This window comes from Lygodium microphyllum, chromosome 10 (genome assembly GCF_053477565.2).
Source record: "Lygodium microphyllum isolate KBCC chromosome 10, Lygodium_microphyllum_v1.1.10, whole genome shotgun sequence".
NCBI classification, from domain to species: Eukaryota; Viridiplantae; Streptophyta; class Polypodiopsida; order Schizaeales; family Lygodiaceae; genus Lygodium; species Lygodium microphyllum.
This window is the reverse complement of record NC_141144.1, coordinates 137,050,037-137,194,215: the sequence shown is the minus strand read 5'-3', so window position 1 is coordinate 137,194,215 and position 144,179 is coordinate 137,050,037. Positions and strand designations below refer to the sequence as shown.

The 144,179-nt window shown below is 39.2% G+C and overlaps 1 protein-coding gene across 3 annotated transcripts; it reads right to left on the bottom strand.

Annotated features, from left to right (window-relative positions):
- Nucleotides 1-44,789: 44,789 nt before the first annotated feature.
- On the bottom strand, nucleotides 44,790-112,817 carry LOC148030602 (agamous-like MADS-box protein AGL11). Of its 3 annotated transcripts, XM_087687287.1 has the most exons (7): nucleotides 111,986-112,815; nucleotides 74,885-74,960; nucleotides 45,907-45,968; nucleotides 45,646-45,745; nucleotides 45,511-45,552; nucleotides 45,290-45,331; nucleotides 44,790-45,203 (listed from the first exon to the last, which is right to left on the bottom strand). In XM_087687287.1, the coding sequence occupies exons 1-7, from the start codon at nucleotides 112,576-112,578 to the stop codon at nucleotides 45,162-45,164; spliced, it is 957 nt and encodes a 318-aa protein (XP_087543413.1). In that variant the 5' UTR covers nucleotides 112,579-112,815; the 3' UTR covers nucleotides 44,790-45,161. The 3 variants fall into 3 exon arrangements, with proteins under 3 accessions (XP_087543413.1, XP_087543411.1, XP_087543412.1); XM_087687285.1 differs by lacking the exon at nucleotides 45,511-45,552 and having other exon boundaries at nucleotides 111,986-112,816; XM_087687286.1 differs by lacking the exons at nucleotides 44,790-45,203; nucleotides 45,290-45,331; nucleotides 45,511-45,552; nucleotides 45,646-45,745; nucleotides 45,907-45,968 and adding an exon at nucleotides 47,815-48,131 and having other exon boundaries at nucleotides 111,986-112,817.
- Between the last annotated feature and the right edge of the window lie 31,362 nt (nucleotides 112,818-144,179).

The window sequence follows — 144,179 nt, the reverse complement described above, 5'->3', positions numbered from 1 at the left end:
CTCTGCACACAGGCATAGATGCAATTTCTACAATAACTTTTCACCGACCTGTAGAACAGTGGTCGCACAGCATAAAATAGGGCCTTTTCCTGAGTGCGTGCAGAAAACTTTCGCCTCCAAAATAGGCCCCGAAATGGCCCCAAATCAAAAAAACAGGGTCACCAAGGGCTAAAGCCCTTTCCCGCAGCATATACTATCCTCTTGCTTCACCGCGAAGGGCGTCTCAACCTGAGACAATGCACTCTTGCACTTTCCGGCTGTGCTACCTGCAGAGACTTGCTCCCAAAACAGAAAGATGAAAGCAACACTGGTCCTCTTACCAGAATACCGCGAACTTGGCTTGCTTTCTTGAGCTCCTTACCACGAACAAGGCTCTGATACCATGTCAAGATTGTGGGAGAGAAGGAAGGAGTCTCACTTGTAGCTTTCTTGCTTGCACAATGGGGGAATACACACACAGGTGGAGGCTGAAAATAGTTTTTCTCTTCTTAGTGTGTAAGCAAAAAGAACTCTAGTACAAAAGAAATAGAAGAACCCTATATATGGGTCTCAAACCAAACTCAACTAACTAAGGTGGCATACTAACTGAGCCACGAACTAGAGTAGATAAGGATAGCTGTCATCTAGCTATTATTCATGGGCGGCGTACCAACCGCATCTACAGCTAATAAGTCGGTGACATAAATGCACAATAGTCACCCTGGCATATCACGAGTGGAGCTCGATATCTCAACAAAGGAAACATAAGGAGACCCCGAGAGGCTACGAGAGAGAGGTAGAGAGAAGGATACCCCTCCAAGAGATTGAGAGAGAGAGAGAGAGAGAGAGAGAGAAGGAGATCCGAGAGGCTGCAAGGAAGAGAGTTAGCTCAATTCCCTTTATTTGGATCCTCGACTCACCCATGTTCTCTTACACTCTCCCATCTCGAATCTATTCTGCCTTCTTAATCTATTGAGTCTACTTGCGTACGATGGCCCCCAAGCAAAGAATGTCACGTACGGATGGCAATCCCATAACCAACAACAAAGCTTCTGATGAAGGCATCACCGTCAATCCAATTGCGGTACCAGTCATAAGTAATGTATTTCCAAATTGATAGATGCTTGTTTTGATTCTCGTATGAGATACATTAGGTCCCATACTATGATGCACGAGTATAGATAATTTCATCTCACATATTTGTAAGATGGAGCTTGCGAAGTGCATATATCAAGGAAAGTTAATTGCACCTAGTTGCATGTGGCTTATTCGTTGATAGAGCAATTACAAGGAAGAATTGGTCAAGGGTTATGAATGGCATAATCATGACATTAAAAATTGTGCATACAAGCATTAAGTAAATTTTATATAGAATCGCTCATTGATCCCAAGGGGGAGAGTAGATATGCGATGGAAATGTTATCGCGACTATTCTTGCATTGTTGTCAAGAATACAATTGGTCTTTTTTGTTGGTTGATCTAACAACATCCAAAATGCTTTTACATTCAGCTGGTTGTTTCTTTATTGTTTGGATGATTATTCCAAGTGCTTGTGATTTATGGTAATTGCATGGCAAGGGTCTGTGATGACAAGTTGCCATGGGAATAAAGGAATGTTTTCTTGGAAAATTATATTAGGGCTGAATGCCTTGTTTGTGCTTAATTCTTAAAGGATTTAATTAAAGAAGGATATTTCGCACGAGTGGATCACCTCCATGATTGCTCCATGGATTAACCCAAAGAGAGCATTGCTCGATTCATGGGCCGAAGGTCGAGTGGTGAAAAGGCCAACCACAAGAATGATGTTTCGCTCCTAGACAGCTTGCGGGTCAGTTGGAGCTTTGGACATCCCTTCCTAGGTCTAGAATGGAGTTGAAGACCTCCATGGCCCCCAATGTCTGGGCATGTTGGGAGATCCTATTCTAGATAAAGGATTGAGTTTGTGGTGCCATGTGATTTGGACCAGTTACTTCTGCAGGGCAAAAGGGATACTTCTGTTGGACAGAAGCGATACATAATTTCTCTTGTATGGGTGGGAGACAAAGATTAACTTGAAGATAAGTTAAGAAACTTGTTTGAACTTATTTGTCAATAGATTTTTTTGCTATGTTTTCGTGTTTGTGCTATAAGTTATGCGAATGAACCCTAAAAGACTTAATTAAAGAAGTTGACTTTAAGTGTCACACATAAATGTGGTAGGACCCAATTAGAAAACTAAAGCTATTAAGGGAAGCCGGTGGGCGGAACCCCCGATGGGTCCATCCTACGACAGGGTGGTCCCAAAGAACTGGGAGGCTTCTCACAAGGTTTACCATCTTCGACCTTAGAAATTGTTAGGATGGAACCTCGATTCATGCCGTTTTAGGGGATCTGCATGGGTCTATGCCCTACGGGCAGAGAGGTTGAGCAGTGCATCCCTTTCGTTTCCCATTCTCTTTGAACGAAGTGCGGCATGGGTCTGCTTTAGATTGGGTTTCTCTGCGTAAAGTAGGATTTCCAAAACCTGACCCTTGAATGCTATCAGGAGACCTTGACAACTAGGAACCCGAATTTCAAGTTGATCCTAGTGGATTCAATTGTGAACGTTCCGTTGCGAGGCGGATTCAAGAAACCCTAGGTGACAAAACTCGAAGCATTCCATGGGAGTGCCGAGCAGCGACACTTAGATTCATTTCTCGATAGACCGCTAAAAGCGTGCATGGACAGCTGATGGGCAGACACCTCACAACTTATTTTGAAATTTGAAGGAGAATCAAGTAACTGCACATGGTGAACTTGGAAATCCAAATGTTCAATTGGCTAAAGTCTTAAACATTGCTCAAGGCTTAAGGAAAGGATCACCCATCTACTTAATTAAACTCAAGGAATTAATCAAAATTACAAATTAGAAGAAGAAACTTCTTTTATGAATGAATATACACATGTATTCCCTACAAAGTTGACTAAAATTCCTCCAAAGAGGGAAATTGGCCATGAGATTGTCACGTGCCTACCTAACTATTCCCGGGCAGCATGTTTTAGTGGTCCATTTGGAAACTATCCTACACAGATTCACTCGACACTTGTGAGAATGCACGGGGTCTATCGTCTAGGTTTCCTAGAGTCCACCCCATAACAGAAGGAACCGACCATCCCCACGAGGATCGACTACAAGCTGAGGGTCCTAATTTGACAATTGAGATCTCGATGCATCAACTAGCTCCATCGAAGGTGTCCCACAAGGGCTTCTTGTCCAAGTGAAGCGATCATAGTTACCCTTGGTTCATGGAGTGCAACACTTTTTTCCAACAACTGGTTAGAATTCAGGGAACCTTAACGGAGTTCTGGCACAGCCGTTGCACCTTTCCCCTAAGATAATTATTGATCAAGGTATTTATGACTTGACCCTAGGTACTTCAACACTCGGCTCTACCTAATTTCTCCTAATTAACGTTTCGTTCAATCTCTTGAGAGAAGCTCCTAGCTTACCGGGACCATCAGGGATCTCACCCACCTATTGAGATATTTACAATCATACCCACTGTGGCCTCTTTGTTTGAGGTAGTTCTGGGCTTTGGACATGCAGGCAGACTGAATCCCATATGCACAGAGAGGGAAAACTGCTACCTATCCAGCAACTATAAAGCATTGTACTTGACTACCACTTTTTACATATATATGATGAATGCAATATCATGATGCTTTACCATTTCAATTAGTGTCTTGGTGTCATGGTCAGTCTTATACACAAGATTGTGTTTATGAGTCCAAGCTTGAATCTTGGAACCTAATTCACTTGTGTAATAGTTCAAGTCTTGTCTATGTCATCATGAGCTTAATCTTCATTTTCCATCCGCCATAGCCATGCTCTAGATCAGCATCTTTTAACATGGTATCAGAACGTAGTCGAGCATGACTCGGCTCCGGCTTAGCTCTTCTTTGCTCTCTCTCAGTCCCTTTTCAACTCTGGTCAGCTCAGTTCCAGCCCATGAGTTCATCTCTCAGCTCTACCTTCACTTAAGATTCCATGGCAGCCATAGCCAGCTGCACCCTATCAGCTTTAAACTCTTATATCTCACTCCACAAGTCCAATCTCTAGGAGCTTCCTTCTAGAAAAGGGTTCCCCTACTTCCATAGCTTCTTGATGTCACCTCAATCACTGATGTCAGATAACCATAGGCTCAGCATTGTCAAAATTCTCATTCACTGCCATAGCTTGCAATTGTGATATGTAGGACATACCCTGCTTGGAATCCATCGATCTATCAATGCAACGCATATCTCCTCTTGCTTTCTTCTAGAGGATCATTCCCCAGGTCAAGGCACTTGTCCTTGGCCCATCAAAGCTTGACATTGCTTGTCATAGAGCCTGGCATTGTGTCTGCAAACGATTCGCTGCCAAGAATGCACCCACTATCGTTTGTACTATTGACGTTGCGCCTACAGTCTAGATGTTGATGACCATCATAGGGCATTGATAGCCCATCAAGTCAGCTTCATTTTCATAAAAAAAGTTTCAAAAATCATCAAGTATAGCTCCTACAATGACAAAAAAACCAAGTCACTGTCAAAAACCCTAATTGTGACTCCATAGCCATTTTCACCTAAGAAATCTCATCATCTTCCCTCTCGTGCCACCTGGAGCAATCCATTGCCACTCCAATCTACTATCCAGCATCAAATCAAGGAGGGGAAGGACCTAGAAAGATCAAAGAAGGATCAACAACCCCAAACTAAGAAGATTCAAGTTTGGCATCAACTCAAATATAGTCTTTACATAGTGTGTTTTCACACTGTCATTGCTTGTGTCTCTTGACACATTGTAATCTACTCTTCCACTGATAAAATTTGAGAATTTTGGAGTTGATTTTCTACTGATCCTTGGTCATGACAATGATGAACAATAAGATCTTAATAGGGATGCAAAGCAATATTACTCTTGTTGCTCACTTGTAGTACATAGAAGTCTTGTTTGCATCACTTGCAGGTAATGTTGGAGTTGCCTACACCAAAGAGCAATCAATGATCTTATATGAAGACCTTGAAGATTCTCCAGACACTCTACTCAACATGCCAAAGAATGGAATGATACCTTTGCTTGAGGGGGATATGGACATGAAGACTAATGCAACTAATGCAAGCAAAGTCAATAAAGAAGAAAACCAAGAGAACCCTAGAAGAAGAGGACCAAAAGCGCAAAGTGAAAAACAAGTACAAGTAAAAGATAAAAAAGAGCAAGCTGGACTACACCGACAAGAAGACCTGTAATAAATTGAAGATCTATGTGAAAAGAAATATTGAAAACTACAAGGGCTTGCTGATCCTTGATCCAAATTTTTACTAGACTTTTTTAGCCTTGTAATGCCTAGCCCAAATGTTTTTATCATAAGCTTGTAAACTCCTCATGTAGCCTTGCACTACAGCCTCTGTACACTTTGTGAGGCCCCTGTTACAGCCTCTGGATGTCCATCATTTTTGTGGTATCCACACTTGCCTTTTGTGCGACAGCCTCTGGTGTTTTGCCATGCTTATGATGTGCCCACACTTTGCAGGTGTTGCTCTCACTAAAACCTCTACACACTTTGTACTTTGTGGTTTTGTTTAAGGAGGGGTGTTGAGATATTTACCATCACACCCACTGTGACCTCTTTGTATGAGGTAGTTATGGGCTTAGGACATGTAGGGAGATTGAATCCCATATGCACAGAGATGGAAAATTACTACCTATCCAACAACTATAAAGCATTATACTTGACTACCACTTTTTACATATATATGATGAATGCAATATCATGATGCTTTACCATTTCAGTTAGTGTCTTATACACAAGATTGTATTTATGAGTCCAAGCTTATCTATGTCATCATGAGCTTAATCTTCATCTTTCATCCGCTATAGCCATGCTCTAGATCCGTGTCTTTTAACACCACCAACTTTCCACAAATGGTTTTCTTTAGTTTTCTGATTACCTATCACATTAAGTTATGACATATGAAAGCAGCTTCGTCAATTAACCTGTTATCACAAGTTCCTTTGCATAGTTTTACATCACAACACAAAGACAAAGAAAACAGTCTTTTGGCAAAACATATTTATTTATTATTTTGCAAAGTTGTTTAGAATGATTTTTCCGTTTTGCTTACGTAGAAGATAAACCTCCGTTCACCGAAAAATCCATTTTGTCTGTGTAGAAGAAAAGAAACCCTCCAAGATTTATGTCCCTTTACTAGTACCGGGGACTCCAGGATTCCATCTTGATTTGTGCGAAGGTCAAGCAATTCTTAGGAGCGATAGAGAGATTTATAGCCAGAGTCCCCTTGGCACTCCCGCCTCCTCTTGCCTAATGGATTCCCCACCGAGCGATCTCTCGCCATCAGGGGCTACTCCAAAGCTCCTCACAGCAGTACAAAACAATCCCCCTTGGAGGAAGGTTCTGTGTCTAGTTGTGGGGGAGGCATAACACGATCTTTCTTCTTCTTATCTTGATTATATATTTACAATCAGATCTAACTACTGCAAGCACAATCAATATTTCCTATGCAACCATCAATGCATGCACAAATAAAAAAGAAACAGGAGTAAGTATTTTTAGCATAGGAAGCAGCCCCATCCAAATCTAGGGTTTTTCTTTTAAGGTCCCACCTTCTTTTTAGGGCTCTGCTTCTTCCTACTTGCAACTCTTTTTTGGGATCGGCAAGTTATTTCATGAATTTGAAGTCTACTTTATCCATATGAGAAAATTGTTATTTCTACCCTAAAAGATAATATGGGCATTTATACATATGACAAGCAATTCATGCATTATCCCACCCTAACCCGCGCATAGTAGGATTTCAAATGCTTTTCCAAGTTTGTTTAGACTTTAGAATTTGTATTGAAAAATTATTATCAATGTCCAATAAGTCCTACAAAAATCTAATATTTATTTAATTTCTTGATACTAGTAGCTTCAGGGTTGTCGAGTATTTCATAGTTGTTTTTACTTCAAAATTCTCGATATTTTAGGTTAGGTTTTCTCGTTGATTCATGCGTGGGTCAACTCATGATACTGACGCTCTTGCTAATATAATGATTAATATTAACATTGTGTGTATTTTCATCAAGAAAATATTTTTTATTTTATGCTACTCATATTCCATAGTTTAATCAATGGTGTCCGACAACTTTCAACATTATCTAGCAATATCAATTTTCATTCAGCTATGTCTTAAGTGCAATGCTGATTGTTTTTTTGAAAACTTTATTCTAAGCAATGAAAAAATCATAAGTGTAATTTTTCTTTCATCTTTCATACATTGAATTATGTTTCCACGCACCTAATTTATATGCATCTAGTATATATTTGCCTATGCAATTTTCTTTTGATTTAATGCATTGATTATTTCATGATATTACCTAAATTATTTTCTATAAATTATTATAAAACTCATATGTATTTTTTTATGATTAGAAAAATGAAATAGATATAGTTTCTTTCAAGGAAAATTTATAAGATATTTCCTTCCCTAACACCGTCTACCTTTTTTCTGATATTATGATCACATACGTCATTAATGAAATAACAATAAATATCACAAAATAAACTATAATTAAGATATTTTCTTAATGACAAGCATATAATCATTTTCCAAGTGAAAGATTTTTTTCACTAAATAGTTAATTATTATATTACTTAGGTTATTTTCCTAAGCGACAGTTCATATGCATTTTCCTTAAAATGTATTTATAGTCAAATATAGCGATAAGATTATAAAATGTTATTTTTTTTCCAAACCGATGAGATGTTACCTCTCTCAGGTTTGCTATAATGAGTGTTTCACCAATTCCTATCGCGTCATTTTCTCCATCGGTTGGGTTCATTGCTTCCCTTGCTTCAAATGGGCTTTTTGAATTTCTACGACCTCATGGAGCCATGGATGTCAGGTGAAATTGATGTGGTAGTTCAAGGAGAGTTGGTGTCATCTAGAAAAATTTCACCAATATTTTACTTAGGGAAATGACTGTATGGGAGAAAGGCGTAACAAGGGGTAGAGAAAATGGAAATGAGGTAGAATAGGGGTATTTTCCTCCTTCAAGGCTCAAGCTACAATGAAAAAGAGAAGTGGAGAAATTTTTCCATCATCAAGAGGTCTTTCTTCTTGCTTTAAAGGAAAGGGGGTGTATTCATAGCCATGAGAGGAAGCATGCAGTCGTCTCATTCTTTTGGCTACTTATCAAGATCTAAGTAAGCTTTATAAAAAACGCATTGTGATTGCCTACCTGTTGGATGGTGGCATAGGGATGATATTAAAATGCTTTCTCTCCCTCCAAGCATAAAAAACGTTATGATTTTTTGCCTATTTTTTCAAAAACGTATTTTTTTCTTCAAAACGACTTCATCTAGTGGTTTTTTGCCACGTTACCTCATGACTTATCTAGTTTATAAAGTCATGCCATACTCTTTGATACTTAACTTACTAAATATGATGCTCGTTCTTGTGTATTCTTTGTCTGCCAATTAAGAATTTTGTGATTTGTCTTGCGGTTACGAAATCGATACGATCTTTGATGCATTAAATAGAATCAAGAATGCTAAATCAAAATTTAATGTAGGAAAATTTATGATCAAGCCATCGTAATATTATTTACGAGGCATCTTTGCTTTTTATTGGCTGGGAACATTGAGGTATCTTCTCGTGTCGGATTGCAAAATTGATTTAATGCGAGACTCGATATCAAGAAAATTACATGCGGTCACTTATGTGATAACTCAACGAGTAATTTTTAAAACATTTTAAGCCTAAACTAGTTTCTTGATATGAAGTGTTATGGCGGGAATATTACAGACATCAAGATTATTCCAAGAGCCAAGGCAAATAGACCTTATCAAATGTCAATCCTGGTGGCCATTGAGTTGAAGAAGCAGCTCAAACAGTTGCTAGACCAATGTTACATTCAATTAAGTAACTCACTATGGGAAACTCCAATCTTGTTTCAAAGAAGAACAATACTCTCTATCTTTGCATTGATTACTATGGTTTAAACCAAGTGACAATCAAGAATAAGTACCTAATTCTCAGGATCAATGAGTTTCTTGTCAAGATTCAAGGGGCAAAAATCTTCTCAAAGTTTGATCTAAGAGCACGCTGTCATGATGCTATACGGACACAGTGTGAAAAAGCATGGAATGCATCATCATTCGACTTCTTATTGATCAAGAGAGTCAATGCGATCTGAGTCATTAGTATTAGTGTGACTTGCATGGATTATCCAAAAATACTAGATTTTTGGATAATTTTAGCCTATTTTTTATATTATTTATTATAAAAATTCAAAAAAGTTAGGAAAGCTTCTAGATCAGGATGGCATGCAAAAAGTAAGTTGCTTTTTCAGCCAGTTAGGGATTTTTCATAAAAAAGATAGATTGACAAAATCGCATGTGTCGCGATCGTTGTAAACAAGCTAAAAATTGCACTTTGAACTGAAAGAAGAAGAAGCACTGATGTGGGAGATCCGTGACCAGGTATCCGGCGGTTTTACCCCCCTTTCAAAGCCAACAGAGCCATCAAATGTGGGTTTCGAGCAGTAAAGAAGGAGGTGTAAATTTGATGCATGTTTTGTTCTACGAAGAGGATCCAGGAGATCTAATGCCTGGAGATTGCTTCTGAGTAGTGCAAGGATTCCAGGTTCTTTAAATACATATTGATTCAGTTCATTGTGCTTTGTCTTTGTCATGTTTACCTCTTGTCTATTCTCTTTCTTCTCTTCCATATCCTATCTCTACTTCCTTCTACCTCTGATCCCTGGTGGATTCGACCTTTTGACAAAAACCCCTCCGACATTGGTGAACCCGATGTGAAAGGTCGTCAAAATAAGGAAAGACAAGATGGGAGAATCTTGAAATACAATCTCCAATGATGTTTTGCAACAGTTGGTGTAAAATATGAATATGCTTATGTAGGTACAACAGCAACAACAACAGGTGATGCAAGCTTCTGCTCAAACAGAAAGTGTTGTGATGAATGCTTTGCAAGCAGTTGAGCGTGAGGTGAAGTTATTCAATGGCAGGAATGTATCTGCATATGTACATACCTATGCTCCGAAGATGTAATTCTTTGGGGTGTCTCAATCTGCATGGAGCCAGTCTTTTGTACGTGTTACTGTTCATGAACTAAAAGCACATATTACTTAATTATACTTGCAAGATGTTGACTGGGTAGCCTCTTCAAAAGAAGACACTTAGGGAAAAATTTTACATTGAGGACACCAGTTTGATTACGTGCAAGACATTTCAGGAGTGGGTTTTACAACCCAATAAGGGTCTTCTGGCTACAGAATTGTTAAGAGAATTTGAAAGTCAATTTGAGCAATTGGATCTTATAGAACAGCAAGCTCTTGCAAGCCCAAAAATTGAATTGTTTCTAAAGGCAGCTGATCCTGAATTTCAAGAGAAGCTTGATGATTTGCTCGAGGATTAGACTATAGAGACAGGTTTGAAAACAGAGTGGAGATATGTCAAGGAAGCTGTTACTGCACTTGTAAAGAAGCATAGAAGAAGAGAAAGATTGCATGTCTCTAGCTTGCCCACTGTTACAGGCAAGACAGTTGATATATCCAATAAGCCACCTACTTTTGTGGCTAACCCTATGGTTGTACTTTCTATTGTTTCCTCTATTAGGAAAGATGTCTTAGATGAATTGGTCAAAGGCATGCAGGATATTCAATTGAAGGTTGCAAAATTGGATAAAAAAGGACAAGAGAAAAGGGGTCATGCAGTAGTCCCTAAGCCAACAAAAAGATGTATGTTGAAGGATGGATTTTAGGCCCCGGAACGTGCCTAAAAATAGGAGAAAAATGTGGAAATGCGGGGGAAAATGCTCAACCACGAAGGCGGCAGCTCGACCTAGGACGATTTTAAGCGTCAAGTGCTTGACGGGCGCCCGTACGACACTCCGAGAATTTTCATAATTTTTCCATGCGCCTGTGCTAGTCAGTGGAGCTATCGGTCAGTGCGGGATGTTGAGACGAGTTCATAGAAATTTTCAGAGGGACGATCGGAGTCCGTACGCGCAAGATGGCCCGAAACCGGCCCGGGTGCCCAAAGGGGGGCCCAATTTGGGAAATCTCAAGAGGTGTAAGGGAGGGGGGGTGACCTTTGGCACCCCCCCCCCCCCCCCTCCAAAAAATCGTGATGTAGGAGGGGGGCGGCGGCTGTTTTTGCAACCGCTGAAAAAATCGCGCCCCCCCCCCCCCCAAATCATGAAGAGGCTTCAAGCATAAGCCATGAAGGAGATTATGCCAGGCTCCTACCTCCAGTCTACGCTCCGCATCGCCTCCTCTCGCGCGCAAGATGGTGGCCTGGTTGGAGAGAGAGAAAATCAGTCTTTCTCTCTCCTCCCTCTCTCTCCTCTTAACCCTCGTTCGTGCGTGGGAGAGTAGAATGGAAATGGATGGTCGGATGGATGCCGATTCTTGACGAGATTGAAGGGCAATGCCAAATCATTGTAGATTGCTGATTCCAAGCAGAATTCATGGCTGGAAATCAATCGTGGGATGTGCCAAATTTAATGGGAAAACCCGCAAGACACGGTAATAATCATTTTTACAAAAAAAATAGCCTTTTGATGCAAATTTGGTTGATAAAAATGTGTTCATATGGATTGAGTTTCGAGTATGTCGTGCTTTGAGTTGTTTTCTGGCTGTTCTTCATTTAAAAAAGCAAAAAAACATGTGCGGGATAGCAGAAAATAGAAAACCGAGACACGAAAAACCATAAAAATGAAGGAAAATAGGATTTTCTGGGCTAAAAATGATGCAATAAATTAATCCACACCTACTAAAATTCTTTTTCTGCTGAAATGAACTAAGGGCCACAGCCCATAATCTGAACTTTATTTTCCGCAATTAAAAAATGGGAGAAAATGGGAAAAATTGCAAGAAAATGGTGGAACAACCCTAAAAAATAGGGGAAAATTATATTTTGGGCTTCGGAAAATGGGAAAAATTATGAGTAATGTCTGTGAATATATAGTGAGGCTGAGGCATGAATATTTGCTTCAGATCAGCCTTGCTTCCGTGTTTTAGTTCAGTTTTGTCCGCTTTTGATATGAAAAATAAGGGAAAAAGCCGTAAAATGCCATGCAACGAAGCATACAATCGTTAGAAGGAAACCATTAAAAGGATGTTTTTGCACTTGTGCACGATACTGTTTTACTAAATGTTTGAGCGCTAGACATCCACGAAATGCATAGAGCATGAAAAGAATTTAAAAGCATCAGTGATCAGCTCCTGGACATGCATTGCAATTGGTTTATGAGGACATGACCTACGTTGAGAGGCAGTGAGATACCCATGCTGTAGGCTAGTCATGGGATCCTAAATGGGAAATCAAGTAAGGACAATGGTACATTCCTGGACACGCTTATTGGGTACCTTGAGCGACGTTTGTGCGAAATGTCTAAATGTTGAGCGACGCATCGAGGGGCCAATCCCCAAGGTGTAGGAGAGTCGCAGAGGGTTGACGGCATTCAGCCGTAGGAGGAACCCCATGTGTATGTGATTCGAGCCCTTTGGCTATGTGAAAGGGACTCCCTCTGAGGAGTAGTGGGCTAGGATCAGTTGGACTACAACGTATTACAAACGCAATGTTTAGGAAGGCAGAGATTTTGATAGACGCTCCTGGCCGCGAGGCCGAGGGGTTGTCTTGTGCGTAGTGACGAGGTCCGGCTAGTGCATGAGCCAGTGCCGGCCCGTTTTTTGGTCCATCAGTGGTGCGTCTGCCGGGAGCCGCTTAAAAGTGGCGGTTCTCGAATCCTGGTTGTTTAGGGACCAACTAGCAGTTTATGCCAAAGGATATTGAGATTGATCCGTTATTTATTGATAAGCATCGTCTAGCAGAGATCCAAAAGCAAGAAAGAGACGAAAGAGCTAGGCGACGTGCTGAAATTTTTAGGAGATATTCCCCTAAGCATAGCGGTGCTGAACCCTTACGAGGGAGTGGATCTAGTGGTCTTAGTACCACAAGCAGTAAGTTAGGAGAAGGTGGAAGCTCTGGTGCTCCCCTTCCTTCTATAAGCCAATCTACGTCAAGTACGGGAGGTGTAACCCCACTGTCCCCTATTCCTGGTGCAAATCCAATCCTCGTCATGGCGCAGCCTATTGCAATTCCAGCAGGAACGACGGATTTTCCGGCTCTAGGTTACCCGCTACCCATTTTTAATGGGCTAGTTAAGGAAGATGCGGAACTCCACATTAGGGAGTTTCAAAAGCTGATGTTTAATTGCCGCATCCAAGAAGAAGGACATTTAATGATGTTCTTCAACATGACTCTCAAAGGAAGAGCCGCTATATGGTATCATGGTTTAGAAGCCGGAACCATATTGAACATTGATGCATTTTATGGAGCTTTTCGAAGGGAGTTTGCCCCTGAAAGGGGTGGGCAGTATTGGTTGCATGTACTCAACGTGACCCGCTAAGATCCACACGAGGATATTCGTGCTTATGCGAAGAAGATAAAAGAGGTTTTCCGTAAGTTGGACACCTCTATTCCTATCCCCGCAACTGCCCAATTGCAATATTTCCTACATGGTTTGGACTTTAATATCCAATTGCAGTTGAGTAGTGTCCCCTTGGGGGATATAGATACTGCCATTACACGAGCACAAGAGGTGGAATCCCAACTACAAGCAGCCTATGCTTCTCGAGGCAATTCGAACATGGGTTTAGTATTGGGAAATAATGTGACAATGGCCAATGGCAGTAGTAGCCAAGGGATAGCGATGGCTAACCCTAATGGGAGAGGGAACATGATACAGAATGTCCCTTTATTACTAGCTCCCCCTAGCATGTCGATGCCTACGGGCAGTCAAATGGCTTCAAGTGGTGGAGGCCAGGCGGTTAATTCTAACATCATGCCTGTGGCTCAACAACCAGTGCCTAATCGAATTGTTAGGCCGATGGAACGACATGGTAATGACCAAGGCTATGAGTCGAGTTCTTCCAATGTTCTTAGCGAGGTTAAGGACATGATGAAGCATTATACCGACATGATTACAAAGCAGTATCGGCAAATAACCGTTGATGTCAACTTCCTTAAAAAACAATAAAATTTGATAGGAAGTAGATACCCAGAAGAGGGTGCACCGTCGAGGTTTAGTTGCAAATGGTGTGGTGGGCAGCACTATCCAAGAAATTGCCCAAATGTTAAGTGCGACATTTGTGGAAAATCTGGCCATTTAGCAGCTACTTGCTGGAGTAAGATCAGTTCCCTCCAGCGAGGAAGTCGGCAACCAGGGCCTGTTAATCATCATGCCCCAGGAAATGATTCCCAGCGAGAGGATGGGCCTAAACAAATACTTCAACGACCAAAGACTACAGTGGAGGAGATACCAAGTGGTAATGGGGTTAGTTTGATTGAGGCTGTACGTGTTAACGATGCTGAAACCTCTAATTTACGAGCTGTTCTTACAAGAGGTCAAAAGGGTAGAGAAGCCGACAAGGATAAGCCTGTCGACGGAAACCCTAAACAAGGCGACAAAGGAACGCAAGTTTTGGATCCTGCCATGGAAGGGGGACCTTTGAAGCCCGTAGAAAGTAAAGCCGATAAGGAACCACCAAAGAAGAAGGTGAATGTTAAGAAAGAGGCAAAAAAGCCAGTTCAGCGACCTAAAGAGCGGATGGTTTGGCGTGAAAAGCGAGCTCTATCAAACTATCATGAATTCGATTTGGCGAGCTCTCTTTGCGAAGTCAAGCCGGATGTGAACCTCTTACAGCTTATTAAGCTTTCCCCAGGAGTACGCAAGGAATTTAGAAAGATCCTACGTACCGGGTATATCGTAGAACCTTTGGGTATTGCGCGAGTTGGTGATGACTGGTTTGAGCATGCTGAGAAGCATTGCCCAAGGGTTGCAGCCTATGTCGATGGGATATTAGTAGATCATGCCATTGTCGACACGGGATCATCTGTTAACATTATGAGTTCTGAACTGATGGAAAGGTTGGGTCTTGCGATTCAGAAAGATACCTCCACAATTCTTAGAATGGCAGATGATAGTTTGAGACAGCCGGAAGGCTGCATTACTAAGGTCCATGTCACTATTGCAAATGTAGAATGCATGTTGGACTTTAGGGTGATTCGTTTTGCAGGCCGCCCAAGTTACCAAGTATTACTCAGACGACCTTGGATCTTGCAAGCAGACTGCCAAGTAGATATACCTGCCGGTCGACTGATATTCGGCAGAGGTGCCCAGCGTGTGGTAGTTGATGCTTATCCTGAGTCCCCGCAGAGTGAGAGAGCTCCTCTATCTTCTACAGAATTGGAGACATTAGAAGACTTATCTGCCAGTGAGACATCATCGAGTGATGAGTCTAAAGAGGGATCCACCACGGAAGACATCTATCAGATCACTTTGAACGAGCCGATAGAGGGCCAAGATCGTATAAGAGATGCAGATGTTATCGAGCTAGACCTTGGTACGCCTGATGATTCGCGGCCAATCAAATTAGGTTCTATGCTCAGCTCAGCAGAAAGGGAGGACTATGTGGCCTTGATCCAAGAATTCCGTGATATCTTTGCCTGGAGTTATGATGAGTTGAGAGGCATTCCTCCTAGTCTTGCTGTTCATACAATTCCGTTGAAAGAGGGCAGTCGTCCTGTACGGTAAAAAGTAAGGCGTATGCCTTTTGAACTGAGGGACGGCCTGTTTGAAGAGTTACAGAAGCTTCGAGAAGCGGGTTTGATTTTTCCTGTGCAACACAAGGAATGGTGTTCGCCAATTGTGATTAGAAAAAAGAAGAATAATCAAATCCGTTTATGTGTAGACTTTAGAGAGCTGAATAAGCAGACAGTTAAGGACTACTACCTGTTGCCATTTATTGACCAGATTTTGGATCAATTAGCGGGTAGGGAGATATATTCGTTTATGGACTGCTTTGCAGGATATAACCAAATGGCAATTGCAGAAGAGGACAAGTTGAAAACAACTTTCATTACTGTATTTGGTACTTTTGCGTACCATGTGATGGCCTTTGGTTTATGCAATGCGCCTGGTTTGTGGCAACGAACAGCAGATAAGACATTCGGTGACATATCCCCTGAAGAGTTGAAGGTGTTTATCGATGACTTAGGGGCTGCCACCATGAGAGAAAGGCAGTTGATCATTCTAAGAAAATGCTTTGAGCGCTGTAGACAATTTTGCATCGCCCTAAACCCACGGAAGTGTGTTTTTGGAGTGCCTTATGGGCTGTTGCTGGGTCATGTAGTCAATTCGGTGGGAATTGCGACAGACCCCGAGAAGGTCAAAGTTATAGTTGCCATGGGTCCACCACGCACTCCGAAGGAGGTGCATAGCTTTCTGTCTTCGGTTGGTTACTACTGTAGATTCATCAACGCCTTAGCAGAAAGAGCGTTGCCGCTTACAAATTTATTGTCCTTTAGCTGTTCGTTTGTATGGGGTGACCCTTGTAAGGTAGCATTCGAGGATGTGAAACAAGAGCTAGCAAGAGCGCCCGTCTTAAAAGCACCTAAAAGAGGTGAGGTGTTTTATATATTTTCAGTAGCCACGATGTATAGTATCAGCTGCTGTTTAGCCCAAATTTGGGAGGAGAAGTGGTACCACCCGATTGCTTTTGCTAGTCGGAAGCTGGGGGTATCCGAAATCAATTACACCTACATGGAGAAGCTGTGTCTAGTGATGGTCTTTGGGACCAAGAAGTTCAGGCATTACATTCTCCATGAGAAAGTCGTGCTTTATACGAAGGCGGAGGGACTTCGACTATTGATGAATAAGTTACAGCCGCCTGATCGTTTAGCGAAGTGGTTAATCACTTTGCAGGAATTTGATTATGAAATCAAGAGTAAGCCACCAAGGTTGCAAGGCATCGTGGAATGCCTTGTGGACTTTGGGGAGCCGAAAGAATCTGTGGCTGAAGGTAGTGACATGGAGTTGTTATTTAAAATAGATACGGCATCTATTCCCTCCTGGTATGCTGCAATAACGCATTATTTATCGACGGGAGAGGTGGGATCCGAATTATCTAAAGCTGAGAGAAGGAAAATTAAGCAGCAAGCGTTAAAGTTTGCTTTGATCACAGGTACATTATATCGGCAAGGGGTTGATGACATCTATCGCCGGTGTGTGATGCCTGACGAGGTGCCATTCATTTTGGAAGAGTGCCATGACTCTGCTTGCGGTGGCCATTTTGCTGGACAGCTTACAGCACAAAAGGCTTTAAGAGCAGGTTATTGGTGGCCTGCCATCTTCCAGGATGCGTTTGCGTATGTTAAGCGATGCGATATCTGCCAACGGCATGATAGTCGAGAGAATAGGAAACGACCACTCACCCCTATTATGGCGATACTTCAATTTGAGAAGTGGGGAATAGACTTTGTGGGTCCTATTACTCCGTCGTTGACTACGCAAAAGAGGTACATCATTGTCGCAACTGACTACTTCACAAAGTGGTCAGAAACACGTGCAACAAGGAAAGATGATGCTAAAGAAACTGCTAGTTTCCTTTTAGAGCAGATAATATGCCGGTTTGGTCTGCCGAAAGAATTAGTGTCGAACCGCGGAACCCATTTCCTGAATAAGGTGATTAAAGGTTTGACAGAGATGTGGCAAATTAAGCATAACAAGACAACCCCATATAATCCGCAAGCCAATGGTCAGGTTGAAAGCACCAACAAGCAGCTTGTGGGCATCCTGTCCAAAATCGTGTCGGAAAAGAAACGATATTGGGATAAAAAGTTATACGTGGCAGTGTGGGCCTATAATACGACCTTCAAACGAGCCACTGGCCATACCCCGTTCAAGTTAGGGGGAGGAGTGTGTCTTGCCTTTAGAAATTGAGCTGCCAACTATTCGGTTTGCCATCAATCATTCTCTAAGTGATGAAGACGCACTTTTTGAGCGCTTGACGACACTGGCACATTTAGATGAGCTTAAGTTGCAGAGCTTATTGCACCAAGAAGTGGCGAAGCACCGAATGAAGCAGCTACACGACCTCAAAGCCAAGAAATACACCTTCAAGAAAGGACAGCTTGTTTTGTGTTATGACGCACAACGTGAATTATTTCCAGGCAAGCTAGAGCCCAAATGGGATGGGCCCTATAGGATCGTTAGAATAGGAAAGAATAAATCTACAGTGTTGTTAGCTGACCTTGAGGGGATAGAATTTAAAAATAAGGTTAATCTTAATAAGATTAAACCTTATTATTTCTGACTGCACTAATGCTATGACTACCTTGCAGGTCTAGGCGAGATCGATCAAACATCTGCAAGGAAATCGTGATAGAGGTTGATGGGTCATCTGATCCCTTATTTAGAACACCCATATTTAGAACAGAGGTATCATCAGGGAAAGCTCATTTGGTAGAGCAAAGGATACAAGGTGATTGAGCAAGAAGGCGGGACATTTATTTGGGAGATCAAGGTCTTCTGCCATCACTGCCTACAAATTTTGACGAGTATCCCTGCTGAATTCAATGATGATGGAGGGATGGAGCCTACAGTCCACCCGTTAAATATGCTGAATTTCGATTACCATAATTACGAGTAGAGTTTTGGATGGCGGGATGTGTAAACCCTTTATGGACGTACACCTTGTACTTTGATGGGGCGTCCAGGGGTCCATGCAAAAAAGGAAGTGTAGGAGTTGTCATCCGAGACCCCCGACGACGCATTGTCATGAAGTTAGCTGTTTATCTCGGGGTGAATTTTACCAATAACATGGCAAAATACAAAGCCCTGATTATGGGTTTGAATAGTGTGAAGAAGGGTGGTATCCGCGAGTTGTTGGTGAAAGGGGACTCTCAGTTGGTTTTAAATCAACTCAATGGGACGTACATGGTACGAAACCCCATCCTTTGCATGTACCATCATACTGCCATGGCCCTGCTAGGCGAATTCGATAGAGTGTCTTTTCAGCTGATTCCATGGAATTGGAATCAGTTTGCCGATTCTTTGGCTAATCTTGCGTATGAAGAGGACCTCTTCTTTAATTGTGGCCCTTGTCCCGATCTATCTATTGATGGTGAGACAGGACCTGGTCGCTTGTGGGGTATGCTTTCGGAACATGCCCTCTTTGGCAGACGATGGTTGATTTGGGTGATGCAGAGGGTAAGCGAGACTCATCTGCCTTTATTATCTTGGACCCACAAACTGGTTAGACGACATGTGATGCGAACACCTCTTGCGATATACGCAGGAGGGATAGGTCATAATTTAATGCACCTAGTTTAGGGCTACGAGCCTCTGTTCCCCTGGGAATAGTATGCTTTGATGTCTATCATAGTTGTTTCCAGGAGGATGTTATGCATAGTATTGGTTTATTTCATTAGGCCAAGAGGGCCGATGCAGTTTTGTAGTGAAGTGTTTGATTTCATTAGGCCAAGAGGGCCATTTCCCTGTCTAGTGCGGGTGCGTTTAATCGGGTTTTTGTTTTTAGTGTTGTGCTGGACAGGTTTCGTGTTTCGTGGAATTTGGTGGAGCCTGGAGGATCCTTTTGCTGCAATGGAAGCTTCTTGTGGCCAATCCAAGTGATATTTCTCCTTTACGAGTACCTTTCTTTCCTGTTATATATGTATATGTACTTGTCGAGGGGATATATTTTTGTTGGGGACCGGCAACCAAGGCATGAAGTCCCAGGTTTAGGTTGCGTATCTTTGAGGGAGGTCAGAGTAGTCATTGCCTCCTGTAAAGACATTGTCAGGCATCGAACGACCTGTTTTAGAAGGAAGTCTTAGTGGCCCTGTTCTTGGTGCGCAGATCGGACGCAGGTAGCTCACGTAGTGAATTCCCAAAGGTCCCCAAGAACAAAGCACTCTACTTTTTAGCACAAAAACCAATGTAAAAACAAGCACGACATGAGACAAGAGACAAATTGGGTTGAATCTCCCCCATGCCTTGTGTGAGCGCTTCACAAAGCATGTATTTAATATATATTTCCAATCTTTTTGCTCAAAAATAGCCCAATTACAAAAATATAACAAGCTTTTAGCTTTTGAGTTTGCTTTCTACCAAAAATAGGAAAATAAAGCTAATGGACGGTGCCCAAAGAGTCTAGCACGCCCAATCTCAATGTCCAAATAAAAATAACATATCCAGGCGCATAAGCGCATACAAAATAATAATAAATAGTCGATGTCTCTATAGACATAATCAAAATATAGGCGTGGCGCCTATCAAAATATAGTCCAAAGGTCGAAAACCCGCTAGACTCCAATGCTTTCCTCCGCCAGTGCTGCTATCTCTACACATCAACTGAAGCATTCACAATCGTTAGTAAAATAACACAATTAAACCGACAAAAGTGAATACCTAGCAGTCTTCAGCTACATAAATAAATCAACTGGTTAGAAATAAATCCTAACCTTAATTTATTACGAGTGCGCACTCTAAACTCATAAACGTTTATTAATTTAATATGCATTTTGCGGAATCACCCGCTATGGAATCACCCATGTACACACTAAATTAATGAAATGCCCGAAAAGGACAGGCGTCCCCATCAACTTCTCGCACAAAGAATCCTCTTTGCGTATGAGCCCCGGTTATCTAAGTTTACGGAATCCACCGTAAAACCTCACGGAATCCACCGTGGAATATGCCTCCTGGCATCATACCCCCGGGGTGGGATAGCAATTGACCTCAATTGCTATTAGCTCAATGTGGAGCTAACAGAGTGGGGAAAGCATTTAGGTCTCTAGCGTGCATCCATTGTGCTTCTTCTACAGGATGGTTTTTAAATTTCACGAGATATCTAGAGTACCTTCGGCCAGTTCTAGTGGTCATGTAGTCAGTGTCTATAATGGCTTCTGGTTCAAGTATTTCAGTCTCTTCTTCTAGTAAAGGTGGGTTTTCATAGACAGGGTGGATAGGTAATTGTCCTCTAAATGGTCTCAATAAACTAATATGAAAGGTATTATGAATTTTCCAATGAGATGGCAGCTGTAACTTGAATGCATTGTCATTAATCTTATGAATGATTCTAAATGGTCCGTAGAATCTAGGGGCTAATTTGACAACTGGATATCTATCTACACTTTGCAGTCTACGCTTTTCTATTCTAAGCCAAACATAATCATCAACTTTGAAATTCATGGCTTGTCTTTTCTTGTTGGCTTGTTTGGTATATGATTGTTGGGCTTTAGCAATCATATCCTTTACTTCATCAAAAATAGTGTTATGCATAACAGCAATATCATCGGCACTTTGTATTCTATTAGACAAAGATGCAACAGGTGTAGATAATCTATGTCCATAAATAACTTCAAAAGGTGCTTTCTTTGTAGATGTGTGCGGTGTATTGTTGTAAGCAAACTGTAATAAATGTAAGTGAGTATCCCATGTCTGAGGTTTAGAGATAGTGTATGCACGTAAAAGATCTAAAATAGTGCTATTTGTGGCTTCTGTTTGTCCATTTGTTTCTGGATGAAATGCAGATGAGAAATCAATCTTTGTGCCTAGATTTGCAAACAGTGTAATCCAAAAATTATTACAAAATCTAGAATCTCTATCTGAAATAATCACTTTCGGCAATCCATGGTTAGTAAAAATAGTTTTCAAAAATAATTGTGCTGCTTGTGATGCTGTTAAAGTTTTCTTACATGCAATGAAATATGCTTGCTTACTAAATCTATCTACAATTGTCCAAATCATGTCATGGTTAGATTTAGTATTTGGTAAGCCAGTAATGAAATCCATAGATATATGTTCCCAAGGTTTAGATGGAATAGATAAAGGCATTAATAACCCATACTGTTTACCATGATGTCTCTTTATTCTTTGACAAATCAGACATTCAGAAACAAAATTAGACACATCTGCATCCATATGCGGCCAATAAAAATCTTCAGTTAACATGCGTAATGTAGAAATGATACCTCTATGACCTTGATATGGGAGACAATGAATTTCATTCAAAACAAAAGATCGGAATGGAATAGTAACACACAGTCTCTTTTCAAAGAACATGAATCCATCATTATATGACAATGAATCAACAGGAATGAAATTATTTTGAACTAATTTTTGCCAATCAGAATGAAAAGTAATATCCTGGTGATATGTGTCTTTCATAGCAATCAAAGAATCAAAAGATATGATAGAAATGTTATGAATTGCAGGTCTTCTACTCAATGCATCAGCAACTACATTTTCTTTTCCAGGTTGGTATTGAATGATAGGATGGAAACTTTGAATGAATGAAGCCCATTTGATATGACGGTCAGAAATTTGGGGTTGGCTAAGTAGATGTCTAATGCTTTGCTGGTCGGTCTTTATCATGAATTCTGAACCCATTAAATAATGCTTCCATTGTTTCAATGCTTAGACAACTGCTAAGAGTTCCTTGTCATAAGTGGAATATTTGAGCTCAGAGGGTTTCAGCTTAGAACTAGAATATGCTATTGGATGGTTGTCTTGCATTAGCACGGCTCCTATTCCTGATCCGCTAGCATCAGTCACAACTAAAAAGAATGGTCTATTAAAGTCAGGTAATTGTAGGACAGGGGCATTGGTCAATGCACGTTTAAGTAAATCAAAGGATTTCTGCTGGTTTTCAGTCCATTGATAAACAATGCCTTTCTTAAGAAGTTTGGTCAATGGTAAAGCAAGTAATGAGAAATTACGTACAAACTTCCTATAGAAACTAGCAAGACCAAGGAATGAACGTAATTCATGTACATTTTTAGGAATAGGCCAATGCAATATTGCGTCAATTTTCTTAGGATCAACTTTTATTCCTTCTTCTGATACAATATGACCTAGATATTCTATTTCTGTCTTAAAGAATTCACTCTTGTCAGGATTTGCAAACAATTGATTTTCTTTCAGTAATTGAAAAACTAATGATAAATGCTCATAATGCTCTTTTTCACTTTGACTGAATACTAAAATATCATCAAAGGAAACAATCACACAATATTGATATTTTAGAAAAATACGGTTCATCATTCTACTGAAAGTGGCAGGTGCATTAGTTAATCCGAATGGCATAACTAAGAATTCGTAATGGCCAAACTGTGTCCTGAATGCAGTCTTAAATATGTCGGATCTGTCTAGCCTCACCTGATGATATCCAGATTTAAGGTCAATTTTACTAAATATAGAAGATCCTTGCAGTTTGTCCATAAGGTCGTCAACTCTAGGTATAGGATACCTATTCTTTACAGTGATCTTGTTTAATGCTCGGTAGTCAATACACATCCGGTAAGTATTATTCTTTTTCTTGACTAAGAGCACAGGTGCACCGAATGGAGAACTGCTAGGTCGAATTAAACCTCTATTTAGTAATTCTTCTACTTGACTCTGGATTTCTTTTTGCTCTATTTGATTGTGCCTATATGGGGCTTTGCAAGGTGGTTGTGTGCCAGGTATTAGGTCAATCTTATGGTCTTCTAGACGTGATGGAGGTAAACCTGGTGGTAGGTCTTCTGCAAAACAATCCTTAAAATATGCAAGAAATTCCTTATGCCTAGGGTGCATATGAGTTTCTTTTGTGTGCAATTCATTCACCCAAATGAGATATGATTTAGTATTCTTGCGTAGTGCACGTTTTGCTTGAGTATGCGAAAGCAGTGGAAACATATGAGATGCATGCATACCAAATAATGTAATAGATTTTCCTTGAAAATTTATATTCATTGTGTGTGTGGAATAATCTATATTGGGATTATGTTGGTGTCTCCATGGCATTCCTAGAATAATGTCGCTAGACTGTAATGGGACAACTAAGAAATTTCTTCTTTCAATATATGGACCAATTTGAATTTCTAGATCTTGAACTTCTTGTGTGCCATTGTACCTAGTGCCTAAAAATGCAGCTTTTATGCGATAGTGCGTAGGTACTGTATGCAATTTCAATTCCTTTACCAATTTTGCTGAAATAAAATCATGCGTACTACCGTCATCATGTAATAAAGTTCTTTCTTTTCCATGCACCATACATTTCATAGTCAACAATGAATGTAAAGTAGGCATACCTGGTAAAGTGTCGGAAGTAGTAGTAGGATCATCTTCTTCTTCAGTGAAATCTGGCATATCCTCATGCTCGTCTTCGTCCATAGCTCCAAGGTAGTTGATATGTGCTGATGGCTTCTTTGAATGACAATTTGCTGCGAGATGGCCTGGCTGGTGACACTTGTAGCATACGATGGGCTTGGCTTTGGTCACATTATTTGCAATGGCTGGGAGTCTGGGTATATTTGGATTTGCTTGTTGGATAGGCTTAGGATTTGGATTGATAGTAGATGGTAATGCGGGTGGTTTAGGCCAATTCTTGCGGAAAGATGGTGATGAAAAACGACCTGGATTAAACCTTCTGAAATTTGAATTGAATTGTTTAGATCCATAATTACCGTTTGCTTGGAATGGCTGTGGTCGTCGATCTCTTCCACGTAACTTATCTTCAGTGTCGTGAGCTAAGGAGATAGCATCTTCAAGGGTAGCAGGCTTGAACATATTCACCTCAGCGTAGTAATGTCCAAGAAGTCCAGACATGTACTTCCGCTTATGGGTCGTCTCTGGTACGTCTTCAAGCATGCGTAGCTGTAAGAGTGCATTCCAAAAACGCTCTGTATACTGTGATATAGGCTCACGGTCGCGTTGTTGAAGTAAATCCCATTGCTTGATAGCCTTCTCATGAAATTGCGGTGGAAGAAAATTTTGCATGAACTTCTTCTTGAAATCTTCCCATGTAGCAGGACATTCTATGCTCTTGCGGACGACAGTCCACCAAAGTGATGCTCTATCTATCAGATGATTAGTAACACACTTGATTTTATCTTTCTCATGATAAGTTTCCTCATGGAAATAGTCATCAAATTGGCTAATGAATGATAAAACAGTCTTTCCTTCTCTTATGCCATTGAAAGTGCGAAACTTGAAACTTCGTTTACTTATCTTGGATTCCTTGCGAATGGTTTGTGCTTCAAGAGTGGCGTCGATGGTACGGCGAATCAGATCTTCAGCTTGAGGTTCTTCTTTGTCAGTGGACGCTCCTTGTAGCTTTGTCAATTGCGCTTGCAAGGCTTGCCTAGCTCTTCGCTCTTCGTCCAATTGTAACATGATAAGATCCAACTTTTGCTCCATGGTAGACTCGGGTAGGTCGTCTTCAGCCATAGGATCATCCATATGTGGGGTAGTCATCCTGTAAAACTCAACAAACCTTTCTCACTCAAAATCAGTTAGCGGGATGAGCGTAGCTCAAATTTGGGGTTACAAGGCTATGTATTTTTGGGTATTTTCTTCTTCAATTTTCAGAAATTCTGAAATATTTCTGTCTCCGTTTGCTGAAAGTACTTCAACGAACTTGCAGATAGGTAGAACAGCTTGCTGCGAACAACTTTCCAGTTCTGAGTTTTTGCAAACGAACAAGTCTTCTAGGAGTTTCGAGCGTTAGTCAGTTCTGATTTAGTCTGACTTGCAGAGTTGCAGACTTAACAGACTTGCAGGGTTGTTGACTTGCTGGACTTAGCTGATTTGCAGAACTTGCAGGACTTGATTAGTGTCGACTTGCGAAACTTGTCTTCTGGAGTGCGTGACCCGGAGTCTGCAGACTTGTCTGCCCAGTAGAACTTGCAGAGTATAGAAGGATTTAAGCTTAATTAGTTAAGCTTTAAGCTTAATAAGCTTAAGTAAGTGGACAGAGGCCGCCGTTTTTCAATCGTGGGGGGGGGGGGGGGGGGCGTTTTCACTCCGCGCGATTTTCGGGGGCTTCCTCCTCTTGCCACGATTTGCCACGATTTGTAGGTTATGAAGCTTTTAAGCTTCTTAAGCTTAAAACTAAGCTTTGTTAATGAAGAAGATAAGAAATTTCTCACTGTTCTATCACGACTTGTTCATGGAGTTGAGGTAGTGGTCCTCCGCCGACAGAGAGTGGTCCTTCGCGATCTGAGAGTGGAAACAGGGGTTCTTGATCGCCAGAAGTCTGCCTGTATCGACGGTTCGCGACGAGATTGACTGTAGAGGCCGTTTGTTCTTGGAGCTCCGCCTTCGCCCGAGATTGGTAGCGATTGGAAGCCCTTGATCTCTGCTCCGCTCTGATACCACTGGTGCGCAGATCGGACGCAGGTAGCTCACGTAGTGAATTCCCAAAGGTCCCCAAGAACAAAGCACTCTACTTTTTAGCACAAAAACCAATGTAAAAACAAGCACGACATGAGACAAGAGACAAATTGGGTTGAATCTCCCCCATGCCTTGTGTGAGCGCTTCACAAAGCATGTATTTAATATATATTTCCAATCTTTTTGCTCAAAAATAGCCCAATTACAAAAATATGACAAGCTTTTAGCTTTTGAGTTTGCTTTCTACCAAAAATAGGAAAATAAAGCTAATGGACGGTGCCCAAAGAGTCTGGCACGCCCAATCTCAATGTCCAAATAAAAATAACATATCCAGGCGCATAAGCGCATACAAAATAATAATAAATAGTCGATGTCTCTATAGACATAATCAAAATATAGGCGTGGCGCCTATCAAAATATAGTCCAAAGGTCAAAAACCCGCTAGACTCCAATGCTTTCCTCCGCCAGTGCTGCTATCTCTACACATCAACTGAAGCATTCACAATCGTTAGTAAAATAACACAATTAAACCGACAAAAGTGAATACCTAGCAGTCTTCAGCTACATAAATAAATCAACTGGTTAGAAATAAATCCTAACCTTAATTTATTACGAGTGCGCACTCTAAACTCATAAACGTTTATTAATTTAATATGCATTTTGCGGAATCACCCGCTATGGAATCACCCATGTACACACTAAATTAATGAAACGCCCGAAAAGGACAGGCGTCCCCATCAACTTCTCGCACAAAGAATCCTCTTTGCGTATGAGCCCCGGTTATCTAAGTTTACGGAATCCACCGTAAAACCTCACGGAATCCACCGTGGAATATGCCTCCTGGCATCAGTTCTGCTAGCCTGCTAGGCAGCCGTTCTAGGAGTTCTTGTTAGTAGTGAGGCAGTTAGAGAAGCCTGCTAGAAGCTAATAATGATGATGCCAAGAAACCCTGTACATCCGTTAAGATGAATATAAATACGAAGGTGTGTAAAAAGGGGTTCTAACCCCTATCAAAGAAAAGAAAAGGAATGAAAATATATAGGCAGTTGCTCATTGCCTTGCGAAGGCCTGGTAGGTTCCTGGGGACGAATCAGACCCGGGGCCGATACCTTGTCTTCCTAGGGGTGGCTTCTTGCTGAAGAAAAAAATGATGACAAAACAAGGAAGGTTGGAGCGAAAATAAAAGTGAGCGTTAGAAAAGGATTCAATGTCGCCTTGCGAGGGCTTGGTAGGTTCTTGGGTGCCGAGACAGGTCCTAAGGCCGATGCCCTGTTCTCCTTGGGTCACTATGCTCAGCTCCCTCCTTTTTACATGCCCAAATATGTCAATAAAATAAAAACCCTAACAGAAGAAATGTACTGAAAGAAAATACTCCTTGATCAGGCTATAGGAGTCCTCGCCTTGTAGGAGCTCCTAGTGTGTTGCCTTTAGTTGGTAAGTAGTTCGGACTACCATTTAGGGCAACCTCTTTGATAGGTTTTTTTTAGTTTGGCTGTGTTGAGCAGCTGGTTTGTGACTCACTTCGGATCTTCTATTAGATGATGCTAGGCCTACTCCTTGTGGATGTCATGCCTTGGTTCTGTCCAGGGGTAGGGGGAGCATTGTGCTGAGTTTTATTATATATTTGTTTTGTATCAGTTTGATGCTTCTTTGGTTGTTTATGTGCAGATATGTTCGTGAGTTTGACGGACTGAGTCGTCCTATCCCGTGGTCGCCAATGAAGGATGGATTTTAGGCCCCGGAATGTGCCTAAAAATAGGAGAAAAATGTGGAAATGCGGGGGAAAATGCTCAACCACGAAGGCGGCAGCTCGACCTAGGATGATTTTAAGCGTCAAGTACTTGACGGGCGCCCGTACGACACTCTGAGAATTTTCATAATTTTTCCGTGCACCTATGCTAGTCAGTGGAGCTTCCAGTCAGTGCGGGATGTCGAGACGAGTTCATAGAAATTTTCAGAGGGACGATCGGAGTCCGTACGCGCAAGATGGCCCGAAACCGGCCCGGGTGCCCAAAGGGGGGCCCAATTTGGGAAATCTCAAGAGGTGTAAGGGAGGGGGGTGACCTTTGGCACCCCCCCCCTCCAAAAAATCGTGATGTAGGAGGGGGGCGGCGGCTATTTTTGCAGCCGCCGAAAAAATCGCGCCTCCCCCCCCCCCCCAAATCATGAAGAGGCTTCAAGCATAAGCCATGAAGGAGATTATGCCAGGCTCCTGCCTCCAGTCTACGCTCCGCATCGCCTCCTCTCACGCGCAAGATGGTGGCCTAGTTGGAGAGAGAGAAAATCAGTCTTTCTCTCTCCTCCCTCTCTCTCCTCTTAACCCCCGTTCGTGCGTGGGAGAGTAGAATGGAAATGGATGGTCGGATGGATGCCGATTCTTGACGAGATTGAAGGGCAATGCCAAATCATTGTAGATTGCTGATTCCAAGCAGAATTCATGGCTGGAAATCAATTGTGGGACGTGCCAAATTTAATGGGAAAACCCGCAAGACACGGTAATAATTATTTTTACAAAGAAAATGGCCTTTTGATGCAAATTTGGTTGATAAAAATGTGTTCCTATGGATTGAGTTTTGAGTATGTCGTGCTTTGAGTTGTTTTCTGGCTGTTCTTCATTTAAAAAATCAGAAAAACATGTGCGGGATAGCAGAAAATAGAAAACCGAGACACGAAAAACCATAAAAATGAAGGAAAATAGGGTTTTTGGGGCTAAAAATGATGCAATAAATTAATCCACACCTACTAAAATTCTTTTTCTGCTGAAATGAACTAAGGGCCACATCCAATAAGCTGAACTTTATTTTCCGCAATTAAAAAATGGGAGAAATTGCAAGAAAATGGTGGAATAACCCTAAAAAATAGGGGAAAATTATATTTTGGGCTTCGGAAAATGGAGAAAATTATGAGTAATGTCCGTGAATGTATAGTAAGACTGAGGCATGAAGATTTGCTTTAGATCAGCCTTGCTTCCGTGTTTTAGTTCGGTTTTGTCCGCTTTTGATATGAAAAATAAGGGAAAAAGCCGTAAAATGCCATGCAACGAAGCATACAATCGTTAGAAGGAAACCATTAAAAGGATGTTTTTGCACTTGTGCACGGTACTGTTTTACTAAATGTTTGAGTGCTAGACATCCACGAAATGCATAGAGCATGAAAAGAATTTAAAAGTATCAGTGATCAGCTCCTGGACATGCATTGCAATTGGTTTATGAGGACATGACCTACGTTGAGAGGCAGTGAGATACCCATGCTGTAGGCTAGTCGTGGGATCCTAAAGGGGAAATCAAGTAAGGACAATGGTACATTACTGGACACGCTTATTGGGTACCTTGAGCGACGTTTGTGCGAAATGTCTAAATGTTGAGCGACGCATCGAGGGGCCAATCCCCAAGGTGTAGGAGAGTCGCAGAGGGTTGACGGCATTCAGCCGTAGGAGGAACCCCATGTGTATGTGATTCAAGCCCTTTGGCTATGTGAAAGGGACTCCCTCTGAGGAGTAGTGGGCTAGGATCAGTTGGACTACAACGTATTACAAACGCAATGTTTAGGAAGGTAGAGATTTTGATAGATGCTCCTGGCCGCGAGGCCGAGGGGTTGTCTTGTGCGTAGTGACGAGGTCCGGCTAGTGCATGAGCCAATGCCGGCCCGTTTTTTGGTCCATCATATGTGGTGTGATAGTTTGCAACATGAGAGAAAGGATTGTGCTGCCTATCAGGAGGCCTTGGCATGACAGCTCATTTTTTGGAAAGATGGCAAGATCCATGCACAAGAAACAGGATTGCCTCTTGCTTTGAATTTCAGAAAGGGAGGTATACAGAAGTTGTTGGAAAACTTGGCAGTTCAAAATGCTTATGCGACGGTAAATGCTTCTACTTTTGGTTTACAGTTGGATAGAATGCATGGCCAAGTGATGGTTGGTCCAAAGGCTGAAATATGGACACATACTTTACATGTAGTTGAAAAGAGAAAGGTCACTGATAGTGAAATGTCTCATGCAAAGCAAGACATTCGTGGAATAACTGGTTGGGAATCACCAGTAGATGCATATTCAGTGTATGCATATTTAGCAAAGGTATAAAACATGGATGTACTTGTGGAAGAAAAACAAAAAAGAGATGAAGATATTGCAGGGACATCTAAAAGAATGACAAGAAGAAGTGTGGATCAGCCTAAAGTTGCAAATCAGCCACCTCCCAAGAATATTATGGAAGAGGTCAGTCGGGAGCAAAAACAGGATAACAAACAAGAGGGCAAAAAGAAGGGCAAGCAGCCAAGATATAAGTTGCAGTTTGACATTGAGACAGCCACAGATCTTAAGAATGTACTTGAAGAACGGATCTTAAACAGTCGGGTGGAATTCACCTTGGGAGAGGTGCTTGGCATTGCCAAGTGAGAATTTCATGATGAGATCATTAGCATAATTAAGAGGAAGCATCAGTTTCTTGGTGATACCACTAGTGCATTGCTGCAATTTGAAGAGAAAACTGACTTGTTGGGTATTCGGATTGAATATGAGCATGAAGTAAGTACTAGATTATCTATACCGCATGCTACTAATCAGTGGTGGACAACATGTGGAAAAGAGAAGATATTAGCTGAAAATGCATTGTCTTGTAGCAATATGCATGGTGGAGTAAGGCAGATGCAACAATATGGGGAAGAGACTCTAAGATTTATTCCTCAAAGTCACTACACAAGAAATCATTGGGCTAGGGCTACCACTGAAATGGTAGTGAAAATAGGGGAACGTGAAACTCCTTGTGTTGCTTTACTTGACCATGGCTCTGAGATAAATGTCATTGAGCATGGATTATATGAAAATGGTGCATGGCTTGCAGATACTGATCATGGTTGGCATATGAGAGCTGCAAATAATTCTTCGGGAGAGCTTTATGCTACATGTCCTAATGTAAAAGTGACAATTGGTGATGTACAAGAATAGCAACACTTCTTTGTGCAAGATAATTCCTCATATGCAGTGATTTTGGGACAACCCTATATTATAGGAGTGCATATACAAACAAATGTGCTTGATGATGGTTCTACTTATGCAAGAGTTAGAAGCAAGGATGGGAGAAAAGTAATCCAATTTCTTATTATTTGTGTTAATGATCCTATAAATCGAGATATGCTTCGAGAGTCTCCTTTGGCTCCAAATGCAAGGGAATTCAAAGACCCGGATTTTCATTAAGCATTGTTGTAATGCAGGGCTACAGTAGTGCTGTTCAAAGGATGTACTCGCCTCTTGATAGAATGAATCATGTATTTCCTATTGGTTATTCTCAGTTTACAGCAAACAGTTCATGTTGGTTTAAGCCTCTATGGAAGCTATGTGAAAGGCTGAACACATATCTATGAAATGGGCTACTAAAAGGAACTGAGAGCATTGGTACTATTAGTTGAAAATGAAGGCATTTTAGGCATCTTTTATGGGCTGAATATTAATGACACTATGGCTGAAATTTCAGCATCTATACATGTAGAAAATGAGGCTGAAAACAGAGTGTTGTCAGTATATTCTTTGGATATGTATGATGTTATAGCATGGTTTGCTCAACAGGAAGGATTACAATGGGGAAGCACTTGTGGAGACAAAGTATAAGACTGTTGAAAAAAAGGTGAAACCAATTGCTTTGCCACTTCCACTAGAGAGTGAGGGTATGTATGAAAAAGTGTCAAGGCAGCCAAGCTTACGGGATCCTAAAGATATAGGTCATCAGTTTACATATGAAACATTACAGGAATTGAAAGTTGGTGTATAAGGGTTTCTTTTGCATGCTAAGAGAGACTATTTTATGAGGATTTTGGCTAAGCATGGAAAGGCATTTGCATTTCAGCCAAGTGAAATACATTGTGTGGATCCAAATGTTGTCTCTCCTATGGTCATATTTACTGTGCCACATGTACCATAGAACTTGAGGCCTATTCTAGTGTTTAAATCTTACTTGCCAAAGCTAATGGATTTGCTAAATGAAAAGATTTGCATGAAGATCTTGGAGTCTTCTTTAGCCTCGTACTCAAATCGTTGGTTTACTATGCCCAAAAAGAATGGGGCTTTGAGATTTATTCAAGACATGTAACCGATCAATAAAGTGACCATAAGAAATGTGGGTGCACGTCATGTGGTTGATGAATCTGTAGAGGCTTTTGCAGGTAGAGAGATCTATTCTTTGGGTGATCTTTACTCGGGGTATGATCAGTTTCAGCTTGCAATTGAAAGCAGGGAAATCACAACCATGAAGACTCCCTTGGGGTTAGTACGGATGTGTACTCTCCCACCACACATGACAAATGCTATGAATAGGGTACTTAGGGATTTTATACCAGCCCTTCTTGGAAGATGTTCCAATCAAAGGGTGTGCAGTGGATGAAAAGATGAAGAGATGGACGCTCATGGATGCAGACAGTTTGTTGCAGACCAAATTGTGGATTGTGAGAGGATTTTGCCGCGTCTAGAGGAGGTGCATTTAACTCTTTCTGGACAAAATTCAGTCTTTGGAGTTGAAGAGGTTTTGATTGTTGGGCATATGTGTGGGCCTTTATGGGCAAAGACCATTACCAGCAAAAATAGATGGGATTGATAGAATGCAAGATGTATGCACGAATGTATCAGAGGTGCATAGATTCTTGGGTGCATGTGTGTTCTATTTCATATGGATTCCTCACTTTGCATATGTAGTTGATGCTCTTTATCAGCTTCTAAAGAAAGTCAGAAATTTCATTGGGAAAGGAAGCATTAGAAAGCAATGAAGAAATTAAAGCATCTCTTAAAATCTACTCCTATATTGGGAAAGGTTGACTATTCAGATGGAAAGCCTATCATTATTACTGTTGATACAAGCCCAATTGGGATTGGATGGGCAATTGGGCAAGATGATGAGGAAGGGCAAAGATATGCAATTCATTTTGGTGCTAAAATATTGATTGAACGACAGAGAAGATATCCACATGTAAAAAGAGAATTATGGAGAATTGTGACATCCCTTAAATGTGATAAGGAGTATTTTATGGGTGCTCATGTAGTCATTGAGACCGATTGTTTGCCAGTATGATTACTAGTTGTTCTACCCCAGACATTGCTATGCTCCGGTGGATTGCATATATCAAATCTTTAAACCCTAAATTTCAGCATATTGTAGGAAGAGATAACCCAGTGGTCGCAGACATGTTATCTTGGGCACGTTATGAGAATGAAGATGGGATGATGGATGAGGAGGAATAAGATGGCTTTCTCGTGACTGAAAATAATGTTGCAAGAGTGAATTTAGCAATGCAAGGCGTTGTTACAGCATTAACAGAAGCTTGGACAACAAAGAGAAGACACTTTAGATGTTTCACGTCTTGTGTAGAAGTTTTTTGGAAGACAAATATGCAAGAGAGTGGCTGAGAATTGGTCAATACCTCAGTACATTAACAAAGAGAGATAAATGGTCAAATGAGGAGTTTAAGAAAATCAAGAGGAAAGCGTATGGGTTTTTCTTAAAAGATAGACACTTATGGAAACATGCTAAAAAGAAACAAGGTATGCCATTGTGAGTTTTGGGTGACAGAGCTTCACAAGTAAATGTTATGCAAGAATTTCATGAAAGCTTGTGGGTTGGTCATAGAGGTGTTTGGGGTACTTTTGCAAAGATCAAATAAAGATATTGGTGGCAAGGTATGTATAAGGATGTTGCTCACTTTGTGGAAACATGTATGACATGTCAAATGTATTCATCTATGAAACATCGGGATGGATTGTAGCCCACATATCCATTGTCTCTTCATTTTAAGTGGGTGGTGGATTTGGTCACAATGCCCACAGGTCTTTGGCAAACTAGGTATCTTGTGCTTGTTCGTGAAGACTTGACTAATCAAGTGGAAGGGAAAGCTTTACGTAGTAAGACAACAAATGATGTGTGTACTTTTCTCTTAGAAGAGATCTTTTGTCGGTATGGTTGTGTGGGAAAAATTATAGCAGATAGGGGTGAATTGGATGCAAATGAAGCTCATGATTTCTTTGCACAGTTGGGGATAAAGCTTACTTTAACTTTAGCCTATAAACCTGAAGGAAATGGAAACATTGAAAGAGGTCATCCACCTATTGTGAAGGCATTGGCAAAAGCATGTGGAGAGAAGATAAAAGAGTGGCCACAATTGCTCCCTTATGCTTTGTGGCCTGACAGAACAACTCATAGTGCTTTCACAGGATATATGCCTGCAGAATTGATGTATGGTCAAAAACCTATCATGCCAATAGAAAAGATGACAGTCACATGGAGTGTGCTACCTTGGGAGGAGGAGTTGAATAGAGAGGAGTTATTGGCCTTACGCATTAGACAGTTGGAAAGAAAGTCAAAAGACATAGAGGCAGCAATTGTAAAGTTAAGGGTAGCAAGGATACAAAATAAGAAACGGTTTGACAAAAGACATAGACTCAGACCAAGAACCATACAAGATGGGGATTGGGTATTGGTTTATGATAGCAGTTTAGACAACTAGCATAGTGCCATGCGTAAAGTTTCCAAAAGATGAATTGGACCCTATGTGGTAAGACAGGTGTTTGATAATGCTACTTATGCATTAAATGAACTGGATGGGACAGCCATAAAACTTCCGGTAACAGGGAAAAGAATTAAATTATTCAAGAGGTGGGAATCTACTACCTATGAGTTGCCAGAATTGGAAGAAAATGGTGGCCATGATACAGGGGATAGCCAGGAAGATATGGAAGATGAAGAAGCAAAGGATATGGTTATAGAGGATAAGGAGGACTCAGAATCTGGTGACAACTAGGATTTTGGCACATATCGAAGGATGTGCAGGTTCAGAGGGGGTGGATGTCGTGATGCTATACAGAAAAAGCATGGGATGCCCAACTTCTTATTGATCAAGAGAGTCAATGCGATCTGAGTCATTAGTATTAGTGTGAGTTGCATGGATTATCCAAAAATACTAGATTTTTGGATAATTTTATCCTATTTTTGATATTATTTATTGTAAAAATCTGAAAAAGTTAGAAAAGCTTCTAGATTAGGATGGCATGCAAAAAGCAAGTTGCTTTTTCAGCCAGTTAGGGGTTTTTCATAAAAAAAGATAGATTGACGAAATTGCGTGTGTCGCTATCGCTATAAATAGGCTAAAAACTGCACTTTGAGCTAAAAGAAGAAGAAAGAGTGATCTGGGAGATCCGTGAGTAGGTGTCCTGTGGTTTCACCCCCCTTTTGAAGCCAACAGAGCCATCAGATTTGGCTTTCGAGCAGCAGAGAAGGAGCTATAATTCTGATGCACGTTTTGTTCTACGAAGAGGTTCCAGGAGATCTAATGCCTGGAGATTGCTTCTGAGTAGTGCAAGGATTCCAGGTTCTTTAAATACATATTGATTCAGTTCATTGTGCTTTGTCTTTGTCATGTTTACCTCTTGTCTATTCACTTTCTTCTCTTCCATCTCCTATCTCTACTTCCTTCTACCTCTAATCCCTGGTGGATTCGACCTTTCAACAAAAACCCTCTGACAATGCTACTACTGAATTAGGATCAAGGAAAAAGATATCCCAAAGATGGCTTTCAATATATTAAGGTATAGGTATTATTAGTTCATTGTAATGTCCTTTGATTTGATTAATTCCCTTGTTACCCTCAATAAGCTTATGCAATATATCTTCAAGACTTAAATTTGATGACTTCATTCTAGTCTCCTTTGATGATATCCTAACTTATTACAAGGAAGAAGAAGACCACGAAGGATATCTAGAATTGTGCTTGGAATATTATGAATGCACAAGCTTTATGCTAAGAGGAGCAAGTGTACATTCTTTAAGAGGTAGATAGAGTATTTTGCTTTTATATTATTCAAGAAGAATTTTGTATTATCTTGGGCCAAGGTTAAAGATATACAAGAATGGCCACCTCCAAAATCAATCAAGGAAGTGCAAAGCTTTTTGGGCCTTATTGGATGATAGTTTTTATCAATGACTATGCCTTGATAGGTGCACCTCTCATTGACTTGCTCAAGAAGAAAAATTATATTGTGTGGGCCCCGATTGAGCAACCCAACCTTAAGAAACTCAAGCAAAGTTTGCTGAAAACTCCTATCTTAAAGCTTTGTGACCTAATTCAAGAGTTAGAGTCATGACAAATGCTAGCTATTTAGCATTGGGTTGTGTACTCATGCAAGAAGACCATTCAATATACTACATTTCAAGAAAGTTGAAAAATACAAAAGAAAAACTACACTATACATGATTTCGAGCTACTTGTAGTGATTCATGCTCTCAAATTATAGAGACGCTAGTTGTTTGGGAAGAAATGTACACTAAAGAAAAGTTTTAACTAGTAGATCTTTAAACCAAATCTAAACATGAGGCGCTCATGATGGATACTAACTTGAAGGGTCTCAAGTGGAGATGATGGATACTAACTTGAAGGGTCTCAAGTGGAGATGATGGATCAAAGTAATTGTTATAAGATCCGAGATACATGCTCAACCTTCTTATATATTTAAAAGATATATGGTGAATATTATGCTGGCACGGAGAGAGAACAGATGAGAGAAAAGAAAGATGTAGAGAGAAAGAGAGAGAGATAGAGGGATTGACAACATACTAGGGACTAGAAGATGGGCCAGTCCCCACCCCCTTGTGGAGTTATATTATTGACAAGGAGCAAGCTCCTCCATTACACATAAACTAGTTCTTAACTTGTAGATCTTGGAAACAAGATCTTAGTTCCTTGCACGGTATATAACAAGCTAACACTTGCACAACTTGGAAGTTGGCACCTTTTGATCCTTCTTGAGTCTCTCCTTCTCTCCTAAACAATATGTGTAGGGCTCTCTTCTTGGTACTTGATTTCAAGCAAAGCTTGCATAGTACTTGCACAACTTGAGGGCCGGCGAGCTTGAACTTACAAAGATCCTTGCACAGTATACAATCGGCAAGCACTTGCACAACTCAGAAGTTGGCTCCTTTGATCTTCTTGATTTCTCTTCTTCTCTCCTACACAATATGTGTAGGGTTCTGTTCTTGTTGTTTGATTTCAGCAAAGCTTCCGCAACACTTTGTGAGACTTGAACTGCCTTTTCTCTCTTCCCCTTTCATGCATGCAAAGTGATGCTTCCTTCCCCTCCTCCACACCCAAGGAGAGCCTCCCTTTTATAGGCTCCAAGAGCTTCTCTTCTTGGAGAGAGACTTGAGTGCCAAGATTGGAAAGGTTGATCTTTGTGTCTGTTCCAGGTCCTAGAACAGCCACATCTTTGTGCAAGATGTGGCTGTTCCAGGACCTACTCTAGAGCACCAATTTTGGAATATCTCTCTATGCGTTGCTCGAATGGAAAAATGTCCAACACAAAATTTGTTGAACTTGCCATGTTTGGTGACCCTAAGGGGGACCATTTTTAGAGAACGGCTTTTATCACGAGATATTTTAAAAATAGATTCACCATGTCTATTTTAAGAAAAGTAACTTTTTTTAAACTCTATTCTTAACTTATGGTCCATGCAACCACCTTGAGCCATAGATAAGGAGAGTTTATTAGATTGCCTTGGGCCTCAACCTTAAGATTGACTTCCACACAAAAGCTTGTGTCATCTTAGACCTTAGAAAGAGAAAATCACTTCTCTCCTCACTTCCACAGGATCATGTATCTCATCTTTCTTAGTGAGAGAATTACCTCTCTCGTCTTTCTTAGTGAAAGTATTACTTCTCTCCTTAATTCATTAAGAGAGAAAAGACCTTAAACCTTGACTTGTAAGGGAGAGGATGACCCCAAATAAATGGAATGCTCATTACACACAAGTAAAAGTTCCCAGGCGTCCTCAAATGCACACATAAATACATATACACATTGCTAATGCATTTTCTCTTCTTAGAACTCAATCCATCTTCATTTATGTGTAATTCCTTGGTTCTTGTGTACACTCTTACACTTGGCAGACACTTCCTTCCCCCCTTCACAACTTGTACTGCCTATACCAGATATCCCCGTCACAGCGCTATGATCACCCCATTAAGTGATGCACTAGGAATACTGGTCTCTAAATGGTTTCATGACCATGCTAGATCATCATCAATACTTAAAGAAAATTGAGTCATTAATTTATTGACATAAATTTACTAAATAGAGAATGCATAATAAGCAATCAATTTAGTAATATCCATCTGGCTTCTAAACAGTTGACCTCAACTATAGAGGGGATACATAGTCCTTAAGAAAATATGGGACCCTTATGTGTGTGTGTGTGTGTGTGTGTGTGTGTGTGTGTGTGTGTGTGTGTGTGTGTGTGTGTGTGTGTGTGTGTGTGTGTGTGTGTGTGTGTGTGTGTGTGTGTGTGTGTGTGTGTGTGTGGTATTCTAAAAATCCATTATATTGAACCCATGTGATATATACATATATTTATGATGACTGACCTCTCTGGGTTTTAATCGAGTTGCTTCACGCTTCCATTGGCAAGACAACATGACACTTTAATCCTTCCAAAAATATGTTGATGCCAAGGTCCCTAGAGTTAGAGTGTTGATAAGGTTGGGAGTTTTATATTGTAGTGGATTCAAAGCAAGGCTCTAGGTGTATTGCTACCATTAATCCAACTCTTGAAGGCTTGCAAAATGGTCAATATTCCTTTTGTAAATGTTTTTAAAGGAATTGTAATTTTTGTGGAAGTTAAGGTCACAATGATGCTAGATGAAATTTTTTGATATTAAAATGTTGGATGTCTTGTGCTATCTTTTGCAAAATGTTGTGGCTCCTCTTGTTGTTGATCATGTGTTCATGGTTTAGTGATCACATTTTGAAGGATATAGGATCCAACAGGAGGTGACATACATGGTAAGCTAGATCAACTATGTATGATCATTCCCTCAACTACTTACTCTAAGGGTAATTCTTCTTGTGCTATCTTTTTCTGGTTTTTAACCTTGTCTATGGTGGTGAATTGATGCTTTGGATGATTGGGGTATTCTCCCACCTTACTAATGGAATCTTTTTTGGTTTGGAGTGCTATCCTAGCACTTTCTACACTAGACATAAAGACAATTCCCTTAAGAATGGTCAGTTGTTTAGTTTTTAGTTTAATATTAGCATGGTTTATTCTCTTTTTTGGCACTTTTCTTTCCTGCTATTAACCGTTTGGCAATTATTGATCCTTCAATGCTAACTCTTCCTTCCTTACTTTGTGCTCTAGTGATGGAATAGATTGGAATTGGCATTGAGTCCTTGTCCTTAATCATTGAGTCCACACTCTTTATACATTTGGTTGATCTAGTTCTCCTTAGCTATTCTTTCTTTTGAGAGCATCGTGAAGACACATGGCTTAGTTGTCCCTAAGTCCAGCAACGTATTGTCTCTCGTGATTCGATCATTCCATGCCCCTTTCACATCCCAATATCATGATCATTAGTATTAAACTATAGTTTATGAGGATAAGATATTCTTATTTGTAACATTACCCTAATGCAACCCTCATAGAATGTTATAGTAGTCCATCAAGAGATGTTTCTAGATATTGCCATCCAAAAATCCCATGAAATAACCAAATTTGTTACAGTAGTGTTGCTTGATTTTACCCTTCAAGCAAAGATTTGCCTCATTGACATAAGGATCAGTTGAGGATGTCCTAACTAATTTCAAACTATCCTATAAAAAATTCTCACATTGAACAAGGGTAGTTGCTTGCTCAAACATCTAAGCCAAAGCAAACTAATGCTATACTTGTTTTGTTGAGAGTGAGAAATGAGGGGGAGTTGGATGCATCAACCCCTCTACCCATAAGATAGGGTCTCATCCCAAACCCTTAAAGTAGATCTCAAGGAAGGTTTTATGACAATACTCTAGAATGGTCAATGTTTGGTCCTTCCTAAATACCTAGTGAAATGTTTCTCTAGGAGAAGCCTCTTGGGTAACCATGACCACCTTGACATAGGGTGAACATGTTGGGGATTCACCCACCTGCTTCCCAGTGAGGCATTCCTAATTATCTAATGAAGATGTTTGGGATTCACCCACCCACTTCCCAATGATCCATTCTTAATTATCTAATTAATTCCTATAACATTTATACTAAACATATGAAGATGTCTTTCTTAAGCAATCGGTTTACACATGTCTCTTCATGTAGTATTAGTATGGACAAAAAAAAAGTAACCCAATGTTTTGAAAATAAGGATATCTTATTCAAATAATCTTGTAAAATCTTCACTTTATTCGATCTATCATATCTAAAAAATTTCAAACTCCCTCCATAGGAAACTAATAATCCGATCCTTAGCTAGCATCACAACCTTCCAAGAGACATATCCTTGGCTTGTAGGGAGTTCACCTAATCTTAGCACACCAAATTATAGCCTAAACGCTGCTGGATCCTTAATATCTCTTAGTTATTTTTATTCCCTAGAGAGACATCTCTCATATCCGATACCAATCATAGTATCTAGAGAAAACCTCAACTCTTGTAATAGAGCCAAATAACTTACCTTAGGAAAACCTAAGCACATCCCTCAAATCCACGCGTGTGGATACAATATCCTTTTTAGGTAGAAAACACAATCAAGTCAAGCAATTTCTCTACATCAAACAATCCCTCCAAGTGCAGATTTATACTTGATCCACTTACATAAATCAACTCTCTACCACAGGATTTCTTGTAGACTTAAAGGTAGTCATGACCTTGAGATATCCTAAATTAGTCCTATTTTCCAATCTTCAGGGAAAGGATAAGCTCTTGTGGTCAATTATGGGTTTCTTTCTTTGGATTTAGTTCTTCTTCTCTTTTTAGTGGAGTTTAATCCTTAGGATGTTGCCCTAAGACCTAGGTTTTCTATGGTCAATCATTAACCCACCTTAGTTAGCTAGGATCTATCTAAGGGATCCGTCTTAAGGTTATCAATAGTTTTATAACACTTGACTTCCTAATTAAGAATCCTTTGTTAGGGTCCTTAAATAAGGGGGTTTCCATGTAATATGGTTGAGACCTTAAACAAAAGAAAAGCTATTCATTGTATTTTGTTGGGATGATCTTACCCTAGTAAGTTAGGCATAAGGCCACTATGCTTTCTTTCCAAAGATGTCTAAGTGGTTGTAAGGATAACCACTTCACATGATTAATAAATTTATTTTCTTCCTTTACTCTGTAAATATCATGAAAAAAATACCTAACCCATTCCTTTTTGTAATCCATTGAACCCAATTTCTAGTCTTCTTTGGTTTCCTTATCCTCATCAAATAACACACATATTTACTTATAATCCTTCTCTTTGTCTTGATCGATAAATCATGTGATTATATCTTGGTCGATAAATCTAATGATCATGGGCTAAGTTCCATTAGAGAGAACTACTCGTTGCAGAAATCCCTCTCCTAGGCAACTTATTGTTTGTCTAGGTACTATCATTGAGGTTTACCCATAAGGGTTTCCAACATTAATAGAAACTCTTATTACAATCCTTCTGTGTGTGTGTGTGTGTGTGTGTGTGTGTGTGTGTGTGTGTGTGTGTGTGTGTGTGTGTGTGTGTGTGTGTGTGTGTGTGTGTGTGTGTGTGTGTGTGTGTGTGTGTGTGTGTGTGTGTGTGTGTGTGTGTGTGTGTGTGTGTGTGTGTGTGTGTGTGTGTGTGTGTGTGTGTGTGTGTGTGTGTGTGTGTGTGTGTGTGTGTGTGTGTGTGTGTGTGTGTGTGTGTGTGTGTGTGTGTGTGTGTGTGTGTGTGTGTGTGTGTGTGTGTGTGTGTGTGTGTGTGTGTGTGTGTGTGTGTGTGTGTGTGTGTGTGTGTGTGTGTGTGTGTGTGTGTGTGTGACACACACACAGATATATATGAAAGAACATACAAAGCTAAAAATTACAAAGGGCACTTGCGCATGGGCTAGTGATGACGAAGCCTCATTGGTTCTCATCTTGGTCCAACATTGCTCCTCTTTGGTGGCATCTTGGAACCTAATATGCAAGAACTCTTCTCAACATACTCCTTGCTACTTTAGTTACTTCTTCTATCTTGGAATGATTGAGCTTATATTGGGATAAATCCAAGGTTATGTAGTGTTGAAATAGAAGATGGGAGGGCTTTTTTTTTTGGGGGGGGGGGGGGGGGGGGGGGGGGCGGGGATATGCTAATTTAAAAAATGGAGAGATTACAAACTTCAAGAGATGGGGACTCATTTTGGTGTGGGTTGAGATAATTAGGAGTATAGAATCCATAGTATGAGGGTTATTATTAGGCCAAAGGATGACATGCTTGATAGTTATGATTGGTTAGAGAACGGAAATAGAAGTAAAATTGAGTGAATGGAGATAAAAGAGAACTATGGCGGAGATGAACTGGAAGATGGAGGCTAATATCTTCTTGTTAAGAGGGTGGAAATAGCTATCTCACACAAAGGAACTTTTCATAGACTAAAATTGGGGTTCCCATCTATTTTCTCTATCTCTCCCTCTCTATCTTCCTCTTCTTTGCAATGTGTTTCTCTAACTTCCCTTCGAGCTCCATCTTCATCTAGTTCACCCTACATCACTATCCCCTTCTATCTATCCTTTCCTCCCTCTAGACTTCTCTTTTCCTTTTATGTCTTATGATCAATATTTGGTTGTAGAAAAAGAGTAGCTACTTATGTGTTTTTAAGGCTCCCTTTATCGCTATTATGTTCCTTAATTATCATAACCTTTTGAGGAGTGGGGAGTGATAGACCCAAGATGGGATATTCCTATACTAGCCTCATAGGAGTAAAGCTTCTCCTTCACCTCATTTTTGTTGGCTTTCTAGATCTCATTGTATCAATTGTCTCCTTTTTCTTGTGTGCTCATTGTGGTGATACAATTTGGGCCAAGATGATGACCCTAAGGATGTTGATGAAAAGGAAGAAGATAAAAATTATTTTAAAAATATTTTAGGAAACCTTTTCTTTTGTTATTATTATTATTATTATTACATTTACCTTTGCCCCCATTGATGTGTCTTTAGAACAAGGAGCTTAAGACATCACATCCACTATCCTTAAAGGAATTAAGATGCCCTCATCTTAATTAGAACTATGGTGTTTTTTACATAAAGTTTTCTCATCAAAGTAATTAGCATCCTCTTTAGGATACTCTTTCCATTGGATGAGGTACTCTCTAAGGGTTTTATTCTTAGAGGCTCCCTCTCTTATATCAAACACATTTTTGGGCTAGAGCTCAATGGTTCCTTGGCTCGACATTACAAGTTTTTGATCTCATAAATGATGTGTTTAGGACTAGTTACATAAGCTTTTAGTAAGCTAACATGGAAGACATTATGAATTTTCAAGTGTTTGAGACTAGATACATAAGTTTTCAATAAGTTGACATAAAAGACATTATTAATTTTGAAGTGTTTGGAAAGATACATCCTGTAGTTGTTTGTCCCTAGGGATTTGGTAACATAGTAGGGTCTACAATACCTTAGGCTTAGCTTCTTGTATTTTACCAAGGATAGAAAATTCATAGGTCGAACAAGGAGAAATGTTATGTCCTCTTCTTTAAGTACTCATTTCTATCACCCTACATTAGTGATAATCCTTAGTAGCTTGGATATCTTACCTTATTGCCTTGAATTGTTTATCCATTTCTTCTAGCATCTTCTCAGAAGCTTTAAAACTTTAGGGTTCGATCATAGAAGTTGAGTCAAGTTAAGAAATTTTGCAATACAAAGCATGGAAAGGAAGGGTTGGAAGGAATGCATAAAATTTTCAACAATGCAATATCAACCTTAAGAATGCAAAAGACTAAACTAAGATTGCATGCAAATGAGTAGAAAAGAACTCTAGAATTTAAGAATGGAGATTTAATACTTGTTAGGGTACCATATTCTAGCTATACACCAATAGCTTCAATACACGCTTTCGTTTGAAGAGCAACTTACAATGACTACAATTACATGGAATTAGACTTATTTTACGCTATCAACCTCCTCATTAAGTTTATCCAATCACCAGTGGAAGATCCATCAAGATATCGCACTAATACTTCCACATAAAATGTTCATACTTCCTCATAAAAGGCTATAGGATACTTACTTCTAGTTATCATGCGAATACATCCAAGTCTGTTCATCTATTTTGTCCATCTTTCACTTCTTCCCTAGTTTCTATAGTTTTCATGTCTAGTTCCCTCTTCTCTTCTTTATTCAAGTCTATGCTATTTATCAACCTTTTTAGTATCTAGTTTAAAAGATTTATCTTTTAGGTATCCAAGTCCATTCATGTTGTAGCTAAATCACTTTACAAATAATTCCATGAAGTTACATTATGACCCTCTCTCTCTCTCTCTCTCTCTCTCTCTCTCTCTCTCTCTCTCTCTCTCTCTCTCTCTCTCTCTCTCTCTCTCTCTCTCTCTCTCTCTCTCTCTCTCTCTCTCTCTCTCTCTCTCTCTCTCTCTCTCTCTCTCTCGTGGATATGAGTGAGGTCTACACTATATTTACTCACTTTGAACTTTCATTCATTGCTTTATTTTAGTTCTAAATCAAGTGTCTTACCAATATTCCGTATATTTCCTAATGACAAACTAAATGTGCTATATGAAATATTTGTAAGCCACTCGTTTTATAACTAAATAAAGAAATGACAATGCAACATACTTTTTTTAATGTTGATCTTGTATGTTAAAAGTCTTCAATTACATTAGCTTGAAAATTGTTCATTTACATATGTAGACATTGTGAACCCATTATACTACTCATATAAACTAAATAAGAATTTTGCTCTAGCTCTAGACCAATATAAGAGAAGGGAATGTTGAAAGTAAAACAAAGTTGCAATGCTATCAATGGTTTTGAGTGAAGAAAATTTGACACATTAACTTCAATTCTCTTGTAACAAAATGGTATTCATGAATCTTACAATACAAGAGTATGCAAGGACTGCTCACATCTTGTACAATGTAAATTCAAATTTGCACCAATGCAAATAAAGTAATAGCAATGTATTGATCGTGGAAAATGCCTACAAAATATCTTTTAAAATTAATAATTTGTTATTTTACGTAAGCATGAAACTCTCATGCTAATCATATTCTAAAAATGTAGAGTCGAAGTCTCATACTAATCCTATTGTGAGAATCTAGAATGAGTTTGTAGATACATAGTTAATGATCATTGAACTATTATGAAGTGACCAAAGAGGTAGAAGTTTTCCTTGAAACAATCTTGTTAGGGCTTGAGGAATCTTGCATATCTAAATTACTTCACGTTGTGATGTTGGCCGATTGCATGCACAAATTCGCAAGCTATCAAAAATCAAAACTCAGAGTAAAACATCATGGAATTAGATAATGATGGATAGAATTCACAAAAAGGCTACCCATTGTCTTACTGTGCATTGTAGACACTCGTTTTCTTGAGAAAGAACTTGCTCCTGCATGAGGAAAAGGGTGAAAAAAATTATTCAAGATACTTATCAACCTTCCTCTCTTTTTTTTGGCTCTCTAATTCTAATAAGAAATAAAGACGCTGCAAGTAAGCATAATAGCACCTCATCATGAAAATAGATTTACTCTCTAACTAAGTGACAAATAAGAGAATATCAAAACCCACCCTCTCATAGAATTGATGAGCATGTTCGATGAACATTTGTGTCTGTTGCATCAAGAATGCAAAATTAACATCTAGTTATTAGGAATGTTAGCTTGCAACAAAAAAGAAATGGTCATAGAAACAACTTTGACTCACCTTCCTTGACTTGATTTGACTAAGGCTAGTTGCAAGTTGACCTTCTAATGTTTGCAAATCCTTGATTTGCATGCATCCCAAGTTTTCTCCAAGCATATTTCTGTATGAGGTTTAGAAACTTACAATTATCATGCATATCTCCACAAAAAAACACTAAATTTAGGCAATGTTTTTTAATAATTCATTACACATATCTATGATTATGGAATTATTTTTCATATTGAATTAGAGTGTGTAAATGTTGCAACAACCAACTCTAACCTATTCCTTTTTTCGAGTAATGTTGCTTCAACTTTTAGTCGAGAAGCTTCATGCCTCCAATACTGCAAATCAAGTCATAGATAAGGACCTGAGTAGGAGTTCTAAATATATTTCTAAAATGCATCATCTTCTACATGATAAGTACATACGAACCTTGAGAGTATTTGAAAATTTCCAATCTAGAATTATATAGTACCATAATGGTTTATAATGAAAATTTTGAAATGCACTAACCTTTATTTTATTAAGGGATTTATAATGTGCAAAATAAAACTTCACTTTTTCAAGAAATTAAATGCATAGCCATCTAAATATAATTTTTGAAATGCGCCTTCTACATCATGGGTACATGTAGACCTCAAAAACATGAAGAGACTTCTCGTTTAGAATTACTTTATAAAGAATAGTACCATGTCATTTATCATTAAAAATTTGTAACTCATTAACCCTTATTTTATGGTACAAATTAGGATAAAATTTTTAATATAAAAAAACTTTTGGCATCCACTATCATTCTATGGCCATATTGCAAACATATAGTGTGTGCCATGTAGCTTCCCCTAAAAGCTTTGATTCAATGTTTAGTAAATAAGTCATTTCATATTTAATACTAAAAGGAAATTCTTCCTCTTCATGGCTAGTTTGACAATGCATCAAACATCCCTAGCACCATCGCCACTAGGCATAAAAAGTTGAATGTTGCTGTTGCTCTCTCTCCCTCCCTCCCTCCCTCCCTCCCTCCCTCTCTCTCTCTCTCTCTCTCTCTCTCTCTCTCTCTCTCTCTCTCTCTCTCTCTCTCTCTCTCTCTCTCTCTCTCTCTCTCTGTGTGTGGGGAGCCGTACCCCGTCGCTTCAACCTCACCATGCTAGATAGGCCCATGCGAGACATCTTAAGATGACCACGTTCCATGAGCAGTTCCACACTGCACTTGAAGTGCATCTAGATTGTATCGAGTCTATACCATTTTGTACCTACTTACCTAGTTCACCATAACACCAAATAGTAGCTTTACTGGGACTTGGAAAACTTCCTAGACATTTTGTATGTAACCTTTTGGTCTCATAGGCCAACTTGGCCTCTTGTAGACGTTAATATAACTTTCTTTCTTTCTCTCTCAAATTTTGGACCTTTTATGCCATTCATCACAATAGTTTTGATTCCTTGCGTAATGATGGTGCACCAAACATGCTTTATCATTTGGCAATCTAAAAATTCTAGAAGTATATGTTGCAGTTAAGGGCTATGGGCTACCCCTAGTATCATGTTTAACTTAGTCCCAACTAATTGTTCCAAGAACCAATGTATTGATAGAGCATGTGCTGATGTCATAAAGCCAAAGGGGAACCTTAATGATATCAAGCCCTCCTTAGATTAAAGTGAGAATCATTCTTGTCTTGAGACTCTATCCAGAAGTCCATTGGAACCACTTTTCCAAATTGATATAAACACATACAATCAACAAAAGAATGAATCCATTTTGTTGAACCTAAATCACACAAACAACAAAATGTAACTTGGAGTAACACAAGGATACTTTGATCAACAAAAATTTGAAGGTGGATATGCCGTTAGCAATGCTTTTGTGGGATCAAATATCCATACTTGATTATGTTAGAGTTATTTGAAGATATTTCCATCACTCATAGTTTTACTATAAAAATCTCGCATTTAATGCATGTTTATAAGACTTTGTAAAGATACTCATATTTCCCTCTCCTTTCAACCATAGAGGAAAGGGAGCAAGAAGAAAAGTGAAGAAGGCATAACATCAATTCCCCCTTCATAAGTAAAATAGAGTAAGCTTTAGTTTTTGTGTGGTAAAATGATACTATCACACAATCTGTAGTATAAGATAAAGGATGATACATGCATAGTAAATAGGATTGTGTGATGGTAGTGAATATGGGAATATGGTAAGTGCATGTCCATGATTAGTAGTACATCATATGGATTGAGGCTGGATGCCTTTGGTCATGTGACCACAAGTGCCACTCATGTATGGGCAAATGCAAGGCTTGTGTTTAGATTTTAGACTAGAAATAAGAAGGGCCAACAAAAGGGCACACTTCAATAAAGGTACATTTCTCCCTTCAATATTTTGTTGTTTTTGTCTACTCTCATAGATATTCTACCAATCTAATTTGTTGATCTCTCGAGTTGTCATAGCTCTTAGGGCTCGAATGAAGTTTCCATGATACAAGCCTTGTCATAACTTTTCTTTTAGCCTATAATTATTTTCAAGAACTTAAAATCATCTAAATTTTTTTAATCAAAACATTTGGCACAAGCAAGAACATCAAACTCAAATAAAATCCTTTCTTCTTGATCACATTCTTACTACAAAAAGTAATAAGATTGGTTTGCCTCAATGAGGAAAGATTGGTCCCTAATAATTGTCATACCTACATGATGAACTACTAATTATGATTAAAGCTACTATCGACAAGGTTGCAACCATGGTCTTTACTATCTTGTGAAAGCCCATTCTAAGGGGTTCCTCCACTTTGGAGCATTTGGATAATACCATGGATATTGCACCTAGCACATTGTCTCCATTCAATTAGTCAATCCAAAAAGTGATAGTCCAACTATAATCTTTGAAGATACCTCCTTTCATAATCCCATTGTCTCCTTAAATCAATCTCGAAAGTGACTAAGTCTAGATCAATATACAATCTCTTAGAGTGTGCCACTAATCCACTCCTCAATCATCTAGGTCTACATGTAAACTCTATCTAATCCAAGTCCTATCTTTGAAGATGGTTGTACTCTTCCATATTGAAAGGAAATATCATGTCTTTGTTAATCCCAATGTTTCTAAGAAGAATACCCCCTATAGAAAAGAGAATCAATGGGGATTACTTCCAATATTGTCTCTACTACCATAACTTGCCTACCTCTAAGACTGTATAATTTTTAGATCTAGATCTCTTGCATTAACTCTTGAAAGAAAACTTATATACCATTTAGAAAGAAACCTTCATGGAGAGTCTCCCCTAAGAAAGCTAAGTTATTTGTCCAAGACAATGGTGGCAATCTGAACTTATGTAGTAGTTGAAGAGAAGAGATTGTCTCCTCTTCTCCTTAACTAGCACTTGAGTAAATGATGAAGGGTAGATGAAAAAAAATCTCCAACCTCCTATAATAATGGTAGCTACAAATCTAATGTTAAATCTTATCCCCAAATTCAAGTGAACTCTAGGATGCAAGTCGTGATGACCCTCTGTGTAGGTGTAGTAGACTATAGCCCCCCATATAGCAAAAGTTTCTTTTAAGGATTCTCACCTAGAAGAAGATCCTTGACAATGACCTTAGTACAAGGTATTCTTTGTCTATTTGAACTTAAGATTCCTAAGCCTTCTCTTGATTTGAGTTTAATGATGAACTATAGAATGCCCAACATGAAGTGGTACACCACATGGTCTCAAGAAGAAGCTAGTTGGAACTTGGTTGGAAACCACAATTATCCCTACTAAAGAGAGCCTCAAAGAAGTTGAATAAACAATTTAGTACCCAATCTCACATGTGGACTCAAGGACACTATCAAAGAAAGAATTGATTGTTGGGAGCATAGCTTGGTACATTTGAATTTTGAGTTCTAGCCATGCTATCAACCTTCAAGATGTTTGCTCTACAGACACTCTTTCTAGCATTTGGATAAAGATCACACATACTCTTAATGGAAAGAAGGATGAGATAGGATTTCTTGTAGACATGGGATTCAGACACCTTTCACCTAGACTCTCATATGGTCTAACATTACATCCCACAATATTGATTGTTCACATAACCATTGTTTGTACTCAATTGATCTGTATATACGTCTTTGTACTTCGTTTTTTATTGGTTTGCTTACCCTATTCTTGGATGGATAACTCAACATATACTCATGTATCATTTTTGACAATAATATCCAAGGCCATTTAGGCTGGAAAAGAAGACCATGGATGTGTGTGTGTTAGAAGACTAGTGAGACATTAGAGATGCACGTATCCACATGTTACAAACTAGACCATGACTAGTATTCAAAATCATCACAAGTATTAGCAAAAAATTCATAGCTTGAATATAAGATATTTTATTGTATTATTATCTCCCAGTTTTGAAAATTGCTACGTGTAGTTTATCCAAATTAAAATGGTTACAACGCCCATTACAAGGCAGCACATAGATAATGATGTTTAAGTTAGTGATAGTTTGCATGGCATTGCTATTAGCATAGCTAATGATTCTATAATTTAAAAAGTGTCACTAGAGATGCCATAATTTGAACAATCGTTACTATTTTTATCGTCATATAGTGATGATAGTAGGAACACTAATGGTGAAGCTAATAGCCACACTAATAGTGATGCTATGTACTACAAATGAGAGGACCAAAACAAGCACAACAGTTTTGGCACGACCATCTTTTCATCTTGAGTAAGAAAGAGAGGGAGAGATGGAAGCAAAGGGGTTGGGGGCACACAGAGAGAGAGAGAGAGAGAGAGCACAAAGGAGAAGGAGAAGATTGTGATGGAGGAGTAGGAGCATGTACGCATCTTCGAGCCTTGAGACAAACCCTATTTAATACTTCAAAGGCCTAGAGAGATTCCTGCAATTCATACCTATGAAGTGCTTGCATGAGGTAATGACAAAAGTGTCTCATGAAGATGAGATAGTCATAGAAGAGAAGTTCGAGTTCTCCACGTAATATAGTCCAAATGTAAGCATGCTCTTCTATCATCATTGTCCAAAAACACCATATTGGAGAATATGGAAAATTTCCATAAGTTTGAGACATGTGGTTAAATATTTAGATTTGTCATAACTTAAGCACACATTTTTTGAAAAACTTATGGGCATGTTATCCAAGTGCCACCTTTTTAGTATTAAAAAATGAGAATTGGGAGATTCCCAAACTCACTAATATTGTGTTCAAAGGTAATATACTCCAAAGGTAAGTATACTCTTCCATCATCATTGTCTTTATTGCATATAGGCGATAACTAATCCTAAACTTCAATCCACAATATAAAGATAGTGCAACATGGTCACATGGGCAATATTTTGTAGTAGAGCAATCAATACTATACCGGAAACCAGCCTAGTGTGTCTCTTGCAAAGGTCGGACACTTTCCCTTCCCCTCAACGTGCAGAAACGTGTCTAGTGACACCTTCCTTGATCAGATTGCATTAATGGTATCCGTGCGATATCAAACAGGCTGTCAGTATCAACATTGACGATGCAGTCATGGCGTTCAAGCATGGCAAGGAGGAGGCTAAAGTTCCCCAGGCTGGGAAACTGACCCGAGATTGCCTTAATAATACGTTACTTGCAGATTTATCACAATTTCAGCCCATTATCCTTCGTCCAACTCGGCATACAATCTGAGAAATGCCCTAGCCTGAATGCATCTGATGTGTGGGTGGGAATCCTCACCTTTCTGTTTCGTCAGGCCTGATCTGTGGATGCGGTTCGGAGCAAAACCCGCCAAGAAATACCTCCCTTGTCCAATTAAGCCGTAGATCATTGCTTTGAAAGTAGTGCATCATTTGAGACAGTCGAAGACCTCATTTTAACCAGTTTGTCATACCGGAGTTCTCTGACAAACGCCGGAGTTCTTGAGGCAACAGACAACATTCAGATATCTGTAGGATTACAGAGTTTTGGTAAAGCTGCTCATGAAGAAGCCATGGCTCCGAAAACGTCTATGACCTCCCTAAATACTCCATTCATCAACCATAGTCTTTTCCTTGCACTCCCCATTGGGAGTTGGAGCCCCTGGGGCACTTGATCCTGACTTGGTAGCTTGACGAGAAACTCTTGCAGTCTGAGTTGTCACTTCTTTCTCCTTTTAACACATGCTCGTCACTTGAACTCTGATGGGGGATCTCTTTGGAAGTTGCAATCTCTCACAAGGAACTTGTTCTCCTTCTCCATCCATAGATATCACTTGGCCTTCCATTGTCCTACCTCAACTAGAATAGGAAATGCATATTTCATCTCCTTGTTTTCTCCTTGTGCAAAGGTCACAAATAGACCCTCTTAGTGCTTTAGTGAGTTTCAATCCATGGTTTGCTAGCATTCTTGGTTGATAAGGTTGTGAGTTATTCCTATATCCACCATGATGGCTTGTTGTTCTCACTCACCTTTCCATTCAACTATAGACAATGCATTATTGCCGCCCGAGCTGCCATATATTAGAGGTGTGCAATCATCACGGTACCAACCCCTAGATAGTCTCGATTTTATTCACTCCCATTTGAAATCTCTTGAACGTGTGCAAGTTGTGGCTTATCTTCTCCATAAGCACTGATAGCTACCACTCTCGACCCACTTATTGTGTCTTTCATACTATGGTCCTTTACATTTCAAACATCTCACTTAGGTGCATGAGGCTTACGGTCTTCGCCATAACGTGTTTGTGCATGCCAACCCATTGGATACACTCGAGGTTAACCTAGAATGGTTATGCCCCCACCTTCCAAATGTTACCCTTGGTACTACCAATACAATTTGTGATGTGGATGGGTTCCCTCCAAAAATTCCACTTCTAGCTTCTTTCCCACTAGTCCACTTGGAGGGGCCAGCTTTAGGGTCCATGAGATGGCATTATATCATGCTTGGATTGATGCCAGGAGGCATATTTCACGGTGGATTCCGTGCCACGGTGGATTCCGTGTCACGGTGGATTCCGTGAGGTTTTACGGTGGATATGATGCCAGGAGGCATATTTTACGGTGGATTCCGTGCCACGGTGGATTCCGTGAGGTTTTACGGTGGATTCCGTAAACTTTGATGACTGGGGCTCATACACAAAGTGGATTCTTTGTGCAAGAAGTTGATGGGGATACCTGTCCTTTTCGGGCGTTTCATTAATTTAGTGTGTATATGGGTGATTCCATAACGGGTGATTCCGCAAAATGCATATTAAATTAATAAATATTTATGAGTTTAGAGTGCGCACTCGTAATAAATTAAGGTTAGGATTTATTTCTAACCAGTTGATTTATTTATGTAGCTAAAGACTACTAGGTATTCACTTTTGTCGGTTTAATTATATTATTTTACTAACGATTATGAATGCTTCAGTTGATGTGTAGAGATAGCAGTAGTGGCGGAGGAAAGCATTGGAGTCTAGCGAGTATTCGACCTATGGATTATATTTTGATAGACGCCACGCCTATATTTTGTTATGTCTATTGAGGCATCGATTATTGATTATTATTTTGTATGCACCTATGCGCACGGATATGTTATTTCTATTTGGGACATTGTGTTGGGCGTGCCAGACTCCATGGGCACCATCCATTAGCTTTATTTCCTATTTTTGTAAAAGCAAACTCAAAAGCTAAAAGCTTGTCATATTTTTGTAAATTGGGCTATTATTGAGCATGAAGATGGAAATATACATAAAATACATGCTTTGTAAAGCGCTCACACAAGGCATGGGGGGAGATTGAACCCAATTGGTCTCTTGCTCTTGTCGTTCATGCTTTTTACATTGTTTTTTTGCAAAAAGGTAGAGTTCATTGTTCTTGGGGACCTTCCGAGATTCACTACGTGAGCATACTGCGACCGATCTGCGCACCAATGGTATCAGAGCGGAGCTGAGATCAAGAGCTTCCAATCGCTACCCATCTCGTGCGAAGGCGGAGCTCCTGGAACAATCGGGCTCTACAGTCAATCTCGTCGCGAACCGTCGATACAGGTAGACTTCTGGCGATCAAGAACCCCTGTTTCTACTCTCAGATCGCGAAGGACCAGGCTGTACAGGCGGAGGACCACTCCATCATCTCTATAAACAAGTCGTGGAAATACAGTAAGAAGCTTCATATCTATCTTCTTCAAAAGCTTAGTAATAAAGCTTAAAAGCTTAAGGAACTTCAAAAGCTTCACAAAAATCCTTATCGTGGTGCAAAAGGAGGTCCGAAAAATTCGCGACGTGAAGAAAAACGCCCCTCCCCCACGATTTGCGCCGTTGCTGCTCCATTAAGCTTCCTTCCTTAAGCTTAATCTATTAAGCTTAATTCCTTAAGCTTAATCAAGTTCCACAAGGCAAGCAAATCACCAAACTTCGGGTCCTGCACTCCAGAAATCAAGTCCTGCAAGTCAACTGTGATCAAGTCCTGCAAGTTCACTAAGTCGGCTAAGTCTGCAACTCTGCAAGTTACCTAAGTCTGCAACTCTGCAAGTGAGACTAGTCAATTGGAGTCAGAACTGACTAGTGCTCAAAACTCCTAGAATGATTGTTCCTGCGCAGAAACTCAGAACTGCAAAGTTGTTCGTGGCAAAGTATTCTACCCATACCCAGGTTCGCTGAAGTATTTTCAGCATACGAAGAAGAAAATATCGCAGATTTTCTGAAGATTGAGAAAGAAATACCCAAAAACACATAGCCTTGTAATCCCAAATTTGAGCTACGCTCATCCCGCTAACCTGATTTTGAGTGAGAAAGGTCTTTTGAGTTTTACAGGATGACGGAACCACATATGGATGATCCTATGGCTGAAGACGACCTACCTGAGCTTACCATGGAACAAAAGCTGGACCTAATCATGATGTAATTGGAAGAAGAACGAAGGGCTAGGTAAGCATTGCAAGCGCAATTGACAAAATTACAAAGAGCGTCTACCGACAAAGAAGAACCTCAAGCTGAAGATTTGATTCGACGTACCATCGACGCCACTCTTGAAGCTCAAACCATTCGCAAGGAATCAAAGATAAGTAAACGAAGTTTGAAATTTCGCACTTTCAATGGCATACGAGAAGGAAAGATTGTTTTATCATTCATTAGCCAGTTTGATGACTATTTCCATGAGGAAACCTATCCAGAAAAAGATAAAATCAAGTGTGTTACTAATCATTTGTTAGACAGAGCATCACTTTGGTGGACTGTAGTACGCAAGAGCATAGAATGTCTTGCTACTTGGGAAGATTTCAAGAAGAAGTTTATGCAGAATTTCATTCCATCACAATTTCATGAGAAGGCTATCAAGCAATGGGATCTACTTCAACAACGGGATCGTGAGCCTATACCTCAGTATACATAGCGTTTTTGGAATGCACTCCTACAGCTACGCATGCTTGAAGAAGTACCAGAGACGACACATAAGCGGAAGTATATGTCTAGACTTCTTGGACATTACTACGCTGAAGTGAACATGTTCAAGCCTGCTACCCTTGAAGACGCCATCTCACTAGCTCACAACACTGAAGATAAGTTACGCGGTAGAGACAGACGACCACAGCAATTCCAAGCCAATGGTAATTATGGATCTAAGCAATTCAATTCCAATTTTAGAAGATTTAATCGAGGTCGTTTCTCTTCATCATCTTTCCGTAAGAATTGGGCAAAACCACCTGCATTACCATCCAATGTCAATCAAAACCCTAAGCCTATTCCACAGCCAAACCCTAATGTCCCTAGACTTCTCGCCATTGCAAACAATGTAACCAAAGCCAAGCCAATAGTATGCTATAAATGCCACCAACCTGGACATCTAGCAGCAAATTGTCATTCAAAGAAGCCACCTGCCCATATCAACTATCTTGGAGCAATGGACGAAGACGAACATGAAGATATGCCTGATTTCACTGAAGATGAGGATAACACTACTACACCTTCGGATACTTTACCAGGTATTCCTACTCCACATTCTTTATTGACTATGAAATATTTGGTGCATGGAAAGGAAAAGATTATTTTACATGATGACAGTAGCAGTCATGATTTTATTTCAGCAAAATTAGTAAAAGAATTGAAGTTACAGACTGTACCTATGCATTACCGCATCAAAGCTGCATTCTTAGGCACTAGGTATAATGGTACACAGGAAGTGCATGACTTAGAGATTCAATTTGGTCAATACACAAAAAGAAGAAATTTTCTAGTTGTTCCATTACAGTCGAGTGACATTATTTTAGGAATGCCTTGGCGACACCAGCATAATCCAGATATATATTATTCCACACACACAATGAATATTAATTTTCAAGAAAAATCTATTACATTATATGGTATGCATGCATCTAATGTTTTTTCACTGCTTTCGCATACTCAAGCAAAACGTGCATTATGCAAGAGTAGTAAATCATATCTCATTTGGGTGAATGAATTGCAAGCAAAGGAAAATCATATGCATCCTAGGCATAAGAAATTTCTTGCATATTTTAAGGACTGTTTTGCAGAAAACCTACCACCAAGTTTACCTCCTTCACGACCAGAAGACCATAAGATTGATTTGATACCTGACACACAACCACCTTGCAAAGCACCCTATAGGCACAATCAAATAGAGCAAAAAGAAATCCAGAGTCAAGTTGAAGAATTACTAAATAGAGGTTTAATTCGACCTAGCAGTTCTCCATTCGGTGCACCTGTACTCTTAGTTAAGAAAAAGAATAATACCTATCGTATATGTATTGACTATCGAGCTTTAAATAAGATCACTGTAAAGAATAGGTATCCTATACCTAGAGTTGATGACCTTATGGACAAACTGCAAGGATCTTCTATATTTAGTAAAATTTAAGAACCATCCTGTAGAGGAAGCACAATGGATGCACGCTAGAGACTTAAATGCTTTCCCCACTCTGTTAGCTCCACATTGAGCTAATAGCAATTGAGGTCAATTGCTATCCCACCCCAGGGGTATGATGCCAGGAGGCATATTTCACGGTGGATTTCGTGCCACGGTGGATTCCGTGAGGTTTTACGGTAGATTCCGTAAACTTTGATGACTGGGGCTCATACACAAAGTGGATTCTTTGTGCGAGAAGTTGATGGGGACGCCTGTCCTTTTCGAGCGTTTCATTAATTTAGTGTGTACATGGGTGATTCCATAACAGGTGATTCCGCAAAATGCATATTAAATTAATAAACGTTTATGAGTTTAGAGTACGCACTCGTAATAAATTAAGGTTAGGATTTATTTCTAACCAGTTGATTTATTTATGTAGCTGAAGACTGCTAGGTATTCACTTTTGTCAATTTAATTATATTATTTTACTAACGATTGTGAATGCTTCAGTTGATGTGTAGAGATAGCAACAGTGGCAGAGGAAAGCATTGGAGTCTAGGGAGTATTCGACCTATGGATTATATTTTGATAGGCGTCACGCCTATATTTTGTTATGTCTATTGAGGCATCGATGATTGATTATTATTTTGTATGCGCCTATGCGCATGGATATGTTATTTCTATTTGGGACATTGTGTTGGGCGTACCAGAGTCCATGGGCACCTTCCATTAGCTTTATTTCCTATTTTTGTAAAAGCAAACTCAAAAGCTAAAAGCTTGTCATATTTTTGTAAATTGGGCTATTATTGAGCATGAAGATGGAAATATACATAAAATACATACTTTGTGAAGCGCTCACACAAGGCATGGGGGGAGATTGAACCCAATTGGTCTCTTGCTCTTGTCGTTCATGATTTTTACATTGTTTTTTGTGCAAAAAGGTAGAGTTCATTGTTCTTGGGGACCTTCCGGGATTCACTACATGAGCATACTGCGACTGATCTGTGCACCATGGATCCAGTGGACTAATCTCCTCCCCTACCAGTGTACCAGCCTTTTGGCCACTCTCATGGCTTCCACTAGGCTCTCATGTTTTTTTCTCTCTCTATATCTCTCCTTGCAAATTCCTGCATGTCCAATAGGAATCCATATAGTTTGGTGTGTGTATCTACATTTGGAAGTTGTAACATCAGTTTTTGGGAGTACTTGTGGATATACTCCATCTTGTCTTGTGCCTACTTAGGTTTTCTCCACTCATCCCTGACTTCGGACTTCTATATTTGAAATGAAATAGTCATTCAACTTTTTCTATTGTTTCTTCCACAAGAAGACAAATCAACCTCATTCTTGCTCTAACATGTACCAACTTGCCACATCCTCCTTGAGGTAGATGGGTGCTACCAGTTCTCCCTTCCTCTCGTCTGGTACTTGAGCAACCTATCTCTCTTCAAAATCAACCTATCTCTCTTTTCCTTGTGCTTAGGAAGCTATGGCAACTTGAATCTACCAACCATTTTCTTAGCTTCTGTTGTCTTCTCCATCCATTTTCTTAGCTTTCATTGTTTTGCCCATTCATTGGTCTCCATTGAAGATGATCATGTCTCTTCTTCTCATGTGTGGTATTGGCAATATCTCCCATTATCATTTTGAAGAGGGGGAAGGTGTGCCTTGGATTTGGATGGTATGTTATGTGGAAGCCACACCTCCACTTTGGATTATACTAAGTGTGATGTACCTACCCTCAACTCACTCACTTGTATTCCCTCACCCACTCAACATGGCAAAGAGAGGATACACAAAATGTGAGAAGAAGGTATGCTCATGTATTAGTCAAAAGGAGAAAGAAAAAACATAGGCATACATTAGGACTACACCCTTGTGATATTGGACATGAGTGGGTTCACCACTGAGTTAAGGGAATCACACGTAGGGTGTACCAAAAGTTATGTTGGAGTTACTTCTACTCCCTATATAGGTGCATTTAGCTCCAATGCCAAGGCATACTTGCACCTATTCCAACAAGAAACAAGGAATATTAGAGATCTTAAAGATAATAAGCTCTAGGGCAAGGGTGTGAGTTTTGTGCATCTAGTTTAGGAGTTAAGAGACCCTATGCATTGTGGTAAGGATCTCAATTGTAGTAGGTTACTTGTAGATATTGAAAGGCTTACATGTCTTTATAGGCACGAAAAAGAGGTGAATAAACTCATAACAAGGCCATGTGTTTTCCCAATGTTGATAATTCAAAATAACAGGCTACATGCTTCTAGTATGATGGATTTGAAAAAACGTTTACTAGGAGCAAATGGAGAACATACTATTGGAATTGGTGGTTCTTGTATTGTGATAGAGATCCAAATTGGGAAAGTGGGAGAGGGTGAATCCCCCCCCCCTCCTTTGTGGGTGGTCAAGTGTGAGTCCATTAAAAAAAAAAGCTACAAAAAACAAGGCTATAATAGAAAATGTGGGATAAGGCATTAATCTACTAGTCTTCAAAAAGCAAATGGTCTCTTTGTTAAAGCTAAGGCTAAAAGGCACTAAAGCCTATATTGCTACTTTTAAACATTTCTTTTACATTTATTCTTAAACATTTGGTGCTTAGCATTATATGTTTAGAATTCTGCTCAGTAGTTTTGGTTTTGGAATCACATTTAACAATATTAAAAACAAGGAGTTATCCCAAGAAGTTGGTGTTAGTATCCCTAGCAAATGATGTAACTTTGGTCAAGTACCTATAGTTCTTCCAAAATCTATACGTGAGGCATATGTACTCTAATTTTCTTTACACTCAATAGAATAAGGTCACTATTGAGAGATTTATTGAAGGTTGATTCAAGGATCATGATGAACCCAATGCATAGGTATTGAGAGATTCATTGAAACTGTATGCAAGAATCATGATGAAACCCAATGCATACGCTAGTTTTTATAGGAAAGCAAGAGCAAAAAGAGTGGTTGGCTAGTCATGAATGATGCATATATTTATTGTGAGATAGCCCTTAGATGACTTTAAGGTAGTATGTTAGTTTTGACAAATTGAGTTGCATTATCACTTATGTTAACTCCTACAAAACCTTTTGAGGACTTCTATGCATATGGCATCATTATATCCCAAGAAAATATTTAAGGTGGACCAAGTAGAACCAACCATATATACTGTAGCAATTCAAGTAGCATAAAGTAAAGCAAAGAAATTGTAGAAATACCTAAAAACAAGGATAATTAAAGCCATAGGATCCCAAGCTACTATATCTTAAGATTAGATATAGGGACAAGAACAACCAATCGCTTATGTGCTGGTAACTCAGGTAGTTGCAACTAAAAGTGAGAGATTGTGGAAAAATTAAGCGGGAGGAGAGGTTTAGCTAGAAGGCCTGCAACAATCACCAATCATACACATGAGCTAAACAAGAAAGTATATATGTAGATGACATCATCTCAATTAAAAAACACAATCTAGACCTTCATGTTGCTTAAGTCTTGAGTGCAATGGTACAAATTATTGAAAGTTTAACTTGAGATGATGGGGCAAGGAGTGGATTGAAAAACACAAATAGAAATTTGCCCAGTCCATGTTTTGGATTGTCAAGATTAGCTTCATTATGCCCACTACTATTCACATCCACCAATGGATAGAAGACATGCATAGCCACTCTTGGGTCATGTTAGAGACAAAGGAGTTTTGCTTCCTACGTAGCCACCGGTTACTAATGCAAGGATGCAAGAAAATGTCAAGCAAGAACATCTCATAACTATGGTTGTGAAGTAGTTATTACTTCAATATTTGATTTGAAACTATAGGTTTCTCAAAAAACAATGGTGTGTGTACATACACATGCAAATGACAACCAAGTAACATGCTTAAAGACTCACTTGCTTAGAAATAATTAAGTTTTAGTGTTTGGGTCGATAGTTTGGTTGAACTCTTTTTTTATGCAAACTGAGTGATGCTTATTCTATAATTATCAACAAGCCATAGCTTGCAATTCTAGGTGTTGCAAAACTAGAATATAAAGAATGTGTTTACTATCGGACATGTCTACCAACAAGTATATCCCACAATATGAATAGGGGCTTAAGAAGCAACACATGGATGTAAATATAAATACCACTTCACAAAAAAATAACCAAAAAATATGAAATTGCAAGAATCTTGAAACATAGGTAAATATGTAGATGATGGATCCATTGAATCTAACCTTATTGTAGTGTCTACATAGATTCTGAAGAATGGAATACAAATCATGCTCGGCAAATCATGTTAATTAATGAATATCAAAAATATCTACAACTTGTAGCAAAATAATATATAGATTTGAGAGGGGTAGCAATAGCAAAGAACCTAATCTAAACTTTATAGAATGTTTTGCAAGTGGCATGCATTGGAAACCCCCCCACAAGAACACCTCCTTGACTGCCATCAAGTGAAAAGTTCATAATGCATATGGACAAACAAGTTAAACGTGATTTTTTCAAAAAAGGATATTTTCTTGAGTGGATTCTCCCCTATACAATACAAATGACTAAATATTCCTTCCTCTTCTTAGGGGGTTGAATATATGTACATTTTGCATATCACGTTGTTAAGCATTTTTTTGAAAACTCAAAACCCCTAGAGAAAGTGTAGATAGGTTTGATTTTTTTTAGCTTAGTTGTTTGCATGGCTGTTTGTTTTGAGATTCATAGTTGGATTTTTTGTGTTTATCTAGCTTAGGATTTGTTTTTTATTCTTTTGTTTGATTTTTAGAGTGTGGAAACTTGATAGCCTTGGTTGAGTTTGGTATTTTTTTGGACAGGTTGGAGCTAGAGTTTGCTAGTAGGTGCCGAACATCATAGAACTGGTAAGTTCTCTTGCCCAAACTTTTGCACATCACAGGGGATTATGGGTTCATGAGCAGCTCACAATATACTTGTCAATGCACTGTACTTTGGGGTGGTCTCTTGAATTTATCAAATACTTCCATGCCATGGGTTGGGTTTATGCATGTTTTGCACCATCGTTGAGCACTTACACAGCATGAGGCCTGTTGTAGCTATATGCAGTAAATTTTAGTTGCACATGAACTTGAGAGAACAACTTCAATGAGCACATATTGTTCTTGCACACGTGAGAGTTGGGAATTTCATTACTAAGTTAGGAACCTTTGGTTGAGTGGGAAAGGTGATTGGGTGAGTTCAAGGGTCATGAAGAATGCCACTAGTTGTGAGATGGGTTGTTTTTCTAGTCAACATCTTGAGGGCCATATTTTCTTAAGTGACTGTGAGATTTTGGGTGGGTGGAGTGGAGTACAATATTTTCTTCCTAAGTGTTGAGAGGTGAGGCTAAGGATCTTACATAATCAAGGAACTGTGATTGCATGTTGTATTACGACCTATGGGCACATGTAGATAGGCTAGGCACAATTATTTCTATGCATCCATATTTTCATGTTGAACATTGCTCGTTTGATTGCATAGCATGGAATGTTGCATTTCTTCTCAATTCATGAATAGTTGAGCACTACATACAAATTAAATAGCATATTTCTACTAGGTCACATTGCATGAAACAAAAAGCAAGACAAAAGGAGATTGTTATCAAAAGAACAATACGGGTGCTATGGAGGAAATAAAAGATTGGGGTAAACGGAGACATTTGGAAACATCAAAGTGCTTTGATACTATGAGAAGGACCACATTGTGGACTCAAAATTTATTACTATTTGTTGTGGGAGGTCATTTTTATCTGGTTTGCAGAATCTTGATTGCTTGCACCTACAAAGAGAGTTGTTGAATCACAAATCTTTGCAGTAAAAAAAACAAGGCTATGGTGTCCTTCTTGGCAACTTTCAAGATCTTGCTTCAAGGGAATATGTTAAAAACACATCTACTCAAAGGGGTTTAATAGCAACTCAAGACTAGTAATTCTGGTGGTATTATAGATTATGAAGTGTCCAACAATGCAAAGATTTGTAGAAAAGGTTTTGGGAATTGCTAAAGAGCCATTATTAAGTTGATCTATGGTATTTCGGCTTTGATGTTTGTGATTCTACCTAAAAGGCAATGTTAGGAGACTACAATGGTTATTGTGAACTTAGCTTTGCTAGTTCTAAGTGGAAAGGACTTGTAAAAGACATATTGTAAGGTTTCCATAGGATCTCATATGCAAAGATAGAAAATGTCTCATTGAAGGATTTTCAGTTCAAGTTGCATGTGGCAGTGTATCCACCAATTCCAAGAGAATGGGTCAAAACTCAAATTACTATTGATAGTAAAAGGCAAGATTCATGAGCTAAAGACAAATCTAAAAACTAGAGATTGAGTTTCAAGAGAAGCTAAGTGCTTGTGATAACAAATGTTGGGTTTTATGAGAAATCTGTTGGAAGTGCGGGATGGAGTGGAGAGTTTGTTGCCTAAGAGAAAAGATTTGTCATAATCCAAGTAGAGAAATAATCAAAGATTGCATGCCAAAGGAAGAAGGATTTTGAACTAGTCTAGGAGAATTATCCCAACATCTCCACAATAGGAAGGCTATTGATGAGCAAGTCCACAAGGATAAGATGATGGAGTGTAATTGCCATGGGTGAGAGAATAGAAGATCAGTGGAGAAAAGAGGAGAACATGATTGAATTTTTTGGTTTTGTTCCGCCATGCAGGTTCTATAGATCACTTCTTTGTGAATGAGATAGATTACAAGCCGAATGCAGATATGGCGACATGTTGCAAAATGCGGGCAAGGTGGTGGGTGTTGTAAAAAGCAAAAAACTAATAGCCTTTAAGGCTATTCAATCAATTTACATCCCTTAAGGCTTATGATTTTTTCTTGAACATTTTAGCTTGAAGGTGAAAGCAAGAATGTTGGAAAAGATTTTATGCCTTTCAAAGAGCACATTCAAAGTGAGAATTGAAAAAACCTATATAAAGAAGGTGACAATGAGTGCTAGGGGCCTTCCCCCTTTATATGCAACTTATTGTCATGTGAGAGAGGAGGGTATGGTTTCTTTTGGGAAGAGGTTTGTCGAATCTTGCAGAAGCTTTTGGATGCTACAAAGTTGACACATGGTGTATCAAATATTTAAGAGGTATGAAAAGATTATTTGTTTCGAACTCAAGATTTCAAGTGTGGATGTTATTGATGCTCTACTTTAAGCTTGATTTTAGACGCATTTGAGGCTACAAGAGACGTTGTTAATTGTTTGGTTTAGCATGTAGCTTGTATGGTGCTTGTAAAAATTTAAAATTTTTCATGTCTGTGTTGTCCATCAACAATGTCTATTATCCTAATTGGCACTCCTTAACATCTCATTATCAGATAGTGAGTGAGACTTGTTCTTCTCAATCACTGCTCGCTTAACAACATGTACTCAATGCTTATTTATAAATATTCTTATTTGTGAATTTCATTTGAATAAAAACATATCCCTTTTTATTCAATTTGTAAATAACCCCTTCATATGGCACCCTCCTATATGTAAAAGATACATAGAAATTATATTTGAAAAACCTAAGCTCTACTCAAACATAAAATATGGAAATTTGCCTATTCATTTCTAGCCAATACTATTCTCCCTATAAAAGGATATACAAAAATGATATTTGAAAAATTCGATATCCTCTCAAACTTAGAATATCGGGCCTTTCCTCTTCATTTCAACCCAAATGATACTATTCTCCCCTCTTAGGCTCATTCTCTTTCTCCATAAGGAACGATATTTTTGTAAGTGATCAGGAACTTAATGCTTCTAGGATCAAACTAGCATCCCACTAGCTTGGATTCATGTTCTCTCTCCTCTTTCACTATAAATAAGAAGGATTCCCTTTATTTTGAGAAGGCAAGAGAGAATTTTCTATCAAGGAATCCTCTACTATTCAACTAAATCCCCTTCTCCAATTTTCATTCTCTCAACATCCTCAATGCCTCCTTAATAGTATCACTATTAACATAATTCCTATATCATATATGTTCATCCCCAATAAAGTTTACATGTATAGATACATGTTTGGGGTCATTTATAGATCCCACAATGTAGACAATGCCTTATTATTCAAGGTTCTCTTTACATATTTCTCTCTTAGAACTAAACCAACCATTATGCATAAGAGTCCATATATACTAATAGGTCTTAATAATCAAATACATTATCTATTAACTTATGAAACATGCTACAATCAAAAGTATTACTACCCTAGGTTAATGTTTTGAAGAAAATATATAGTGTGGCACTTAGAAAGGATGTGAGAGAAAGTCAAGCAAATTGTGGTACAAAATCCACACCACTACCAAGTCCAATGGGAGTAAGAAAAAGCTATACCAACAATAAATTGATTTGCATTCTATTGCTTACATAAACCATAAACATTTTCACATGTAACTACTTGTAGAATAGATGTTAAGGATAATTTGAAAAAGCCTCTACGAGATGATGCATTCATTTGGTCTTACTAAAAAATATATACTATAACAAGTATTCCATGATGGATGGACATGCACGGAATTAATCATTCCCATGTTATCATTGCAAGAATAGGATGTTGGATATTGAAAACAGTCATCAATAGAGGGTCAACTTGAGGATGTATGTAAACTAAGGGTGTTATCGCTGCCCTACTTATGGGATGCAAGGACACTAGAACCGCAAAAAAATAAATAATTAGTGCTGAGTTGTCATAAATATTCAACTTCAATTTGATTTTCAAGAATCTAAGTTTAAGATAATTCCATTATCATTATCAATTATTTCATGATGACTGAAATATTATCATAATGATCAACAATATTAGACAAGGAAAGAATAAGTCAATGTAGTATATGTCTACCATTGTGTTAATAAAACTATATCTTTAAAGGAAAGTAGATAGTTGGATATTAGGATGGTACCTTCCTACAAAATGGAGTTTGATTAGTTGAACAACCATCCTATTCTTGAGTTAAGTAGCTACAAGGGAATATAGGGTCACTAGGACGAAATGGTGTATATATTTGTTAAGTAAAATGACATGGTAAATCATGGGAATGCCCATTTTAGTAGATGCTACCCCAACCTCTAGGTTATGCCATCCCACCCAAGGAATGGATACCTTGGGTACTTGCATTCTTAGGCTAATTTATCATGTAATGCTACTTTCTAGATATAAATCATAAATACTCTTTGTTTTTATAACCAGCATTTTGAAACAAGTCAAGGCAAGTACATTGACATTGGGTTTGCCACAAAATTACTCCACATTGGTGTCACTACTATTTAGTTTGCATATAAGATCTGGTCATGTGTTATAACAATGGCAATGCTAGTGGATGATGGTAGAACTAATCAACCCGCTTTTGTCATGTAAAGTTTGTGCATGCATCATTTTAGGTTACCCTTGATTCATTGCCAATTGGCATTGGTATAATGCTAGGGCATGACATAAATACCTAGCTCTTAGCAACTAGCAATTTGAGGTCATCATGGACTTTTTATATTGCCACAATATGGCCAAAATTTTATAAAGAATTTTATTATCCACAAAAAGACAAATTGTCATGAAAAATTTATAGTAGGGTATCTCTAGGTCATTTTTCTACTTAACTCACAATGTGGAAGGTTAGAAAAGCTGGTCTTCGATGTTTAACTACATATGACAATGTTTTCATGAAGATGCAACATTGTGATGCTTGTTAGTGGCTTGGTCAACATAGTGCCTTTCATTGAATACCTCTTCATTTGATCATCCCTTTTTAGACTTTTCATAAATGGGATTGAACTTTGTAGTGCCCATCAAACTTATTGCATCTCAAACCAAAAATTGTATTTTGAACTACCATAAATTAGTGTATCATTTGAGTATAGCCTTGAACTTTAATTGCTAACTTTGTTATGGTTTGCTTTCTTAGGGGTGTCCTTGCCTAGTATCCTTGTCCAATGAAGATGGCTAGTAAACGAGGCACTCACTTTGTTAGCAAAGTCATCTAGAGATTTAATTTCTCCATGATAGCCCATAAAATGACTTGTCCCTATTATCCCAAGACGAATGGACTAGCAAAAGTCTAGTAGCAAAACTTTATGAAAATTTATTGGCAAGTTGGTGGGGACACATCAGAAGGATTGAGCTGTCAAATTGTTAGCAATTTGTAGGCTTTATATAAGGTGGCTACATGCTTAACTCTATTTAAGCTTGCTTTTGGTCTAGGAGCTATTATTCTACTAAGAGAGTTTTCTCACCATCAATTTGAAAAGGGACATGAAAAGGGTAGAAAACTTTCAAATCCACAAGATAAAGTTTGAAAGCACCTTTCCATGCCACTAAGGACAACAAGCATTAGTGGTTCAATGGGTAACATGTGTATGGTAGTATTGAGAGGGGCAAGCTAAAAGAAGTTGATGAACTCCTATTGTAGGTAATGAGGATTAGACTAACTTGCTTGCTTCATAACTTCTTCTATTTAACAAAAGTGTCAAAAAAGGAATGTAGCTCCCTATTTTGTGTGATTCCCTCCAAAATCACCATGGAAAGGGGATAGTTTCAAGAAAATTGGCACTTTTGGGCTCCCAAACTCAAAGTGGGAAAGCCCCCTTAAACTTTTGATACCCAACATGCAACTTATAATAGAAGCCTTATTACTTGTTGAAGATTTTCTACCTTTCTAGTTTGCATATCTATAGAAGTTGGAAGAAGAAAGATCTCATAGGTTCTACCTTACTTGTAATAGAAACAAAAAACTAATCATATCCAACAAACACTATTTTCAAGTAGTACTAATGTTTAACTCAAGGATAAGCAACCTATTGGGAAAGTTATCATTCAGATGGAGTGGCCCTTTTTATATTTTCAAAAGCACAAAATCCTATGCTTTCCATTTAACAAATTATAGGGCCATATCCTTCAAATGATTAATGTCTTCCATCTATGATGACATTATACCATGAATATTTAGTGCTATTTCTTATTTTGGAGGATGTTTTGGACAGGAGGCCAACTAATTGTACTCTTGCAACATTGTTAATTCTTTATTTTGATTGCACAAGTGGATTTACATAAAGATCCAAATTCCATATTTAGGATTTAGTTTGACAAAAGTATTGATTTAAAGCTCTCCCTTCGTTTCAATCTCCTCTCTTTGACATAATCATGGTTCTGATGTAGGCATGGCATCTTGGCAATATGATTTCTTCTTTTGGTTTTTCTTTTTTTAAAAGGAGAAAATTATGTTGTATTAGAAAGTAAGTTAAAAGAGTACATCAATGGGCCTTTTGCCAAGAAATCTAACACAAGTCAAGATTTAACATTGTGAAGTTCAATTTCTATAACTAAGTATCAGATCCATAGTTTGCTTAATTCAGTACTATAAATCAATCTTTTATGTAGATCTTTCATTTGTTTTAAATATAATGATGAGATATTTGGCATAGAGATTCCAAAATCAAAATTGTGAGGTGTGTGTGTGTGTGTGTGTACAAACTCTTGAATAAAGCATGTCTAAGCTTCATTTGCAATCTCTTTTTCATGAATTCTAAAACTTTTGAGTTCTAAGCTCTCTTTTTCTTTCCCTTTCTCTTTCTCTTCCTGAGCCGTTTCCTTAGGTCCTATTTGATTTTAGGTTCCACCAACATGACTTGCAACAAAAGCTCTAGGTCAAAATCATGACTTAAATCAATAAAAACCAACTTGAATATGGCTTTGTACCTACAGATCCACACATTCCACAAGTATAAGCTCCTAAGCTAGTTCTAGACTAGTGGTGGTATTCCATAATTCTCCCCTAGAAATATTTCTCTCCATGATATACACGTTGAAGCAAAGGGAAATATAATTACTTGAAGCAAACTTATAATGTTAGTGTTAGATTTGCGATTCAAAAAGAGGGAGGAATTGTTTCTACCTCTACCCTTGGGTAGAAACCATTACCAATACCAATTTTCAAGGCACTACTAATTGTCTAAATCACTTTTAAGAGGATTAGCCACATTCATGCCACATTAGACAATAGACCTTGGATTGTATGTCATTACTTAAAATCATTTGAAATTTATCATTCGATTGATAATGATTATAATTTAGGCTCCATATTTTGTTCAAGGTTATTATACATTTAGTTGAGTTCTAATTTTAGACTGAGTAGTATGAGAAGAGGTTTATCATTCAACCAACAAAAGCCTTGTGGATTAAATTTGCTTGTCTAGCTGAATGGTATTCCAAAGAGTTTGGCCCTAGAAATTCAATCTCTATTCAATCAGTTGGAGATCATACATTGTGAGGTCCAACAATTGCCTTAGTTGGTTCCGATCTTGCCAATCACATCTTTCAAGGTCCAACACATCCTTCCAAACTCCGATTTTTGTTTTAGATATTTTAAAGACTAGTGGAAAGCTCTCAAGTCACACAAGGCCATGAAAGAAACTAAACCAAATTGAGTTAAATGTGCACTAGGGTAGGGGGAAATTCTTGACTCGAGAAATGACTATAAAGACTTTAAAAGGCATCCATGCCTTTCATACAATCTTCATTAGTTTTGAGCATATTTTAATTGTGGCTTTGATCTAGTTGAAATCTATTATTTTTTCATGATGGTCTTTCCATCTAGGGAAGTCATGCTAGAAATTAGTGCAATTTTTCAAAGTAAGAATGGCTTAATCTTCTTTCTCATGGTGGAAGGCCCTTACTATGCATTTGCCAGCTAGCTTTTTAGCCATGTTAAGAAGGTTAGGCAAACCCAAACCACCTTCCTCTTTAGGTCAACTACAATCCTCCAAGGCTACTTTGGGCAATTTAAGGATTTTAGTATGTCTTGGCCATAATAAGTTTCTAGCCAAACTCTTTAAGGCTTTTAGGCTTTATTATTTTTGCATCATGGTCTTTCCATCTAGGGAAGTCATGCTAGAAATTAGTGCAATTTTTCAAACTAAGAATGGGTTAATCTTCTTTCTCATGGTGGAAGGCCCTTACTATGCATTTGGCAGCTAGGTTTTTAGCCATGTTAAGAAGGTCAGACAAACCCAAACCACCTTCCTCTTTAGGTCAACTGCAATCCTCCAAGGCTACTTTGGGCAATTCAAGGATTTTAGTATGTCTTGGCCATAATAAGTTTCTAGCCAAAATCTTTAAGGCTTTAGTATTAGCAAGTCTCCAACCTAAAAGGAAATAAATGGTCAAAGGGATGATAACATGTTTAAAGACAATAATCCTACCTACAAAAGTGAATTGTAGGCCTTTCAAATATTGAACTTTCTTCTTGACTTTGTCTAGAACCCATTCCCACATGTGTTTCATTGTAACTCTTAATCCCATTGGAATTTCTAATAGCCTAAACACCTTACCTTGCTCAATTTGTGAGATTTAATAAGGGTTTTGGCATATTAACTATTAAGCCTGAGACCAAGCAAAATATTTCAATGTGTTGCCAAAAATATTTGATTGATGTGAGGTCATTATTTATTGTACCTTTAGTGTCATCTTTAAACTTATTAAGATACATGTCAAAATGATTTGGGAGTTTAATCCCTCATAGTCTTCCTTGCTTAATTTCATTCTCCATGAGCCAACCAAGGGCATCATCAACAATTTCAAAGAGTAGAAGAGCTAAGGGATACCCTTGCCTTATGGATATAAACAAAGGAAAAGAGGTTCATAATTCTCCATTTACACCAACTTTTGCATTGGCATTGCCAAAAAGTCTACTCACATATTTAACAAATTTCTTGCCTAATCCCATATCCTAAAGAGATAGGCTTTATCAAAGAATATTTTGAAGGGCATAAAGTCTTTCTTTTTCTTTTGTGCAAATTAAAACCTTTCCCACACAATCCAATGATATCTAATCTATATCTCCCTTTGATGAATCCATTTTCTTCTTTCCTAAGGCAACTATCTAGATTGACGCTCTAATTAACATTTTAGCAAAGATTTTATAGGCACACGATAGGTAGGTTATAGGTCTAAAGTTTGATAAATTATCCTTAGTGTCTCTTTTGTAAATTAGTTTAATCATACCTTGGTTCAACCTATTGGAGGGGCTCCATATTTGATGAATCCTTTCCATACTTGAAGAAGGGGTTCGATTACAAATTCCTTAAACTCTTTTGGAGAATTCATTTGAGAAGCCATCCAGCCCTAGACTCTTTTCATTTAGGACTCTCAATATTATCTTCCTTTTTTGTAACCAATATTTTGTATATCAATCGTTACCAAGATTTGTTGGCTCAATGATTCAAATTAGTTTAATGCTCATATACCCTGAAACTTGATTTGTATATTATTAGAGTATTTTGAAAATTTGGCTAACTAGCCTGTCCACCCTTTAGTCAAATATTTTGTAGGCACACAATAAGCAAGTTATAGGTCTCCAACTCGTTAAATTCTCCTTATTACCTCTTTTGTGAATTAGTTTAATCACACCTTTGTTCAAGCCTATTGGAGGAGTCTGTATTCGATGGATTCTTCCCATACTTAAAGAAGGGGTTCAATTAGAAATTTCTTAAATTCTTTGTGAAATTCATTTGGGAAGCCATCCAATCCTAGACCCTTCCAATTTGTGAGGCTCTCAATAGCTTTTTTTTTTTTTGTAACCAATCTTCTATATATCAATTGTTACCAAGATTTGTTGGCTCAATGATTCAAATTACTTTGATGCCTTGTCTTGTCTGCCATCTTCATCCAAGCCTTGACCTAGTCTTTCTAACTTCTCTTTGCCATGTGCCCTAATTGCCTATAACCTCTATCGCCCTCTATCCACCTTGGCCCTCTATTTGCAACCACTACCTATTAGCATAGGGAACCAAGGTCATCTTGTCGTGCCATTCATGTAGCCAACTACTACTAAAACCTGGAATGAAGATCAACAATATCATTAAAAAATGGCAAGCTTGGACCCCAAACTAGGCACACTAGAGAGAGCATTGAAAGTGCTCATTAGCAATATCACAAAAACCTTGGACAATAACATTAATCAAGTGCAACCAGTCCTACTAGACAAAATCACAAAACTTGAATGCGAAGCTGAAGCATGGAGAAATGAGAAGGAAACCATGTTGACTGAAGTCCAATAAACTAAAATAGGATATTGTAACACGAAAGATCATGGCGTGAGAGGAAGTAGAGATCCAAGTGGACACAATCACCGCCATAAAGGAGGAAATCTCCATAGAAGTCGACATCAAACCTGAGGCCATGCAACAAGGTGAATAGAGGTAGTGGAGAAGAACATATAAAAGGAGATGGAAAAAGATGATCAAAAGGAGACACATTGTGAATGCCATATTAGAAGGGAGGAAGAGACAAGCAAGGCTACTAGACATACAGGTAAATGGCATATTTGACAAATAAGGCACATCACCTAAGGAGGATGGTAAGACATTGTGCACACACCTCAAATACAAAGAGGAAGAAGCACTCCCCTTTACAAAAGCCTAGAGAGTTCGAAAGGACCCACAAAAGTACACACTCATCTTGAGGTTTCAAGATGCAATGGAGAGGATGGCCTTCACAAAGAAGAAAGTCATACTATGTGGACTCCCAAGAGATCCTATCTACCTTGACAATGACCTTACCAAGATGCAAGTGGAACATAGGAGTGCAAACATGCCCAAAATAATCAAAGCTAGGAAGGAGGACAAGAAGGAAACATATAGAAATGGCTGAGTCATCATTGATGGCAAGGATGGTGAATAGGGACACATGACCTATGAGACAAACACCTAAGGAGGATGGACGAGGTGATGAAGGATCACAAGTTGATTTTGATGACTGAGACACAACACTAGAGTCTCAAGAGAGGACTACCTAGAGCATAAGGATATATATGAGAGTCCACGTACAAGATCTGCATGAGACATCAAGGTACCACCCGAGGATCAAGAGAAGTGGTAGTATTGATCAAGTAGGAGCTACAAGATGGAGTCCACATCATGGCACAAGATCATGATGCACGATACATGTGGATCAAAGTGGAGATCCCCAATGATTGGATGCTATATATTTCCCTCTCTTATTTTCCCCCATGGTGGTCAAGATATGCTATCAAGGAGCCTCACCATAGGAGGAGAGAGAGAGAGAAGGAGAAGGAGAAGGAGAAGGAGAGTCTGCTTTCATAGACTTATCAAATGAAATTGTACACTATTCTAGATAATAAGAGATTCTCTTAGTAGGTGATTAATGCTAGGATACAAAGCAGACAGTGTGACATATGATTTTGAGGATCCAGGGAGACTATATGTGATGGATATAGAGGAGGCAAGCACATGTGGGATATCTACTAATACTAAATGCAATAATACTTGCTATGGCTAGTTCCTACTAGAGGTAGGCTTGCCACACCATCTCATTATTTACAATGGGATGAAGAAATGGCTTGAATCTAGAGCATTGACTTGCTTTGAGCTGACCATCTCTATCAAAGTGTACTATATACTAGGCTCTATCGAGATGATGGAATTGGACAAATCCTTTACCATCTTCCTTGTTCAATTAGAGAACATCATACCTACCTATCCCTCACCCTATCCTCCTTACCACATTTATTCTAGCCATCACCCATACCCTGCCCATGACTTTCCATTTTAGACACAAGCTAACACACATATATAGCCACCAAATATATGTTGGGCTCACAATTTCAGCATAATGCCCCCCTAAGGCCACTCATCTCCCAACTCACATTTATCCTCCGCATAGCTACTCTCCAAAGCTTTCCACACACACTAGCATATCCACTTGATTGTGGGCACCATGGCTCCAAACAAATGGTATGATGGTGAATGCAGAGAGATATATAAACATCTTTGGATTAGACAGGATTAGAGACCATTATAGAAAGAGAAGGCCATTAGCAGATGCACGCCCTAACTCCTTGTAAATGATGAGCATATGAGGAGGCACAATATTGGGATCTATACCATTTATTTGTGAGCACAGGTGTAGCCGTGGCATGGCATAGATTGCACGAGCCTCATTACCCCACACCCATCAAACGACCTAGAGACATGGCACTCCTATCCAGAGGGGCTATGTAATTTTAGTTTGAAATTTCTTGTTATTGACACTAATAAGACCAGAGAGAACCATTTGACTTTGTTCAAAGTGGTGATTACAGACGATCTATGAGGTGAATATTCTCTATGACACTAACCATATTACCCAAATCATGTTTTCTTTGCAACCTCTAAAATTTTGATAGAGTTTATAAAAGGTTCTTGAGTAAAAGGACCTGGTTTTTGAGAAAGAGATGAACAAGCACCCTATCTACTAGAACCCATTGGTTTGAGATTGAGACATGATGTAGCTTCGGGAGCATGATTACATCTAGTTGATTGGTGGGAGAGACATTTACAAGAATACATATATAGAGCTACTATAATGTAGGTAGTAGGATATCAAAGAGAGGAAAATCTTGAGAAGTGGGAGATTGATACAAGGATTCCCCAAGATTGGCTAGCCCCTCCTCATCAAGAGCTTGTGCAAGGGCAACTCACTTATGAGCATCCAAGTGCAAGTTGTACGTATGGTCAAAGGTAAAGGAGGATGGAGAGTTAGCTCTAGACAAACAATGACAAGATTTTTCCTTCTCTGAATCTGTTGGAGGAGAATTAGAGTCATATGCCTCCAATGAAACACATGGCATCTAGATCAACAAATAGCTTAGTTAGACATCTAAGAGTGGTGCCTTTGGATCTGCTAGGATAGGCATTTGGATGAGTTGGACTAGGATCCAAGGGAGTGGCTCTGGTTGGCCTTAATACTCACCCAAAAGCTATTGAGCTTCTTTGCTTACGCAACACACATTGGTAGATACACCTTGATACAAGATGACATGGATTGGGTCATGTCACATAAAAAAAGGTAAAGCATAGCATCATGAATGTTTTCTAGAATACTTTTTAGCCATGCTTCTTGTATAGTTAGTAGCCCAGAAGAATCTGCTACACTAAATGGCAGGCAAGAAGATTGGTAGTTGGTTAGGCCAGATGTAACAAGATGGAGGCTACAAGTGCTTCCAACTATAATGCCTAGAGGCTCCAAAAAAGTACCTACCGTTATGCTTTGTTGTAAAGGTACTGATGGTTATGCAAGGCAATCCCTATTATGAAGAGGTTCTTGTTGTTTACTTTGTATAGTAGTGCCTAGCATGGGGTGTATCCCACAGGGACCTTCTCCTAGCAACTAATTAGCCAAAGCCACCACTTATTGTATGAGAATACAATCTTCATCATCAAGCACCTACTCAAAACTACCACACACGATTGGAGATATGTTATCAGCTCGCTAGGAGCCTCATATGGTGCCACATTTGAAAGGCCTCATACTGCCAATGATTGTTAGTAGTGCTATACTCCTCTTCCATGGCTTCCATCATCCATCCTTTTCCATAGTGTCTTGAGACGCTTGTATATATGACTCTTCTAAGTAATATAATGAGCCACCTCTCTCTCTCTCTCTCTCTCTCTCTCTCTCTCTCTCTCTTTCTGTGGATATTTAAAAAACCTAACAAATTAAATAATTATGGATTTGCAACATCAATTACCTCTACACTTTGAGCTTGTGCTCCATTTCTTGCACATTCGGAGTATTTTTTATACTTGTCAAGAATCTTCCATACACTGAAATCCAAACGACACAACTTTAGAGAGCTCTTAAGCTAGTTCGATGCATACAATGAGATGTTGTTTCATAGACATCGTCCTTTTATGTTCTTACATCAATGCATATACACAAAACTCATGTGTTTATTTGATAGCTAGGCTAAATCTACAATAATCACCTCAAGACTGTTCACAACAAAAAATCAAGACAATGTTACAATCCTCAAATTGATAACCAATACTACAAGTTCTAAAAAGCTTGTATGTAACCTTGGGTCTAAAATTTGGGATTGATTTTTTATCCCTGTTGTCTTTGTAAGTTTTCATCGAATGCAAGTTTTGTTTTTTTTTTTTGGATGTTATAAACTATTAGGTATCCAAACTTCAGAGCCAATTGATTTAAGAGGTATAAGTACATAAGAAATAAGTTATTGAAATAGCAACGATACTTTAAACAAAGACCTTTCAAAAATGTTTTCATTGCTTGCATTGCTTTTGACGAAATTGTTAAAAAAATGAGTTATGTACCATTGGTCTAACAACCAGCAAAAGTCTTTTGATTTGTTGAAACACGCTTTAACACATGCACATATCTTGCAATTACCTGATTTTAATCGATCATTTTTCCTAGTAGTCACACTGATGCTAGTGGATCAGGAATAAGAGTTGTCCTCATGCAAAATTCACATCCCATAGCCTATTCTAGTTACAAACTTAAACCTTCTAAGTTGAAGTATTTCACTTATGATAAAAATTTATAAGCTATAAACCTTACGTCAATGAAAATACTATATGATGGGATCTAAATTTATGATTAAGACTAACCAGTAAAGTATTAAATATCTCCTTAGTCAGTCACAAATTTTTTACCGTCATATTAAATGGATTGCTTTCATTCAAAGTTTTCTTCTTATCCAATATCAGCCAAGAAGAGAAAATATTGTTGCCGATGTCTTGAGTAGAAAATCAAGTATCCATAATATTTTCGTTCTATCTTTTTTATTTCATAACTCGTATGAAGAACATCTATGATAATGATCCCAGTTTTCAAGCTGGTTGGAACAAATTAATTGCTAATAACTAGATTTCAATTGATTCTGTCTTATTCTGATGGATTTATGTTTTATGAAAAAAGTTTGTGTGTCACTATTCAATTTAGATCATTTGTGTTGCACAAAATTCATTGTCCTCTATATCTGGAATATAGAAGTACTATTTTCACTTTAAAAACATTGGTTGAAGATTTTTATTGACCGCAAATAAAATTTTATATTTTTAATTTTATTTCTGAGTGTTTCATTTACCAAAGAGTCAAGTGACACTATGGTAAGCAATATAGTTTGTTAATGTCTTTACCAATTCCTAGCTATCCATGGAAACATATTTCAATGGATTTTATAACTTATATTCTAAATATTTGGTTTCGAGTTCGCACTCTAAACTCGTAAATATCTGTTAATTTAATAAGTATTTTATGAAATCATACGCTATAGAATCATCCACGTGCACAATAAATTAATCTGACATCCGAAAAGGACATGCGTTCTCATCAACTTCTCGCACAAGGAATACACTTTGTGTACGAGTCTCGACAAATAAATATAATCACGGAATCCATTATAGAATATACCTTAACACTAAATTCATCGTGGAATATGCCTCCTAGTATCATATCCCTAGGGTCGGGATAGCAATTGTCCTCAATTGCTATTAGCTCAATGTGGAGCAAGCAGTGAGGGGTAAGCAATTAGTTTACGGACGTGCATCCATTGGGCCTATTCAACAGGATTTTATTATTTTTTAATAAGTGTAAATGTTTTAGTTGATATATAGAGCAGGCGACGATGACGTTGGATAGCATCACGCGATGACGTGAATCCAAATACCTAGAAAAATTATTCTTTTTATGGATGCACATCTTATCACTAAAGGCATGGCGTCAATATTTATTTAAGTATTTGACAAAATATTTATTATCTTGCATACGCATATGCGCTCAATTAAATATTTTACTATTTGACATTTGTATTTGGACACAGTCTGACTTTTGGACGCCCAAATGTCTTACTCTATATTTGAGCAAAAGCAAACACAAAAGCCAAAAGCATGCTATTTGTAAACTGGACTATTTTATAGCTTAAAGATAAATAAATATAAATACATGCCTTGTGAAACGCTCACACAATTGCATCCAATTGGTCTTTTTGGTCTCATGCCTTGTGAAGCGCTCACACAAGGCATGGGAAAAGATTGTATTATGAGCATCAAAATAATTTGAATCATTGAGCCAAGAAATCTTGGTAACAATTGATATACAAAAGATTAGTTACAAAAAAGGAAGATACTATTTAGAGTCCCATGAATGGAAAGAGTCTAGGGTTGGATGGCTTCTCAAATGAATTCCACAAAGAGTTTAAGGAATTTGTAATCGAATCTATTCTTCAAGTATGGAAAGAATCCGTCAATTATGAAGCCCCTCCAATAGGTTGAACCAAGGTGTGATTAAACTAATTTACCTAGAAGATACTAGGTTGTTTGGTATCCATGACAATACCCCCTTCTTTAGTGATGAGTTCCATAAGGAGAAATGGGATTTCTTTGTAAGACTCTTAGCTTCAATGGATATCGTTGATGAAACTTCTTTACTTTAGTAGGTGCTCAATGAAGATAGAAGGCCAGATCCCATGTTCATTCATGGTGAGGATCATAGTGTTTTCAATGAACAAGGTATTTAAGCCCTTTGTGAGAGATTCTAGAATCGAGAATACTCTCGACTTCATACTCTATGTGATATTTAATTTCAACAAGTGGTGGTGGTTGTAAGTTTCTCCCCCTTATTAAGAATGTATATCAAGTCTCCAATATTGAGACATGGAATACTTTGTGAATTCTCATACATTAGGGTAACTAGAGACTATAAGTGACTACATGTCCAACGATCTTGAATAGCCCTCATGTCATTGATAATCCAAATCTTGGAAAGGCCGAGAAAAACATAATTCTTGCCATGAAAGCCAAGCTCAATGCCTGATGTGGTAAGTTGGATATTGCATTAGTTATTGATCAGCATTATCTTTATATTTCTCCCTAGCTTATTGAGTAAGTATCTTAAACCCCTTATAGATATTTAATAAGTGTTTAGCTAGATTCATAGCTATAGGGTTCCTTACTAGGAGACTCATATAAATATCTATTTTAGAGTGCCTTCCATAGTTGGAAAAGAATAAAGTTTCCCTAGTGGTAGTATGACGTATTATTGTAAGTAAATTTAACCAAGGAAAGTAAATCCATTCAATTATCTTGATGGTAGTTGATTATACATGGACGATATTGTTGCAAGAGTTGAAAATACTATCTCTGTTTATCCATTAGTTTTAGGGTAGTTCCCAAATTGAGGTTGGTTTTGACACCAAGGAGCTTGAGAAAACTTCTTAGTAGAGTTTGCAAATCCAATAAGCATTGTACATCTTGAACTAATCTTTGCATTTTCCATTCAAGAATAGTCTTTATCTTCATCTCATCCATTGAGACTTCATTTGTAGAGATAATATATTCAACGTATTCCACTTTTGGTTGATGAAATAAAAACTTTTTCAATTTATCATCGAAGCTCTTTTCAAAAATCTTATCAAGGACTTATTGCAGTGATGTGTATGCTCTTCTTTATTCTTGAATAATTTTAGAATATCATCTAAATATATTACTACAAAGTCATCTAAGTACTCATGAAGATGTCATACTAAAAGTGGCTATATGTTGTGCAAAAGTTATCTTCCATTCATAATTGTAATCAAGATCTATTCTAAAATTACTTAGTGAATAAAATGTAAAAAATTGAATACTTTTTTTTGAACAATTCATGAATGTCTCCTCTAAATGGTATCCTTTTGTATATAAATGATGTGTGCAAGACTCTTACGTTGAACCATTTTGATACACTTAATATTTTTCAATGATCCTTGAGAATTCCATGCATACGACACCAATAACTAGATGTGCCAATGAAACCTAAGAAGTAGCAACTAGAAAAGGATCAAATGATGAAGCCCCCCCCACATCTTGCTCATGTTGGACGTGAATAAATGCCTACAACTATTCATTCAAGATTCCTATTAGTGCTAGGTCCTTTTGCAACCACTCCATGGTTGACAACCAAATTCATATTATATTCAAATCCCCTTCCAAGATTGGTTTATGTATCCCTCCCCTTCAAGAGCTATCAACTACTTATATTCTATATTATATTCAAATTTCACATATTTCATATAAATAATCTAACTACTAGCAAAATAATCCTCCTCAAATGAGAGGTATGATCCAAATCTAAAGTTCCAAGTAATTAATATGATGTTGTACTTTCTCCTTTTATAATTAAAAAATAGATTATTTTCTTCTTTAAGTTTTTGTTGCAAGTGGTGAGGTAACAATCATTATTCTTGCTAAGTTCTTATCACCCTCATGAGAGTTTGGCAAGACTCCATACTTAATCTTGCTTAGTTGTGATAAATACAGTGATGGAAAATATCATCACCACTTTATAAAATATTCAAGAAACATTAGAAGAAATATGGACTCTCTTTTTTGCCCCTTAAGGAGTGAATAAAGAAATATAAGCCTAACCAATGAGAGAGCTGGGATTTTAGATTTATGTAACATGAATCTTCTAACCATATCTTGGCCCAAATCTTCCCTCGGCAATAAAATAAGGAAAAGTGAGAAATACAATGCTGGCACTTCTTGGATGTTTGTGACTCGAATTTTTATTTTTTTATTTTTTTATGTTTGACTTTTTATTTCTCCCCTTTTCAAATTTTCCCTCTTTCTTAGGCGAAACTCAAATTTATCATATCTCTTTCCTTGCTTCTTTTTTCTTAATCAAATCTTACAACTTATTGTTGCTTGCCCTATCTGTAACCCTATGAAAATTCATTTCCTCTACACAAACACAGAGTGAGTTTCACATGTTTTATGAGAGCAGAGTTTGTTCTACCAAAGCCCTAAGATTTTCTTCACAAAACTTTACAGGTATATTGTTCTCATCCATGGATGTTCTATGGTAAAGTTTTATCTCGTTTGGACAAAACTTGTGCAAGTTATGTGCATTCTCTGACATGTAATTTCTTTTATTTTTGTACTCTAGGAGTCTCTTACAGTAAAGAACAATGATCTTTTGAACACTCAACTTCTTCAATATCTTACAGTTTCTTTGTAAACAAAGCTACAAGTATGTTGTCTTGTTTTTTGCTACTCCATGTTTAAATTTTATCTCGTTTGGACAAAATGTATGCAAGCTATATGCATACTGAGTTTTCCTTTGTTTTTTTACTCCTAGAGTCTTTGAGGATGGAGAACAATGATTTTTTAAAACCTCAACTTCTTCAACATCTTTGGGCTTCTTTGCAAAGAGAGCCATAGGTATACTGTCACTTTTTTCTGTTGCTCCATGCTTAAGTTTCAACTCATTTGGACAAAGCCTATATAAGTTATATATATGCTTTGACTTGATATTTCTTTTGTTTTTGTACTATAGGAATTTGTCAGTGAATAAACAATGGTCTTGTTATAAGTCAACTTCTTGTTTAACATCTCTAGGCTTCTTTGTGAAAAGAATTACGTGTACAATAATTTTTTTAAGTTGCTCCATTTAAATTTCATTTCATTTGGAGATAACATTTGCAAATTATACATATGTTGATAGGTAACTTTTCTATTTGATTATCATAGATGTCTTCACGGAGGAAAAACATCAATAACATACTTGCAGTGGAGGTCTTCAATAAGAAAGATAGTGACAGTACTTGGTTTTGTGATAAGCACTATAAGTTGGATTGGATTTTGATATACCCAAGTATTCGAGGGAGTTTCAAGGTCAGGCGTAAGGATGTTGCAAACCCTAGCAAACATTGGAAATGTATAATTTTAGAGTTTAGAAAAGTGTTCAATGAAACAAGTACAGTAACACAAGTGTTGATCCAATATGTTTATACGCACAATCAAATATCTGTAAACGACAAGAACTACATTGCAAATTATAAACAAAATAGTAAGTTTTTAAATTTTATCATTGTTTATTCTTTTACATTAGAGTTATTTTTAAAAATCTTTGCAGTGTTCTAATTCAATCTTGTTTGCTGACAGCTCTATATCCATCAAATTTGCATGAATGACAAAATGTGGAATGTTTGAGTGGCAAGATACATGTTTGGCATAAAGACATAGGTTCTTTGACCTATGATATTAACTCTGCAAGCCAACTTGCAACTCAAAATATATATTTTTATAATTAATTGTATATAGTAGAAAGCCATAGATTACAGCATGTCCCATTGTCACCACTATCTAGTGGTGAATAGTTGATTGGTAGCTTGGATTTGTCATGAGCATGTAAGTCCAAGATAAAATCTGACATCAATAGTGCTATGAAACCCACCACAGGCTCCAAAGATGTGCATCTTAGTTGGTTTATTCCATTCTCATTGTTTCTATATTTTTTTGGTTCATGTGATGTTCTAAAGAAAATAAAGATTACTTATCAATGCAAGTATCCATCCAAGGAATGGATAAGTCAGCTATTGGGAGAGTCCTGGCAAGTCAAAAGAACACACTTTGATGAGATGATTGAATGCACGGTCAACCAATCTCATCTCACATTCAAGTAAATCTTTTTTACTACTTTGAATGCCTTGATTTAATTCACATATATCTTACTTAGATAAATTGTTATGTGATTCGCATTTACTTACTATTATTTTTATTTTTGTTACATGTATTTCATCGCTAGACAAACTCTGTGCATTCACTTTCGATATAGAAGATGGCAACTTTTACGAGGGGACTGGATCAGCTTGGATCAAGATACCCGAGATGAGACACATACATCTCTCATAGATGTGGTTATCTTGTGGAATGGTCATAATCCTTTTGTGGTCAGCGTAGAGAGCCATTGGCCCATTTCTTTTCTGAGATAAAAAATCCAATTAATGTCCAATGAGCCCCTCTATAACTTCTATTTCAAGTTAGACAATAAAAAATTCAGGATTCGTAGTGAGCAATCCATGACATGTAAACAATGTGCTTCTCCACATATCCTTGAGTTAGTGGAATCCTTGTAATTTTTTTTTATAAAGAACAAATATAAACTTTTTTTAAACTTCTGAGTACTTTTAATTTAGATAATCTTAGTTTACTATTATCTAAGTGTGCTATAATACATACTATAATTAGTCAATTGTGCTAGTTAAAATTATAATTAAATTGCAAACTGGAGTTCTATAATCTATGCATAATGATATATTATAGCTCATCTCCTCTACTTATTTCTTAAAATTTAATATTAAATTGGATCCAAGGAATTTTGAAGGCCTTTGGATTTCTTTTCTTAAAATTTTATATATTTTTTGTAGTTGGACTTGAATATACTCAGCAACCCAAGTATATTCGAGGATATAATAATATAGAACGAAGCATTTGTCTATATGAGTGATTTTAACGATTACTTTAAAGTATTGAAATAAAGAAACTAAGGTAAGAGTTTTAATTTGAAACTTTAGGATTAAAAAAGAACATTTATTTAAAACCCTAGATACATAAAAGCTATAACTCCAAACTCATTTTCACTTTCATTCTCTACTTTCCTACACTTCTGCTCTCCTCCTCTTTTTGTGTGCCATGGCTATCACTCCCACCTTCGTCGTATGGATTAGCTCCACACGCTACGCACACATAGGAGACCAGATATACCCTAGGTTTTATGCGACCTTGAGTCTAGAGAGCTCACTTTTCCCCGTAGACCCTAGCTCTAGGATACTAATATCGTTTTGTGATGCAACAAACCTTCTCACTTGCTCTATTCCGGATTCTGCTCTCAGATGGATCTCCATATATTTTCTATATAGTTTACATGTTGGATCAAGCCATGCAAAGGTAATAAATTGAGCCCTCGTACATGTGGGGCAGCATCTCCTTGCCAGAGCAGTGCTCACCTCATCCCAAGACCACACCTTGATGGATCTCATCAAGCGTGATATAGCATTTGCCATATATGTTTTGTGCACTAAGGTGCAAGAGGACAGTGAAGAAGACATCGACACACCCTCTCGGCCACAATTAGAGTGTTTGGAGAGGGAGCTTAAAGAGATCACACTCGATCCGAGAGTAGAGGCAGCACAAAGCTTTGCCATTGTGCACCCACCTTCTTGCCTTGTTGAGATGCCGACAAACGATGAGCCACCCCTCGCTTCTCTTCATGTTATCATCATCGAGAGGGTGGAATATTTACTTATGTAAGATGTACTAGAAATTTTAGAGCTAAGGGAAGAATAGCTATATTGTATCATGGTACGTGATGCACATGATGATTTTATAGATTTTGATATACAAGATGCGCCAGCACATGTTGATGAGGTGGCTCAATATGATGGCACAAGTGTCAATGACATCTCTGCCATTGTAAGCATCCAAGAGCAGATTGAGAATACGGCGCCACAGTATGAGATCTCAGATGAGGAGTCGAGCGATTGCAAGAAAGCATTTTTGGACCTCGACTCTACTACGCAGTACCTTTCCAAGAGAGAGATGAGGGTGGCCCAGTTGCAAGAGCAAATCTGGATGCTCCATTACAACAACAGATAGATGATGCAGAGAAGGTAATGTTATCGAATTAATGTTATCAGATTTGCATCAAAATTTACCAGTAGGGCCTCTAGAGCATGGACATCAAATTTTGCCGAGATTGGGCCCCTAGAGCTGCCCTGGTCGGAGGCTTGCGTCTGGGGACATGAATCTACTTACGTCAGGGAACTCGATCCTGGAAAAATTTGCAGATTCAGGCCCCAAGACACGAGCCTTCGAACAAGGCAACTCTGGGGGCCCGATCTTGGCAAATTTTGATGTGCATACTCCCGATGCCCTAGAGGCCCTATTGGCAAATTTTGATGCAAATCCGATGTATATATCTTTACCACATTCTATGCATAGTGAGTTTGACACAGTGAATCTGACACTGAACTTGTGTGATGCAGGGCATTGTCTATATAGATGAATTTTCATCTAGACAAGGTGGCTGATCTGGTCGCCAAGGAAGGGTACAAGACTCAACATTGAAGAAGTATATTGGCCAACTTATGAGCGACATTTTTGTATTCCATAAGACATGCTCTCCGACTTTTTCTGAGAACTTCTTGAAGTTGAGAGTATAACGAAGGTTGGGTCCTTCAAGACCATCCCAACGAACTCTAGCTTAAAGAAAGTAGTGTTGCTTCGGATGTTCAAAGCTCCTCTACTTATTCTCTAGTACTAGGTCTCGGCCACCTTTTTCCATGGTGGCCCATGGCATGGTTATTGGTTTTGAAGACCCCAATGTCATTAGGCAGGAACTACTAGGGCAAAATAGGTTGCTGCCTATGATCAAGAATAGCTCTAACCATGGGGAATCTAGCTCAAAGAAGCCTAGGAGAGAGTAGATGTACTTAGTACCAAATAATATCTCATCCACCAATGTAATGTAATTTGTAATCTTCTCTTGAAATAATGAAAACCATTTATTGAATTTGCATGCAATGTAGTTTGTCATACGCATCGTTTATTATTGTTTTTTACTTGAATATTACGTTTATTTATCAGATTTATATGCAACATGATTCATACCCTAAATTTAATACGTAGTGCTTTATCGAGTTTGTGTGCAACATGTATTCATTTGAACACATATAATGATAATTCAAAGACATAAATAAAATAAATAACAAGCAAATAAATAAAAATAAGACGTGCCAAATTTTTTTATTTATATTCATAACATTTTACATGGGATTTATTACAATCAAGGTTTTACAAAATCTCTTTGGAAGCTACATTCCGTATATGTTTTGGTAGTATACCCCTATCGTTGATCTCCGCAAGGACTATCCTTCCTTCACCGGAGAACCCCACTATCTGCAAATCCCTATCGGTGATGGTGACTCTCCTTGCACGTACTGCTACATAGATCGAGTCTCTGAACAAGTCGATGATGCAAGCTTCGGCAACTTCCTGTAGTGCAAGGAGAACTTGGGCAGTCCAACAATCGGGTTGTTACAAGCGTGTTCCATTTAGAAAGTGCCTCCTGTTGTTCTTAATGAGTACAGCGTCCATAATCTCACGCATTAGCTTCTGGAATGGAGCCTTTGGTATCAAGAGGTGTATAGTCTTCTAGTAATGGCAAATCTCACGAAGAGCCACTGTGCATGGCTTCCATCGACACTTGCGATGCTCGCGTGGTGGTGGTAGTGGTGAAGCTGGAGAAGGTGGCCTTTGCATAGGACTTCTAGGGGGTGTCTTGAGGATGAAGGTTTTTAGATTGATATCATTAGGATTTCCATTTTAAAGCTTAATTATAAGTTTTAAGGGTCATGGATTTTCAACTTATCTCATTAGGTCATTGCACGGATTTCATAGGAAAGGACAAAGGAAAAAGAGGAATTGAGGAAAAAGAGGAGGTGGGCTAGGAATATCAAGCTTGAAGGAATAAAGGGCATTTTGAAAGGGGATTCCTTTGACCACACAATGAAAAACTTCTTATCTCTCCTCCTTTCCTTTCATGGGTATCTTTGGTTGCGCATGATTAGGGGTAAGGTTTTTGGTGGAGAAGAGGGAAAGAAAGAGCAAAGGGCAGATAAGGAGGAGGAAAGGGCATCATGTTGACAAAGTTATGGAAAAGGCGCATCAAACAACAGATTCTTCATCTTCTTTTCTGCTTTGCCTTGTTCTTTGTATTATCCTTCTTTGTTGTTGCTACAAAGAGACAACCACAAATTACCGCTTAGCAGTCCCTCTTCCCTTGATTCTTTCGTTTCTATGTTGGCACCTCGATCTCTCTCTCTCTCTCTCTCTCTCTCTCTCTCTCTCTCTCTCTCTCTCTCTCTCTCTCTCTCTCTCTCTCTCTCTCTCTCTCTCTCTCTCTCTCTCTCTCTCTCTCTCTCTCTCTATGTAGGCTCTATTCTTAAGAGCACAACCATTGGATCCACTATGTAGAGGGCCCCAATGTGGATGGTAGTAGATGAGGAGAGGGAAACCTCTCTCTCCCTCACACCAAGGGGGAGACAGTAGGAACCGATGCTCTCATGCTCTCTCTACCTTCTGATACAAGTTCTTCTTCTTCTTCTCTTTTCTCCTCTCTCCAACAGATGCCAAATCGCATTTTAGAATTTGTGGATCGCCTGTGTAAAAATGCAGCCTTCTACATCATAAGGTTTCGCACCGTTCAAGCTCCTACGCCTACTCTTCTTCTTCTTCTTCTTGTGTTGTTGTTCTGATGATACCTTACTGAGAGAGAGACAAACTGGAAACACCATGCATAACCAGTGGGAATGCGCCTAGGAAGAACCATAGGACTTGCCAAAGTGGGCAATGAAGTATTTGAAGAGCAACTCAGTGTAGCTAGCAGTGGCATGGGAGTATTTGATGAGAAAACCTGATGATCCTAGGGAAAGGAGGAGCCCTAAGTAGGCTTAGACTAGTGTTCCGAGACATGCACATAGAGAGACAGCCCTTCTCTTTCTTCTTTTTTTGGGCATCGCCGCCTTCCTTAGCAGGCTTCTTCTCTGCCTTGAAATAAGGCAAGACAAAAGGGTGCACGATGATCTACGATTTCAAACACTGGTGAACTTGGTAACGACCTTCAAGCCCTCAAACATAGAGTGCTTGGCAAGCTCCTCGAGCGAGATGAGGTGGATGACCGTTTGGATCTCCCGAGACATGATGGTGGCGGCTTCTTATCACGGGCGAGATGGGAGGCCTCATGGGAGAGTACCTTGAAGATGAAATTGATGGAGTTCTTGATACCCATCTTGTAGCTCTCCACCGACCTCTCAGCCTCCTTCCTCTTCGTCATGGACATCTTCTTCGTGTGTTTCGTGTCTCTGCCCTATTCTCTTACTATTGCTGCTCTTGACATTTTGTCTTTCTTCCTTTACTGCTCTTGACATTTTATTGTCTGGCGGCTTTCTTATTACTACTCTTCTTCTTCTTCGTCTTCTGGCTCAACATTTGTTGCAAGTGCAATTCATATTTGCATGTCTCTCTTAAAGTAACACAGCAACACAGCACAATAGAGCCTTCTTCAAACTTCTACTCTTTCTACTCAGCATTTTCTTTCTGATTTTGAATGCTTTTTCTTCTTTTGCTGACATGGCCAGAATGAAGGAGGATCTTTGATATTGAGGATGTCATGAGCTTGATGGCACATACTTGATCTTGTGCTACTATGGTTGCTTCTTTCTTTCCTTATTTTCCTTCAATGCCTTCACAAGCCCTCCTCTCTCTCTTTCTCTCTACCACTGTCATTTCTTCTTCGGCTCATTTGCTTGTAGAGGTCTTATTCTTTATAATGTCTTAAATACTAGATCTTAATCTAATTCTAGATCTATGGCAATGTGATTGTGGGAGGTGCAAAAAATGGGCCGATGATGGATGGGCCAAGATGATGACTACTAAGAAAGGCATATTTCTTGCATTAGTGAAAAGGGATATACATGGGAAAGGAAGGTAAAAGATGATTAGGAGTAAAAGGAGGAGGCAAGAATTGCAATCGAGGTAGACAAGTTCAGGCTCTCAAGGTACTGCTCTGTTATGCCATGACAAAGGGAAGAAAGGGCTCCAAACATGTCCACGACCACATCTATGAAGCAAAACCATTTCCCCTCCTTTCTTCTTCTCTTTCTTCTAATAATATGGATTGATGCAGTGCTGATGTGTAGCCCATGATATCATGCTCTACGAGTGGTGACCCAAATCCAATGTCACATCACTAAATGAGACAAGATGCAACCTCAAAAGTTTCTTCTCTTTCTAGCCATCCTCTTCTATGACCATTGAACAATGTTTGCCTTTGTTGTGCCCTCCAACAAGGATAGTTGTGACCATATCTACAGTCCTTTCATTTGTGCCTCCAATTATTTCTCTCTTGCTCTCAAATTCCAGGTGCAACTGTGGACTAGAAATACCATTGGGCTTCTTGCCTTTCTTCTTCCCTCTCTTCATGATCTTGTTCTTTTTTTTGGTGTGGTCATTGCTCAAGGCTCATTGTAGCATGCTAGACAGCATGATTAAGAGAACCTTTACTCCCTTGGTTGTAGGAAAGGATCTTTGTACAAGTGGTATGTGTTGTAATCAAAACCAAAAAATCACAGTAGCAATTACCTCCTTCACATTCCAACTCAGAAAAGAGATCAGCTTGTTTCCCCAGCTACACATCAAAATGACAGCAACCCTCCCATGAACATAATCAACCACAAAACCAGGGACAAAGCACACAAAATCTGTGTATGGCTCTACCATTAATCTCAAAACTAAAAAGAAACCATAAATCTCTTTCTTAATAATAAACATATTTGTCATCTTCATCCATAACTTCAATGATTATGCAAGAATAAAAAGGAAAATAGGAATTTCTGCACAAAAGACAAAGGAGAAAGGAGAGGGAACAACTTTTTGCACCACCAAAAAGAGAATATGCGATTGGACAAGAAAGAGAAGGGAAAGAGGCACATAACCACTCGTGCACTCCATCCCACCTCTTCCCCAAAAAGCACACCCCTTCTTATTTTATTATTTCTTTGACACTTTGATACATTTGATATTATAAGGCCTTTTGCCTTTAATTTGGAGTATTCCTACCCTTTACAAATGCATGTAAGTATCACTTTTGTGTATACCATTTATTTATGATGAATGTGGATGTGGCCCCCTCATATCTCTATATCTTTTTGGTGATTTTGTAACAATGTAGTATTATTCTCTTAATAAAAAATAAAAATATGACACATGCTTGGATTCTTTTGTGCCTTGTTTTTATGCTTCTTTGGGTATCATCACTATGAAATACTTGAAGGTCTAGTGGAAAGATAAACCAAAACTAAGCTCCTTACAATCTACAACCAAACCTGAGCTAAAAACATAGATACAATTACAAGGTAGCTTCTCAAAGCATATTGTTGACATTAAGATTAAATGCATCCTTCTTGTTGCAGATCCTACGAACAAGAACAATATCTATGGGCTTAATAGTGATACGTTGAACATAAATGGCTAAAACTTGAGAATCACCTATTAGATCAATCAACTAACTTTCAGCTACTTCTCTTGAAGAGCAAGTAAGGCTTGGCTTGACCATCGCCCCACATTCCTTGCCTGGTTCCTTGAAAAGAACTTGTGATGATGCCCTAACTGCAGATCTTGCAGTATTTCTTGCATCAACCTAGAGAATGGTGCCTTAGGAATAATCAAATTGGCACTCTTTTGGAATTTCCTTATCTCACGTAGCGCAACTGTGCCTGGTCTCCATCTTTGCATCTTATGTGTTGAAGGACGTGTATTACCAATTGGAGAAGTAGTGGGAGATGGCGCAACTAGAGCACGTGGACCACCATTTTTGGACAATGGTAAACCATCATTATTGACCACACTAGGGCCGCCATTGTTGAACACAGTAGCACCACCATTATTAGTTGCAGTAGGGCCACCGTTGTCAACCACCAAGGGACCTTTATCACTCACAATACACTCACTAGATTCAAAAGAGTGTTAAGCTATTGCTCTTACATGTGCCTTCTTGATAGGAAGCTTGGAACGTGCCATGGTTGTGATAATGAAGGATAGAAAGGTGGAGGGTAGAGTGAAGAGCAATGGGAAAAAATGAAAGGAGATACTTGAAACTTTTAAACTTCTTGTGGTGTAAATGACTTTTAAAATTAAAAAACATAGTTCGAAATCGACTTTGAAAAACATAGTGACAAACCTTCGAAATTTAAACAAAATTTGCAAGACATCTCATATTAAAGATAGGAGTATTGATGTGTCATATGCTGGATACCTATGCTCTCTCGTGGACTCTAAATGCATCAAAAGTATTATCTTTATCTAGGTCTCCATTTCTTGCCATCTCTCTCTTGGGTTTCCAACCATTCTGTGTGGCATTGTCTAGCTATGTTGTTTTCATATCTTACTTTTCTCACTTCATATATTGTCCTACTTATAAATTCTGCTTAAGAGGTTTTGGACTTCTTTTCTTTTTTCTCGTATCGTATCTCTAATCTCCTATACCACCATTGTAATAATTGTCTCATAGAATTGGAATCATTGATGCTACCTCCATGATCAGTTGCCTTTCGAAAAGCACAACGAGCTTGCCAATGAGATTGTTCCATGCCTTGAGTTGACCATACTGCCAAACTTCCTTGATCTACAAAGTATGGACTATGTGCTTCAAGTATATGCTGCACAAGAAGAGAGATTAGAAACACAAACTAATTTAAAATGATGATTTTTTTTCTAATGGTGACAATACTGACCATGTAGTATGTTATATTGTTTGTAGTTCATGCCTCCACCATGGACTTATGAAATTTAGCAACCATCTCTTTAAATGTATTCACATCACCATCCCTAAATCTCAACTTTTATAAAAGAGCTACTAATCTATCTAGGTGTATCCATACTTCTGTCTTTGCAATCCTCATTTGTCTCCCATTGCTCCGATCCGGAACAGCAAGGTGTAACTTTTTCCATGCTTCATACTTCTCTGGTTGTTGTACAAGTATATTGCCTTCCTCATCTCGAGGTGGAGATATAAACTTCCTAGCCTTGGGTCCACCAAAGCATGGTTTACAATGGATATTTTCACCTTTCCGATTTTTTCTCGTCCTTTTTTATTTCTACTTGGCCCTCGTGCAATCCAACTTCAGAGAGGACTTGTTCTACCTTCTTGCACGTAGCATCAGCTTCTAACACAAGCTGCATCTTGTATGAAAAGCATATATATTCATATACTAGCTTCTCCATTATTCTAACCAAACAATGCAATGTGCAAAAGTGAATCCTTGTTAGTGGTATTTCCAAAATAGGGCGTCAATTTGGATCCACTAGAACTAGCATTCCATTTCTCATGACCTTTTGATCACGTATTGGAGCACCTTGTTATCCTGCCTTGGCAAGCCATTTTTTCTTTCCATCTTTCCCTTTCTTCCTAGTTTGCATATAGTACATGCACAAAAATTTTGGATACGTTGCATTTGATAAACCAAACATACACTTCAATGTTTTTAAATCACCTGCAATATGCCATTCAATTTGATAGTCCCCAAACCCCTCGATGTGTAAAATTGCTCCATTATTTTGCTGATGAATAACATTGGATATATTAGTGAGATTTAAAAAACTTTAAGTACTTCATGGTCCTCCTTTGGTACTTCAAATGCTGCAAGCCACCATATTTCATTATCTGACTGTACACTGAAGTATAAAGGATGGTTTTCATCGATGTTGGAATCCAATGCTCGATTCATAAGTGTTATACTCACACGTTGTCAAGTGCTTTTTTGAAAACTGAAAAGCCCTAGACAAACTGTAGTTAGGTTTGATTTCTGCTAGCTTAGTTATTTGTGTGACAGTTTGTTTTGTTATTTTGTAATTGGATTTCTTGTGTTTGTCTAGCTTAGGATTTGTTTCTATCATTTTGTTTGATTTGTTGAGTGTGAAACTTGATAGCCTTGGTCGAGCTTGGTATTTTTTTGAACAGGATGAAGCTTGTGTTTGTCAATAGCTACTGAACATTGAGGAGCTAGGTATGTTTTCTTGACGAGACTTTTGTACATCACGGGGATAATAGGTTCACGAGCACTTCACATTGCACTTGATGCATTGCACTCGGGGGTCATCTCCTGTTCTTATCAAATACTTCCATGCCATGGGTTGGGATTATGCACATTTTGCACCATCATTGAGCACAAGCACGGCATGAGGTCCGTTGCAACTATATGCAGTAAATTTTAGATGCATGCGTACAAGAGAGAGCACATGTCATTGAGCACGCACATTTCTTGCACGCACCATTTGGGATGTTCATCACAAAGTTAGGAACCTCTGGTTGAGTGTGTAGGTGGTTGGGTGAGTTAGAGGGTCGTAAAGGACGCCATCAATTGTGAAAAGGGTTGTTCATGTTTGGTCAACATCTTGAGGACCATCATTTTCTAGAGTGATTGTGAGATTATGGACGAGTGGAGTGGAGTATATCATATCTTCTTATGAGAGTTGAGAGGTGAGGATAAGGAATTTTAAATTAATAAGGAATTTTATTTGCATTTTGCATGATGCACGATCACATCTAGATAGGCTATGCACGATTCTTCAATGCATACATTATTTTTGTGTGTAGTATCGATTGATTGGTTGCATATCATGGATCCAACATTGCATATTTTTTTAAATCATGAATGGTTGTGCACGGAGTTCTCTTTCATAGCATATTCTTGCTAGGGTACATTGCATATAAAAGAGGTTCATATCCAGAGAATGCTTATTTTGAAAACTCGAGGATCAAAGAAAAAGGTCGTATGTTTTACATCGTCAACGAGTATTTCTTGGAGAAAAAGAAGACGTGTGGTGAAAGTGTGTGCAATTACAAGAACAATAGACCAAGGAAAGGAATAAGTCGTCCAAGTTAAAATATGGAGAAAAAATGGTGCGATTTACAAAAATCGATATTTTTGCTCGGTTCTGATAGATTTTTGTAATTCTCCCCATGCTAGCTTGTCGGCCAGATGCATGTTGGGGTAAAGGTACCTCCGCCGTGCCGCCCCGTGTATTACTACACTGACAGTACCCACCACTGCACACTACAGGTGACAGGCGCCCGTCACGTCACTTTATTCTTTATATTCATTTTTTAGTGACTAGTTAATAAAGGAAGGCCCGGTCACACATTGTGACTGTTGGAGTTCCCATTTCTTGTCTCTCTCTTTCTTGCTCTTGCTCTCCCGCCATAGCTCGTGTGCAAGCTTCGATCCTTCTCACCTTTCAACTGGTATCAGAGCTCGGCTTCCTCTTGCTCGAGCTCGACTCAGTGCTTCTCTACTTTCGCATCGACTCCCTTCACGCATTGGATCTCCATCCCGGCAGCCATATCCGATCTCCCCGAGCTCCCGTCACTCCCCGGCTTTCCGAGTACCTTCCCGGTCTATTGAGGCACCTTCAAGGCATTGATACTGAGATATTTGATCACTCTTTCAGGGTTTTATTTCAGTCTACAGGTTGCAAACAACAAGGGCAGCCATGGCTTCAAACCCTTGAAGATTATTCTCCTCATATTGTGCCTTACACCTATCAAGGCTCAAAGAGGCTTGTCATAGGCCTTTGATAGGCCCTTCTTGAACCCCCCATTACCCCCTTTTCAGTCCATGTGGAGCAGCAACAAGTTCAGCACCAACAGGGCAGATTGCACCATTTTTTTCCAAGCTGTTAGCACTTGTCTACTTCAACTCCACACTTGGCCATTGCTTCTTGCTCTCTACCTTGATCAAGAGGGCTATAGACTTCATGTTTGATGTCATTCAATCTTTGGGCATTGGTCTTGATCATTTGGGGCTGATTTCTTCAGATTTGAGACTGTCATAAACTGTCATAACAGGCTGAAAACAGGGCAGCACCATTGGCATTAGCATTTGTTGCTTATACTCCATTCCGGTTGTGCTATTTGATGTCCGTATGCGGTCTACATGATGCCTAATGTCTTGGGAATGTATGCATTCGATTTGCCCATGATTTGGCATTGTTTTTGGGCTGAAAATTGACAGTTTTGGATTGTTTAGAGCTGCTGTACTCATGATCGTGATTCCGGAATGCTTTTGAGCATCGCATTTGCTCCATTGTTATTGGTTTGTCATTGGCAGTTTGGTCGACTTGACTGGCATTTGGGCCGCTTATGCCTATTGTCTGTACTTGACGAATAAGCTCTATGTATTACATGCTTTAGTCCGTGGTTGATGCCTCTTAGTTCGTCCATGCTTGACATATATTTTGGAGCTCCGATTTGGATGTTTTGAGCACTTCTAACTCACAGGGATATTGACTTTGGCTTGCTACTGGATGTATTGACTTGACAGAGATCTTGCCATTGGGATTATGTCTTGCTTAGTGGTTGCTACATCAATTGCTTCATGTATGTCATGCTCTTGGGAAGCGTATGATGCATTAACTTGGTCATTTGTCACTGGTACTTTGTCTTGGGTTGCTTGAGCCCTTAACTCGATTGTACGCCTTTTGTGCTAGTGGGAGCATCTTGCATGCTTACTTGACCTTGAGCAGGGATTACATGCTATTGGAGTAGTCTATGTCATTGAGCAGTTATGGATGTATTGAGACTTTGGGATTATACTCCGACAATTGGATGTTGCATTGAGTATATGTCTTGGTTCACAGGATGCTTATGAGCTGAGTCTCAATTTTGGATCCACTTTCTTTTGAGCAGACACCTATTTGTGTCAGGTTTTGGCAGTTGGTTCTATATTTTGCCTAGATTGTCTGGGGTGTGCCTCTTACTGGCAAATGCTATTTGACATCTCTCGGTGTTATACTCATGTATTTTCACTGTCATTTGGCTTTGCTTTGTCCTCTTTATGCCGGCTTTGGACCTAGCATTGTTTAGTTGACATTAGATCCAGTTTTGGGACAGTTTGCTCTCATTATTACAATTCTGAAATTTATTACAGCAAGCATTTATTGGTGGACTGAGCAGTATTTTTTATGCTGAAATATCCTGATTTGGTGCACCGCACCTAGTACTAAGTGGGCAGCATCTTTTGGCACACTTTTCTCGCCATTTGGAGCTCATTTCAGTGGATTTTGGGCATTTTCTGCAGTAAAACAGCCAGCAATTTTATATTGTCTGTGCATTTTCAGCCTGCATTATGGCGTCCTCTTCGACTGATAATGCCGTATTTAACATCACAAAGTTGGATGGTACCAACTACTCTTATTGGAAGAGTCAAATTTGACAGGTCTTGGTGCAGAAATCTCAGATTAAGCCACTTCGATTGAGTGGGGAGCAGCCTGAAACTATGAACAATGACGACTGGCTTGAACTTGATGAGCTATGCAAGTCCACGATTGTATTGTCTCTCACTGAACAGGTACATTATAATGTATTTGAGGAAGCACAGAGTGCATGGGATCTATGGAATAAGATCAAGAATCTTTATGATAAGAAAAGTCCGGCGAGTCAGATGTACTAGTTGAAGCAGCTTATGGATCTGCGCATGAAGGATAATGCGACTATGTCTGCTCACTTGAGCCAATTTCATGCTATACTGAAGAACTTGACTTCGCAGGATATTACCTTTGGAGAGGAAGTAACTCCTCTTTTCTTGCTTGGGACTCTGAATGAGTCATGGGATGTATTCCGCACTGCCCTATGTGCCTCTAGTGCTACTCTGAAACTGAATGATATTGAGAGTGCTCTTCTGCAGGAAGAGGTTAATCGCAAAAACTTGGATGCCTCTCGTGTTTCACATGCTTTGACAGTTAGAGGCAGGAATGACAAGAATGATCGTGGTAATAACCGTGGCCGTGACTCGTAGAAGGGTCAGTCTAAATCTCATGGAAAGTCGCGTAGTAAGTCGTGTGGGCGCAATGCTAATGTCACTTGTCATCATTGTGGGAAAAAGGGCCACATCAGACCACAGTGTCATGAGTTGCGCAATGAGAAGCGGAAGGATAAGGGCAAAGAGAAAGTACAGGAGAAGTCCTTTGATCGCAGCATAATACCTGCGAAGTCCAGCGTCAAGATTGAAAAAATTAATGTCATGCAAACCGAGGATTCCGATGGTAGTGATGAGTTCATACTTGCAGCTAGTTCTTCTGATGCTTCACACTTGACTGAGACATCTAGTATGTATGCATAGTGCTGGTTATTGGATTCAGGTGCGTCCTTCCATGTGACGCCTTACCGTGAGTGGTTTCACTCTTACCGTACTGTATCTAGATCAGTCAGACTTGGAGATGACAGGTCTCTTGATATTGTGGGCTGTAGAGATATTCAGTTGCAGTTTTCCACTGGCAGTTCCTTTTTGCTCAGGGATGTACGTCATGTACCTGCGCTTACGCGCAGTCTTATGTCTGCAGGACAGTTGGATGATGCAAGGTTTCATGTCTGTTTTGAGGATTCTGCCTAGAAGATTACCAAAGGCAGACTTGTGCTTGCTAGAGGCGCCAAGGCTGGCAGCCTCTATCCTCTTGTTGTATCTGGGTCTTCTGTAGACCATGTTTTGGCAGTGAGCTCTATCCCACATGTATCACTTTGGTATGCCCGTTTGGGGCATATATCTTTGAAGGGAATGAAAATGTTATCTGGTTTGCAGTATCTTCCGCCTTTGGACTATGCACGTTTTGACTCGTGTGATCATTGCCTTTATGGTAAGCAGAATAGGTCTACGCATAAGAAATCGGGTAGGCCATGCATGAGTGAGCCCTTGGCTTTGGTACATTCAGATGTTTGTGGGCCCATGCCGTGTATGTCTATGGGTGGCGCGAAGTACTTTGTTACCTTCATTGATGATTTTTCTAGGAAAGTGTGGGCTTATCCCATAAAGCAAAAGTCCGATGTCTTGGCAGTCTTTCAGCGTTGGCTTGCTCTTGTTGAGAACCAGACTGGGTATAGGCTGAAATGCCTTAGGACTAACAATGGGGGAGAATATGTCTCACGTGCTTTTGAGCAATTTTGTGATGACAGGGGTATTAAGCGTCAGTTAACCGCCCCTTACACCCCACCCAGAATGGTTTGGCTGAGCGCATGAACAGGACTATTCAGGAGCGTATCTGCTCTATGCTTAGCCATGCAGCCTACCACAGAGCTTTTGGGCTGAGGCAGTTAGTACGGCAGTGCATGTCATAAACCGATCGCCTTCTAGTGGATTGGATTTCCAGGTTGCAGAGGAAGTTTGGGCTGGTAAGCCACCCTCTTATGCGCATCTCCGTGTCTTTGGATGTGAGGCATTCTGCCATGTGCCCAAGGACAAGAGGAGTAAGTTGGATCCAAAGAGCATTAAATGCATCTTTCTTGGCTATGGTGATTCAGGAGAGATGGGCTATCGCCTATGGGATCCGCCTGCGTGGAAAATAGTACGCAGCCATGATGTAGTTTTCCATGAAGACAAGATGCACATGCTGTAAAATATTACACGGCGCAGCGAACAGAATCTGAGAAAGAGATAGAGAGTACACAACAGATAAGAGGAGAATCAGTAAATTCTTTAACTCCAAACAACTGATACAAAGATGGCTCTGTCCACCCGTGCGCTTCCACTGTGTGAAGCTTAGATGGCGATCTAGACAGAAGATAGGTGAAGAGCTTAAGGCTAGCTGGAACAACAACTCTGACTGGGTGAAAGATGAGTGTGAGATGGCTGCGAAGGGGTTTAGCTTTTATAGCCCGCGAAGGTCGTTAGGTCGGCCTGCTGACCGACCTACCATATGAGCCTCCACTAGTCGGCCAGGGAATATTCCAGGGAATATTCCCTTTACCATCGGGCCGGGGGCGCTGCCCCCGGACCCCCGCCAGGGGGGCCGCTGGCCCCCCTGGGACCCCCCAGCCAGGGGCCGCTTCCGCGGCCCCCGGACCCCACAATAGGGGCCCCTTTTAACTCCCTTACCACGCAACTCAATGCAATGTGCCTCGAGTTGCTACCAGCTTAACCACTCCGTCTAACCCAAAGATTAGACCCACAATGGTCACCTTTTTGCCATCCGGTCACATAGACCTCATCTGATATACAAGTCAGGACTCCACCAATGTCCGGGCTCACACTTGGCTTCTCCTCATAATGGGGGCCTTACAACTTTGAGCACCATGGATCATTGGTAGTACCTAATGAGGGTGGGGCATTGATCATATCTAACACATGCAGCCTGAGAAGGTGGTTGAGATCCGTAGAGTGATCTTTCAGGAGGAGCCTAGAGCTCCTGCACAGCCAGTTGGATAGCCTACAGCTGCAGCAGATGCTCATGGTCAGGGTGTTGGACATGCAGTTGGGCAGGCAGCAGAGCCTGCAGTGAGGCAGTCTGCTAGAGACAGACGTCCACCTGATAGATTTCATTCCTTTATGCATTATATTTTGGTTACAGATGCAGGAGAGCCTTTCACTTATGATGAGGCTATGCGCAGGGGTGACAGTCACTCCTGGGAGAGGGCTATGCAGTCTGAGATCGACTCCTTGCATAAGAATGAGACTTGGGATTTGGTTGCCTTGTCTAAGGGCAAGAAGGCTTTGCTATGCAAGTGGGTGTACAAGCTGAAAAGTACCCCTGGACACCCCAAGCCGGCACACAAGGCTAGATTGGTAGCAAAGGTTTTAAACAGGAGCATGGTGTAGACTTTGATGAGGTCTTTTCTCCTGTGGTTAAGATGGCCACCCTGCGCTTGGTCTTGGCTTTGGTTGCTCAGCTTAACTTAGATCTATATCATATGGATGTCAAGACGGCTTTCTTACATGGGGACTTGCATGATGAGATCTATATGGAGCAGCCTAAGGGCTTTGCAGAACCTGGCAGGGAGCACCTAGTGTGCAAGTTGAAGAAAAGTCTTTATGGCTTGAAGCAGGCACCTAGGGAATGGTATCATAAGTTTGATGCCTTTATGTAGTCACAGGGCTACAGCAGGAGTGCTATGGATCTGTGTCTTTACACGAAGAAAGCCCGTGATGGTTCATTGCTTATTTTGGTACTCTATGTGGATGATATATTGATAGCAGGGAAAGCTCATGATGAGCTAGATGCTCTTAAATCTCAGCTGAAGAAGAGCTTTGAGATGAAGGATTTGGGACAGGCCTCTCACATACTTGGTATGCGCATTAGATGTGACAGGCATTAGGGACTCCTCTACTTGTCACAGAGGGAGTATATTCATAAAGTCCTTGAGCGCTTCCGCATGTAGGACGTAAAGCCTATTGGCTGTCCATTGCCTTCTTATGTGAAGGTATCACAGGACGATTGTCCGCAGACAGATGAGCAGAGGGCCGAGATGGCCTAGATCCCTTATGCTTCAGCCGTGGGTAGTTTGATGTATGCCATGATAGCCACTCGTCCAAATATTGCCTTTGCAGTTGGTGTTGTGGCACGCTATATGGCTACACTTGGTAGGAAACATTAGGATGCCGTGAAGGGTATCATGAGGTACCTGAAGGGCACAATAGATATGTGTATTTGCTATGGCAGCCAGGATACAGGGGTCATGGGGTACACTGACTCCGATTATGCAGGACATGCAGATAGTAGGAAGTCCACTTCTGGCTATGTATTCACCTATGCTGGAGGTGCTGTCTCTTGGATGTCCAGGGTTCAGAAGTGTACGGCTTTGTCTACCACTGAGGCCGAGTATGTTACAGCCACTGAGGCTTGCAAGGAGGCCATATGGCTAGGCCGTCTAGTTGCTAACCTTAGGATTGACGCTATACCTACACTGCATTCGGATTCTATGAGTGCCATTCAGTTGGCTAAGAATCCGGTCTTCCATGCGAAGACAAAACACATTGAGGTGAGGTATCACTTCATACGTGGTGTCGTGGAGGATAAGTCTGTTGACCTTGTCAAGATCTCCACTGACGAGAATCTTGCAGATCTGTTCACGAAAAGCCTCACTACTGAGCACTTTGCCTTCCTCAGGAGATTGATGGGCGTTGGATGAGATGTTGCATTTTCTCATCCCTTGTACCTATGTACAGTTGTACTGTCTTTTTTCTTTCTTTCTCTCTCACTGGGGCAGATTCGCCTTTAAGTGGGAGGTTGTTGGGGTAAAGGCGCCTCCGCCGTGCCGCCCCGTGTATTACTACACTAACAGTACCCGCCACTGTACACTGCAGGTGACAGACGCCCGTCACATCACTTTATTCTTTACATTCATTTTTTAGTGACTAGTAAATAAAGGAAGGCCCGGTTACACATTGTAACTGTTGGAGTTCCCATTTCTTGTCTCTCTCTTTCTTGCTCTTGCTCTCCCGCCATAGCTCATGTGCAAGCTTCGATCCTTCTCACCTTTCAATGCGTTCCGATCGTTTTGAGTACCCGAACAACTATATTTGGAGTTCAAATGACGAAGTTATGATCCAAACAAGTTGGAGATATGCATAAAGCAAAAAAAACGAAAATAGTGAAAAGCAGTAGAAAAGCAAAAGCCAAAAGCTGAAAGCAAAAAGCCTAATGTGTGTGAGTGTGGATAGAAAACTATATAATGAGATAAGAATGGAGAGTTAAGGGCCTTCCCCCTTCATTATAATTGTATTATGTGAGAGAGAAGAGTAGAGGGTCGCATGCTAGAGTGAGCTCTTATCATGCTAATTCAGAAGTTAGAGCTTTTGGGTGTCAAAGCGCCGAGCATCGGCTCAAGATTATTAAGGTACGAGAATATATTTCTCTTGGTTTGTTTTCAAATTATTGGTATTTCCATTGTGTGGTTGTATGATGCTCTACCCGCATACAGGTTTTAAATTTTTTGTGAGCTATAAGAGGCATTGTTTTGTCTTGTTTTGTGGTGTTTTATCGAATATCTGAATTTTTCAAATTGAGTTGTCCATTCGACAAAGTCAATTACCCCAACCGGCACTCCTTAACATCTCGTTATCGGGTTGTGAGTGAGGCTTGCTCTCGATCACCGCTCGCATAATAACGTTCAAGTTTTTGCTCCTTAATAATCTCACTCTCATTAAGTTTGAGGATAAACTTAAGCTTGCCTCTACATTCTTCCATAGACATATTGTAGAACTTGACCATAGCAATCTGAACCCTACGTATATCCAATACAAAGTTGTTGGATGTATTCAATATAAATGCAACTTCTTTGGAACCATACTTCAATATGTGTGTATTTTCCATATGCATTGGCTCACCGATTAGTTCTAAAACTTTCTCATTTAGTTATTTTCAAGCCTTCTTTATGTGAAATGGTTTTGGCAAAGGCATTATTGCTTAGTTTTGAAGACTTGCTTAAATCATGTATCCAATAGTTGATAGAGCATACTATATGACTTAGAACTCATTCTATTTTTGTCACATAATCCTTGAGTATCTATAGCAGTAAACAAGTTGCTCACATCCCTAAGATGTTCACTTGCGATACCATCTACAATATCCCTGAATTTACGATTTTCCAATGTATTTTTTACCATATCCTTGCTTAGGACTTTAACAATAGTATCATTCTCTCCATAAGGAAACATATTTCTCATGATTGTAGCAAAGTGAGCATATATCCGTCAATGATATTGTCCAACTTCCTTTGGTTAATCAGTGAATTGGTTTAACTAATCGGATGCGTTGACGTGCTTCTTTAGTTTTTAAAGAGGGCCCAATCTCCAAAGTTTTTGTGAATTTCCTCTTTATGTTTCGATTCTCCTTCTCCAAGTTCATAACTTTAGACTGTAACTCCATATTTTGCACATGTGTAGCCTGCATAGCATCTTCAATGACAGACATTGCTTGTTGTAGGCTCTCGTTCTCCCTATCCTTCTCAGCTAATAATCTATACTTTTCCATCAAAGACTGCATATTCCCTTGTAATCTTGTCTGCATATTTGTCAAGGCTTGATGAACCCCTGCTAATCCTTGTGTGACAAGCCTGCATGTGTATCCATACAATCCTTCATTGCCTTCACAAACGAACTTTACAAATGATGTAAGCCCTTCAAATTGTGGTGGCCTTTGAGTGATTGGATCAGGTGGATAAATGCACCCATCAACCCAAAGGTCCATGTTTTTCTTTCTTGCATTTCTTTCTTGTTGCATCGTGTATCTTATTGTATCATCCCTTTCTATAATTCTTTAGAACATTGGTGCATTTTCATCCTCCAATTGAAAGTGAATATCTCTCTTTCTCTTGGTACGTCCTACACATGCAATTTGTAAAGAAAAATATATATCAATTTTGATATTACACAATTACACCACTTTGATTAATAGTAAGCTAAGGGGTTGATGCCAATTTTCTGATCAATAGCAAGAACATCTAAATATTTGGGAGCTGCAGGTCAGCATCAATCCAACAGTATGGAGCTAATTCTGGATTGGCTCAAATCACACAATTACACCCCTTTGATTCACTATATCTAAGTTCTTTTTTACCTAGTTGAATATTGTCTCTTTCTCTTGATTTCAGTCATGATAAACCCTAATCAACCCCTAATTTGCCTGTAATCTTAGATTTTAATCTATCTCTAATCAACATTCAATCTTATCTTCTATTCTATCCAAAATATTCTCTCTCTCTCTCTCTCTCTCTCTCTCTCTCTCTCTCTCTCTCTCTCTCTCTCTCTCTCTCTCTCTCTCTCTCTCTCTCTCTTTGAATTGACACTTAAGGATTAAACAACTATGACTAATAATATCACAGAGATTTAAAAAATAAAGATGCCTCCATTATCACTTGATTGCTTGTAATATAGAGTATTGAAGAGAAAGATATCTTATAGCACAGTACTGAAGAGGAATATTGCTTGTAGCAAGGCAGAGAGTGTTGTAGATAGAGATTATCTAATTTCAGCAAATGCTATCAAAACCACTCCTGAGATTGCTTGTAACAAGGTGTAGAGAGTGTTGTAGATAATATTGAGTATTGCTTTAGAAGAATTCATATGTAAAAAATCATATTCTGGAGGAAAGGAGAAGAGTACACAAAATTTCGGACAAAATTAGAGCTTTGAGAGAAAATGAAAAAATACCCAGAAATAGACATATACTTGTCTAAAAATACTAAAAATTTACAAGGAAACTCTTGAGTCAAAAAGATGTCTCTAAGTAAAAAATAATCTTAAAATATGATGAGTACATCATTTTATATCATTTTTTATCTTCTACCCTTTTAAGAAGCAAGAATCAAAATGATTCTAATATATTTTCATGTTGAAAAGTCATGATGACATTAAAGAGTCGTATATTAATGATTGATAGATTTATATTTTTTTAGTTATGAGGATTTTGAGAAAAAGTGACCTTATCTTACAGTTTGAGAATAAAATAATAGGTGAAATCTATTGAAAATACAAATACAAGATTTACTTGATTGTAGAAGATCTCTTATTCTAATATCATTTTGGAATCTCTTTTTAGAGAGAGAGGTGAGAGAAACCCCTTAAGGTGCAAAAAAGAGAGTCCATATTTCTCTTAATGAATGAATCTCCTAAGGTGTTTTTTCCAATGATCTTGTCAATGGGAGACACTTACGGTGGCAATAATTTAGATATTTAAGATGACCATAGACAGTTGTCTTATTGATCAAAATGTAGAGTTTAAATATTTGACTAACTTTGTAATTCTCTTTGTAAATTTTTCTACTTTGAAACTTATTTCAAGACCTTTTCTGCTCATTATATGAGTCAATCATTCCTTAGCATTTTCTATTAGGACATATGTGATTACAATTATATAGATAAGGTGGTTCTTCAAAAATTGATATCTAGTTCAGTTGACTAAACTGGCCCACTTTATCCAGTACAATTCAAGAATGAGGATTTTGCATGTTGATGATTATGAAAGGGCTACACATAATTCCTGTCAACTTAGATGATCGACTTGTAATTCCATGAGTTTAAAGTCCATGCACAGGTCAAGACTTAGCTACATCATATCATCTTATAAGTGACATTTAAGCATAGATGGGCTATCTAAGAAGAGATTGCCATTTTGAAAAGACAATGGAAAAGAAAGGAAAATAAAAAGCTATCAATGCATGTTTGCTCCCATCAATTGTCCAAGTATCTCCTAATTTAGATGTACTTTTTTGACTCTCTTTTACCCTTGCATTGGTCAAGTGAAAATCACCAAGACCTAGCCACGTGTACCTCATCTCTACTTCCACAACTCGCACAAGTAAATTTCACTTGTATCTAAATGGCTCTTAATATTTGTTAACTGACACTTTTTTGTCACATGATCTTTCATGGTGCTTTTGTCTTTATGTAAAAGAGAGTATTAAAATTCAGGATCAAAACACACACACACACACAATCTCTCTCTTTCTCTCTTGTATTTTTTTAGAACGGAACCATGGCCAATCGCTCTCTCCTCTCCACTAACACATTCAATTGGAAGAGCCTATCATTGTAACAATGCACCATCCATAGGATATAACCACTCTCAATAGACCATCAAAAGCTCCATTGTTTCCATTGACATGGGATGAGTGCACAACTCCTATTCATCCGCTTAATCAGTTTGGAGAAGATATAGTTTGTGGTCAATGGTGGCAATGTGGATTCATTTCCGGCCAATAGCTCGATCATTTTGGTGCTATAGCCGAGGGTCCCTACAATATTCCCGACATAGCGCTTCATATTAAGAAACGAATTTGGGCTTGAGGCATTTTAAAAATTACTTTGAGAAACCCTAGATTTGGCTAGGACTGCTTCCTACGCTAAAAACACTTGATGCTATTTCTTTTTTATTTGTGCATACATTGATGGGTACATAGGAAATATTGATTGTGCTTGCAGCAGTTAGATTTGATTGTAAATATATAATCATGATAATAAAAGGAAAGATCGCACTATGCCTCCCACACGGCTAGACACGAAATCCTACTCCAAGGGGGATTGTTTTGTATCACCGCGAGGAGCTTTGGACCAACCCCGACGACAAGAGGTCGCTCAGTGAGAAATCTGTTAGGCAGGAGGAGGCAGGAGTGCCAAGGGGGCTTTGGCCGTAAACCTCTCAATCGCTCCTAGGAATTGCCTTACCCTCACACAAATCAAGATGGAATCATGGAGTCCCCAGTATTAATGAAGGGACGGAAATCTTGGAGGGTTTCTTGTCTTCTGCACAGATAGAAGGGATTTTTCGATGAACAAAGGTTTATCTTCTGCGTAGGCAGAAGGAGAAAATCATTGTGAATAACTTTGCGAAATAATGAATATATATTTTTTTCCAAAAGATTGTTTTTCTTTGTCTTTGTGTTGTGCCATAAAATTACACCAAAAAACCTATGATAATGAATTAATTAACAACGCTTAGAAAACTAAAAAAAACTATTTGTGGGAAGCAAATGGGCGAGATCCCTGACAGATGCGTCCTACGGATGGGTGGTCCCGGTAAGCTGAGAGCTTCTCTCAAGAGATTGAACAAAACATTAATTAGAAAAAATTAGGTAGAGCCGAGTGTTGACTTACCTAAGGTCAGGTCTTAAAACCTTGATCAGTAATTATCTTAGGGAAAAGATGTGATAGCTGTGCCGAAACTCCGTTAAGGTTCCTTGAATCCTAACTAGTTGTTAGAAAAAAGTGTTGCACTCCATGAACCAAGGATAACTACGATCGCTCCAATCGGACGAGAAGTCCTTGTGGGACACCTCCGATGGAGCTAGTTGATACATTGAGACCTCAGTTGTCAAATTAGGACCTCGAGCTTATAGATCGATCCTCGTGGAGATGGTCGGTACCTTTCGTTACGAGGTGGACTCCGGGAAACCTAGACAATAAACCCCATGCATTCTCGCAAGTGTCGAGCAAAGTCGCCTAGGATAGTCACCCAATGGACTACTAAAACGTGTTGCTATGGAATTTTTTAGATAGGCATGTGACTGTCCAGTAAAGACATGAGTTTATTTGCTTGATATATCCAGTTGCGGTGGGAGGTATGTGAGGGGTAGCCACACTTGCACTTCAGGTCCAAGAGCTCAAAAGATCAAAGAGATATAAGATACTTACTCTTTGGTTGTAATCTTGATATTGTCTCAAAGGATGAAGAGTTATAAGATACTTGCTCTTTGCATGAAAGTTTGGTGTTATTGATTGATGAAATGCAAACTCTATAGGCTAGTTTGTTTACTGATGGTTTTTAGTGAGCTCCCCATCATAGATATTTTCATAAAGGCACTATGTGATTGTGAATAGATGGTATTTTGAGGGTCTTGGACATGCAAAACATTGCGTCATTGTAGCACATGCCATATCCAAGCTAGATAAAAGGGAGACCACTTTGTCACCTTAACAATGCTGCATGCAATATAGAGATAAGTTGTGGGTCCCAAGGCCCCACCAAGTGAGCCTTTAGTGCAATCAATCCAGAATTCTTATAGCCTAGTGACTAGATCTCTCTACAATATTTCACCCATATAATTCTTGGGCCACAATACAGCTCACTCTGCAGCATTGCTCTCTATAACACTCCAATGAATCACACCAATAGTCAAACAATCCCACAGTCTACCTAATGGATCTTTTTCTCTACAATTGGACTTAAAGGTAACATCTCTCATTCCTTGTCAAACTAATAGTCCTTCCTATTAGTCTCTCAATTAATTGACATATTAGTTATATGGTTTGTATTACAAGAGCTAATTTCTACCAAGAAGCAACAAGCCAAGAAAAATTCCACAAGGACAATGCTCATGCACCCACTAGACAATCCAAAATCGATCACTATACTTGGGAGGTAGCTTTTGACTTTTCTTATCTACAATCCCAAATCAATCGCTATACTTAGGAGGTAGCTTTTGGTTTTTCTTGTCTATGAAGGTTGAAGTTTTTTAGATAATTTTAATTAAAGGAATCCTTAGATTTAAAAGATAGAATGAGTATTATCCCCTATCAAAATAAAAATGTGTTGTATCATGAGTATTCATGATAGAATCCCATGCTAGGGTCATGATTTTTTATATATTATGTAAGAATTATCCCTTGATATATTGAGCTTGACTTCCTTGAGGCCAACATTGACATTTTGATCTTGATTGATATATAGAGAAGCATGAAAAAAACTATAACCAAATGGCCATATATGTGCGGATAATTCTCGCAAGTATCGAAACTTAGATTCAAAGTTGCATTCATTTCTTGAAACCTTCCTATTAGAAGAAGTGAGTTGTTAACATAGAGTCCTAAGTGCCCATAATATTTTTCTAAGGTGGACTAGAAACTCTAAATAGTTACCAGCTTTGTTGTCCTTGTACAGCCTTTTATATCCAACTCTTATACATAGAGCTAAGATAAGTTTTGTGGTCCAAGCCTTATACATAGGACTTAGACAAGTTTTAGCTGACAATTATTTGTGGCCTTACATTGACAATTGCCCTTGCATATCAAGAAATGCAATGTAAGCTTCTCTTCATTCCATTACCTTCTCTTTTCTTGCATGGCTAGAGATGCACCTATTTATGCAATTAATTCATGGCTTGAATCACAACTTATGACATATGTATGTGTGCAAAATTACTACTCACTAGGAGCCAGCAATGGCCACATTCAAGCTAGCTTTTGCCAATGGATTTCACATCCACGAACCATGTTTTCCTCTACGGATTGCCACTCGTCCTACTTTGATACCTACTGGATATCAATTCAATTCATCAAATTGAGAAGACCATAATTATGAATGATTATGTGGTAGGCTCAGAGAGAGAGAAGAAGGAACTAAGAAGATATGTTTGTGTAGTAGAAGCAACCCCAAGATGCCTAAGAGAATATCCCACATTCCACGGGAGAAGCAGCCATCAATGATTTAATAATGATGGGAAAATACTCAAAGCAATGAACATTTCAAGTAGAGAGAGAGATAGAGAGTATGAACAAAAATGTCATGGCTTTGGATAGATTTCAAGCGGATGAGCTTGTCCTATAGTGAGCGGTGTCGTGATGTTGCGTATCCACCACTGGGAACCTAAGGGCAAAGTTTTTCGCCATAAATTTGAACTCATTAGTCAATGTCATTAGGAATTTGTTTTCTGTTGTGTGTCTTTTTGTTTGCATTTTGCATGATGCACAAGCACATATAGTTAGGCTAGGCACAGTTCTTCAGTGCATCCATAATTTTCGTGTGAGCATTGTTTGAATGGTTGCATATCATGGATTCGATATTGCGTATTTTCTCAAAACATGAATGATTGAGCACGAAGTCCTATTCCAAAGCATATTCTTGTGGGGCACATTGCATGGAAAAACAAGTTCATGTGAAGGGAATATCCATTTTGAAGACTCAAGGATCAAAGGAAAGGGTCATAAGTTTTACATTGTCAGTGAGTATTCCTTGAAGAAAATGGTGAATTTTCATAGGTCTCATGAAGAAGCCTTGATAATGCTCACAAAGATAGATAAGTTTTTTCAAGCATGGAGAGGGATACGAGAGTTGAATATGAGTAGAAGCATAGTTTTAAGCATAAATTATGTTGACGGCTACACTTCATCTTTTCGTGGATGAAATGAAAATGCACTGGCACCCCTTTCACTTTCATATGGCTTATCTCTAAATATAACATTAGCAGCTTCAATCTTCTTTAGATGCATGATTGAGAATAAGATGGTGGCAGTTCAATGGATTGGGCAATACACACTGCTTCTGACTGAAGCTCCTTTAGTAACAGAGGGTAGTGTGCCATATCCAGAATGGCCTGAAAGAAAACATATTAGCATAAAAGATTTGAAGGTCCATTATCAGCCAACCATGCCATTGGTTATCAAAGGGATCAGTCTGGAAATAGCCGGTTGGCATTTATTATAAGGACAGAGCATTAGCGATCATGGCGACCTTATTCATTCGGCAGGTAGTTTTGATGGAAAGATGGCTGTTGATTAATCACGGCCTGCTCGATGAGTTGGATGGCGACTGACAACGTAGGAAACAGCCGGTGAAGAAATCGCAAAGCATAATGGCTTATGGCAATTTTCGCAAGATGACGCAGGCATCGCAGGGAAACGACGGCATAATCAACACAATGCGATGACATTACAAGTAGAGACGAGGACTAGTTAATGACATTACAGGATCGATGACGGTGTCTGTTGATGATGCATGTAATTCGACGGTCATGATGATAATTGACAATTTGCAAGGATAACAAGGCAACCTTCAAAACGCAACATGTCAGTGTATATTCCACGGGCTGAAAGGCAAAACGGCCGTAGAAGACACAAACTAATGTCTTAGAAGAGCTGAAGTGAATAAATACATGCTTGCCTTCTTACTTAGAGATTATGAGATAATGAGAATTTATGGAGTAAGACAGTTGTCTCGTGGAAATGTAGTGAAAAATGTATATTTTTATTTAGTGTTTCTTTTTAATAAAATTAATATTGATTTTATTATCAAATCCTTTCTTGGCTTTGTTGTTTTATTGTATCAGGTTGGTAAAAGTGTCACCTGCATTGTTGGAATACTGAAAATGCAAGTATCCAACAATGTATAAAAAAGCAATAAATTTTCAGATGCTATCTATTATACATTTCATGGCCGATCTACTCAAGAAAACTAACATATTAAGTCAGAAGTTTCAAAAAAAGGATCGTGTCATAACAATGATTAGACGAGAAATAGATGTGCTTATTAATCTCTTGAAGGATTGATACATAATTGGTATATTTAGAAATACCACTTAAGGAGCTTCATGAAGGCCATGAACAATGGAGTGTATTCATGTAAGGATAAAGAGGGCATTGTACATCAACATGTACTGCAGTTTACTTCTTTAGTGGGTAAAGAAGTGATTACTATTGAGAAATGCAAATGATTAGCAAAGGCATTCGTTCAGAGATTGATCTCTAACTTTTGTGAGAGATTTCAGGATCATCACTTGTTTAATGCATCAAAGTTGTTTTTCCCTAAAAACTATTCTAGGGATCCACAAATTCAATGTTAGGTAGTTTGACAATATCTCTCTCAGCTTTGTAAAAAATTTGGCAAAGGAGAGAGACCTTCAATTGACTCTAAACAATGTAAAGGTGAGTTGCAAAGATTTGTTTTATATCTCTTTGAGTCTTATTCTTCAATGGGACTCCTTGAAGCTTGAGGGCAATGTAGTAGTGAAGTAGAATGGATACAAATGTTTCCAACTTTATATATGGTGGTGCTCCCTGCAAGTTCAACAGCTTATGAAAGAGGTTTTTCAAGACAAAATCAGGTTAAAAGTGATGAGAGATTGTGTTTTTCTCTTAACACTTTAGATATGCTCATATTCATGTCTCTTTCTACTCCAAAGAATATGAAAGAAATAGATTGGGATTTAATTTTTGAGGTTTGAAAAACTATGAAGATAAGATACACCCAAGCTTTGGAGCATTCATAAGAAGTATACCAACAGCACTAACTTTTTGTAACTAGACTTTAACATGTCGGTGGTGGCTACCTCATTATATCAAATCAAATGTATCTATCCTCTCCTTCTGGTCCTACTTGTGAGAAACTTCAAGAAGATTTTGGTCTCTATACTTGCTCCTTTTCTGTAAGCTAATGAAGCATTTGTGTTATGATGCTAAGGATAATACTTGCTCCCTTTTTTACATGCTTGAGCTTTTGTTTGCATAGTGCATGATGTTTCTATTTGGCATTCATTTTTCATTGTATAAAATATTAAAATTTATTTTTGCTTCAATGTAATCTTTGATAGTTAATTTCGTTTTTGTAATGTTTAATTACACATATAATCCAATTGTAAACCTAGTTTGCTAGACTCTCTTTATAATGTTAGATTGGTTGTTTTCTTCCATACTCCTTCAATATAGATGTTTGATCCAACTTTTCCTAAAACATGTTATAGAAAAAAATTTATCCTCAATTAAAATATATCATTTACTTCCGACTCTTCAAAATATACTAGCTAAATATAGGTTTGAAAAACTATGAAGATAAGATACACCCAAGCTTTGGAGCATTCATAAGAAGTATACCAACAGCACTAACTTTTTGTAACTAGACTTTAACATGTCGGTGGCGGCTACCTCATTATATCAAATCAAATGTATCTATCCTCTCCTTCTGGTCCTACTTGTGAGAAACTTCAAGAAGATTTTGATCTCTATACTTGCTCCTTTTTTGTAAGCTGATGAAGCATTTGTGTTATGATGCTAAGGATAATACTTGCTCCCTTTTTTACATGCTTGAGCTTTTGATTGCATAGTGTATAATGTTTCTATTTGGCATTCATTTTTCATTGTATAAAATATTAAAATTTATTTTTGCTTCAATGTAATCTTTGATAGTTAATTTCGTTTTTGTAATGTTTAATTACACATATAATCCAATTGTAAACCTAGCTTGCTAGACTCTCTTTATTATGTTAGATTGGTTGTTTTCTTCCATACTCCTTCAATATAGATGTTTGATCCAACTTTTCCTAAAACATGTTATGGAAAAAAAATTATTTTCAATTAAAATATGTCATTTACTTCCGACTCTTCAAAATACGCTAGCTAAATATGGCTATGTACTTTACTTTCAAACTACCTTTTAAAATAGATGTTTGCTTTCAATATGGTTGTCTCCATGTTTTAAAATTTGAATGCATGTCGAATACTTTTACATGGCATGGATTCATAATTATATAAATAGTAAAAAAAATTATAAGTGAAGTATGTTTCAAAAAACAATCCTTCATTTAAGAAATATACATGAAAAACATACTTATGGTAAGAAAGTTAATTTACATTTTTACTGGGAGTTTCGCATAAGTTTGAGACACGTGATCAAATCTTTGGATTTGTCATAATTTAAACACTATAACTCCAAATCAAACGCTCTATAGCTCAATAGATTCTATTTTTCAAGCGTTTTCCAATGATAAGTCACATCATATGATTTTCAAAAAACTTATAGACATGTTATCCGAGTGTCACCTTTTTAATATTTAAAAAAATAAAAATTAAAAAATTCTCAAACCCACTAATATTGTGTAGGCTACTTTTAAAAAAGCTAGCTCTATCTTTCAAGAAGGACAAGCTCGTTTTTGCCCTAAAAAAGAAAAGATGCAGTGCCTTGGGGGTAATTATTATGCGCAGGTGAGCATTAGAAGGAAGATTGATGTTCGATCGCCCACCTAAGTCGTCGAGTGTGAAGCATGCGCCTACAACTGTACGATTACTGACTCTTTGGAACTCAAGCCAATTTTAGGAAAATCGCCCCGTTCGTGAATCCTGACATCTTATCAAGCGACATCTGCTGCCACCAGCACTGAGCTGCTGCCAATGACTTCCGGCTTAATTAGGCCGGACTGGTAACTGCTCCTGAATCACCAACCACAAAAGCGTGGCACTTGAATCTGATCTAATCCTAGTGGGCTATATATACCAGGTCCCAAATTTCTGAAGCTACAGATCAGCGATATAGATATTTGATGTAAGCATTTCTGTGCTAATGAGAACAAAATTCCAAATATTCAGTGATGCATGCGGCTTACAATGAAAGAAATGCATTTTTGCAGAAAGACAACAAGCAGATCGTGCAAGCGCAGGAGAGAGAGCATCTGTGTATGTGTCTGTGTGAGAGAGAGGTCCAACCTGGAGCTCGCAAACTCGACGAGCTTTCCGGTGCTGGAGAAGACAATGAGGAGGATGTCTACATCGCACAGGACTGACAGCTCGTGTGCCTTCTTCAGCAGCCCGTTCCGTCTCTTGGAAAACGTCACCTGCCGGCTGCCCGTGTTCTCGATCCTCCTGATCTGTATCTTGCGTCGACCTCCCTGCATTGCCGGCCTTTCAGTAGCTTCACGTGCCGCATTCTCGCCCTCCATATCATGACACGCTTCTTTCCCCTTCGCCTTAACTGCTTCCAGCGCCATTGCTTGCACGGCAGCCATATCCATGTCTACAGCTTGAGGCTTCGATATATAGTCGGCCCTGATAAGGCATCCGTGCTCTCCGGCAGCATCTTCTGCTGCAGTAGTAACCTCAGCTTCTGTATCGTCCTCCTTCTCGGCCTCTAACTTGTTCTCGGCCTCCGCCGTAGCCTCGAAGGGCTCCACCGTGTCGTTAATCTTCACAGGCCACTCCTGACGCTGTTCCTCAGGTAAGGCCGGGGCTGGCGACGGACAATCACTATGCTCCTGTAGCGCGGCCATGGCCTCCTCGCACACCCGACGAGACGGGGACATCCACGAACCTGACAGCAGCAGGCAAAATCTTGGATAGCCGGAAGCAAAGACTGGTTTCTGTTTCTTTTTTCTCTCCCAAAAGGAAGCACTTTGCAGAGAAAGGAGGAGGAGGAGGAGGAGTAGGCGGCGGAGGAGGAGGAGAAGAGCCTAGAGGGGGGATGAGAGGCCGGCCGGTTACGGTACAAGCCGCGATGGGAAAGAGCTGGACTCCGGAGAAGGACACACACCGTGACGCACGTAAATGTTGACAATAACAGGATTACATAATACAGAGGCACGTGGAGGACGCACGGGTCTGTTCCCACCAGGCCCCAGGGCCTGCTCATCATTTCCAGCCACGATACACGTAGAGGCATTTAGACAATTAATTTGCGAATGGTTAGAATGCCTAAATTTTATGGTTTTGGTAACTTTTGGACCTGTTCCTACCACGCCCTGGTCTCTGCAACCATTATTCGCATTTGCAAGCTTCTATGGCGTCTAAATTTGCAGTTACTAAGCTCCAACCCCAAACCTTCTTGGGCCACTTGATGAACGCCTGGCCTATAAAGGATTGCAACTAGCTCATATGTGCACTTTGTTTTTAATTTTTAGACTTGGATATTATGGGAACCATATTGTTATGTATCATACAGTATCTCACCTGTGCAATCAAGTCACTATGGACTCCAACTAGTGCCTGAACTAGTTGGGAACCTTTATAATGGTGGTGGAAACAAGACATGTGCTCACTTGATCTACAATACAAGTATACCCAAGAGTAGGCCTAGTCCACACCTAGCTATTTAACTATGCCATGCCACTTGTACTTGAGGTTAGGGCCAATCCATATGCACATTGATTAAGCTGTACAATGGACAAACTATGCTATGTCCTCCTAACAAGTCAAGTCGAAGTAAGTGTGGCCAAGCTACTTGACTTAACCTCCTAAAAATATGGGACTTTAGCAGGTGAAATTAGTCACACTAAAATTAGTGATGCTTGTAAGACTCAACCTCAGGGGGTTCACTATATATGTATCCTCTATATAACGTGTGTTCATGGCCTATTTATAAATATCCTAATATGTGAATTTTTCTTGAATAAAATACGACCATTTTCTATTCAATCTGTCAGTAACCTCTTTATATGACACCCTTTTGTATGTAAAAAATGTATAAAAATTGTGTTTTAAAAACCCTTTATTTTGAACTCGCGTTATATATACATATATTTATGAGTGACCCCCCCCCCCCCCCCCCCCAATTTGAAAGTGTGTTTTTAATCATCTAATCTACCTAGTACAGTCAAGCAGTGACTTTGGTGTGGCCAGTCGTAGGGGCTTTGTGCCATCACCCCTCCACCCTAAGTACATGGACTTAAACATGGCAGGGATCTATGTCATTATTTGGCCATGTGTAGGTCTTGACTTCGGCGGGCCCACCTTAAAACTACTAGATAGAATGCATGATAAAAGCATAAAGATGAGAAACGTTTTGGTATGTTGTTCTCCAATGTGGAGGTGCCTTAGATAAGTAATCAAACTACTCTCATTTTTCAAGGTACTCCAAGTGACTTTTGCAAGTCCCTTTTCTCCTTAAGTACATAATCAATGGTGCTATTGTACACACAAGCTAAGCATATACATTATGGACTTGCAAGTCCCTTTTCTCTTGAAGTACATAATCAATGGTGCTATTGTACACATAAGCTAAGCATATGCATCATGGACTTGCAAAGTTGCAAGTCCCTTTTCTCCTAAAGTACATAACCAATGGTGTCATTGTACACATAAGGTAAGTGTGTACTTTATTAACTTACTCAAGTCAAATCTTTGCTCTTATTTTACTTCTATAAACGTTGGTACATTGTGGCATGGCCTTACTCTAAATTTGACCACTAAAGAAGAAAAGCACATTGCTCTCCTTCTTGATGTTCGAATAAATGCATTTTAAACTATTCCAATGTTAAAAATATATCCCCCCCCTACTACCCACCCATGTTTTTGGGTTTCTATGTTTTTTAAAAAAAACATATAATGCAATTGCTTTCGAAGAGTTGATTGGTCAATCCCTTGACCTAGATGGGTAACACTAATTCAAAGGCCAAATCCTTATAGTTATCACCTCAAATAGCCACATGTTGCAAAGTCTGTATCCATGTCCATCTAGCTAGCATTATTTGGCATGTTTGTGGAAATTGTACAAAAAAAAAGGTGGTTATATCAATTTATGATAATGAAGGGGTCAACCATTTCTTAGAATTTGCTTGTCATATGATTAAACTAAGTAGCCCATCAAACTCCAAGTACTTGGGTTGTGGCTTAAAGAAAAGGGACTAAACAATAATCATGAAAATTCTATGTAGATGATAGCAACATTAATCAATAGCCCCATCCCACTGACAATCTTTGTAGGAAAGAGACGAGTGTCAATTAGAGTGGTATGGCTAAATGTTATCAGGCTATTAGTATAGAAAGTGTAGCACACAACTAAAGGAGGCTCCTATAGAAATTATTACAAAGCATCACAAATCAAAACTACTAAGAGAATCTTCCATCAGCTTAACTGTTCCATGAACGTCAATGCTTTTCTTTTTTATTCACTTTTTTGAACAAAAAATTCATTCCAAAGCCAAAACACTACTTTGTGAGACTCAATTATTCTTAAACATGTTGATAAGAATGAAGGTGCTTCAATATTAGTGTCCCATAGCACAACTAGATTATAATCTTGCTCACCATATTGCATTCATTAGAATGGAAACACTATGATTAATAATCATTTATTATACTTGTAAACCCTACGAAAAAACAAAAGATATCACAAAGCTAAAACATTACTCATGTAGCTTAGCACCTATTGTTAAGATGAATCCCAACTAGCTCCTCATTCTTTGCATTGATTTCAAAGAATTTCTTTTTATTGAATCACACGTTCATATTTGTCTAGTCATCTTTAGCCTCTTATTAGCCCATAATCTTCATGCCAGTGGCTCTATACTATATGTATGACCCACTTGTAAGCCATAGGATTATAATGGGTTTTCAGTTCACAACATTGAATAGGTTTGTAAGAGTACACATGCACGCAAGCTCATCAAGATTTTAGGATTTAGGGTTCTAATGTGGTAGGAAGCTACACCAATCACTCCTTTATCCTTGTGATCAAAAGCGTGAGCAAGGATACCATTGTGATACCATTCACCTCCTATCCCTTATGCAGATGGGTAGTCTCGAGTGCTTTCAAAAAATGTTTCATTTCTTTGTATGTTAAAATTTAATAAGTTGTTTCAAAACATATTCATTGTTGGGGGTAAAGAGGCCTCCGCCTAGCCGCCCGTGTATTGCTTCACTGACAGTACCCACCACTACACAACACTGCAGGTGGCGGACGCCCGTCACAGTCACTTATTCTTTATTCTTTTTGTGACAGTTTGAATAAAAGAAGGCCCAACCACACATTGTGGTTGTTGGAGTTCCCATTTAAGTCTCTCTCTCTTCTTGCTCTTGCTCTTTGCCATAGCTCACTTCCAAGCAAGCTTCGATCCTTCTCACCTTTCAACTGGTATCAGAGCGAGGCTTCCCAACTTCCTGAGCTTGGTTCATGGCATTCTTAGCTTCCATTCAAATACCTACATCATTGGGTCTCCTTCCCGGTAGCCATAGCCAACCTTCCCGAGCTCCTCACTCCCCAGCTTCCTGAGCACCTTCCCGGCCTATTGAGGCATCCTCAAGGCATTGCTATAGAGGTATTGAAGTGTTCTTTTAGTTTTTTTCTTTAGTTCTCAGGTTGCAATCAAACAGGGCAGCCACAGCTCAAACCCTTGGAGCTTGGATCTTGCTCCCTCTTGCATTTGGGCACTTGAGGCTTGTTGTGGGCCTCCCTGGGCGCCCCCCGAAGCCTCCAACCACTACCATTGAGGCCACATGGATGCACAGGACCAGAAGAAGGGATCAGCAAATTTGCACCATTTTTTTGGTTGTTCTAGACAGCACACTACATCAGCTCATCTACTCCTCATTGATGGCTATGTCATGCTTCTTCGGCCTTGGCAATGCACTTTGGCAATGGTCTCTAACTTTATTTCAAGACTCCTTGATCATTGGTATCAGTTTTGGGTCTGATTTATACATTCCCAAGACTGTTTACAGCAGTCCCACAATCATCTTATGCAAAAGTAACATTAGCATCTAATGCTATGCTTGTTTGGGCACTTCTACTTAACCGGTTTGGTACCTATCGATGCCCGATTGTTTGGGGGATGCAATGCACATGTTATGCCATCATTTTGGACTGATTTTCTTGCTAAAAATACTTAGTTTTGAATAATAAATCACTGCTATACCACAATGGACTGAAGCCTATTATCTCATGTTTGGTTATGCCTATTGGTTTCGAGCTATGCCTTTGGGATATGCAATGAAGTATTGACCTTTGGGGTACGATATCAAGCTTGTCTTTGGTTCCGGAATGCTTTTGAGCTTGTATTAAGCTTCGACTTAGTTGTTCTTCACTAGCATTTGGCTTCAGTTGGCATGCTTTGGACCGGTCTATGCCTATTGTCACTACTTGACATTTAGGCCTCTTACATTTATGCTTTGGTTAGATATGGATGCCATTTGGTTTACCCATGCTTAACAGTTACTTGGAGCTTCATCTTCAGATGTATTTGAACGTTTTGGATCTACTAGGCATTACATTTGGTTGTCAGTTACATGCTCTTTGAATGTTTTCAGGCTTATGCTTTACGGGTCTGAGATAGCTTGGGATTTATGCTCCGGTTGTACCTTACTGGGATTTGGCATGTCTGATGCTATGTATTTGATGTATTAGAGTGTTGCTTGCTCTCTTTGCATCTAACTTCACTTTCAATGGGAGCCTCTTGGTATATTCGGATGTATACAAAGTCTTTTTTACAAATGAGCTTGAGCTTGTGGGACAGTTACATGCATTTACTCTCTTGAGAGCTTTATGTCTACAGTTTGTCTGTCGTGGGCTGATTTGATAAGACTATTGAGGCAGGCACCTATCTCTGTCATAGTTCTTGGTACCTTCTTGCCCTTGGAAACTCACTGTTGGATGTATCTTGTTACCTGGCAATTGCAGTGACATATGTATCAGTGATTGCTTCATTTTGGGACAGTTTTACATACTGCTGTCATTTATTACAGCAACCTAAAATCTGCAGATTTTGAGCACTTCTATGAGGGTAATGCTTACTATTTGATGCTTCTCTTGGTGAAATCCACCCTTTTAGCCAGTTTTAACAATGGTTTTAGTGCATTTTTTGCTAACTACAACAACCTGTAATTTTACTTTTTTGGTTTGATTTGGGACAGTATGGCTGGTCATTTGAAAGACACAGCTCTCTTTAACATTACCGAGTTGGATGGTACCAACTATGGGTATTGGAAGTCCCAAATATGACAGGTTTTGGTGCAGAAGTAACAGATTAAACCCTTGCATTTCAAGGGTGTCAAACCTGAGGATATGGATGATGATGTTTGGATGGAAGTTGATGAGCTATGCAAGTCTACCATTATTTTGTCACTCTCAGAAGAGGTCCATCATAATGTTGTTGAAGATGAAAATCAGAATGCATGGGATTTATGGGAGAAGATTCACGAGCTTTATGCACAGCAGAGTCCTGCGTCACAGATGTATTGGCTAAAGCAGTTAATGGACCTTCGCATGAAGGAGGAGACCTCCCTTTCATTTCATTTCAGTCAATTTCATGCTATCATGAAGATGTTGTCACAGGGTATTGAGTTCAAAGACAACTTGCACCCGTTGTTTCTGCTTGGCACCTTGCCTAAATCATGGGATGTCTTCCGTACTACCATATGCACGAACAAGCTTGATGGGCTGAAAATCAAAGATGTTGAGAGTGCTTTATTGATTGAGGAAATCAACAGGAGAAACAATGATGCTTCCCGCTCTTCACATGTATTGATCGTTAGAGGTGGCAAAAATGACATGCATGATAATGATCATAAGGGCAAAGAATCTTAGAAGTCCAAGTCCAAGTCACATGGTCGCTGTAAGTCCCGTGGATAGAAGTCTGATCTTACCTGTCATTATTGTGGGAAAGCCGAATATATTAGGCCGCAGTGCCATAAAATACGCGATGATAAGTGCAAGGAAAAGGGAAAAAAAAAGTGCAGGAAAAGTCTTCTGAGCATATTATTGTACCTGCAAAGTCCAGTGTGAAGATAGAAGAGGTTAATGTCATGCAAGCCATTGATTCAATTGATAATTACATACTTGCAGCTTCTTCATGCAATGCCTTATAGGCTTCTAAGATACATTCTATGTATGCGTAGTGCTGGCTCTTGGATTTGGGTGTGTCCTTTCATGTGACACCCTATTGAGATTGGTTTCGTACCTATTGTACCATGCCTTGTTCTATGCGTCTTGGTGATGAGAGGTCTCTCGACATTGTGGGCATTGGATAGGCTACTGTAGTTTTCTTCTGGCAGTTCTTTTGATTTGCATGATGTACGCCATGTACATGCGTTGACTCGTAGCCTTATGTCAGCTACAGCTTGATGATGCAAGGTATTTTGTGTCTTTTGCAAACCCCTAGAGGAGAAGAGCGATGAAGATACAACTCCACAGGTTGTTTCTCACATACATGGGAGAAGAACCAATTGAAGAGCTCATAAATGTTGAAGAGGAACATAGCAAGGTTTGGCTCTCATGGTGCCATCTTCTTTAGAACAGCCACAAGTCGACAAACCCAACCTTGGCTCCATGTCGCCCATTCCAGTAGATGGTGTACAATACTTGCTTCTATCAGATATGCTGCAATACTTGGAAATGAAGGAAGAAGAGTTATTTTCCATCCTAGTCAGGGATTCGATGGAAGACTTGATTGATTATGATTACATGGATGTGCATTCGACGATGGCAGAGATTGGAAGATATGATGGCACAAGCTTAGATACTGTGAGTGCCATCATAGCAGCACATGAGCATATTACCTCGGTTGAAGAAGATTACCTTGTGCCAGATGCTGAATTTGAAGCACTACAGCATGATTTGTTCAGACCAAGGCCCCAGCTTCCTACTAAGGAGTTTGTAGATCCCTCTACCCAAAGAGGTGTCTCCCTAACACACGAGGAAATGATGATACAAGATGATCTGGAGAAGGTGAGATTTCTAACTACCATATATTTTTATGCAATGTAACTCGACGGTAGGGTGCGTCGGGTCCCCCGAATTCCACTGGTGAAATCTTGGCAAAAAATGATGTTTGTAGTTTCCGTGTCCAAAGTTTGGCATTTGGGGCCACTTTCTGGCCCAAGAAGTGACTCCAGATGCCAAACTTTGGACACGGTAGAAACAGACAGGGTAGAAAGTGGCCCCATACACCAGACTTCGGACATGGCAGCTGCAAGCATCATTTTTTACCGAGATTTCACGAATGGACTCTGGGGGACCCAACACACCCTACCGTCAAGTTTCATTGCTTTCTGATAACTCTAGGTTAGTTGCTAAATATTGTTTGATTTGACTTTGTCATTCATGACATACTGTATATAGATGAGTTTGCATCAAGGCAAGGAGAAGCTCGACATGCAGATCAACCGAAGGAGTCAGCTCTAAAGGAGTATATTGGTGACCTTGTTGTAGATTTGGTGGTCTTCCATAAGAAGTGCTCACCAGAAAGGCAAGAAATAATCATGAAAATTTGAGCTTTGACCAAGTTTGGACCTTTTTTAGCAATACGTGTGACATCTAGCTTGGAAAAGGTAGTGCTAATCAAGCGGTCAAAGCTTCTTTACTTGTTTGACCAAACGCGTGGTGGAGCAATGTGTGTGCTTACTACATTAGGTAACCTTGCTAAAGTGTCAGATCCGCTTCTCTTGGAGAAAGAGATGAAGGGGGAGTGCATCATTTTTGAAGCAAAAAAGGAACTTATATTTTTATCGGAAGCTGGCCCTCCTCTCCACCGATGAAAAAGCCAAGGAACAATTGAGAGTTCTTGTTGGCTATCGGCTTTTTGTATCTACCATTACTAGCAGCCATCACATGTATTTTTCTTGATGAATATAAGATACTTTACTTTGTCCCTATAAATAAATATTTATTAAATAAATTTGTGGTTCATATAAGTGTGACGATAATGTGTGGTATGTGAATGACGCATTCGCATGCATTAACATAATTCAACACATAGTACTGCACTTGCGATTGTGTAAGTGTGACGATAATGTGTGGTACGTGAATGACACATCCGCATACATTAACATAATTCAACGTGTAGTACTACACTTGCGATTGTGTATAAGCAATAACGTAACTTATATCCGTACATATTACTACTTTTGATGTGTTCATACGTTAAACAAAAATTAAGAGTGATGCGTTTCAAGAAACAAAACAAAACAACTTTACTCAATTATTTGAATTCAGTACACATCGCATGAGATATTATGTATATATAAATAAATATTCCAATGTGGTAGAGTATACAAATTTTTTTGGCCTTCCAAGATGTTATGGTGCTATAACACTCATTACAAACCTTGCATCATTAATCTAGTAAACTATGGCGGAGTCTCCTTGTTGTGTCGAAGCCGAATGATAAAGTTCATGTCTTTATTTGTGATTGTGACACGCTTTGCATGGATGGCCGCAAGCTGTGTATCATCAAACAAGTCGATGAGAAACCCCTCTGCAGCTTTTTGTAGGGCCTCCATAGCTCCAGCATTCCACCTTCCTGCTGGTGGGCCATCCCACAATCATGCCCAAAATCTTCCCACCCTTTCATCTCCAAGTCTTGCATGACTTCCCGAAAAACCTTATGAAATGAACTTTTTGGGATGAGAAGCTCGTATCTGCATTGGATTCTCCTTATCTCTCGGCGATAGTGACCGGTTTCCATCTCATCTTCTTCTGTGGTAGTCCTTGTGCTCCATGGGGAGCACCTGTTGCTGCACTAGAGGAGGCTCCACCTTGTGTTCCAAGTGGCGAGCCTTGGCGTGAGGTCTTCCCGGGGCCAAAACGGTGACATGCTTGCTTGGTGCATGCCATGCAAGCTTGAGGAGGGCAAGATGGAGAAGAGACAGAGGTTGGGGATGTGAAAATGGAGGAAGAAAAGAAAGCAAGATATGAAAATGTGAAAATGGAGGTTGGTCCATCGTGTGATAGTAAATCCATAACTTTTTATCGAGATGTGAAAAAACTTCACACGTGCATTCATTAGCTGGCCAAGAGCCCAAATTATTATTTTTTTGAAAAAAAAATGCTTGCAACCCCTGGTCCAAAGTCTGGCATTTGGAGCCAAGCAGGAAAGTGGCTCCAGATGATAGACTTCGGATCAAGTATCTGCATGCATTTTTTTCAAAAAAATAATTTGGGCTCTTGGCCACCTAATGAGTGTGCATGTGAAGTTTCGTCGCATTCTGATACAGTTTAGTATTTTAAAAATCATCCCATACCAAAATTATGGATGGATTGATAATGGAGAAATCAACATCGTGACTACTGGCCCTTAGAAACTTCACACCACATAGACTATACAGAGGCATCAGGAGTTAAGTCTGTAACAAGAAATGGTGAATTTTTGCATGTTATTCCTATTAAAATCGACAGTGCTAACAAAAACTGTAAGGAAGAATTGAAAATATAGTGAAGATGCATAGTCAAAGTTGAGAGCGAAGGACAAGTGTAAAATTTTAATTCATATTTTAAGGGTGCATACAATAGTTTTGCACTGGGACATAGTCATATGTCCAATGCACGAGGATAACACTATGCCAAAAAAGATAACATTACAAACCGTGTTTATTCCATTGGAATGAATGCATCCTTCACTGCTTGAAGATTCTTACAAGTTGGGGCCCCAAGAGAGACACCAAGGAAAAGGGGATTCTACTGCAAGAAAATCTATCTTGTAACATCAACAAGCTTTTATTTCATTCTTTTGATGACCAAAACAAAGAAAACAGCAATTCTTCACGCAACATCATAGTAGATGTCTCCCACGGATTTGATAGAATTAACCATAATCTTCAACATCTTCACAAAATCCATCAATAGAACAAAGAATATAAAAGAATACACCATTTTTGAATGGAAATCAATCACATAGTATTCATATTCAATGTCTTCATAGTTTTCTCTCTCAATCTCTCATATATAGATACATTGTTTTGATAGAATTGGCTATCCCTGGCTCTCTCTCTCTCTCTCTCTCTCTCTCTCTCTCTCTCTCTCTCTCTCTTTATCTATCTATATATCTATCTATATATCTATCTATCTATCTATTTATATATAGTACATCATCTCCTCACTACAATACTCAATAATGACTCTCAATAATCCTTCTTAGGTTGTGGATGCACCTCCCAAGAGGTATGTCTGATATGAAGAGGCACTAGAGCCACTACATTGTCTCTTCATAGCTCACTACTATCACTGTCACTTCAGTTTTCTCTTCAGTGTTCTGCAGAGCTGCTTCTTCCATTTGTTTTAGCTCTTTTGAAGTTAGATTCATCCTTTCCAAAAGTTAGAAAACTTTCCCAAAGTCACACATACATTCTACAGAACACTTACAGAAGATCTATAGAACAGAACAAAACAAGAACAGAGCAGATATAAAACAGATACAGAGCAGAGACAAAGGCTCTACAAAAGGTCTATAGAGGGTCATCAGAGAACATCAAATCCTCATAACTCATACTAAAACTATTCCAAACTATCAAAAACTATTCAATAAGCTTTCAAAAGATTTCAAACTTCATCAATCATCAATCCATGCTTCATATAAAAGAAAATTAGATCAAAACAAAAGCTATACAAAAGATATCAGAACCAATCAAAACCTCAATAGAACCTATCAGAACATCACAAAGCTTTATATTTCTACTAAGAATCATCATCAACTTCCAAAACATAATCAATATCATCCAAAACACTCTCAAACACTTCCATTAAAAAATTCAGTCTTTTTCCACTCGCAACATATCCCCACACTTAGAAAGGAAGTGTCTTTGCGACCTAAGGAAAAGAAGAATATAAGCTCACTAAAGAGCTCAATTTAATCTTCTTCAGTATCTTCAACAATCACTCGAAACCATGATCCCAACCTCAGGGGGTTCACTATATATATATTCTCTATATATAACGTGCATTCATGGCCTATTTATAAATATCCTAATCTGTGATTTTTTTTTGAATAAAACACAATCCTTTTCTATTCAATCTATAAGTAACCCCTTTATATGACACCCTTCTGTATGTAAAAAATGTATAAAAATGCTATTTTAAAAACCCCTTATTTTGAACTCACGTTATATATACATATATTCATGAGTGACCCCCCAGAGACCCCAACTTATCACCTATATCTCTAGAAAAGAATACTACTAAAGGAAAACTTCGTTATTCATTAACACATCTGATAATCAATAAAAAGTCATAAAATTTTTGTAAAGGATATAAGAGGTTCTTCAGCTTTCCAATCGTAGGCTTTCCATCCACCATCAACAGTTGAAAAGAGAGCGCTCGAACAAATTATTCAACTAGCACGAACTCATCACATTAAATTAATACACAACACACACAAACACAACCATCTGAATGGCACCTCCAAAAAGAGAGATATATATCATTAAGAATCATCCAAAATACATTGCAAAGGCATCAATGAAGGTGATCCCTTTTGAAGGCTTGGTGATTACGAAAATGATCCATAGATAAGGACTCATCCACAAATGTCTTGGGAGGATTTTGAAAGAACTGAAGGCAACACATCATTTCTAGCAGAACAAGGTATCTGTTAGGTAGACAAAGGGTATGAAAATATAGGACATCCAACTATTGGGAATCAATGTTCACATTGACATTCATACAAATCTTTGGAATGGCATTTTGATCATTATGGGAATGCCTATGCATATATGCCAAGTATCAAGCAAAATGGGCTGTCAATCTCACTGACGGATCTAGTGATTGTGAATATTGTTGAGAAAAATGGAGATAATTTTGGTATGCTTGACTAGTAGTGGTCGAGTCCCCTTGAATTAAGGGCCAATTAATCTGTGGTCCTGTGAGAGAATCAGTTGAGCTCCATCCTCTTCTTCTCGAAATCTATTGATCAAATCCTTCATACCCACTAACCAACTGAGGGGGTTGAGAAATAAAAGTGGCAGGAGATGGAAGTGGAATCAATAAAAGAGGATGAAGAGATGGGTAGGAAAAATCATAAAATGAGGAATAAGCTAAAGAAGGAGTGGCTAAAAATTTAAGTGAATCGGTTAGGAAAGGTGTCAATTGATAAGCAGGAAAAGTAGAAGGTATATGGATAGATAGAGAAGGACATGGCGGAGAAGGGGAAAAGATGCAATCTTCAATGAAAAAACAATAGGTAAAGATTGGAATTCGAGGAAAACCCTGAGGTTGGAAAAGGAGAGGTAAGATAGTTGCTGAGTTGGATTTATAAAGGGAAAAATAAGCATCATAGCGATGGGCCATTTGTTGATAGTACAATAAGCTAGGAACAAAGGGACCTAAAACAGATCGTCGATGGTAGGTATCAAAGAAGGATGAATCAAGTGGATGGTTCTTGGAAAGATAAGCTAGGAGATGCACCCTCAGTTGGTTAGTGCTCTGCACATAAGTAGAAGCTGTATTTTGGCATTGGTTCAGGACTACAGAATCAATCATTGAATGCCATGAAGTGTCAAGGCAAGTAGCCACTTTAGAAGAATAGCACTGGAACATGTAATATATCCTCAACTCCAAATAGTTGACATATAAGGCAGCGTATAAGACCACATCCTCCACATACCAAGCTAGATCTACATCATTTGAAATTAACTGATCACCTCGTAGATACATATAAGACGTCAACATGGTATCCGTCGTTACAGAATCTTCAAAGACCATACGGACAACTTCTGTCAGCAAATCAGAAGACCAAGCCCCACTCCAACCATCCTCTAGAAGAGGGAGATCCATCGTTGAGAGCTTAATATAGAAAGCCAACTTCTGCAATTGATAGTGGACAAAAAAGGAATGGTCGGGAGGAACATACTCCTGAAAGTGCTCAAATGTAGACCATAATAAATCCATTATGGATTGCAATCTTTCCACTTTATCTTGCAACAATGGACATAATGTGGCTTGTCTCTGGAGAACTGCCAAGTCCTGTTGAGATATAGAAGGAATCATAGGAACATTGGGACTTGGAGGAATGGACCGTGACTGTGCCAGTTGGACCTGCACCTGTTTAATCTAGGAAGCTTGGGATTCCAATGTATTGTGAGTAGTCTGCAAAGCTGAGAGTTTTGTATCTTAAAGAGTCTTAAACTCTTGAGCTTCTTTGGATATTTTCTCTTTCTCTTCTAAAACTCTAGTGATCTCTAACTGAGCTACTGCTAACTGAATTTTCAAAGAAGATATTTCTTCTCTCTGGGTCTCAATCATTTGGGTCTACTACTCCATCTGCTTAAACAGATCAGCAAGAGTGTCTTTAGCAGAGGCTAACTCTGTGGTTGCCTTATGCATTTGGTCTTTAGATTGCATCAATTCTTCATTGAAAGAAGCATATAACTATTGAACACAAGCTATCACTGAGAGTTCAATAGAACTCTGGATGTCGTTACAAAGGAAAGGAATGGCATCCCCTAACACTAAATTGTTTAGCGAAAACTGATATTTCTAAAGAACCCTCTCAATGTGCCCTAAATAAGTTGTTGCATGTGAGGTAGGCAGGGAGGTCACTTCCAGAGGTAGCAGAAACTTGTAGTGAAGGAATGACTGGGGGAGTTTTCTCTGCTACACGCTTCAAGCGCATCCGCTAAATGACCAATGGAGGAAGGGAATCAAGATCCTCTATATCAATAGGTTCTGAATCCTCTAAAGGTGGAGGGGGAGGTACTGGATTAGATGGAGGAGGAGGAAGCACACCCTTCTTAAGGCCTGAATATATCAAGAAAGCATATAAATATGAACCATAAGTGATATTTGTAACATTTCCTCTGGTCACTTTGACAAAATGCTAGTCCATCTTCGTAAGAAGGTAAGTACTCCAGTCAATAGTAAACCCTTTTAACACCATCTTGGAAGCTGTGAAGAGCTCATTGGACAAATAATTAGATGGTGTCTTGGCAGGCATAAACCTGTCTTGGAGAAATTAGCAGACTAGCTTCTAGAGAGGATCAGTGATCATGGAAAAAGATACTCTTGAAGTCTTCTTGACATCAAGGACCTCTTTAGTCTGCTTCTGTAATAGCTTGAGAATCTCATCATTTGAGAATAACTATCTGGCTGTAACAAAGGGTTCTCCTTTGTAGGGAAGAGACAAAGCCTTCTCTAACCCTCTAGGTGTCAAAACCATGGAAGTACCATGAAGTAAGCACGATTTCTTATTGTATGATGCAAGAAACTCATCACACAAGGATGGATTGTCTAGAATCAAAGGGAGTGAAGCAGCTACGAAAGTTGCAAGGCCTACTTTCACAATAGGCTCAAAAGCCAGTAGGGAAGAATAATCCCTACTGATCAATGGGACATACTGAATAGGAGGAGGAGCTTGAGGTACCATTCAGATGAAATACACACACCACAAACACAGACAATCACAGAGAATGCCTGCAAAATAACCAAATAGCTATAAAAAAGAAATCGGTCAAAAGAAACACACACAGGAGTAATTAACCAATTGACTACCCTAAACAACCCACATCCTAGAAAAAATTCAGCATGAACCCTACACATATGCGACCGAAAGCTTCATGCTATGCAATAAACAGTCACCCAAGACCCAGTATCAGGCAAAAAAAAGAAAACTACAAACCGCACCCGTAAATGTATCACACAAGCAAACCATAATACCTCAAAAACCTAATCAGGACATAACCAGAACTTTGATTAAAAATGTCAGCTTAAAGGACTATATGTACCCATCCCACGAAGCGTATTTATTAAAAAGGAAAAAAAGTACAATGAGGGGAATGATTTTAGTGAAGGGTTCAAGAAATTATTAACAATGGTTGAAATTTTATTAGGTTATAAATCTTAATAAGAAAAGGGTGATTAATTTTTAAATTATTAGTTACAATTTATTAATGTGAAACTGTGCTTTTAACAAAACCTGGACTATGATCCCCAGACTCAGGTCTCTAAATGCATATTCATTAATTAAAAATTTAATGTGTCAAAAGCGCTCTTCTTTTTCAGTGCGTGCATTTTTGTGACGGCTGGTTCATTTTTATTTAAAAATTAAAGTGCCTCTAAAGCGTATTTTTTATTAAAGTATTTTATCAGTAATTTTTTTGTTTTTAATTAAATTTTTATGAATTTTTAAATGTTTTTAGGTATTTTTAAAAGTATTTTTCTCGGGTTTGTGGAAAATCAAAAGAGATACTTGGGCTGCATGTGAACAGTTGTGTGTGCTCGGGGACAGCACGCACCACCGCACGGAGAAGACCAAACGTGCATCCTCGCACGTGAATACCCATTGGAAAATGCCCACAAACTCGTGCACGCGCTGTATGTGAACATGGGAGGTAGAGGGAAAAAGGGCAGGAACGGGGGCTAACACCGGGGAAAACCGGGGCTAGTGGAAGTTAATGAATTAAGTGAGTTAAGGAAATTAAGTTAATTAAGTCAATTAGGTTGATTAAGTAAATTAAGTGAATTAGGGTGAGTAAGTTAATTAGGGGAATTAGGTTGATTAGGTAAACTAAGTGAAGTAGGTTGAGTAAGTTAAGTAGGGGAATTAGGTTGATTAGGTAAAGTAAGTTAATTAGGGTGAGTAAGTTGATTAGGGGAATAAGGTTGATTAGGTAAAGTAAGTTAGATTAGTAACGTAAGTTAATTAAGGTAAGAGAATAAAGGAACTGTTGGTTGGGAGAAACGAACCAGGAGGAGGGGTGGGGTGGAAATGACGGTCGGCAGTGGGGCGGCGGAAGCAAGAGGGGAGGTGGGCGGTGGCCCGCGGAGGAGAGAGGGAGGGAGGTGGCCGCGCTGCGATGGGCGGTGGGAGAGGAGCGGGTGGTGGCATTGCAACGGGGCGGGAGAGGAGTCTAGCAGGGGCGAAGTTGGAGGAGAGGAGATTGTGGGGGAGGCAGAGGAGGGGACGAGGGGTGTTGTGTGGGGGAAGGAGATCGTGGGGGAGGCAGCGAGACGACGAGGGGAGGAGCATGGGGGAAGGAGATCGTGGGGGAGGCAGCAAGACGACAAGGGAAAGAGATCGTGGGGGAGGCAGTGAGACGACGAGGGGAGGAGCGTGGGAGAAGGAAAAGGGGAACGACGTCCACGGGCAACGAGAGGTAAGTTGTGTTTTTTTTTTTCATCTTTAAATTGGTTAATTAAGGTGGGTGTATATTAATATGGTTGGGAAGTCAAGTTGTTTATGTGATATGTGTTTTTGTTTGTGTGTTTTTTTAAAAAAAAAAAATATTCTTCTTTGTTGTTTTTGGTTGATTTTGATTTTTGATGTGTATGGTTTTTCGTTTGTTTTGTTTTGTTTTTTTTAATAAAGTTTGTTATTTAGTGTATGTGTAGTGTGTTTTGAAATTGATTAGGAGGGAAAAAGAGTTGCATAGCCTCGTGCCAGATGTGCCTTTGATGCCCCTCTCAACGTAAATTATGGGCTAGAGAAGGTGACTCCTAGATAAACATATTCCCTCACATGCTCCACTATGTCTCCTCCAAATGTGAATTGGTACATAGATCTAGTCATGCATGCTACTGAAGTTTTGAAGACCATGGTTACATACGAGGATTAATATGGAAAAATTTGCTCGTCAGAACGCAGGGCAGAAAGAAGGAAAAATGGGTCAAATAATGTGCCCAACAACTCTATCACGGCAAAACATAGTTCCGATCGAGATAGGACACGTTCACAGGGGAAAAACCCAAAAAACGGATCTGAAAAGTGATTCAGAAATTAATATGGAATGATTCGTGCACCGGAATAGAGGATAGTAAAAAGGAAAAATGCACGGAGGAAGGGAATGCATAGGATTTCACGTCAAATCGCACTGCGGGTGGAGTGAGGAGGGGTTCTTATGCAAAAAATACAAAAAAGACACCTAAAAATACATGGAAATTTTAATAACTAAAAATCCAGCAGTCAAAAGAGGGTGGGAAAAAGGAAAAAATGGGGGAAAGGCTGGTAAGACATGGCTGTTAAATGAAACTGGAATTCAAGTGAAAATAGGGCCAGTTCACATGGAAAAATGTGAAAAATAGGCATGAAAAGAGCCCAAAAACCCACAAAAATTAATAGCGCACAAACTATGCATCGGAAGGGCAGGGTGTAAAAAGAAAAAATGTCAGAGGGAATGGGTAGGGCAGGGCTGGCAGATCAGATCAGTGGTCTGAAGCAATAAGAGCACGTTCACATGGAAAACTGTCCAATTTATGATAATTGCTTCAAAAATTAAGAACTTTAGAACTGTTTGTCGGAACAGGGGTTGATAAAAAGAAAAAATGGGCAGTTTGAAGGGACAAAAAAGGCTGTAAGGTTGGATGTGAGTCTCAGTGAACGTAGGGTGCGTTCATATGGAAAAATGGCAAAACAAAGGATAAAGGCAAACAGACAAGGAACAGTCCCGGGGACAAGGTGAAATAAAATGGAGGAGTGGGGAAGGGACCCCATTAGAGGATAAAAAATTAATTTTCCACATTTGAAGATGGATAGATATATTTCCATGATGAGAAGTAGAACTGATGTGCAAGGACGCATCCCCACACTTAAGACCTTAATAGGAAGGGTAAACCGAACAACAAGGACCTAGTACCACACATCAGACCAACCACGAACATCCCCTCATTGAAAACATGACCGTCACTGAGAAACAGAAGGTGTAGGGTTAGAAAACTTGGCCCATATTGCCGAGGAGTAATGTCGACTATCGAGGTTGCATCTTGTGTCGTTGTCGGTTGTAGGAGGTACCAAGGTGTCTTCACATCACACGTCCTTTGTGGCAGGGACCACGCGGCAGCATCCAGGGAGGTAGCTGGTTGAAGGAATCGCAGGAAATTCGTCGATGACGAGGGATATCGCACTCACCTCACGATCACTCAAATGGAATGAAAGAACAGTCACTCGCCCCATTACTAACATCACTCAAGTGATATAATGATGAAACTTAGAGCTCTCATCCAGTTTAGGAATCAACAAGGGAATGGTGGAGGGGGAGTGTACCAGGGTGCACAATTGATGGTGCATTAGTGCATCCAACTCGTCTAGCATAGGTGCAAGCAGGAAGGCCAGGGAGCCTTGCAGTGCAATGTACATAATAGAGTGACGTGTCATGTGTTGATGGCAGAGACCCATCCCATGGGTCTCTGCCATATCATGGGTGCACAATTGATGGTGCATTAGTGCATCCAACCTGTCTGGCATAGGTGCAAGCAGGAAGGCCAGGGAGCCTTGCAGTGCAATGTACAGAATAGAGTGACGTGTCATGTGCTGATGGCAGAGACCCATCCCATGGGTGCTGAGAAAAACAGAAACGTACCTGACTCCAATGGTTGTAACGTCCTTCAATCCTCACCTCTCGATCATTGTGTGATTGAAGAACCATCCATCACACTCAGCCATCTCACCTCTCATTTGATTTGAAGGGAAAGACTAGTCACTTACCCTTGAGGGGTTCACTATATATATATTCTCTATATAATGTGCGTTCATGGCCTATTTATAAATATCCTAATCTGTGAATTTTTCTTGAATAAAACACAACCCTTTTCTATTCAATCTGTAAGTAACCCCTTTATATGACACCCTTCTGTATGTAAAAAATGTATAAAAATGCTATTTTAAAAACCCCTTATTTTGAACTCACGTTATATATACATATATTCATGAGTGACCCCCCCCCCCCCCCCGAGCACTCACCCCACCCTTTGTCTCATGCTCTAATAGATACAGAGGGCAGCACATACTCACGTCCCTATCTTATTAGGATGAAAGCTCACATCACTCAAGGGTTTGGTGATGAAGATTATGTCGGCTGTTGTTGTCATCAAGATCTTGAAGATGAGGCGTACCCAGGGAGGCAGCCAACAAGTCTCGTACTTGAATGATTTGTAAGAAATGTCATCTGTTAAGAAGGACAAACGAACTGATATTGCAGAGACAGCGCACCAAGGGAGGTGGCTTCAAATTACTTGCTGGAAAGGTTCTGCTGGTGAGTCAGCTATCCTGAACTGCGGGGTGTTACCACCTTTTCCAGAGTCAGCTTCCCGCCCAAAGGTATTTCCACATTTTCTTGGAATGAGGCTTGTTGTTATGACAAGGAATTTCTTCCTTTTCTCCCATAACAATTTTTTTTTCTCTCTCTTTTTTACGTTTTTCTTTTTTTAAAATTCGTGAAGAAAGAGAATGGTTGAAATACCATGTGTCAGGACTAACCTCGCCACCGTTGTTAGATCAGACGAGAAGAGAATAAGGTCAGGTTGAGATGTATCTGTGAGGAGCTAGCAGAACGAGACCGCCTCATGAGGAGAATCATAAGGGCTATCAGAAGCATGAAGAGAATGACGGAGTGATGCCCAAACGGGGAAGGGTAGGTCGACTGTGATTGTCAAGATCCCCAGGGAGGGAAGTACTTCTTTAGATGATAGCCATTGATCAGGAAAGGATCATCAGAGGCATCAATGGTCTGCACCTGAACAGAGCCATTAGGATTGACAGCAAGTACCTTGTACGGGCCCATCCATCATTGTTGAAGCTTGCCAGGAAACTTGCCAAATCTCGAATCATAGGCTAGGATAAGATCACCTTCTTTGAACTCCTTGTGCTTGATGAAATTGTCATGATAGGCCTTGCGTCGTGCTTGAGTGGTTTCCTTTCACTGTAGCACCATCCTTCAAATCTCATCCAAAAATTCCAAGTGTAGGAGGCAGCATTGTAGTGACTCATCATCTCCCAAGCATTCTTTAACTACCACTCACAAAGAGGGCAATTCCAGTTCAACAGGGAAGACGATTTGTATACCATACACTAGCTGGAAAGGGGTTTGTCATGTAGCTGTCTTATGGGAGGTTCTGTATGCCCAGAGGGCCTCTGTAAGTCGATCGTCCTAGTCATGACGATGTGCGCCAATCATTCTTAGGATCGAGCAAAGGATGTGATTGGTGACTTCAACTTGGCCGTTGGCTCTGGGGTAATAGGGAGTGGACTTGCGATGGCGGATCTTATACAACTCTGTCAGCTCTTCCATGATTTTGTTAAGGAAATGAGTACCTCTATCACTTACCAGCTCAAGGGGACTGCCAAAACAGGTGATGATATTCTCGTACATGAACAGGGCTACACTGTTACCATCCCACTTCAAGGCTTTAGCTTCACACCACTTTGTGACATAATCCGTACATACTAAGATGTATCTGTTTTGCTTCTGTCTGGTGGGTGGATCAATGGGACCCAAAAATCAATCCCCCACTTCTCGAACGGCTTTAGGGGAAGAATAGGTTACAGTGGCATGGCACTTGTTTTGGTGGGTTTCCCCATTCGCTGACAAGCATCACATCTCTTACAATAGTCATATGCATCCTTGTGGAGGGTTGGCCACCAATATCCTACTAATAGAGCCTTCCTAGCTGTCGCTTCTCCTGTGAAGTGTCCACCACATGGTTCGTCATGGCATGCTTTCAATACTATGCCGATTTCATCCCCTGCAACACATCTTCGTAGCACTTCATCTTTGCCTCTCTTGTACAGTGCACCGCCTAGCAAGGTATAGGGGGTAATAGAAGCTTCTTCTTCTCACGACTTGAGATTCCATGAGGATACCATTGAGTTGCCAAGAGGTTGGCTATGTCTGCATACCAGGGAGTAACTGTTTCAACTAGAAACAAGGAAGCATCAGGAAGGTCTGGATCATCCTGTTCCTCTTCTGCAGTTTGAGGGATCCGTGATAGATGATCAGCTAGGACATGGGAACGGCTAGGCTTAGTGACCACTTCAAAATCGAACTTGTGGAATAGGAGCAACCATCTCATCAGTCGTCCTTTAACATCTGCTTTATTCATCAAGAAGGAAAGGGCTTCATGATCCACTTAGAACTTGAAATGTGTGGACAGTAGATAGTGTCTAAACTTCTCTAGTGCAAACACCATTGCCAAGCACTCAAGCTCTGTCACTGTGTAGTTTCGTTCCCTATTAGTGACCTTTCGGCTTGCATAATATATTGATTGATCTAATTTAGAGGGGGACCTTTTTACATAGGACACCACCTAGCCCTTCAACTGATGCAACTATGTGCACATGAAACTCCTTCATCCAATCAGGGGGCTATAAGATAGGTGCTTGGATAAGGCACTGTTTTACGGTATTAAAGGCTTCTTCATAGTCATCAGTCCAAAGGAAATCTGCAACTTTCCTTAGGAGCTTGTGCAGAGGGGCTCTCTTGGTTGCAAAATGTGCAATAAATCTTCTGTAGTAGCCCACATGGCCAAGAAATCCTCTCAATTGCTTGAGGTTTATTGGTGCTGTCAAGGCGGCAATCTTCTCAATCTTCACCAGGTCTATTGCAATCCCTTGTGCAAAGATAATATGACCCATAAGAACTCCTGATGAGACGCTAAAGACACATTTGTCAGGGTTGAGAGAAACCCCATACTCTTGACATCTATCAAAACATTGCTCTAGGTGTCCTCAGTGCTCACGGATCAAGCTATAGACACAGAAGCCATCAAGATACACCTCAATGAAATCATGCAAATGATTCTAGAAGGCATCCATCATTACTCATTGGAAGGTGGCAGGATTTTCAAATGGCATCACTCTATAGGCATAGATCCCCCATTCTGTGGTGAAGGTTGTTTTGGATTGGTTCTCTTCTGCAGTTTAGACTTGGTTATATCCGTTGAATCCATCCAAGAGGGAATACAACTCATGACCTACCCACTATGTCCAACAGTTGGTCTGTAAAAGGGATAGGGAAATGATCATTCTTCGTCTTCGAATTGAGCTTTCGAAATTCCACACATATTCGAAGTTTCCCGTTCTTATTGGGTACAACCATAATGGGCAAAACCCATTCACTGTAAACCACGGGATAAATGAACTCGACTTCAAGAAGTTTCAATAATTCAGCCTTCACCAGAGTAGAATAATTAGGATTCATATGCCTTTGTCTTTGCCTTACAGGTTTGGCATCAGGCTCTAGGTCAATGTGATGTTGGCATATTGTGGGATCAATCCCCTTTAGATCTTTATATGACCAAGTAAACACATAAGTTCTCCTCTTGCAAGTCCACTAGTTCTTCTTCTGGAATATTGAGACCCACTTTCAGGTGACATTCAGTACCATCAGTATCCAAGAACATTACTTGTCTTTCACCTTCAACTTCGCAGATGAATGTTCTATGGATTGCTTCTGAATAGAGGTCCGACTCTTTCAAGAGAGTAGTGTCCTCGTCTGATGTTCCACTAGAACCAGTATCCTCCTTCTGAATAGATGACTCATTTTTATGTTGAGGTTGCTGGAAGGGAATCAGAGCTTTGTTTGCTTCTGTGTGAGTGGTGATTTCTTCTAGACTTAGGGATTCATCCTCAAAGGATATGTCTAAGAATGTCACATAGCAGGGACCTTCTAGAGGCCGTGGCTCTGAGGGCTTTGGCTTCTATTGGCAAAGGACATCATCATCATCTTTTCTCTGGACTAAACGGTTAGGGCAACAGGAGCAACTGGTGAACTTAATTTTTATGCCTCTAATCCATTGCTTATGCAGATTCTGCATACTTTGTGGTCCATTTGGTCAACCCAAATGGAACCATGGTCATTCCATCCAACACCCTGAGATCTTCAGCCTCTAAGGTCTCTATAGGGACATCAACAAGATCATCTACTATTAGAGAAAATTCTTCGTCTATACTTTCATAACCTCCTTCGTTTTCTTCCTTATCATTTTCATCCTCTTCCTCTGGAGGTTCCGTCTCTACTTCTATAGTGGCTCTGTAGGAGAAGAATAGATCTTCTGCCTCTCTGTCGGCTTTTGCTTCTGTCTCTAGATCTGTGACTGTCTTTGTGACTACCATGTAACAGGAGAACAATACATCCATGCTTCTATCTTATTGTCAGAGGTGATTTCATAAGTTAATTCTAGTTGAGGCAAGAGGTATTCTCCCATGGAGAAGGACTTTTCTTCCTTTGGTAGCTGGCTTACAGTGCCCACTGTTAGGGACTATGCCTCTGTTTTCTTAGAAAAGATTTGTTGAATAGCCTCTTCATCTCCTAATGTACCATCTGTTACTTCATTGGAGGAGTCAGTTATGACTTCGATGGATGTGGATCCATTGCCTTTTTGTGATCCATATAATTTCAACACCACTTTGTTGGGTCCTCTGCCTAGGGTTAGGGCTTCTTTGAACCAGTCCGTCCTCGCTCTCGCTTCAAAAAGCCAAGGTCTTTCCAACAGCAGAGGGTATGAGGTCCCATAATAATTTTTTTTGACCACCAAATATGTCAATCAATAGTCTCTTTCTGCAAGGGTTTTTTTTTACATATGGGAGGATGCCTAATGGTTTAATTATACTTTGGTCTGCCAATCTGATAAGCCATTGTGTAGGTTGAATTCCTTGCAGCCCTAAGTCCTTCATTGTCACATCCGTCATTATGTTTACTACTGAATCTCCATCAATCAATGCATCTGAAATAAAGCATCCTTCTATCCATATACTAATCTCTGGGGTTCCAGGATCTAGAAAGGCGTTAGCCACATCTACTTCCTTCACTGGTTCTAAGACTCTGTTGGACTTTCTTGTTGTTGGGAAGCAATCCTTAGGCCAAGTCTTCTTGTCAAGTTGCTTTTGAATTTCTTTTGGCAGCTAGGAGACAACATCAGCAAACTGTTGGAATGCTAAGTTAGGTTTAAAGGTTTTTAGGTCTTTGACCAAGTCATATCCTTTGATCGGATCCACATGCTTCTCCAGCCTGTTGGAAAATGGGGCTACACCAATTTTCATCTTTCCTTTTTCTTCTAACAATGGCAGCATCGGCACTTCTTCTGTTTCTGGAGGTGCTTCTGTATCATCTATCTCCTGGACCTTTAGTCCTATTTCTAGGACTGTCTCTATGACTCTTTGTAGCACTGCAGTGCTTTGTACTACATTGTTTTGTCCTGTACTGCTTTGTCTCTCTATTAGTAGGTTGAACTTCATAATCTTGGCAAGGGAATTATTTTCATTCTGAACAACTGGTTCCTTCTTCTTGGCGCGCATGACAACGAAAACTTCCAACTCTACCAAATTGGAGGCAGGCTCTTGTACCTTCTGTTGGCTATCAGTGCCATTGGACTTGACAGGGGCTGGACTTGGATAGTCCTTTGTAGTGTGGCCTTCGCCTTTGCATCGGCTGCATCAGGGCTTGTAATCCACAGATCATCTAGGGTTTGGACAATTCGGGGAGATATGACCCTTTTCTCCACACCTGTAACATTCCACTTCTGATCTCAGACTGTCGTCCTCTGTAACTTTGAGAGGGAAACCTCTTTGGACCGAAATTAGGAACAAATTCTCTAGGCTTTGGTCCAATATCTTGTGTTGTCATTTTGGATTCTAGCAAGTTGAATCTTGCATTTTCATCCTTCTGTCTTCGTTCATGCATCTCTTTTAGAGAGCAGATATCCTCTGTATGGTTCTTCCACAAACAGTACGAATAGAAGACTCCAGGAATGGTTAGTTTTCGGGTACATTCAGTGGCTAAATGTCCCGCTTGATGATAGTTTCTGCACCATATATTAGAATGCATCACATCTCTCCTAGCTCCCGTAGGAGTGGATATATTGGTGATATTCACCTTCAGTGTCTATAGCTGCTCTGTAATCACATCCATAAGCTCTTTCTTGATACACCTCCTTCAGATTTTCACCTCTCCTAAAGTACTTGTAGTCCTTTAGATTTTCACCTCCTGAAGTACTTGTAGTAGGGTTTTGGGAAGCTTTTATAATTAGTGCATACACTGGTTGGATTGATCTAGAAGGTCCTCTATTCTGGTTCTGATTCAGAGCTCCTGCTGAGACTTGGGATTGTTGATTCTAGTTGGTAGGGTTCCACTGTTGTTGTGGTTGAACCATCATTTGAGGCACTATCGTTTGTGGTGACCACAGTAGATTAGGTGCATTATATTGCGACACTATTTGCATCTGGGAATAGGGGTAGGGAACTGTCCCTGGGACTACATTTGGTTGGTTTACCATTCGTGGCATGGGAGGAGGTAAGACTCCTCTTCCTTGAGTCATTGACAGCCTTGCTTCAACTTCATCATACAATCTTGCACCTTCCACTACAGCTGTAGATTGACTGGTCTTCTCAATTCCACGAACTTGCGAACTTCTAGTTGTAGGTCTCTGAGAAACACTCATTTCTGAATAGCTTCATCCAAATGATGGTTAGTTCATCTCTTCAGGATGGATTTCATTCGCGAGACATAAGCTTCTATTCTTTCTCTAGAGGACTGACTTAGGTTCATGAACTCCTCTTGCATCCGCTCTTCAAAACCTTCATGCCTGAATTTAGTGAGGAAGGCCAAGTTTAGGTCGTCCCAAGTGCCAAACGTTCCTGCTGCTTGTCTCTTGTACCACTGAAACGTCGTGCCCTTGAAAGTGACAGGGAATATTGCTAACCAATGCTCAAGGGTTTTGGCATTGTTAGCCACACATGCTACCAATAATTCTACTACATGAAGATCAGGGTCTTCATTGTACTCTCCCTTAAAAATTGGCAATGGGACTACATTTGTTGGCTTGACATCAATATTTCTAGGATGAATCTGACTAGGAAGGGGACCTTGAGTCACCATGGGAACTTCTGTAAAGAGTGCTTTTAGGGCATCAAAGGAGGCTTTTGCTGCGAGCTTGTTCTCAGCTTTGATTCTTGCCTTCTCTCTTCTCACGTATCTCTAGACTCATTCTAATGCTTGCCTCTTGATTACGTCATTAATCAGGGGGTTGGATCCAACCAGTTGGTCTGTACTCAATAGAATAGTATCAGAGAGGGTTTCAGTCTCTGGGGGATTCTCTGGCCAACATCTCTTCTACTTCCTTCTTTTCAACATCTTTGAATTCGGCTTTCAAACCACTACAAAGGGGAAGATATTCCATTCTGAAAGTATCAAAACTCATTCTTCTTAGGATCGTTGTTGTGCCATTATAACAATGCCAGCTTTTGAGGGTTTCAACAACGTATGTTGTGAAAAACACTCTGTCTACCAACTTCCAATGTGTTGCTAATTGGACAAATAGAAGATTGTTAGTGCACCAAGCATCCCATGTATCTTGCTGTTGAGCATCCATGAATAAATTCCAACTCTTTTTCTTCTTGTTTTCGTGAACCTCCACAGACCACGACTCCTGAAGCTTCTTCACGACCTCCCACTTGATGATGTCTGAAAATAATGAATGCTAAATCTTCCATGGATAGTCATTCTCTCTGCTTTTGCTCTTCAGTTTGTTTCCAAACAATTTGCCACCAAGATGCAAGTTTATATTACTTTAACATGAAGAGGAAACAGTCCACCGCATAGAGCTTGCATCATGATGGTAATATGTTTCCACCATTGTGGGATAAACTTCTTGTGGAAGGTGTCTTTAATAATGATAATCTCCAAATCTTCAGTGGAAGAAGGAACTTTGCAAGCATCCATTGAATTCTTCTCTTCTTGTCAATGCCATTTCCTTCATTTTCAGCCTCTTTTAATGCTTGTTGATGGCAAGTTTCCCTGGCTGCGTACCAAAAACATGGAGCCCCAAGAGAGAAACCAAGGAAAAGGGGATTCTACTGTAAGAAAATTTATCTTTTAATATCAACAAGCTTTCATTTCATTCTTTTGATGACCAAAACAAAGAAAACAACAATTCTTCAGGCAACATCATAGTAGATATCTCCCACGGATTTGATAAAATCAACCATAATCTTCAACATCTTCACAGAATCCATCAATAGAACAAAGAATATAAAAGAATACACCATTTTTGAATGGAAATAAATCACATAGTATTCATCTTCAATGTCTTCATAGTTTTCTCTCTCAATCTCTCATATATAGATACACTGTTTTGATAGAATTGGCTATCCTTGGCTCTCTCTCTCTCTCTCTCTCTCTCTCTATATATATATATATATATATATATATATATATATATATATATATATATATATATATATATATATATATATATATAAAATACTCAATAATGACTCTCAATAATCCTTCTTAGGCTGTGGATGCACCTCCCAAGAGGTATGTCTGATGTGAAGAGGCACCAGAGCCACTACATTGTCTCTTCATAGCTCACTATTGTCACTATCACTTCAGTCTTCTCTTCAGTGTTCAGCAGCTGCTTCTTCCATTTGTTTTAGCTCTTTTGAAATTAGATTCATCCTTTCCAAAAGTTAGAAAACTTTCCCAAAGTCACACATACATTCTATAGAACACTTACAGAATATCTACAGAAGAGAACAAAACAGAAACAGAGCAGACATAGAGCAAATACAAAGCAGAGACAGAGGCTCTACAGAAGGTCTACAGAGGGTAATTAGAGAACATCAAATCATCATAACTCATACTAAAACCATTCAAAACTATCAAAAACTATTCAATAAGCTTTCAAAAAGATTTCAACCTTCATCAATCATCAATCCATGCTTCATATAGAAGAAAATCAGATCAAAACAGAAGCTATACAGAAGGTATCAGAACCAATCAGAACCTCAATAGAACCTATCATAACATCACAGAGCTTGATATTTCTACTAATAATCATCATGAACTTCCAAAACATAATCAATATTATTCAAAACACTCTCAAACACTTCCATTAACAACCATACATCACTCTAAATCCATAAATATCAATCATTCAGACCTCAAAAACAACAAAAATCAATCTAAATTTCAGTCTTTTTCCACTCTCAACACAAGTTGGAAGTCCTTGCGAGTCACAGTGATGCGCTTTGCATGTATTGCACAATGTTGAGAATCAGTCTCATCAAGTCAACTAAAAAGACTTGTGCAACACATTGTAGAGCATGAAGACATTATTTTGTGAAGCAATCAGGTCTATCCTGACCTTGTGCAAAAAAACACATCCTGCTTTCTGTGCGGTACAGGTCTTGCACAATCTCACGAATAAGTCTCGAGAAGCTGGCCTTCGGAATGATGAGATCAAAAGAGTGTTGATACCTCCTAATTTCTCTCAAGGCCATTGTACTTTGCTTCCACTTGCGTTTCTTGTGGGGATGCTGAGGAGGACCCTTGTGAGGGCGGCTTGAGGAAGGTGGGTTAGGTTGAGAAGGGGGTGTATCTGAGCTAGTAGATGCTCTAAGGGGCTAAACACGATATGGGGCTCTGAGCATACGCTTATTTGCAACTACCTTAGACCTAGCCATCTTTCCTGCATAAGAGATGTGAGAACTCAATGAATAAGATAGAAAGTGAAACCCTCTTTTATATAACCCTAAACTGTAAGACTCGTTCACATAGATGCACACTCTCTCTTTCTCTCTTAAACTATGAATTGCATTCATACTAAATACATTTTTCATCTTACTATCTTAGCTCTCTTCAAACCCATTTGCTGCCTTGTCAAAGCCTTGTTTCTAGCCACTTAGCATGGTTTTCTTTGGCACTTGAGACTTCATAACACACTCTTTTAGCGACACGATGTGATTCCATCATGTCTGTAGCTGATTCATCAGCACTTTCATTTGCTCCCTTTTGCGAGAGTTTAGCTTCATCCACTACCATAATCCTATACCACCAAGATAGCAGTTGGATCATTGGATTGCTACCATTCACCCCTCCACCATGATCAATTTTTCTTGGTATGCACCACACGCTATCCAATGTGAATCTTACATCCCTTGTGTGGACCAAATTTCGATGCTTCCCTTATCTGTAAAGTATGGTCCATGTGCCTTAAGGATATGCTACAAAGACACATATCACACATGAGTAAAACTATGCTCAATAGTTTATACAATTCATACAATTTTAAAATATTAACTTAGTATGCACCATGTAATGTGTGATAGAGCTTTTGCCCCATGCTTCCACCATGTTTTTGAAGAAGCTATGCACAACATTGATAAATTCTTGCTTATCTTCATTGTTAAACACCATCTTGTGAAGTAAGGGAGCCAATTTGTTAAGACTTATCCAAACCTTAGCTTTGGCCAATCATGTTTTTCCTCCATTACTTCGATCAGGAACTGCAAAATGTAACTTTTTCACCCATCATAGTCCTGCGGCCTACGAACCTTGACATTCCCTTCCTCATTGATGGGTGATGTTGAGAGAAACTTCCTAGCCTTTGCTCCTCCAAAGCAAGGCTTTTTTGGCAAGTTACCAAATTTTCTTGATCTCTTCTCATCTTTTTCAATCGTCACTTGATGCTTGTGTAGCCCAATTTTTGATAGCACTCGCTCCACATTCCTACATGTTGCAATGGCTTCTTTTTATGGTTGCATCCTATAAGCAAAGCAAGTGTATTCATATACAAGTTTCTCCATGATTCTGACAAAAGCATGTAATGAACAAATGTGAATACGATCCAATGGAATGTTGAAGATGGGCTTCCAAGTGGGATCTTCTCTATTGTGCACCAGTGCAGCACTTGTCACCCTTTGCCAGTTCTTCTTTCCGTCCTTTCCTTCCACCCTCTCTATCAAGCAATATAGGCATGGATTCTTTGTGTTTGTACCATTGGAGATTCCACCCTCTCTATCAAGCAATATAGGCATGGATTCTTTGTGTTTGCACCATTGGAGATCCCACACATGCATTTTAAAGTTTTTAAGTCTCCTGCAAGATGCCATTCAACCAAGTATTGACCATACCCTTCAACCGAGAGCATCTCACCATGTTCCTGACAATCGATGATGCTTGAAATGCTTGTGTGTATAAATAACAGCTGCAACACCTCAAATGTTTCCTTAGGAACTTCGAATCCAGTGAGCCACCACACATAGCACTCAGATTGAACACTAAAGTTCCCTGGGTTGTTCTTGTCGAATCGTAAAGCTCTATTCATTAGAGTTACACTAACTCTTTCAAGCTTTACTCCTTTGACGACCTCGCTTTCATCTAATTTTATAACAAACTGCAATTTACCATTACATTCCTCAACAGACATATTGTAGTACATTACCATTTCCGACTGCACCTTGTACAAATCTAAATAGTAATTATTAAGTTTGGTGAACTTCACCTCATATGCATTTTTGGTCCCAACCTTTAGTGTTTCCACACATTGAACATGCATGGGATCTCGTATCAGCTCCAAAACATTTGTATTAAGTTGTCGTTGGGCCTCTGTTAATTTTGAAGGTTGAGGAAGAGGCACAATTCTATTTCTCTTTAGCACACGACCAAACCTAGCCTTCACACCTTTGAATATCTTTGAGTAAGTTGTTGTGCTAATACCAGCCCTATCACAAATAAATTATGCATCCACAGCTGAGAACTCATTTGACACATCTTTTAATGTGCACTCAATCACCTTTTCCTTAGCCTTAAACTTAGGATTGCTCAAAGTGTTTTCCAATTAGTAATCTACTAATACACGATTCAGCCTCACCGTCACCTAGGTTCTCTTTCTGAGCTACCTTACATGCTTTGATACGTTGCTTCCACTGGCCGCTATTCACAATTAACTCATTGATTGACTTCTTCTTTCGTTTGTGCTCCTGTGTTAGCTTGCTGTTGATCTTTCTCAAGTCTTCCAATTGTGCCTTTGCCTCCTCATATGAGATATCAATGTCATGGATAGTGTCCTGCATTGAAATAATTTGATTGTTTTGTTGAATTATAGTGTCATTCAGTTGTACCACTTGTCCTATGAGCTGTTGTATATGAAGTTGATGTGCAACGATCACATCATGGCAATCTTTTATGGTTTCTTGGCAAGTTGTAAATACTTTGAACGCCTGATCATTGAGCCCCCTAGTATAGCCGAGTAACCCATTTTCACCCTATCGCACACATACTTCAGCAAATTTGTGATTCCTGAGAAAGTTGGAGGTCTATTGTTTAAGGGGTCAATTGGGTAGATTCCCCCATCAACCTACAAATCCATATGTTTCAATCCCATTTGCTTGTAACTCTGCAAAACCTGAGGGTTGATACTGGTATGTTGGCTTCTTTTGAATAATGGGGCATATTCAATCTCTACCTCAATATGCAACTCCTTCTTTCCTGTATTCATTTTACTATTAATAGAGACGGGGAGCCTACTTCTTTGTCACAAGAGGTAGAGTGGAGATGCACAAAGAGGCATACAAAGGTGCCAAGGGAAAGGAGGGTGTAAGTAATTCACTATGTTAATGAAGGTTGTATAAACACAGAGAAGAGGTCACAATAGAGTCATCAGAGAGTATAGATATAGGGGGAAAATAGCTTAGAGGGTAGGAATGTCCAAGACTTTTCATATTTTAGATATTTCTATTTTACCTCCAAAAACATCTCCAAAAAACACGAAATTTGACCAGTTGGTTTGTTTTTTATCCAAAAGCTAGAATATAGAAAATCCCCAAAATATCATACAAGGAACTTCTGAAATTTCATTTTCCTTGTTTTCGATTCAAAAAACAATAACCTCATATCTACTAATCATTTTGCATTGAAAACAAAGCACCACACTCTCGTA

Coding starts and splice junctions, on each gene's coding strand:
- LOC148030602 (XM_087687287.1), bottom strand. CDS start 112,578: ATGTCCCCGTCTCGTCGGGTGTGCGAGGAGGCCATGGCCGCGCTACAG. Junction 74,961..111,985: donor GTCGAGTTTGCGAGCTCCAG/GTTGGACCTCTC, acceptor TTTGGATTTCAG/TGTATGGAAGATTCTTGACA. Junction 45,204..45,289: donor ACGAGTGTCTACAATGCACA/GTAAGACAATGG, acceptor GATTTTTGATAG/CTTGCGAATTTGTGCATGCA.